The sequence below is a fragment of the Wolffia australiana genome, chromosome 10, assembly GCF_029677425.1.
Source record: "Wolffia australiana isolate 7733 chromosome 10, ASM2967742v1".
In the NCBI taxonomy this organism is placed as follows: domain Eukaryota; kingdom Viridiplantae; phylum Streptophyta; class Magnoliopsida; order Alismatales; family Araceae; genus Wolffia; species Wolffia australiana.
This window is the reverse complement of record NC_135844.1, coordinates 13,866,327-14,010,505: the sequence shown is the minus strand read 5'-3', so window position 1 is coordinate 14,010,505 and position 144,179 is coordinate 13,866,327. Positions and strand designations below refer to the sequence as shown.

At 39.0% G+C, this 144,179-nt stretch overlaps 6 protein-coding genes, 1 long non-coding RNA gene and 2 pseudogenes across 11 annotated transcripts; 5 read left to right on the top strand and 4 right to left on the bottom strand.

Moving 5' to 3' along the window:
- The first annotated feature begins 2,952 nt into the window (after positions 1-2,952).
- LOC144708840 (putative gamma-glutamylcyclotransferase At3g02910 pseudogene) lies at positions 2,953-3,824 on the top strand (annotated as a pseudogene).
- A 4,500-nt stretch (positions 3,825-8,324) lies between these two features.
- LOC144708836 (putative gamma-glutamylcyclotransferase At3g02910 pseudogene) lies at positions 8,325-9,207 on the bottom strand (annotated as a pseudogene).
- Positions 9,208-16,210: 7,003 nt separating this feature from the next.
- LOC144708502 (uncharacterized) lies at positions 16,211-17,496 on the top strand. Its single transcript, XR_013582793.1, has 2 exons — positions 16,211-16,993; positions 17,077-17,496. It is a non-coding gene; the product is annotated as an uncharacterized LOC144708502 (long non-coding RNA).
- Positions 17,497-56,993: 39,497 nt separating this feature from the next.
- EYA (eyes absent-like protein) lies at positions 56,994-60,225 on the top strand. 2 transcript variants are annotated; one of them, XM_078582185.1, is made up of 6 exons: positions 56,996-57,301; positions 57,379-57,507; positions 57,629-57,796; positions 58,351-58,444; positions 58,517-58,690; positions 59,741-60,225. In XM_078582185.1, exons 2-6 carry the CDS (start codon positions 57,439-57,441, stop codon positions 59,989-59,991), a joined length of 756 nt encoding a protein of 251 aa, XP_078438311.1. In that variant the 5' UTR covers positions 56,996-57,301; positions 57,379-57,438; the 3' UTR covers positions 59,992-60,225. The 2 variants fall into 2 exon arrangements, with proteins under 2 accessions (XP_078438309.1, XP_078438311.1); XM_078582183.1 differs by having other exon boundaries at positions 56,994-57,507.
- An 18,694-nt stretch (positions 60,226-78,919) lies between these two features.
- LOC144708880 (uncharacterized) lies at positions 78,920-79,563 on the top strand. Its single transcript, XM_078582328.1, has one exon. It carries the CDS (start codon positions 79,029-79,031, stop codon positions 79,488-79,490), a length of 462 nt encoding a protein of 153 aa, XP_078438454.1. The 5' UTR covers positions 78,920-79,028; the 3' UTR covers positions 79,491-79,563.
- A 2,542-nt stretch (positions 79,564-82,105) lies between these two features.
- LOC144708298 (pentatricopeptide repeat-containing protein At2g29760, chloroplastic-like) lies at positions 82,106-83,902 on the bottom strand. The gene has a single exon (XM_078581545.1). The coding sequence runs from the start codon at positions 83,900-83,902 to the stop codon at positions 82,106-82,108; it is 1,797 nt and encodes a 598-aa protein (XP_078437671.1).
- A 10,128-nt stretch (positions 83,903-94,030) lies between these two features.
- Positions 94,031-101,587, bottom strand: CCB4 (cofactor assembly of complex C). 3 transcript variants are annotated; one of them, XM_078582280.1, is made up of 10 exons: positions 101,328-101,585; positions 100,796-100,868; positions 100,489-100,657; positions 100,069-100,235; positions 99,263-99,362; positions 99,110-99,183; positions 96,089-96,273; positions 95,123-95,193; positions 94,901-94,984; positions 94,031-94,141 (listed from the first exon to the last, which is right to left on the bottom strand). In XM_078582280.1, the coding sequence occupies exons 2-10, from the start codon at positions 100,828-100,830 to the stop codon at positions 94,079-94,081; spliced, it is 948 nt and encodes a 315-aa protein (XP_078438406.1). In that variant the 5' UTR covers positions 100,831-100,868; positions 101,328-101,585; the 3' UTR covers positions 94,031-94,078. The 3 variants fall into 3 exon arrangements, with proteins under 3 accessions (XP_078438406.1, XP_078438408.1, XP_078438407.1); XM_078582282.1 differs by lacking the exon at positions 100,489-100,657 and having other exon boundaries at positions 101,328-101,586; XM_078582281.1 differs by lacking the exons at positions 99,110-99,183; positions 99,263-99,362 and having other exon boundaries at positions 101,328-101,587.
- Positions 101,588-113,963: 12,376 nt separating this feature from the next.
- On the top strand, positions 113,964-114,665 carry LOC144708498 (uncharacterized). Its single transcript, XM_078581870.1, has one exon. The coding sequence runs from the start codon at positions 114,093-114,095 to the stop codon at positions 114,522-114,524; it is 432 nt and encodes a 143-aa protein (XP_078437996.1). The 5' UTR covers positions 113,964-114,092; the 3' UTR covers positions 114,525-114,665.
- A 19,493-nt stretch (positions 114,666-134,158) lies between these two features.
- On the bottom strand, positions 134,159-136,296 carry LOC144708819 (transthyretin-like protein). Of its 2 annotated transcripts, none has more exons than XM_078582257.1 (6): positions 136,004-136,296; positions 135,847-135,920; positions 135,710-135,767; positions 135,520-135,621; positions 134,819-134,978; positions 134,159-134,728 (listed from the first exon to the last, which is right to left on the bottom strand). In XM_078582257.1, the coding sequence occupies exons 1-6, from the start codon at positions 136,136-136,138 to the stop codon at positions 134,289-134,291; spliced, it is 969 nt and encodes a 322-aa protein (XP_078438383.1). In that variant the 5' UTR covers positions 136,139-136,296; the 3' UTR covers positions 134,159-134,288. The 2 variants fall into 2 exon arrangements, with proteins under 2 accessions (XP_078438383.1, XP_078438384.1); XM_078582258.1 differs by having other exon boundaries at positions 134,159-134,719.
- Positions 136,297-144,179: the final 7,883 nt, after the last annotated feature.

Below are 144,179 nucleotides of genomic sequence, written 5' to 3'. Positions count from 1 at the left end.
AAACACAACGACGAGATGGGAAAACATAAAACACGAGAGAAAGAACAATGAAAACGAATAGTGATAATCGAGCAATTTTCATACGAGCTTCGACGACGGTGGGGGGCGGCGCGGACGACGTCGTTGACGATCTTTGATGGCTTGCACCAACAGATGTCAATTGGTCACATAAATATAATGCCCACAAATCAAAAGTTTCAATTTCAATGTACGATATTAAGGATTTGGTTAGATTATGAGCAGATACACTGGTTTTAAAATTATCCTAAATTGAGATTAAAAAAGTTATAGGAGCACCAAGTTAAACTAGGACAAAAGAAACTGAAATGAAGAACCTTGGAAGATTTAATGTTGGGGCAAAAAATTCACCACAAAAAGACAACTGGCATGACTCTAAGATACTCTGGTTTTCCCATTCGGGGCTATATCTGCTCATAATCTAACCAAATCCTGCATGAAATAATTCCTGATCCCCAAAACATAATGATGGAACTCTCTAAAAAAATCATGTTGCTCAGTCCAACGTTTTGGTGTTTATCATGAAATAAAATAGTTCATTGTGTGCACAAACCAATGGGTCCTTCTAATTCAATCTCTAAGAATAAATGATCATCAACCAATTCAGCAGTGGTGATTGGTGATTGATTCATCGGGTAATGTCTCATGAATGGGAATGGGTTATTGACATGCCACTTAGACAAATGATCATCAACCAAATTGTAGACCCATGTCTATACTTAGTCTCCAGCTCGAAATTCTGAATTAATAAATCAATTTGGTTAACCTTGGTATTGCCTCTTTTATTCATTTATGAACAAGTAGTGCATGATCAGGAAATACTACTATTGCATTCATGGAAAATACTATCTGAATTAATAAATCAATTTAATTAACCTAAGTTTTGACTCTATTATTCATTTAAGAAGAAAAAGTTCATTATCAGAAAATTTTCAAGTATATACATAGAAAATAGTACTTTTATCTAATGTAAAACATAGTTTGAAATTCCATATATTTTTTCGCGTAGTGTACCTGTCTCATAAGATCTTGCTAATGTACTATATCGCCAATTGCTTCTTTTCAACATGCTGATGAAGCATTGCCTCTATTGCAAACTCGGAGGCATTGCATATTAGTTCAAAGGGGTGACCCTAGAATTGAGGTTTTAGAACTGGTACTTTTACTAGATCATCCTTTATCTGCATAAAAGCATGCTTCCCTAAAATCTCAATCTCATAGTTCACATCTTTTGTTAAAATATTATTGAACAGATAAGATAATCTTTCAAAATACTTGATGGACCATCTATAAAGCCCTATGTTGTCGAGGAACCCTATAAGTTCCTGGGTGTTGATTGGAAGTGGATGCTTCTTGATCCCCTCCACTTTGGTCATGTCCACCTCTAACCCCTGATTGCCAACCAATTTCTCCATCACTGTTCCACCTTAGACCATGATCCGCAAAACACGGCTGATTGAGAATTTTCCTATTCAGCACCAGCCGTTTCTCCACGCGCATGGTTTTACTTTGGGTCCACTCTTGCATTTTTCTCTTCTCTCCTCCTCTCCATTTTATTCCTGAATTATTCAAGCATTACGATCATTTTAGCTCAAGTTAGTTATATTTTGTGATATTTTCTTGCACATTAGTACATTGTAGAAATATCTTGGTTCTTATTTATGTATATAATGATCTGGTATAAGTTTATTGGAAATTTATTTCTATTTTATTTATCTTAACTGAATAAATGGCTATTACATAGCCAGTATGATATCATTAACTCTCTTTGTTTGGGTTTTTTGCCAGGATGATAATCAGGATACAAGATAATCAACACAAGAGTTCAAGGCAAGATTTGTATCACAACTGGACTGCGCATAAGAGATCTTGAAACCCTTCATTTATGGCACATAGGAATATTACCCTAGATATGTATTTCTGGGGAACATAGACAGTAAAAATGACATATTGGAATGAATAGATTCTGATGCCTACAACTCCACACTTGTCTAAACGAAAGCTGATTACTCTTTTTTATTGATGATTTTTAATTAATGAAGTTTATTAATTTCTTACATGATCATTTATCTAGGAATAAGTGCTATTTTCTTCCTTATGATATTTATAAATCATCAACTGCTAACTTAAAATGAACTGACAGATTTATTCATCAACACTTAATTTTTACCTTCATTATTTCTCATGTTCTTTTTTGAACTCTTTTGCATCTCATTCTAAATTAAATGAATAATTAAAAGAACTTGATCTCTGCAAAGACAGCTTTAACTGTCCCTATTTTGTTTAGGGATATATTTCGTTAAATATAAAGATATTAGTGTTGAATAATACAAAGTATTTAATATTCAGAGAGACAACACCATAATCAAATCTAAACTCAGTTTTGACAATGCATTGGGCATTCATCAAGTATCTAATAGCATTACATTGAGTACTGAATACAACTATCTAATATACATTGGGGATTCTTGAGGTATCTGTAGTGGGGCTCAACCTAGGCCTTACAATCAACCATCTTTTCTAAACAAGTTTGTCCGCCATAAGTAAATATCCAAACACCCTACTCGGACCCTGTAGTCTTTAATGGCTGACGCGGCATAATTATATTTCCTAACAATCATAGCTGCAAAGAAACCATCAAGTATTTAAAAATAAACCATATGTAGGACCACCTCATCATGATCCACCACCCCTTCGGCATGGGTCTTTCCCTCTTTATCCGACCCCTTTGCAAAGAATGCCATCAGTAAAATAAATCCTAGAACAAAACTAAAAATACCTCTCGAAAAGTCATGGGTTCCTTTTAAGGAGAGAAGGATATAGGGGTATTATCGTCTCCTGGCCCAGCCGAGCCCAGTCCCAGACGCCCAGTACCCCACCCTATCCCCCACCTCATCCGCAAGAAGTCTATAAATAGGGAGGGGTCTCCCCTCTCACAACACGCCATCGCCAATCGGCAAAAGTTAGGAGATAGGGAATAAAGAGAGAAAACGACGGATAGAAGTGCGATCCTCTGAGAGAGAACGAAGGAGAGAGTAGCGCGATAATCGCAGAATGGGAGGGAGGAAGAGAACGCTGGTGTTCACGTACGGGACGCTGAAGCAGGGCTTCTCCAACCACGGCCTCCTCGACGACATGATCCGCCGCGGCGAGGCCTCCTACGTCGGCACCTACCACACCGACGAGCCGCTCCCCCTCGTCTGCGGCCCCTACCGCGTCCCCTTCTTGCTGAACCTTCCCGGCAAGGGCCACCACGTCTGGGGCGAGCTCTACGAGGTCTCCGCCGCTGGCCTCGCCCGCATGGACGACCTCGAAGGCACCCGCACCGGCCACTACGAGCGCCTCCCCCTCCTCGTCTCCGCCGAGCCCCACGCCTGGGCTCCCCCCGCCGACGCCGACGGCGCCGCCCGGCCCGCCTTCCCCGGTCCGGCCGACGACGACGAGGGTGCTGTCGTGGTGCGCGCGGAGGCCTACTTCGCGCACCGGAGCTACGCGGGCCAGCTCTGGAAGCGCAACGGGGAGCGGGGCTTCGGCGTATACTCGGAGAAGGAGGCGCGGGGCTACGTCAAGCGCAAGGACCGCCCTCAGGGCGTCTCCTTCCTCGACCACATCCAAGCCTTCGTCTCCTCCGCACCCTTCCCGGTCCAAGCCTCCTACGAAGTCTGATCATTCAAGCCTCCTTTGAAGTCTGATCATCCAATCCAAGCCTTTGTGATGATCTCGTCTCGCGGCTCGTTTCGAATAATTCCCCCTGTACAGCGATCGACGCAGTTTTCCACTAATCTTACTGCTTCCTTTTCTTCTTATTCTTGATCTTCATCTTCGTCTTTTTCTTCCTGGCACTGTTCTTCGATCTTCGAGTGCTTGGAGAAGTCGGGGGCTTTCTCGTCGATAAAAATCTCGAGATGGCCGATCCCAAATTCCCAATTGGAGATGGCCGATCGCGTAGACGAACGAGTCAGAGCGATCTGAGGACGGAATCGATTCTTGTTCATGGACAGGAGGAATCCGCGGACGGGTCCCAGCGCCGCGTGAACTTCGACGTCGGCCTCGCACGCGCGGCGGAAATAAAAAGTAAGAGAAAAAAAAATATTGGGCGGTGGGGGGAAGGAGAAACAAAAAAAAAGAGTTCTTTGGAGCTCCTCCGCTGATAGAGGTCTACGTCGTCGAAGATTCATTGGCAGGCGCAGATTAGCGGGTTTCCTCCGTTTCCACGGCGCCGCCGACGGAATCGGGCAGATTCAGGCGGGCTGACTTGATGATTGTTCTTGGGTTTTTCTATGATCGATCCGGGTCGCGCTCGTTGCCGTCGTTTTCCCTCGATTAGAATATCTTCTTTTTTACTACTTTGCGTCAGATACCACGCGTGGCTTCTAAAGGGGTTGTTTTTCGAATCTTCTTTTTTTAGGTGACGTCTTGAAAACACCAGGGCATGAACCCAGTTTAATCTGGCAAGAGTGACACCATCAGCCCCCGGTGTCTAAATTCTTACGTCAACCTCTCACGCGCAGCTGCGCCGTGCGCGCCACCAGAATTTAACGGAGAATCTCACGCATCCGCCGTCATGATTAAACAATCCGCCGTCATGATTGTTTGCCTCGGATCACTAGCAAATTGGTCAATCAATTAGGCTCTTTCAAATGGGCTATTTTTCTATCACCCATCCGCTTCAGAGCAGTTTGGTTCACCAGTCGCCCAGGGACGAAAAGCTGAACCGAGTCGCCGATGCTTTGAATAGAAGGGTCCATTTGTTGAATGTTATGATAGTCGAGGTTATTGGGTTTGTTCAGATGAAGTACCTATATCCAGATTGCCTGGATTTTGCTCCCATTCTCCAGACCTTAGGCAAATACCCGAATCCTGATAATCAAAATTATCTCTTGGAGAATGGATTCTTATTTTATGATCGTTGCCTATGCATCCCACGCTTATCTCTTAGGGATTTTCTCGTATGGGAAACACATGCCGAAGGCCTTAGTGGTAATTTTGGGAGAGATAAAACCATAGCTATGGTTGAGCATCGGTTCTTTTGGCCCTCCCTAAAGCGAGACATAGCAAGTGTAGTCTCTCAATGTCGTGTATGTGCTCTCGCTAAGCAGGTGAAATAGAACACCGGCCTCTACACCCCACTACCAGTCCCTCAAAAACCTTGTGAGGATGTGAGCATCGACTTTGTGCTAGGGCTTCCGAGGACGAACAAACGCCATGATTCCATCATGGTGGTTGTGGATTGTTTCTAGAAGATGGCTCATTTCATCCCTTGCTTTAAAACTTCGGATGCGTCTCATGTCGCCCAATTATTTTTTAATGAAGTAGTGCGTCTCCATGGACTTCCAAAAAGCATAGTGTCGGACAGAGATGTCTGATTCACTAGCTACTTTTGGAAGACCCTTTGGCATCTTTTGGGGACAAAGCTCAAGTTTTTCATAGCTTTTCACCCCCAAACTGATGGACAGACCGAGGTCGTAAATAGGAGCCTCGGCAACCTATTACGATCACTGGTGGAAGACAACCTCAAGTCTTGGGATTTTGTCATTCCGCTTACAACCTCAAGTCTGGTGGAAGACCGAGGTCGAATTTGCTTACAACGCGTCAGTTAACCGTACTACCGGTATGAGTCCATTTGAGATTGTGCATGGTCATCTTCCTCGTACCCCTACCGACCTTATACCTATGTTGCCGCATGCTAGAGTCTCAGATGACGGTCATGAATTTGCGCATCATATTAGAAGTCTGCATGAGGAAGTCCGTACAAGTATTATAAATAGTAATGCCTCATATAAACAGTCCGTAGATTTGCACCGTCGTTTTCGTGAATTTAAAGAAGGTGAAATGGTGATGGTGCGGATTAGGCCAGAAAGATTTTCCTCCAAACGGGCTTCTAAGCTTTATGCTCGTAGTGCCGGGCCGTTTCCGATCCTCCAACGAGTTGGGGAAAATGCCTGTGCCGTCGACATACCCCCTTCGTGGGGAATAAACACTACTTTCAATATCTCAGATTTAGTCGCGTTTAAAGCCCCACCTCCTTCGTCTAACGGCCACGTTCTACCCTCGGACTTTCTGGTGAGCGAGTTTGACTTGTCCACTCCCCCATCGCTACCCTCTGAGTGACATGAAATCATCGAGGAAATACTGGACGAAGTAATCACCTTCACCAAAGGTGGAATGGTGCGGAAGTTTCTTGTTCGTTGGCAAGGCAAAGTATCGATGGACGACACGTGGATTACGGAGGAAGACCTAGCTCGCCTGCGCCCCGACCTGGTGATCCCACTGGAGCTTTCAGACGTCTACTCAACGGAGTCGAGTTCTCCGCACCGACGCGTCGCCATGGTCAACCGAAGTCAACCTGCCACAGTCAACCGGAGTCAACACTAAAGCCGACACGCCACAACCCTATGGGTTACGGTGTCTCGGAGTTTGTTAAAAGGGGTTACGGTGAACCAAACTGCTCTATGGGTTACCCCTTTTAACAAACTCCGATAAGTACGTTTATTAGCTTTTTAGAACATTAAACTCAGATTAGCGCCGTAATGTGTGAAACTTTTAAAATAAAAGTTTGGGTTGCCATCAGTGCACTTACTGAAAACGTACTTCAACCTGTTCACAATCCACGCTTCTTGAGTTTTATCATGATTCTGAACAGTCGTGATTCTGGAATGATGAAGAATCCGTGGACTTTCAATCCCTGATTTTAAATATAGACGCATGGTCAATAGATAACGCAATCGCTCTTTTTTTCTTTCCCTGAGTTGCACGCATTAGAAAAACAACCCATTTGGAGTATGCGCATGCCATCTGACGTATAGTTGTCAACGGATAGCAGTTAAAGAGAAGATACTCAAATCCGGGGAAAACAACACTCAAAGGGCTTAGGTAAATTAATGTTAGGTGAGGAGTGTTGAATTTGAATCTTGGATGGTAAAATAAACGGGTTATTGAAGCTGTTTCGACCAACAAAGAGTCGCTTATCCAAATGGTCTATACTCGCCCAAAAAGAGTTTTTATGAGGAACGGCTAAACTTAACCTCGGTAACACGCTCCATAAGTAACTCAAGTATCCAGATTGAGCCAATGTAGATCGAGGATTACTCAACTGGATTAGAAATGCAACAAATGCCATAAAAACAAACCGTTTGTATAGAACTTGTTCTTCCCCCTTCTCTCACATCTTGTAGTTCCCTGACTTGGCTCATTAAATATAAAATCGATAAGATAATCAATGGTCCTCTTCGCAAGAAATAACGATTATAAAAGTATTATCTATGAAGTACTGATTACGAGATCGGACGAGGAATAGAGTATAGAGAGAAATAGATGGTGTGAAAAATGAAATAATTGGTAACATTATAAAACTGTTGTAGAACTATAGAACTGTTGTAGAACAGTAGAGATGTTGAAGCGTTATTTTTCTGCACTTCTGTGGCAAAATATCATTTTCATTATTTTTCATTTCTTGGAGCAAAGATGACAGGTGCTGCATGAAGTTCAAGCACAAAATTTTTGAAATAATGCTTTATTACGTGGACAAGTTGAGATTCTACCTGAAAATCACTCGACAGTTCGTAATATTTTCTTTTGAAAGGTATCGTGTATGAGGTAGGAAAGAAACAAATCTGTTAAAATTCTTGACAGGGAATAACAGATCCCATTTAGTAAGTTCGTTCAACTGGCGTTTTCAAGATGTCACAGAACAAAAGGAGATTAAAAAAACAACCCATTTGCAAGCCACGCGTGGCATCTGACGCAAAGTAGAAATCGACCGATAGTAGTAAAAAAGAAGATATTCTAATCGAGGGAAAACGACGGCAACGAGCGCGACCCGGATCGATCATAGAAAAACCCAAGAACAATCATCAAGTCAGCCCGCCTGAATCTGCCCGATTCCGTCGGCGGCGCCGTGGAAACGGAGGAAACCCGCTAATCTGCGCCTGCCAATGAATCTTCGACGACGTAGACCTCTATCAGCGGAGGAGCTCCAAAGAACTCTTTTTTTTTGTTTCTCCTTCCCCCCACCGCCCAATATTTTTTTTTCTCTTACTTTTTATTTCCGCCGCGCGTGCGAGGCCGACGTCGAAGTTCACGCGGCGCTGGGACCCGTCCGCGGATTCCTCCTGTCCATGAACAAGAATCGATTCCGTCCTCAGATCGCTCTGACTCGTTCGTCTACGCGATCGGCCATCTCCAATTGGGAATTTGGGATCGGCCATCTCGAGATTTTTATCGACGAGAAAGCCCCCGACTTCTCCAAGCACTCGAAGATCGAAGAACAGTGCCAGGAAGAAAAAGACGAAGATGAAGATCAAGAATAAGAAGAAAAGGAAGCAGTAAGATTAGTGGAAAACTGCGTCGATCGCTGTACAGGGGGAATTATTCGAAACGAGCCGCGAGACGAGATCATCACAAAGGCTTGGATTGGATGATCAGACTTCAAAGGAGGCTTGAATGATCAGACTTCGTAGGAGGCTTGGACCGGGAAGGGTGCGGAGGAGACGAAGGCTTGGATGTGGTCGAGGAAGGAGACGCCCTGAGGGCGGTCCTTGCGCTTGACGTAGCCCCGCGCCTCCTTCTCCGAGTATACGCCGAAGCCCCGCTCCCCGTTGCGCTTCCAGAGCTGGCCCGCGTAGCTCCGGTGCGCGAAGTAGGCCTCCGCGCGCACCACGACAGCACCCTCGTCGTCGTCGGCCGGACCGGGGAAGGCGGGCCGGGCGGCGCCGTCGGCGTCGGCGGGGGGAGCCCAGGCGTGGGGCTCGGCGGAGACGAGGAGGGGGAGGCGCTCGTAGTGGCCGGTGCGGGTGCCTTCGAGGTCGTCCATGCGGGCGAGGCCAGCGGCGGAGACCTCGTAGAGCTCGCCCCAGACGTGGTGGCCCTTGCCGGGAAGGTTCAGCAAGAAGGGGACGCGGTAGGGGCCGCAGACGAGGGGGAGCGGCTCGTCGGTGTGGTAGGTGCCGACGTAGGAGGCCTCGCCGCGGCGGATCATGTCGTCGAGGAGGCCGTGGTTGGAGAAGCCCTGCTTCAGCGTCCCGTACGTGAACACCAGCGTTCTCTTCCTCCCTCCCATTCTGCGATTATCGCGCTACTCTCTCCTTCGTTCTCTCTCAGAGGATCGCACTTCTATCCGTCGTTTTCTCTCTTTATTCCCTATCTCCTTACTTTTGCCGATTGGCGATGGCGTGTTGTGAGAGGGGAGACCCCTCCCTATTTATAGACTTCTTGTGGATGAGGTGGGGGATAGGGTGGGGTACTGGGCGTCTGGGACTGGGCTCGGCTGGGCCAGGAGACGATAATACCCCTATATCCTTCTCTCCTTAAAAGGAACCCATGACTTTTCCAGAGGTATTTTTATTTTTGTTCTAGGATTTATTTTACTGATGGTATTATTTCCAAAGGGGTCGGCTGAAGAGGGAAAGACCCATGCCGAAGGGGTGGTGGATCATGATGAGGTGGTCCTACATATGGTTTATTTTTAAATACTTGATGGTTTCTTTGCAGCTATGATTGTTAGGAAATATAATTATGTTTTGTCAGCCATTAAAGACTATGGGGTCCCAGCAGAGTATTTGGATATTTACTTATGGCCGACAAACTTGTTTATGAAAAAACGGTCGAGTGTAAGGCTGAACCCCATTAAAAATATTTCAAGAATCCCCACCAACGGTTTAATATGCGAATTAGATCGTTGTATTCGGTTCTAAACATAATGCTATTTGATGCTTGATGAAGGCCCAGTGCATTGCAAAAACTGAGTTTAGATTTTATAATGTTGTTGTCTCACTGAATTTAAAATATTATATACTATTCAACATTAATCACTTTCTATTTAGTGAAAGAGATCCCTACAACAAGGAAAATTAATGATGTCTTTGCATGGATCAAGTTCTTATAAATATTCATTTAATTTAAAAGGGTATGGGAAAAAGGTTAAAAAGAATGTGAGAAATGACGAATGTAAAAAGCCAAGAGTTCATGAATAAAATCTTTAAATTCATTTAAAGTTAGCACTTGATGATATATAAATATCGTAAAGGGATAGCGTTTATTCATAGCTAAATATTGTTGTAAGAAATCACAAAATTTCATAAACAATAAATCATCAATAGAAAAAGAATACTCGGATTTTGTTTAGAAAAGCATAAAGCTGTTGGGATCCGAATTTATTCATTCCAATATGTCATTTTTACCTTCTATATTTCCTCCAAATGGGAACCTAGGGCACTTTTCCTATTGAAGAAGGTCCTTTGGTGCGACTGAATCTTTTTTGTTATGATTGTGCGGTTCGTTGTGAATTTCAAACCACACATCACACACCATGTACCATAGCCATACCCTACTTGGCACAGCCCTTTGTGCAGTGAAAATGTGTGAATAGGTGCAATTTTTTTGAGACGACAGCACTGAGGCATTCTGCAGCATGTGGCGAGGCATTCAAGCATTTCTCGCAGCATTCGGCCTATCCCTACTTCATAGCTGTTTGCTCCACGGCTTATCCCTCACCCTCTTCGGCATCCAGTGAGTGATCACCGGCGTCAAGGTCTAAGCTCCGATGGTCATTTTCCTCAACGAGGCATTCAAACGAATTACGGCATTTTCTCTTGGATAAAATACAGAAATTCGAGCACTCCGGTGTTTGAAGGTTCATCGATTGCCATGACCCTTTTATTTTTTACATCTCTGCTTTTCTATCATCTATCATGTTATCTTTTATGCTCATAGAGTTCTCTTACTTGTATCATCTTGTGATCTTATCCTATTTCATTCTTAATTTCTGTGTGGGCTTTCAATCTCTTACTTTTGCTCTGCCTATTCCATATTAATCATAAGGGTGCATGGGTCCTTAGGTGTCTGACACATCACTAGTCTAGTTTCCCAGTATGGAACTCAGAGATTGGAGATCTTTTGATAAAGACTCTTGCCATTCCCATTTAAATATCTTTATGGATTCAATCATCCTAGGGCATATGAAATTAAGGCTCATCTTTCACTGATGGAAGAGATATGGAAGTATGTTTTGTGGATCAAGAGAACTTCTTGCGGCATATTTAATTTGCTGAATTTGATTAATCAGCTGAATTTTACAGTCCCAAGGAGGTGTTCCTGCATTGTCAACTTTTCTTGACCATTGAAATAGTGTTAATTATGTTTTGTGTAAAATGGAGCTGAAGAGGGATCCATGGTTGTAGGTTTGTCTATGATGGGTCCATCCTTGATGTTGGGAGGATGATCCCCTTGGACTTGAGTGCAGTACTAAATTAGACATTTGCCCCAAAGATGTTATCGCTGACATGAAAAAGGGGATATTACTCGTGTTTTTGGTCAGTTCGTAAACTATTTTGTTTGTGGAGATCAATTGGATTAGGTTATTGCCATTAGTGAAGATAAATACCATTGTAAGTCCTAATCAGATAGGAAGGGTTTTGAGGAATGTGACAACCCGTTGACTTTTTTATAGTAGTTGAGTTTAAAGATCATAGTCCAGTAATGCAGATTGTGCATCTTTTGTTTTTCTTCATGAAGACATGGGTTTTTGTATATCAGTCCCCTTGGACGGACTACGTGGCTCAATTTTTACATTCAAGGAACAGTGATCGAGCTGCAATTAAGTGTTCTTGGTGGATTTTCGTTACTCTCTCCCTCTCTCTCTATCTCTCTCTCTCTCTGAATATCTCAGAATCTTCTTATTCTCCTCATCCCCAACCTGATATCTCTCTCTGCTCGTCCTTGTGATGATTTCTTGCCTCCAACTCTGTCACTTTCAATTCCCTTATGAATTGATCAATCTATCTCCCTGATCATCTTATGGTAGTGATAAAATGATAACTTAATGCATATTTAGATACATTTTAAATGATTATGGTATTATTAATTCAGAATTTATCATGTCATTATTTGAATCAACTAAATATTTATGCATAAGCTATAAATTCTAATTTTTGCACATTATGGTTATTTTTTACTAAACTCCTTGACTTCTTTGAAGTCAAGCAGTTTTAGTACTGATGAGTATTCTATTGTTTCACATGTACAGAAATTCACAGGAATAAGAAGATACAATTCTTCAAGAGTTAGAGAATTTTTTAGAGTTTAGTAATTCTGATGGCGCACGCCATCAAAGATCGTCATCAACGTCATCCGCGCCGCGCGCCCTCGACGTTGAAGACCAGGTGAAGCCGATCCAGCTATCCTTTCCATTTTCTCCTCTCTCGCTCCCATGTTTCTGTCTTTTACCGTTCTCGTTCGTCCCATTTTTGTCATGTTTTGTCGCGTTCGCGACGTCTTTCGTCCGTCCACATTTTGGCGTCAAGGGGGAGGGTCGTCCTATGACCCTCTCTCCTTGTCGCTCCGCTTTTCCTCTCCTTATTCCCCTTTTAAGTTCCCCTTTATCCCGTTGTTTTCGTCCTTGTTTGTAAAAGGGAGCCCATTTATAAGGGCTCCCCAAATGGACTATGTAAGGCCCACTTAGGGGCCCATCCCCCCCCCATATAAGGGAGGAGATGGGCGCCCTAAGAAGTTAGACCAGTAATTTCATTGAGGCATTTTATCGAACAGTTGCTGATCTCCTTCCTCGTTTGAGAAGAGAACAAAGAGAAGGAAGAAGAAAAGAGAAGAAGAAGAAGAAGAAGAAGAGCCAGACGTCGCCGCCCCGCACCCACGGACGCCGACGCCGCCTGCCGACCGCGCGCTCCGCCGCAACCCCACTAGCTGCCGCCGCCTGCATCAGCCTACGCGACCGCGCCTGCCGCTCGCACACGCTGACGCCGTGAGGGTCCACCGACGCTGCCCGTCGGGTTTTCACGCCGACGTCGCCTCCACTTACCCAACGCCGCCGCGCCGACCAATGCCGACCGATCGCTGGCTGACCAACCTGATGGGGTCAGTCAACCACCGACCTGATGGTCCAGCCGACCGAGCCAACGGGTCGATTGACCCGTCCTGTTCGACGGCCCGATCCAATCCGACCAGACCGGGCAAACCGTCCGTTCCGATCCGACCAGCCGCACCGATCTGATCCGACCGACCAACTTGATCGAGCCGATCCAAACCAACCAGCCAACCGACCCGAGCGAGCCGACCCGACACGACCGACTTATCGACCAGACGGGCCGACCGACCATTGTCTGATCGATTGGGCCGATCGACTGACCCAACTGATCCGACCCGATCGAGCGACCCGACCGACCCGATCTGGCCATTTGACCCGACCAGGTCAAGCCGACCGATTGATTGTCCATTCAGGGATTGCTTCGTCTGTCCCAACCCGTGGACTTCAGTCGTCCATGCGAGGATCCGTGCGCACTGCCGAGCCGTTCATCCTCATCTACGTCCGATCTTTATAAGAAGCTCGAACACCATCCACTGCATGTCGAGCCACCGTGTCTACTCTGGTGTCTCTCCGCCCCACCCGCTCTGACACGCCACCGACGAAGACGAGACCCTGTACTATGAGCCACCATCGACGAGGTACGTCGTCCTCTCCCGTCGCTCATTTAATTATTCTCTTCTAGTATTCTTTCGTCCCATCTCCATCGCGCTCGGGCTAGGTAGGTGAGAGAGGCTTAACGAGAGATACCTATGAATCTGAGTGTCTTACCAGTACGAACGAGTACATCCCTTAAGTGCGAGCCCAACGGATTGAGTCCGTTCGGCTACGAGGTTCGAGAGGCCCCCGTCGCCGTCAACCAGCAACTCCCGTCCAAGCTTGGAGCTCGGTGCCTCCCTCGAGTCGGAGCCTACATGTGCAACACATTAGGGCATTCGGCATCCCGTAGTACATACCCGTTAGGGTAACCATCGGACGATGATAGTGCCATAATCCGATACATCATCCCTTATCGGCACTGAACAATCATATTCGGTGTCGACCAGACAACGTCCTAGACGATGTCCAACATCAGATTCTCAAAAGGAGGCTTGAAAGGAGAAAAAGGGTGTTTGGGGCCCTCAAATGAGATATCAAAGGAAGATGGGCCACCACCTGACCTTTCCATTGAGCTCTTAACAGCCTTCCAAAGAAAGAAGTTGAAGGATTACAAGGGGAAACACTCAACTCATGGAGAAAAAAAGGCAAAAATGGAAAGGAAAAAAAAAAGAAAATACCCAAAGAGGAATTTTTGTAATTCTTCCAATATATATATAATCTTTTCTCCCTAATTTTCCCTTATTTTGGAGATGCTCTAGCAAGTATCTGGCCAGCAGGACAAAACATATTTCAGAATCCAGGTTGTTCAACTTGCTTAATGTAACTTTGTTGACGTTTTCATTCAATCTCGTCTCTTGTTTGAATTGAAAAACGCCTGATCCTGGAAAAATATAAGGATCCAGACTTGACAGTAAGCATTGAGGGCTCCAAAGGCTTGCATTGAGATTTTAGGAACCTAGATTTCCATTTTCACCTCATCATCCATCCATTTACCATTAAAAACCATCATTTTCTCACTCTAAATACATGTTTTCCCTACTATATCTCTCTAGATTCATTTCATTCTCTCTCTAGATCTTCATACATGTCCCTAGTTCATCCTCTCAAAATTTCATCGAAAGTATCCTTCATTTTCACCTTCAAATTCTATCTCAAACTTCTTCTACACTCTTCATTTTCTCTCTCTATCTCTTCATTTCATTCATTTTTTCTCTCTAAAACTGTTTATTTCTCTCTCTAAAATCCTTTCCAGTCTCTCTCTCTCTAGATTATCCTTCACTCCTCTCAATTTCAAACAAAAAAATCATGTTTGAATTCCATCATTTAGGGCAAAAAAAGTGGAGAGTGGAGGACTTAGTCAAATTGACTAAGCCCTAACCATATTGGGTCAAACCCATTAGGGCTTAGCCCATTTGGCAAAGTCTTGACTTAGCCTAATTGGGCTGAACCTTAGTAGATTGACCCACTAAGGCCAGCCCTATGAGGGCTACACAAGGACCACCGGCTCATACCGTTTGCCGCCGCCGTCGCCCCTACCACTGGCAATAGCCGGAAAAGGTATTTTTGTTATTTTATATATTTAAAAATTCTAAAAATATCAGGAAAATCCCTAAAATTAATATAATCAATATTTAGTATTTTGTAACATCTCCAAAAATTCTAAAAAATATTTAACTCTCATTTTTAATATTTCTAGTATTTTTGGTGGTAATTAAATTAAAAAAATATTTATTTCCTATTTCTAGATCATAGGAATTTATATAAATTAACTAAATATCCATAAAATCTCATAAATTATATATCTCACTTTTAAACTCACTTCCTTCATTCCAAGCTTCAAAAAATTCTGAAATTAAATTTCTGCATCTCTGTGGATCGACCCCTTACTTTCCCTATATTCATTATATAGTATTTAAGTGGAAAATTTTCATAAATATTGTTGGTTAAGTCTGAATTAAAACAACGACATAAAATCCCTAAATTTGGACTTATCAGGTAGGTTGGAGAACCCTATCACCCTTATCTTCTGATTGTCTCTTGATTTCTTTAACAGTTGATTATATCACCTATCCTGCCACTCAACTCACTCAGTCAGATTGAAAAGTTTTTGGATGGAAGATGGCATCTTTACACGTACTAAATACTAAAGAAATGTCAGTACACAAATTGCATCAGAATAGTGCAAATACTAAAAAGCAAAAGGTTCTCTCGCCTTAATGCATGTGATGCACTAAGGCACTACAATGCTTTGGGAGAAAAGAAATTCAAATGCAAACTTGTGTGGTGTCATTTTAGACTGTAAAAAATATGAAAGCAGCACTCCATTGTGGAGACATTTGGAAAGGTTCTGATGGTGCACGCCATCGGAGATCGTCGATGACGTTGTCCATGCCGCCCGCCATCGTTGTCGAAGATCGGGTGAAATTGCTAAGTTTATCGCATTTTGTTTTTCATCGTTCTCTCTCATGTTTTATGTTTTCTCATCTCATTGTGTGTTGTCGTCACGTTTGCGACACGTCCTGTACGTCCTTCGTCAGTGTCACGGGAAGGGATCCTTAGTCACTTTTGGATTCCCCTCCCTATGGCCTTCTTCCCTTGTTTTCTCTTCCTTTTTATGTCTTAATTTCCCCTTTCTATGTGTAATGGGGGCCCATTATATAAGGGCCCCCAATGGACTCTACCCCCATGTTGACCCAGCTAAGGGGGCCCATTAACCTCTTCCCCCGTTATAAGGGAAGAGGGCGTCGCCCTAGCCGTCTTAGACTAAGAAGAACCAGAAAGGGATTGTTTGTTGAATTTCTGGTCTCCCCCCTTCTTTAGAGAAGATATTTCAGAAAGGGGAGGGGAAGAGGAAGATCAAGAAGGATTGGGTTGTAAGTTCGATCTGTTAGCAGGTCATCCTGCCTCTCAAACATTGGAAGGGAAGCATTGGCCCCTCGCTGGGCAATCAAATTCGAGTGACGGTTGGGTCACGGCCGTCCACTTGGAGATACGGGAACTCCTCAGAGCAGAGAGAGAACTCGACGGGAACGGGGTTCAGCACGTCCTCCTCGGGCCGTGGTTTATCATCTCCAAGTCTCGTCGCTGGTCCAAGATCGTCCAACCTCTCCGATCCTGTAGGGTCAACGACATCGGGAAATCAGTCGCCGTTTCTTTTGTTCGGCGGCCAAGCGAGGAATTTCGAACGGCGACTTCCATCTCTACCAATGGGGTTGAGCGCTCGGTGACTGCTCCCTCCGTGAGCCTTTATGCAAACAGAAATTCAGTCCCCGGATGATTCTCACTCGTTGAGACCTTCTGCCGAAGGCATTCAGGCGCTAGGGACCTGAATCGCCTGGTGATTCTCACTCGTCCTCCACAAACGTGACGAATCAGGACCAGTTACTGGCTGGAGCTGCGATCGTGCCGCTCTCGCTTCCTCCTCACCTCCGACCTTTACATATTGCTCCAGCACTACCGTCGCTCGCCGAGCTGCCGTCCGCTCTCCGGCAACTCTCTGCTCCACCCACTCCAAATCGCCACCGACGACATTGAATTCTGCACCACGAGCCCGCCGACGATGTACGCCGTCCTCTCCCGACGTTTGTTTATTTAATCCTTGCAGTATAATTTTGATCTGACTCCACTGCGCTCGGGCTAGGTAGGTGAGAGAGGTATTGAGGGAAAACTACGATGTGCTTGAGTGTCTTACCGGTATGGACGAGACCGTCTGTTATGTGCAAACCCTACGGATAGATTTCGTTCGACGGTAGACGCCTTCGTCACTTGGAAAGGTTCAAGAGGCCACCGTCGCCGTCACCCGGCGACCCCATCCAAGCTTGGAGCTCGGCGCCTCCCTCGAGTCGGAGCCTGCACGTATGACACATAGGACATTCATACTTGCATCATAGTTACATCGACCCGTCAGGATTACCCGTCAGACGACGACACTGCCAACGTTCGATACCATCATCCTTTATCAGCACCGAACCATCATATTCAGTGTCGACTGGACGACGTCCCCGACAACGTCTGGCATCAGGTTCCACCTTAAAATATTTGTTACCTTGAAGGCAAAGGGAAAATGAGTTCCGAAAGAGAGGTCAATAGTAGAATTTTTTGATACCGCAAATAGTAACAAACAACATTATACCGATCGTACAACATAGAAGACCAAAGAATAACTGGTGTGTTTCATATGTCTTTTTGATTCACCATGGGATATTGTAAGGAAGAAGTACACTATACGACTTCTACGTTTCATTGCACAAGAAGAAATATCAGTTCCATCATTGAGGGCTATCAATACAAAAGTACATTCTCTCTACAAAGATAAAAGAAGAGCATTGGAGGAAAATTGGCCGATGTTGTGTAAGTGTCATTAACACTTGACACATGGACTTTAGAAAATAACATTGCATTCTTAGGTGTGACTATGGATTGGGTAGACTCTATGTGAAAATTTTGCGAGTATGTATTAGACATATGCTAATTGAAAGGGTCTCACACTAGGGAAAACATGAGTGCAAGTATGTATTAGACATATGCTGATTTTTTCTCTGTTTTGTTTATCAAAATGATACAAGTTCATACAGGTGTGTGCAATGACCACAGACAATGCATCAAAAAATAGAAAGATGATGAGTATTTTGGACGCCATATTGAAGTAACTGAACTCTAAATTTAGTGCAAGAAGACACGTGCTCTGCGTTGCACATGTTATAAAGCTTGTAGTCCAAGCCGGGCTAAACCCCCTAAGTGTGGTAAAGGTGCCATTATAGACAATGATGATATGGTTAGGGTGAATAATGGAGAATAACACAACACACTTGATGGCTTCAATACATCTACATTAGGTGATGTCGTGCTCCTGCTCTTAGAGATATTCACTATAATACATGGTTCAACACAATGTGAAGAGTGTAATGTAATGTTATGCAAACAGTTTGGCCTATCGGACCATAGAAAGATTCACTTGGACAGCCCAACAAAATAGAATTCTAAGTACACAATGTTAATAGATGATATCGAGAAAAGGGATGTTACAGATATCATTGCGTTGAATGTTTTAACGAAACCAGTATTATTTGATGAGGAATGGGAAATGGTTAAGGATTTTGCTGGTATATTGCAACCCCTTAAGATGGCTATTGCCATTGCATGTGATTGAAAGTTGTCAATAGTAGATGAAGCCATTGTTTTCATCAAAGCACTAACAAGACGTTTGGATAGTGTCATGTATGGTATCCGAGAGACAAGGATGTTTCGAGTCAACAGCGTTTTATCGATAGGATAGCACACGTCAGTCTACAATGCTTGTGAGTTGATGAAGACTAGGATGACCAAACAAGCATCAATCTCGCAACCAGGTTTTCACCAGCGCTGCACTCGTTGATCATACCATGAAGCTACGATTAGTTTACCATGACCACTAGGGTGAAGTAGTAACCTATGTGCAAACCTTATTACATTCACCAAAGGTCAGCAATGATGCATGCATAGTTTGTATAGTTTCTTCTATATATTTTTGACCGGCATGGACATCTACAACTTTCTTTCGTGAAGTACTATATGAGTTGTTACCAGACAGCGAGCAGGCGCCAACCATTAATCAAGGCACGAGCTAGATATGTACATGAGCTCATCTCCTCTCAACAGAATAGAACCATCATACTGGTGGAAAGTAACAAGTAAACAATCATATCTAGGGTTAGCGATGGTTGTGAAGGAATTCCTAACGGTCTCATCAATGAGTGTACCCTCTGAAAGATTCTTCTCACCTGGTCGTGTCATCATCAACTACAAGCAATCCAGGTTAACAAGAAAGAGCATTGAGTTACTAATAACACTCAAGTGTTGGCGGCAAGCAGATGAAGATGTCAACAATGATACCAAGCAAGCGGACGAAGATAGTGACGAAGACATGAGTGTTGATTAAGTTCATTTATTTTTGCTTCACCTTGTTGAACCATTTATACATTTGTTTCTGTATTGATACTTGTTTTGGCATTAAATATTTCATTATACTTCAATTAGATCTTAAAATATTTATCTTTGCATTTAGTTAAATTAAGCTGATGGACTAAATTAAATTTTCACTTTAAAGAATTAATGATAATTAGATACTTATAAACAATCTACAACAAAAAGAATGTCTACAGTATATATCTAATGACAAGGAACAATTATCATTACCACATAATTACTAAGTGTTAATTTAATCTTTATAAATAATTTATTCATATGACTTGTCAATTATTTATCTAATGATGATAAAAAAATCTTATTATCACATAAATTATAAATAATTTATGTTGAATAAATGTCAATTAGAAATCTAATGACAATAGACTAGTATTATCATGTGAGTGATAAATGTTATTTTCATAGTTATAAATAGTTTACTCAGAATGAATGTGGACTAAATATCTAATGACAATAAACAATTATTATTGCCATGTAAAATACTAAGTGTTACTTTGATGTAACATGTTGCGACTGGAATCGAATGGCACGTGTTACAACACAATTGAACGAAGGTTCGAACAATGATGCAGGATATCAATGAAATGTGCTTTCAAAATTCAATGAAAATAGTAAGCTGTAGCATTGATAGATTCAGACGATCAATTAAGTTGACAGAGTTTGATTGGTCACAATTAGACTTCTCAACGTCCCTTTGGACCAATTGGATAACTATGCGATGAGAGGTAATGTTATTACCCGACAACGTTCAATCCCCTAGCGAAAGGATTAGTTGTACCACAAGGAAATTTATCATATCTCTCTCCGAAGTGGTGGCTAATTCCTATCACAAATATGGTGATTCTTTTGTTGGCGATGGAACACGCATCAACAGTACTGAAAGACGTAATGGCAGCTGTGAACGAAGGGGAAAACGATCAAACCTGTATGGGCAAGGCCCGTTGTCCCTGGCGAAGAGAACCCTGGTACTCACATGGAACCAGAGTGCTGATGGCAATGGGGGCAGCTTGCGGAGTTGAGAGACGTGCTAGAGGGCGCGTGAGGCTGGGTGAGCATGGGCGAGCGGGAGCTAGAGGACACATGCAGGTGGTTGCGTGCATAAGTAGTGAGCGCAGGCTGGCAATTTGCAGACTACGACGCACAAGGAAGCGCACATAGGCGACCATGCATTGCGGTGCTCGGGGTGCTCGTGGGCGGGCATGTCGAGATTAATGTGCACAGTCGGCCGTGCACGGCGGGATGCAGTGCGTCGACGGATGTGAGCGCGTGCGGTGCCACGATTGCGCATGCAGGCAAGCAAGCACGTGAGGTCGGTGCACGAGGTGCGTGCTGAAGGTGCCGAGTTGCCCGGCGTGTGCACAGGCACGAGGACAAACCCGGGCACCGGCGGTGTTGGCGGTGGTAGTGGCTAAGTCAGCAACGGCGGCAGATGCGTCGTCAATGGAAGGTGATAGCGACAACACGAACAACAGAGAGAGAGAGAGATGATTTCAAGAATGTATTAAGATGATGTTTCTTGGTGATTCTTTTATGGCAATAGAATTCAAGAACCGGCGTTCTTGATGCAATTCTTTACGAACGAATATGGAGTGAGTGCTCCGAGGACGGTTCCCTGCATGGAATGCTCTCTTCATGGAAAGGGGGACATGTCAGATGATCCACGATCTACTCTAAGAATATAAGAGGTAACTCCAAAAGGGAGGAGGCGGGAGCCAACTTGAAAATGAACTTCAACTTCAATCAACTCCAATTACCTTCTTGGGCATACCTTCCTTTATATAGGGTAGGGGCATATGCTCAATTGGGCCAAAATGGGAAGGAACCATCTCGTCACAAGCGGCCTTCCCTTAATGACAATTTTAGTGAAAAACAACACAATGGACAAGGCCCAAACATGAGAGGCCCATCCACAATTCGGAAAGAAAATTGCATTCATGAAAATGTAAAAAGAAATAACCAATCCGATGACCTGTCAATAGGCCATATACTTGAATGATGGGTGGTGGACGACCACTTGGCCTGCTCGAGGTGGCTGATACCTTTGACATCGGTGACGAGGTGGCTGCTATCTCCTTCAGCGCCATGATTGATGGGCTTTGCAGTAGAGGGAAGGGGGAGAAGGCGTTTCTCCTGTTGGAGGATATGGAGAGGATGAAGGTTTTGCACAATGAGGTGACCTTCAATTCTCTGATGAGGGGGCTGTGCCTGCAAGGGAAGATGGAGGAGGCGAGAGAGCTGCTGGCCGAGATGCGGCGACGAGGCATCGAGCCTAACCATGTTAGCTACAACACTCTGATCAGTGGGTACAGCCGGAGAGGCACAGTGAAGGAAGCTCTTAAGATGAGGGATGAGATGCTAAGCTTGGGATTCAACCCCATTGTTCTCACCTACAATGCTCTGATATAGGGCATTAGTGCGAGCGGTGATGGCGATCTTGCCAAGCAGCTTCTAAGGGAGATGGCTGCCGACGGTGTTGGCCCCAATGGTGGCTCCTACATTGATATTTTAGAGGGTTTAGCTGCACCATCTTCTGTTCATTGAAGCCAACACTCTGCTGCAAAAAAATTAAGAGTGAAATCCTTGTCCATGCACCCCTGGAATTGCAACAGGTGAAAATATTCAGCTGCAGATGGATAAACTTTGCTGGAATGAAGGCCTGGATGGGATGGCCAAGTCCCTATGTTGAGCTTACTCAGATCAGACCAAAACTAGTTGACTCTCTTTCTACAGCTTGTCATTCACACTGAACTTCTGGCAGAACCAGTTGACATCCCAAGTCTCCGAGTGGCTCTGTGTCTGAAGACAACCTAGGCTTTTTGAGAATCCAGCTCTTGTGCCATAGCACTTGTCGCTCCACAGTCCACGGAGAGGGGAGGGTTGTTAATCCTTATGAGTAATTTATTCAGAATAATTATGAAGTGTACGTCCTTTGTTGATGATCAATTATTATTGACACAAAGTTATTAAATTTTAATTTCATAGTGATAAATAATTTATGTTGAATAACTGTCGACTAGATATCTAATGACGATAGAGTATTATTATCACGTAAGTTTTAAATGTTAATTTCACAGCTATAAATATTTTAGTCGATATACATGAAATATTTACTGTACAAAATAAAAATGTTTGTTGATATGTGTGAGTTTGAACAATTTGCTGTGCAAATTCCTGCACAAACTTTTACAGAACATCACACAGGGGTTTTCCTGCAAATAAAAAATTGCACAGACAGTGCAAAATTTTGCATCACACCGCACGCTTTCTCTTTTTTTTATGTGCTATAATTCAGAGGTTTCAAGATCTCTAATGCTCATTTGAGTTGTGTTTCTACTCTTGCCTTGAATTCTTGTGCAAATAAATCTTGTATCCTCATTATCATCCTTACAAAAAAAACCCACCAAAGGGAGTTGATGATATCACATTGGCTACGTAATAGCTATTTCTTCAGTTCAAGCTAAAAAATCCAAACAACTAGCCAAGAACTTTATGTCAAATATTTTTTTACATAAACACAAACTAAGAAATTTCTTCAAGGTACTAATGTGCAAGAAAATTGGATAAAATAAAACCAATGTGACCTCAAATGATAATAATTCTTCAAGAATTCAGGAATAAAATGGAGAGGATGAGAGAAGAGAAAAATGCCCAATCAATTGTGTCTAAAATAGAGACATATGCATGGAGAAACAGCTGGTGCTGAATTGGAAAATCCCCAATCAATTGTGTCTTGTAAATCATGGTCCAAGAGGGAATAGTGCAGGGACACTTGGTCAGCAATCATGGTTTGGAGGTGGACATGAGCAAACTGGAGGGGATTGAGAACCTTCCACTTCCCATCAATACCATGGAACTTATAGAGTTCTTGGACGACATTGGATTCTATAGACCGTTCATCAATTATTTTGTACAATTTTCTAAACAGTTGAGTATTACTTTAACAAAACTTGTGAACTTTGATATTAACATTTTAGGGAAGCATGCTTTTATGCAGATAAAGAAGGCTCTTGTAAAAGTAACCATTCTAAAAGCTCCAGTCTAGGGTCTCCCCATTGAACTAACATACAATGCATCTGACTATGCAATAGAAGCAGTGCTTCACCAACATGTTGAAAAGAATCTAGTGCGCATCTAGTATGCTAGCATGACTTTCTGAAACACTCAGGTACACTACACCACAAGTTATATGGAATTTCTAGGTATTATTTTTTGCATTATATAAATTTAGATATTATTCTCCCCATCTATAATATTTATAATTTCTGATCATGCACTATTAATTCTTAAGAAAATAAAACAGGCAAAACCTAGGTTAATAAGATGGAATTATTAATTCACAATTTTGAGTTAAAAACTAAGTATAGACGCAGGTCTTGCAATTTTGTTGATGACCATTTATCTAAGTACATGTCAATAAACCAATCCCCATTCATGAAATGTTTCACGATGAATCAATAACCGAATCCCCCTTGCCAAAATCTTTTGTTGATGACTGTTTATCCTTAGAGTTAGAATTAGAAGAGCCCATTGGTTTGTGCACATAATGAACTACTCAATTTCATGAAGAACCCCAAAAAATTGGACTGAGCAAGAAAAAAAACAAAAATTCGAGAGAGATTTAATATTATGTTTTGAGGACCTAGAACTTTCTCAGGTATGATCTGTTCAGTTTTTGAGGAGCTGTATCCCTGCAAATGAACATCAGAGTATCTTAGAGTTACGTCATTTGTCTTTTGGCAGCGAACATTTTTGCTTCGACATTACAGCTTCAGAGGTTCTTCAGTGCAGGTTCTTTTGGCCTAGTTTATTTTGTACTAATATTCCTAGTTAATGTTTTTTAATGTTATGCCCTTAAAAAGAACGATGGTATGCCTTTAAATCAAGCATTTAATTTTTTGATTCGTTGGCCATATATTTATGGGACCTTTCCACAATATTTTTGAGATAAATATTTACTGATGGTTATTGATTATGTGTCTGCATAGGTTGAGAGAATACTTAGACAAATTATCCAAAATTATAACTGCAAATTTTGAACCATTAAATATGCTCCATTTTTGGATGCCCACTAATTAGTGAAGGTGGATTCCTATTTAACAACTCTTAGTATAGATCTTTTCTAATAATGTATGGGGTCGAACATAAGATGAAAACTCATTACCATCTGAAAGCCAATTGGCATATTGAAGAAATAAATCAAGAGGTCAAGAAGATTATTGAAAAGATAATACAGCCGGATGGTAATTATAGGAGTGAATGATTTCCTAATGCACTGTGAGTGTAAAGAATATCCTATAAAGGACCCAGAGTGATATCCCTTTATAGGATTATCTTTAGAGAAGTGTGTCATCTTCTGTTTGAAATGAATATTAATTATTGGGAAATTAATAAGTTGAATCTCACCTTGAAAGGTGCAGGAAAAATCCATATGTTTCAGCTGAATGAGCTAGTGATCCAGTGATCAGGAGTTGAGAAATGAAGCAAATGAAAATCAGTTCTCTATAAAGATAAAATGATGTATTTTCAGGCAATCAATTTAAATATGTTCAATTTGAATGAAAGTCAGAAACGTTTTTTTATAATTATGATTTAAAATTCTTACTAGTGAAGCCTAGGAGCAGAGGGAATTTAAGGCAAGACCAGTATCAAAAGTTAAATGAGCATAAGAGATCGTAGTTTGTTATCTCTTCTTTGATTTTTATTGCATTAGAGAAAGTTTGTTGTAGGTTGGGGTTGAGATAACATAATTATATTATTTAAAAAATTTTACCCTCAATTCCACTCAGGTTGGAAAAAATTCATTAAAAAAATATATTTTTAAAAATACTTTCATGAATGTAATCTAGCTCCACCTTTGACGGTATATTTACTTTTTCTGCAAGCATGAGTTCAGAACTTAGGCTCTTGTAGGAGATTAAAAACATCTCTTAATTGCTTGAACCATGATTTAGACTCAGTAATCTCTTCCTAAGTGGTTATCATATCTGGTAGGTTGAGAAAAAGAATTGAAAGTCAAAGGGTTGGATTAATATTTTCCTTGGTTTATTGCTGAGTGAACTATCCATGGTAGCACCTTCCGTCAGTCCATGTGATTTAGTTATGGATCAAGATAATTGGAATCATACTTGGAATAGAGGTGATTATTTTTTAAAATATTAAATTCTACAATCACATTTCTTTTAGTTACAACAAATTTAGTTGAAATCTATATACATAACTTCTTTCAGCAATTGATGTATATTTCAATAGGTACGCATCTATGCTACATTATCTCTATTACTTATGATATCTATTAATTCTATATTTTCCCATTATTCCCCTTTGCTATATCATTCTTTCATGATATATTTTATTTTTCATCTCCCTTTTTAGTTTTTCATTTACATCTTCTCAATCTATATTGTTTGTTCTCTAGTTCATTAGTTCATTCTTTATTAACGATTTCAATAGTTTTTCACACCTTGTAAAAAGAAGAAGACAATAATAACAGCAAAAATAAGAAAATAAAAAGTTATTATCAGGTTTATTTTTTTCTAAGCATAGGTGGTTTCAATAATTCTTTGATCATTTAAATTATCACCCCTCCCTTAGGGGAACAAGTACACATATCATTCACCATTTTTCAATAATTTTACATTGTCATTTTATTTAAAACCTTTCGGGCATATTCTGCACATTTATCTGTCATAGAGATTAAGCTTTGAAAGTATTTTTTATCTGTCAGTTATTTCTTAAAAACCCTTACCCTTTCTATTTATCTATCCACCATTCACTTCCTTCTTTAGGAGTCGATATTCTGTGCTTTAGCAAGAGGAGAATAATGCACATCTTTTACTTTCAGGTAGGAGCAAGGTTAGTGAGGAATCATAAACATTAAGTAGCCACCATGTGAGCGATCAAGCTACATGGAAGGAAATCTGAGATAATATCCTAGATTAGGGCACCATTAATGACGAGAAGTAGGCTTCCCTCGCCCAACAGAGGACCATCCAACGGAGCAAGTCTGGACTCGTCAACAGCTGTGTCGTGAAGTCTGAGCTGACGTGAAGAACCCGAGTTTTCACTATCAGGTTTGATGACAGCTTCTTTAGAGTCATTTTGGTTTTATCTCTTTCATCCCTTGATCATTATGGAGTCCCTCCCCATCGTCCCGGGCCTCCTCCAATGTTTTTATGACCTTTTTATTTTGCTTTGTGTTCGTCTTTATGGAGAGGCCGTGTTGGACCCCTCCCCTAAGTTGGCCCGTTAGGGCAACCACACCCCTTTCCTCCTATTTATGGGGAAGGGTAATGAATTTTGTGTTTTGGAGATCTTTGGAGAATTATTATCGCTTGGTTACTCTATTCAGGTCTCTGCCCTGCAGCCCTCCCCCTTCCCGCTTGCAGTCGCTTACGGTTATCGCTGGAGAAGGAGACTTTGAGAATCTACCGACCTTAAGAGCCCGAATTCGCTGGTTGTCACCGCTGGTGACCCCTTCCCCACCCTCTCCTTGTTGCTCAAGATGCCTTGGCTCTAGCTGCTTGCATCATACGATCCGGTGGCCACTTGCAAAGGACAGTGTTGCACCATCCATGAGCGATTCCACTGACGATTGTGGGTGCTGTTGTCACAATTTCTGCACCTTTCCCACTATGGGTTCATTCCAGTACGGTTAAGAGATCCCTCGACGAGTGCACTACCAGTCATTGCTTGCACGTCGACCTAGCACGGTCACAGAAACTCCACCAAGGACCCCGTTCTGCGCACGGTGTGATACCACTTACCTACTATTTGACTCGGCAGTTATCTCTGGCTTGCCCACGATCGCTACATGACTCCATAGTTTTGGCAACCTCGCCCGCCCCGACGAATGTTGGTTGTGACTGACAATTTGAAGGTTATAATGTTAAATTTTGATGTATATTACATTACATATATGGCTTTTACTAGCCATGATCGATTGAGAACACCTTTGAGGCTTTGCCTATTGAGAACACCTAGGAGGCTTCGCCAATTGAGAACACCTCAGTCATTAGAGTCTTCGCCGATTGAGAACCCCTTAGAGAGGCTTCGCCAATTGAGAACACCTTGGAGGCTTCGCTGATTGAGACCACCTTGGAGGCTTCGCCGATTGAGAACACCTTGAGCTCGTTTACTCGGGTTATGCAAAAATTTATTTTTACAAGTTATGATGATATATTTTAAAAGTTAAGAATTTGGATGGTATCATAATTAAATGGACATAAATGACTTGCACTATGACTTTATGATTTTTTTTAATTTTTTTGTACTTTTTTACATCATATTTAACCTCAGTGCATTGAAGAATTATTTTGGCAGGGTATAAAATACTTTGCTAGAGGTTAGTAAGGGTTTTACTAATTTTCTGGATTTTTTCTATATTTTTTATAATTTTCTGACAATTATTTAGCCAAGATATGATTTTTAGAATAAAAGAGTATATTTTATGATTTATCTTATATTTTAAAATATGATTTTTAATTAAATGTGTAGCATCCACGCCGTAATGAGTGAATTAATGTTCAACGATTAGTGTGTGCAGACGGTGGAAAAAGGCATGCTTTGTTTTCTTTATTCTCTTTTTTGCGCAATAAATGCATGCAAAGACTCAATCTCTGCGAGCATTTATGAAAAGGAATATTCTGCGCATTCAATACACACAGAATCCAATTAGCTGCGTGCATTGATTGCACAGGGCAATCAAAGCCACTTGCATTTACTTTAAGAAAACAAGAAAAACATACACCTTTTGTATTTTTTATATGGAACCAGAATATGCGACGTGGCTTGTTGTCATCCACTAAATACACCATTATTCCACAATGATTGCGGTCTGTAGAAGCGTGAAACAATGTGTCAGAATGTTATTCGAGGGTGGAGATATCAAGGCAATGAATGAAAAAAAAGAGCGTTTCATATTTTCGGGGAGGAGAGATAAAATATCCAACGGCCATAATTAATAACCAGTAAAATGGCGATATCTTAAGCTCTTGCCATGCGATCGCGCTCAAATTTTGAGGGTAGTTTGTCGTTTCACCCCCTACTATCCAGACGATTGTATTTTTAAATGGAGGTCGGAAAGATGGGGAAATTCACTTTAGAAGCTCTCCCCCAAGAAAGTGACCAGGAGTGACACAGGTGATGTTTCTGAAGTCGAAAGATCATTATTCATTCTTCAAAGTTTTTTCTTTTTCATTGTTTGAACTTCTTCTTGAACGAATCTAAAACGCCAAGGCATGGGCGAAATGTACATGCCCTTGAAGTTGGTGTGAAGGATGATTAGCATGGCAATTTGATTTTGATTCAAGATCTGACTCTGAATCCTTAGTTCTACATTGATTTTCATTCCATTTTGCATCTTAGATCTCTAGATTAGGGTCGAATTTCCTCTTTAATTCAATTTCCCCCAAATTCTTCTACGTTCTCTCTCTAGGTTAATTTTTCCAATTTCTCTCTCTATATTTAGCAGTTGATTGCTTGAAAATTCATTTAAAATTCTAAATCCCAAGTTTCATCAAAAAATTTGTCTATCTTAAAGTCCAATTTAAAAAATCCCTTTCTTGATTAATAATTCCCAATTTTAATACATATAAAAAAGTCTTCATAAATTTTCTTGATTAGAGTCTTGGTAATCCGAATTAATCTGATATAAGAATCAAAGTTATCCTACATAGAGTGTCTTGACCGAAAATATTTAGATCAAAATTAAGCTTTTGCTTAGTTTGATTAATTACAAACAAAATTTAACACAATTAAGGCCCATTAAATACAAAATTAATTCATTCTTGAATTAATTCATTTGAATTAGGATAAAAATTCTACACCTTGCTCGCTCTAGACATAGTATTTAGTGATTAAGGGCTATTATAGATTTTAGTGCATAAGTCTAGAAACAAAAATAACGAGATATTTTGCACACTAAATTTAGGCTTATCAGTGAACCTACGCCCGTCCTTAGTACGAGTGCCGCCCACTCTCGCCTCCCAGTCATTACTACTCGAACGTTGCCCTGGCTGCGTCGCCATCAGCCTCCTCTCACCTGCGTGAGTTCCTTTGGAGTGCATACAGTTGACCAGCCGTGATTTTCATTCCCCCTACCTGTCATCGTTCCTATTTCAGTCTATATCCCACCCATTCTGGTTGTGAGTTACAATTGTCGAACTGCTCAACGCACTGCTCTACACCATTATTGCCTTGTGCATAGCGTAATTCTGCAGATCTATCCGTTAAATTTACTTCCTTGAACAAAATTGTGCTACGTCACCACCCTTGTGCGGATATTCCCAAGCTGACACGCCTCTACCGCGACGTTCTTATGCTAATGGTCCATTGTGGGGCCTGCCTCAGCATCACGGTCGTCTTCACTGTGATACTTGCTACCTCTGTCATGCTACTCTTGACAGCGTCCTTTGCGTCCTGGATTGTCTTCATCGACTCTCGCAATGGTCGTGACCCACCACGAAAGCCTAGTCTTAAGCCCGCAGGTTCATACTCTGCCCCTAGCCTTTTACACTATAATTACTTTTTTCAGTGTCGTCCTCATCTGCTGCCTATAAAGATTTTATAAGAATTATAAGAGTAGCCACGGTTATCGTGTTAGGAACTTTCTTTTATCAGTGTTGGATTGGCATCGCTCGTGGTGGCGGATGATAACTTCCAAATTATAATGTTAAATTGATGTATATTAAATTGGCCATATTTGCATGTTATCATATATAAAAGGATATAAATGATTTGCACTCAGATTTTATGATTATTTTTTATTTTTTAGTATTTTTACATGGTATTTAACCTCATTGCATTAAAGAAATATTTTTACATGGCCTCAAAGACTTGGCTAAAGGTTGGTAAGGGTTTTTCTAATTTTTATAGAAAATTTCCATATTTTTTACATTTTTTTTACCATTATTTAGCCAAGATTTTATGTAAGAATTAAAAGAATTGACTTTTATGATTTATCTAATATTTAAATATGATTTTCTTATATTCAATTGGAAGCGACCACGTCATTCGCCCGAAAATCCCGGTGAATGATTGGAAGCACCAAAGTAATCAATAATAGCCTCATTATGGCATTGCGCCTCGCGATGCCATAATGAGCGAATCAATGAACATAGAAAAAGTACAAGGCACGGGTGGCGAGAAAAAGGTTTGTTTTGTCATTTTCTGTTTATTGATTTTTTTCGTGCAATAAATGCACGTGGAGAATGGATCTCCTCGTTCATTTATAAAAAAAGGCATATCAATACATGCGAAATCGATTTGCTGCATGCATTGATTGCACACAGCAACCGATAACCGCGTGTAATGATTTTCAACAAAAAGGGTTTGTCTTTTCTGTTTTTTTTTAAAAAGGGTTGACGGGGGATGACGTGGCGTGATCTCAGCCACTCCAAAAGAATATTTTTGTGACTTTCTCATAGCAATGACTAGGGCCAGTGGAAGTGCGCATTAGCGTGTCAGAACGCGATCCAAGGGCAGAAAAATCAAGGCAACGAATAAAAAAAAGGAGTTTCATATTTTCTTTCAGGAGATAAAAATATCCGATGGCTAATATTAATCCTTAGTAAATTGGCGATATCTTGAGATCTAGCTGTCCGATTGAGCTGAAATTTTTAGGGGATATTTTTCTTTTCCCATTCTACAATCCATATGGTTGGATTTTTAAATAGAGGTCGAGAAGAAGGCAAAATTCATTTTTTGAAGCTTTCCCTAAGGACTTTGCCAGGAAGGAGACAGGAGTTGCTTTGGAAGTCGACAGATCCTGATTCATCATTGAGAGTTGTAAGTTTCTCATTTGCTTTTTAAACTTCTTCTTGAAAGATTCTAAAGCGCCATGGCATGGGCAAAATGTACATGCTCTTAAAGTTTATTTGAATGGTGATTAGCATTGCATTTTGATTTTTATTTAATAGTGGTTTTTTAATTATTAGTTCTACATTGATTTTGATCCAATTTGATATTTTAGATCTTTAAATTAGGGTCGAATTTTATCTTTAATCCATTTTTCCCCAATTTCTTCTAATTTCTGTCTCTAGGTTAATTAATCTACTTTCTCTCTCAAGATCTAAAATTGATTGTTTGAAAATTCAATTCAATATATAAAAAACCTAAATCCAAAATTTCATCCAAGAATTCGTCCATCCTAAAGTCCAATTTTAAAATCCCCTTTCTTGCTTAATAATTCCCAATTTTAATACATAAAATTATCTTCATAAATCATCTTGATTGAGAAATTGGTAATATGAATTAATATGCTATTATAATCAACATTATCCTATCTTGAATGTCTTGATCGAAGTATTAAGATCAAAAAATTAAGTTTCAACTTAATTTTGATTAATTATAATCAGAATTTAACATAATTAAGGTTTATTAAGTGCAAAAATTAAATCAGTCTTTAATTAATTGATTTGAAATCAGATAAAATTCTTCCTTAGTGCCTTCCTGTGGTTGGACCCCTTGCTTTTTGTATACATAGTATTTAGTTGGGGTTATTATAAATTTTATTATAAAAGCCCAAACAACGACGTATTTACACAACAATTTTAGGCCAACCAGCCGACGTGGACGTTCACAGATGATGAACGTTCCCCACAATGTCGGTCTTCGAGCCGATCACTCAGGTTATCAAGAGCTTGTCGGTGCCTTGACCCCCTTGTGTCATTATCTGTGCTTACATTCTCTACCAGTAGGTTTTACCATCATTTTTTTTGTTAATTTTTCAAGGAATCACATCATTTATCATTGTTGCATCATGCATATACGTCCGTTCTCGGTGGTGTAACACATGCCGCTCGATCACGACACTTCATGTTACATTAAAATTCAATGGATTTATAATGAATTACTACATTGGGGGATCTAGTAACGTGTGAAGTTTTTAATACATCTTTAATTGAATCATTTTCCAAACTGTTGAAATCTGATTTATTCAAATGAAGAGTAATAACTGATTCTTGGGAATTATAAGAATACCAAATCATCGTAAAAGATGTTATTATGGAACCCAAAATCATGATGCAAAAATAGCCAATCATTATCTCATGAGTTTTATATTTTAAATGCATAGGCATACATGGCACAATGAAACTACGACTCTCTTAAATCAGAATGAATGATTTTTCTGAAGGCCGACATTGAGTAAATGTGTCAACACAAAAAAAGTCTTTTATTCCCTATAAATGCTTTGAGAAATCTAAAATATATGCAGACACATGTCCTGGATTGTTGGTTGAGAAATTATGGATGGTGGTCAGTTTGGTTGTCTCTATGGTGATTCAGATAAATGAAATATTTAATTATAATTAAGGAAATAGGATGATAAAATTATTAATAAGAGAAATTAATTATATTATAAAATAAAATAACCAATGAAGAGGTAGAAATAAGATGATGTTGATAAGGTATCAGATTAGTGGCACATGTAATAAAGTGGTAATAATTACAAATAAATATGGAAAGGCAGAGGTAAAATATATATCCCATAACATTTAATTTATCTACATGTAAGATTAATATTTTTTTGAAGACATAATAGCTAGTAAGTGAGTGTGATGTTGAAATTTATTTATAGTGGTCTAATTAAGGAAGAGAGTACGATAGATAATGGGATGATTATTTTTAAATTTTAATTAAGATGTAAGAGTAATAATATTTTGATAGATTAATTAAGATACTGATCTTTTTAAATTATTTCCTGTATTATTTATTTTAAGTGATATTCTTGTGAGTGATAAATAATCCAAGGATCTCAAGAATAAAGATATTTTATTTATATAAGATTAGAGAAAGATGGAGAACAGAAGGATATAATAATAATGATGATAGTAAGGAAGCAATTATTTCCTTGTATGTCGGTTAATGAAGTAGATAATATTTATATAAGATAAGGGTTTAAAATTGAGAGAGATATTAGCAATATTTAGATATTTATAGGGGAATATAAGAACTTAGGTGGAGATGGAGACAATTATGGAGGGCCTTTGTGAAATTGTCTGAAAGAGGCATGTTATATTTTGATAAATAAAACTTCAAAGTTTCATCTAATTCTGTGGAATCTCAGATGTTGATACACTACACATCTACTAGATTGGTTTTAGTAATCTCCATGGACTGCACATATTCAGACAAGCTAGGGCAGGAAGCTGATTGACACCACCTATCTCTAGTGTGCATCCACGCTCATTTGCCTACATAATGACGCAGATCTAGGGCCTTCTAGAGCTCCTATAGCATCACTGTGGGAGTTCAAAGTAGCTGGAGGGCAGTTACACCTCTCCTCTAGCCCATCCCACCTAGAAGGGTCTCTCGCCACTACTGTAGAATTCCTTCTCGAAAAAATTGATGGTGTGCCACCAGACGGGACCGGTTGATCGTCGGACGCGGCTGAATCCTACTAAGTCACCGGGGAATCAAGTGACCCCAAATGAGGTCTAACTGGCCGCCGACCACGGTGGTTTGGGCCGCCTAAAGTTGGCCTCTTTATCGCCCTCCCCGGGTTGCTATAGCTTTTTGGGAGCAAGGCAACGGCCAAGGGGCGCGGACGGCCAGGGTGCAGGGCGGTGGCCAAGGGCACGGGCACGGCGACGATCAGTGGCGGCATCGGCCAGAACGGGAGGGGAGAAGGCTAGGGCAAATATTCCAAGAAGAAAGAAACTTCAATTCTTCAAAAAAATAAATTCGCCAAATGTGTTCTTGCAACATGGGCCTATTATAAACTAAAATATCTTTGTAAAATTTTCCATATGGGATTATTAGCTGCCCTTCTTCCCCCCCTCCCCCCCCCCTATAGGTATGCCGGGAGAGGAAGAATAGGAAGAGGAAGAGGAAGTGCGCAATGGGGAACGCGCAGGAAATCTCGACGAACAAGGAGGGCTCGGTCGAGTATAGGAATCAACCTTTGTGACATCCAGTTTAGCATCTGCCATGATAGCAACCTCCGATGTCACGTGCAGCACGGGGACGTGAAGCTGGCGCAGATCTGCGGCACAATCGCGGCGGACAAGAAGCGACACGAGACGGCGTACACGAAGATTGTGGAGAAGCTGTTCAAGATCAACCCGGACGGGACGCCCTCTTCCAGACCTCTATTTAAAGATCCAACTGTCTGGATTGTAGAGGGGGAAAAGACAAACATGCCCTCAAAATTTCAGCTCAATCGAACGTCTAGGCCTCAAGATATCAAGGTTTTATCATCTTGCTACCTTGATTTGGTAAATTAGGAACAAGTGCATAAAAGGCCATTACGTCTTCATATTCTAGTGGAGCGCATCCAAAGCTTCCTCGTCCCTGCTTGATTTACACGTAGAACATTGAGAGAGATAGATTAGCCAAAACCGGCCTGGGCGCTGGGCTCAGCATTTCCATAGAAATTCTGATTCTTGAATTTTCATATATAATCATCTCTCTAATTATTTTCTGGTATACACAGAGCTGGGCCAACAAGATTATAGGGAGAGGTGTGAATTAGGTTATCACTCTATATTATTTTTGTTTTTTCATTAACCTAGGACTTTTCTACGTAAGAAATGAGGTAGAGGAAATGGGAGACACAATTACTTTTTGAGACAGATTAGGCTAATCCCTTATGATGTTTGGGTTATCCACCTACAGGTGATGATGTGCACAAACCATGTCTGTGTGAATGCCCCCCTACAAAAATCACTTGAAATAGAGATGAAAAAGGATACCAAAAATGGAAAAAGTTGATGAAGCTCTGTCGTCCTCAACCCCCAAAGTTTTCCACAGAAGATCTTGCTTGATCTACTTCAACTTTGCCCCGAAAGCCTTCTTCATACGGCCTCCAAAGATCAAAATAATTCAGAAAAATATCTTCTCTTCAACAACACTTAATGTGACAACTGCTTAAGTAGTATTCAAGACAAGGCCTAATTTTGTGTAGTTCAATAAGAATATTTTAGATCATAAATTTATTAATTCAGAGAGAAAATTTCATTAATGTAATTATGACTTCCCTATAGTAGTTATTCTATATTTTTTGTCATTCTTTCCTTAGATCCTCTTCTCCACGCTTCTCTTTGGACGAAATTCATTTATTTGTGTTTGTCCTTTGGTACTTAAAATTCAAATATCTTTTAAATTCTTGCACAACACGAGACCATTCTACCGATGGTTTTAAAAACTAATTTTTCACTACAGTTATCTCACACAAATTACTCAAAATCGAATCAGATAGATCGCTAGAGATTAATCTTTTCACGTTATTAGTTTACCATTTGATTCTTCCACGTCCAACTTCAAACCCCAGTAACTCTTTCAAAACTCAACCGAAGATGTGATTCTAAGTTCTTTGGATTTTTATGGACATTAGAAACTATTCATAACTTGAAACAAAATCACAAAATCAATATAAAATATTATGCTGAAGATGTAAAACTTATCATAAGGTTTGGGCTGTGAAAACTTTAGAGCCCAACCTTATTTCCTTTAAATCTTGGAACGCCCCGCATCAAAAGCACGATCCCAGGTTCTATGGACCTGGATTGATGTAAAATGCCTTGATGAGTGTTCTAGGGATGGAAAGATCTCTTAAGCTTTTGGACTGTGATTTTCACAGGGCACAGAAACAATCAATATGAGATTTAGAACTAGATGAAAGATAATTACAAGATAAAATTAAAAACATATATTAATATTTATTAGAGATTCTAATCTAAGTTTTGATATCATAAAATAAAAGCTTATGAAAAAAGGAATAAAATAAATAGATTCACAATCTTATAAGGAAAAAAAGATTATGCATGACAAATTTTGAATTCAGAGGCAGAAATTTAAGAACGAAAGAATATAAAAAGTGAAAGAAGACATTGAGAGATTGATTTTGAAATTGGATATGGCGATTCTAATTCGAACATTATTCAGACTATTTCTGGAGATTTAAATCTGTGATTTTTTATGTCAAAATTATGATAAATATATTGGAAGTTTTTAATTAAAATTTACTCTTTTAGAAATATTTGATGGGTTTCATAATTTTTTTGATTTTTTAAAAATAAAACAGAATAATAAAAGTTTTGTGAAATCAAAAAATCATAAAACTTCACCTTGTTACAAACTGTATAATATCTCGGTTCCTCAGGTGAGATTGATAAGCCTAAATTTGATTTGTAAATATGTCTTTTTGATTTAAGCTTATGTGATAAATTTATAGAATTCTCTTTTTCAAATATAGAAAGTTTAGGATGAGAAAGTGGCCGAACAACAGGGAGTCACTTTGAATGAACTTTTATCCTATTTCAATTGAATTAATAAAAGATCAAGTAATTTTAAATTTAATGGACCTTAATTGTGTTAAATTTTGTTTTGTAATTAATCAGAATTTAGCAAAAGCTTAATTATGATCTTTTTTTTTTTGTGCAGACACTCTAGATAGGATAATTTTTATTCTTGAATAAGATTAATTTGGATTATCAAGATTTAAATCAGTCTAATTTATCCATTATATTTTTTATGTATTAAAGTGTGAATTTATAAGAAAGAGGAGTTTTGAAATTGGGTTTGAAGAGGGATGAATCTTTCAATGAAATTTTGTATTTTGGTTTTTTATATATTGAATTGAATTTTCAAACCATCAATATCTATATCTAGAAAGATAAAGTGGATGGATTAACCAAGAGAGAGAGTAGAAAATTTTTGGGGAAAATGAATTTAAGATGAAATTCAACCCTAATCAAGAGATCTAAGATGCAATGTAGAACTAAGAATCAAGAGTCAGATCTTGAATCAAAATCAAATTGCAGTGCTAATCACCATAAAAATCATATCCAAGGGCATGTACATTTTGCCCATGCCTTGGCTTTTTAGAAGCGTTCAAGAAGTTCAAAAAGTGAAGAGGAAACTTATAAATTTGAATAATGAACAAAGATCTGTTTACTTTAAAAGCAGCACTTGTGTCCTTCTTGGCCAATTTCTTGGGGAGAGCATTCAAAGTAAATTTACGCTTGTTCTCAGCCTCTATTTAAAAATCCAACCATAAGGATTGTGGAGGGTGAAAAGACAAACCTACCCTCAAAATTTGGGTGCAATCAGATGGCTAGATCTCAAGATATCGTCATTTTACTGGCGATTAATCCTGGCCATTCCATTAATTTTATCTCTCCTCCATGTAGATGGAAGTGGTGTTTCTGGTTTGTGTCCTTGTTTCACCGCCCTCGGATCACGCATTGCCACATTTTTGCACACTAAAATGGCACAATCATTGCCATTAAGAGAGAGATAAAAAATGACCTTTTGTGTGGCTGAGATTGTGCCACGTTGGCCCGCATCAGCGCCTATCTTAAAAAAATAAAAAAGAAATCTTTATAGTTTTAATCAATGCAAGCGGCTTATCGATTCCACGTGCATTGATTCTCTACTTGCATTTACTGCAGAAAAAGACAATGAAGAAAAACAAGCAAACCATACCTTTTCCTTGCAACCCGCGCCTGATAATCTTTTCCAAATAATGATTTTCTCATTATGGCATCGCGCATTGTGATGCCATAATGAGCCAATAAAGCATCATTGAAGACATCCAATCATTCTCCCAAATTTTCGGGCGAATGGCGTGGGTGCCACGAATTTCATAAAAATCATTTAAATACTAAATAAATCATAAAAAATATTTTTTTAATTAGAAAAATTATTTCCAGGCCATATAATGGTCTTTAGATTATAACAAAAATATGGAGAAATTCAAGAAAAAAATACTAAAACCATTACCAACTTCTAGCCAAGTGTTTTATGCCTTGAAAATAATAATTCTTCAATGTACTGAGGTTAAATGTCATGCCAAAAATACTAAAAAATTAAAAAGAATTATAAAATCATTCTACAAGTCATTTCTGTCCATTTATGTATGATAACATGCAAATATGGCTAATAAAACACATATATGTAATCTAATATTCAACAATCTAACATTATAATTTGCAAGTTATGAGAGATGTGTTGAAATGTTCATGAATCTAGGCTATAGAGATAATTCACACAACCCCGGACATGCTGAATCTCCTCGTTTAAATCTAGGGTTATCTTAGGCCATTTTTCAATCACATCAAAAGTGTAGAAGAGCCAAGGGGGAAGGATGAAGCATGGTATATTGCTAAATAGTTCTACCTTGGGATACTTTCATTTAGGGCCTTCTTGTATTAATATTTTTTACTAAAACTACTATACCTTAAGTATATGTCCCGCCATCGAAAACCCTTTTTGTATGATCCTAATGGTCGATGTAATGTCTAACTATTCACTCCACTGGTATATTAATCTTTATTAACTTTTAAAACTAGTTTTAAAGTAGATTACCCAATTATGGATCAAATTTACACAATTGTTAGGCTGAGCCTCTAGCTAGTGGGTTTCCTAGGTACACCTATTTCACTAGAAGCTACAAAAAAGTCTACAAACTCACTACTGGAACATTTTGGTCATTCGTTACTATGTGTATGTAGTCCGTCATCCACTTATTTAAGCTAAAAGAGCTTAGGGATTGTTCCACTGTCACACTCTAATTTGTCATCCTGTTTAGTATTGATATGGTGAGAAGTCATCAGAAGAGTCTTGATAAAACCAAATTTAGGGGTTTTATGTCGTTGTTTTGATTCAGACGTAACCAACAATATTTATGAAAAATTTTCTCTTAAATAGACTAGAATTAAGATGGGAAAGTCAGGGGTCGATCCATAGAGAGGCAGAAATTTAATTACAGAATTTTTTCTCAAGATTGGGGTATAGATAATGACTTTAAAAATGAAAAATACAATTTCTGGGATTTTTCTAGATTTTTAATTTTCTATAATTTCATATGATTTATGTTAAAGTCAAAATACAAAGAAAAAGACAAATGTTTTTACACTAAGTTTCCTAATTTTTCATAACAAAATAAATAAAAAATAAATATTTACAGAGTTTTATAGATTTTCATTTACACCAAAAACCACTAGAAATATTAAAAACGAGAATTAGATTTTTTTGAAATTTTGTTTTAGATGTTACAGTGACTGAAATTTTATTATATGTTTTGCTGGAATTTTTCTTCTTTATTCAGATTCCTTAAATACAGAAAATAATTTTTTTCCATTTTTTGCAATTTTTATTGATTTTTTAATATGTTTTAAATACTAGGAATATGCAATTTACCTATTCCGGCGATCGCCAACGGTGGACGGGGCGACGTAGTAGAGCGGCGGTGGCGGCGAGCGGCAGCGACGGGGGATGTGCGGTGGTGGGCAGCAACTGCAGGTGGAGGTGCGGCTGTGGGCGACAGCGGGCGGCGGCGAGCGGCGCCGGTGGTGTCGACGACAATGATGGTGGCAGAGCTGCAATGGCGGCTGACAAGATGGACCAGCAGACCTGGTGTGGCCCATAAAGGGCTACTCTTACTGGGTCAGCCCACTATGGTTCAGCCCAATTTGGTTAAGTGAAGTCTTAGCAAAATGGGCTTAAACCCTATCGGGCTTAACCAATGGTCAGGACTAAACTGATTTGGGCAAGTCCTGCAAAGGGCTACCCTATGCCCTGCGGTTGTGTGCGCTCCCCCCCCTCCCCTCCTCCCCCCCCCCGGTGTAGCCCGTATAGGGCTGCTCTTACTGGGTCAGCCCACTATGGTTCAGCCCAATTTGGTTAAGTGAAGTCTTAGCAAAATGGGCTTAAACCCTATCGGGCTTAACCAATGGTCAGGACTAAACTGATTTGGGCAAGTCCTGCAAAGGGCTACCCTATGCCCTGTGGTTGTGTGCGCTCCCATCCCCCCCCTCCCCCCCCCCCCCCCGATCGTGTACCCTATGCCTTGCGGGCGAACAGAGGGCTGTCCCTACTGCACAAGCACCGCACGGCACCGCACATCAATGCATAGTGACGGCTAGGAGAGGAAAATTTTAAATTATGAAAGGATAAAAAGTGATATTCAAATGAGATTTTTTTTAAAGTTATGATGGCACTAATCATAACTTAAAAATAAAAATGCACACAGGAGGCTGGTACTCACACAGGAGAGGCCTCCCAACAATCCAAAGATGATGAAAAATGCAAATTACATAAAGACAAATGACACAAAGCGAGACAATGTGGCTGCTTCTCAAACATGATAGTGGAATTGTAGATTCTTCATGTCGGCTTCGACTACGCAACATAGCTGATGGCGGGTCGGGGCGCAATCAACTGGATGGTCCACCATCAAGGGAGTAAGAAGGAATTTATAAACTGCCTCAGTCAAATAATTTTGTTTCAATGAAAGTCAATCACAGATGCATGCAATCAAGTCGGAGCTCTCCTCAAGATGGTATGTAGAACTCCAGCTCATTTTTCACTATATTTAGTGCTCAAGATCACACTTACTTGAGGTCAATGTGGCCTCAAGTCACTCTCTCCTTAGAGAGGTTTGTGATCAACTTTGAGGATCAGATAGAAAAAATAGAATGAGAAGATGTAGAGCGAATATGAATGGAAAAAAATTTATATCAGATGAGAAATATCGATGTGATATTGTTTTCAAAGATAAGAAGGATACTAAGACTTGGGAGTAAGGCATTTCATAAGTAATGAGGTGGAGGAGGTGTCCTATCAAGGTACAATGAGGTAAAGGTGGTAAAAAGTAAGTAACATAGATGGATGAGGATGGCAAATGAAGAACTATGGGATGAAGATATTTTATAAAGGTGTGAGATGGAGGGGTCATGTGCTCAAGACTTGAAGAGATGCATCTCACTATCCAGCATATGATTAGGCTAACAGGTAGTCATTCACATAGATAGGTTCAGTTAATTCGAAATATGGGTGTAGCGGGGGTGTCATACTTTCACTCAACACTCAAATCCCTATCTATGGGGTATACACCTTTTTATTTTCCAATCTGTCTTTCACCTTACCCTGTGCTCTCGCCATTTGGAGATAAGATCATATCATACCAAAAACTCATCATTGATGCCCCTATAATATGATCATCATGCGCTCACTAAGCCTAGGTTCCCTAAATTTTCTTCTAGGGCAAAGGATAAGAGGGGCTGTCCAAAGTTTGGTTATGGCATGATGTTGAATTCAAGAATTTTTTATACTCCCAACTTTATTAAAACACATGGAGAAATCATAATTTCAAAAAATAAATTAAGGCAGATTGAATTTCCCCTCACTTAGTAATTGCATAGTCCTCGGTGCATAGGAAAGTATAAAAAGGAGTTTAGAGCGTGCAAACAGTGGGTTCATGCAGGTTTCTTCACGTCCATTTCATATATTGGCGGTTGGCATTTTCTGAAGCCAAAGAAAAAAAATAAGCGAAAGAAAAGAACAAAGGTAACAAATATAAATAAAAGCTTTAATGTGGCTCTACAAATGTTACTTCACTAACCTGTAGGTTTTTCCATGATCATGTTAAGGGGCTGATGATGTGGATAATCATATAGGTAAGGCTTCAGCGTTTTTCTCATTAACTGTGGATTTTTTTTGGGTTCTACAATCGTAAATTAAAATGGCCCCATTTTCATATGATTCGACTACCAAATAAAGTCCATTCCATCTACTTTTTTGCTTTTCGGGAAAGAGTTTTAATCTTGAATTGTACAGCCATACCTTTTGATCTTTGATAAAGGTCCTTCTGATGTTCTTGTCGTGGAAGGCCTTCATCTTGGCTTTATATATCTTGGAGTTTTCATAAGCCTCATTCCTGACTTCTTCAAGTTCCTGGAGCTAGATCAACCTGCATTTTTTTGCTCCGTCTAAAGAAAGATTTAGCTTTTTAATGGCCCATGAATCTTTATGTTCCAACTCCAATGGTAGATGGCATGGTTTTCCAAATATCTACCTAAAATGGGACATTCCTACAGGTGTTTTGTAGGGTGTTCTATAGGCCCATAATGCTTCATTTAGTTTGTATGGCCAATCTTTCCCATTGGGCTTTACAACTTTTTGAAGGATTTTCTAAATTTCCCCGGTACACGATTCAACCTGCCCATTAGCTTGCGGGTGATATGGGGTGGTGACTCTATGTTGTACACCATATTTTTCAAAAGATGTCCAATTGCGACCCCCGATCACTAATTATATCCCTAGGACATCCACAAAATCAGTGACAATTCTATAGGTATTGGTTTTAGTGGCTATGGCTTCTACCCACTTTGAGACATAGTCTACAGCCATTAAAATATACTCATATCCATTAGAATTAGGAAATGTTCCCATGAAATCAATGCCTCATAACTCAAATATTTCTACTTCTAAAATGGGTTTTAGAGGCATGTGATTTTTTCTATCAATCATGTGCATCTTTAAGTAAGGTTTGCCAATAAAACCCAATTTCCATTACCTTATGGGCTGTTACCTTAGCCGAATAGTGACCTCCACCTGGGTTGGAATGGCACAATTTAAGGATGTTGTACGCATCTTTTGTTCTTCTACAGGTATGCATCTTCTACGAATTTGATCAGCTCCTTGGTAGCTCTGGTTTTTCCCAAAAGTAATCTCACATGTCCTTGAAGAACTTGTCTCTCTAATTGTATCTACGTCCTGAAGGGACCTTTACTGTCACCAAAAAATGGACAATGTTTGCGAACCATGGAACATTTCCTCTTTGGATGACTAGAAATGCTTCGTGGATAAGTGAGGGATCATTTACTTTGACCCTAGAAAGATGATCAGCAACATAATTTTCACAACCCTTTTTATCTTTAATTTTTATGTCAAATTCTTGTAATAATAAAGTCCATCTGATGAGCCTAAGTTTAGCTTATTTTTTAGACAATATATTTTAATGACATGTGATCAATATAAACTATAATTTTACTACAAAGCAAATAAGGTTGAAATTTTTCTGAATCAAAAATTACGGCTAGCAGTTCTTTTTCTAAGGTAGAGTAATTGAGTTGTGCATCAATTAAAGTCCTACTAGCATAATATATGGCCACAGTTTTCTTCTCTTTCCTTTGTCCTAAGACTGCCCCTACAGCAAAATCCGAGGCATCACGCATGATTTCAAATGGCAAGCTCCAATGTGGAGCTTGTAAAATAGTTGCATGTGTGAGGGCCTTCTTCAGCTCATCAAAAGCAGAAATAGCATTTTTATCCAAAATGATTTCATTAGTTTTACTAGAGAGGAAATTAGTAAGAGGTTTGGAAATTTTAGCAAAGTTTAGAATGAATCTCCTATAGAAACCTGCATGGCCCAGGAACCCTCCAAGGGTTTTTAGAGTTGTGGGAAGTGGAAGGCCCTAGATGACTTCTATTTTGGCCTTGTCCACTTCCAGTCCACGATTACTAACCATGTGCCCCAATACCACTCCCTCATGTACCATAAAATGAGATTTTTCCCAACTTAGCACAAGGTTACTTTCAATGCACCTTTGAATAAATTTAGTAGGATTTAGTAGGCAATTTTCAAAGGAATATCCAAATACAGAAAAAAATTCCAGAAATATTTCTGAACAATCACCTACTAAATCAAAGAATCAAGAGTTCATGCATCTTTGTAAGGTGGCTGGAGTATTACATAGGCCAAAAGGCATGCGCCTAAAGGCATACGTACCTATAGGGCTGGTAAAACTTGTTTTCTCTTGATCATCAGGATGAATGTAAGTTAAATTGATTATATCCTGAATAAACATCAAGAAAACAAAAGAAATTCTGTCCTTATAGGTTTTCTAAAATTTGATCAATGAAAGGAAGGGGATAATGGTATTTCTTTGTAGCCTTATTTAATTTCTATAGTCAATACATACCCTCCATCCTGTTATCAGCCTTTTCTTGGTTTCTTCTCCCTTTTCATTGATCTCTACTGCTATTCCAGATTTCTGTGGCACCATGTGAACAAGGCTGACCCATTAACTATCATAAATGGCATAAATAATACCTGCATCTAGCCATTTCAATATTTCCTTCTCTAATATTTCTCTCATATGTGGGTTCAGCCTATGTTGGTGCTCCCTGGAAGGTTTAGAATCCTCGTCCAAAAATATTCTGTGTTCACAAATTGATGAAGGGATTCCTCTAATATCCTCAAATGTCCACCCTAATTCCTGTTTGTGCTCTCTCAATACCTTAAGCAGATTATTTTTTTTAAGGAGCAAGGGACGAGGAATCAATTACATGTAGGGAATTTCTACAATCTAAGAAAGCATGTTTCAAAGATGATGGGAGAGTTTTAAGCTCTAAGTTCAAATCTAGGTAGAGTGTAGGAGGCTCAGGTTCTGATTTTTCCTAGTTGATGTCATCTACTCTCAATCGAATAGCCTCAACATCATCCTCCTCTTCATCACAAAATTTCAACTCTTCATTAATCCCTTTAGGACATTTTATCATCTTGGATATGTCAAATTTGACTCTTTCCTCTCCAACCATAAATTCAATGATCCATTTTTACCAATCCATGATTGTTGTAGCTGTCACTAAGAAGGGCCTTCGCAGGATGATAGGTGCTAAACTTAGATCCCTTTTCTTCTTCACCTCAGTTACAATACAATTGACAGGGATATCACAATTTTCAACGTTTATCATTACATCAAATAACCTACCCTCTGGCTGTCTAATTGTTCCATCAGCTAGCAATAGATCCATGCAGATTTCCTCTTATTCCCCAAAACCATATTCCTCATGTAAAACTTTTGGAATAATACTAATACTAGCTCATGTATCTAATAATACTCTTGTAAAAGTTTTTCCACCGATTTCACATGTAATATAAGGAGCTCCTGGATCTCTCTTTATAATGGGAACATAGTTTAAGATACTAGAGGCATTTTCAGAAAGTTTAACTACCTCTTTGGTTTTCCTAGATGTGCATGAGTCCTTTAAATATTTCTTTAAAGAAGTAGCACATTTAATCATGTCCTCTACGGCTATTGACATAATAGCTTTCTTAGAATTCTCTAGGAGTTTATACTCATAATCAGAAGAAAACCTAGGGAGTTTTAAGGCCAAAGGATAAAGAATGGTAGGGCTGTTGAAGGTAGGGGTTCCACACTAGGTGATGGTGCCTATCTTTCTTTTTCGGTTTTTTCCTTGCCTAGGTGAGGATCTTGAAGTTCCTTGTCATTTCTCAATTTTGAAATGGCTTGAATTTCTCCAAGATCTTCTTCATTGTCATGATGTAGGCTTTGCTCTTGTAAATGGCATAAATTCCTTGGGTTGATGGAAGGTTGAGTTGGAAATCGACCTAAGTGGGAGTTGGATTCAACTCCCTTACCACCATGGTCTGCTGTCCTTTGCTTCAAGCTCTCCAAAAGTTGTGTGGTCTGCTCTTGAGCGTCCATCATAATCTTCGTTGGTGTTTCCATCATGGCTTGGATGCACATCTCCATTTCTTTCCTTAGCCATCAATTCTGCTGATCTATCATGCGAGAGATCACAGGTGTTAGAGTAGACAAATCTTGTACCTTGTTTTGTGGAGCTGCTTGATATGGTTGCTGCGGTGGAGTCTGGAATTGCATTCGTTGCTGGAAAGGTGCCTTAGTCCATTGGGAGTAGATTCCTTGGTAGTTGTAGATGGGCCTCTTTGGTCCTCCCAAAGGCTGCTGGTTGTAGTTCAACACATGCCCCTCCTCCTCTCCAAGTTGGCATGCTCCATCCTCATGATCTCTGCTAGAACATAGAGAACAAATATTTGCTTTCGCAAGGGGTGAGTAAGGGAGAAAAGCATTCTTTAAAGTGGAAGTCAATTCTTCAGGCTTCTTGGTTGTTTGTCTTATCCCTACATGAAGATCAGCTTCCTTTTAAGTTACTTGCAGCAATCCCCCTTGGCAATAGACTCATTTTAGTAAGCGAGGATAGTTCTTTTTTAATGCTTTAGTAGTTAAACCAGAAATATTTTGATAGGAACATCGAATGTAAAAATTATCAAGAAATTCTAAGGGATTTTGAGAAGACTGACCAGTAAATTCAGGGAGTGATTTAAGTAGGGAATTGTCATACCTAAACATAACCCCCTCACGTACATTGATGTTGATGCCAGTTTGCCTTAGACTTCCCCAAGGAGTAGATCTGTTTACCGTCGTCCTTCTCCTCCCTTGTTGTGGCTGACCATCTTCTGCCATATCGACTTCTTCTTTATCTTGAGCTGTAAGTGTTGCTGGAAGGGCAAGATCTTGAGTGTCTAGATCTTCCTCAGCATTAGCCCTAGCCTTAGACATTGTTAAGACCATCAATCTCCAAAAAAGAAGTTAGAAGTACCGTTTATTGAGGGTTAGATGCCCTCAACTTCAGCAAAGAGCTAAAAATACAAATTCACTAAACAAAGTCACCGTGCTCCCTGGCAACGGCACTAATTAGTGTCGTTGGTTTATCTGAATTAAAATAACAAAATTTATTATAATCTTACTACCCTAGGGAGAGTAAGGGTTGATCCACGAGGAGCTAGGCTTGATTCCAAAGAATTTGCATTTAGAAGTGGGTTTACTACCTATGAAAATAAATAACTGATTAAATAAAAATATAAAACAAATAAACTTAAAATATAATTAAAATATTGATAAAACTAATGTGGTGTGGGATTTTTAGCATGGTCAGATGCGTTGGAACCATCTTGATGTTAGTTAGCTGCTCCAAGACTAACCAGAAGACAAAGATGATCAGGTAAGAGTGAAAAGAAGAAATAAGAAGGTAACCTCTTTGTCACACCCTCCAAGGCCCAAGGGACTTTTTCTTCTCCTTTCCACTAGCTTCTTCAGCCCTGGATGCTTCCTGCTCAGCCTGGCACTCACCAAGGTGAATGGATCTATGATTCAATTCCACTTAGGCAACCAAACATTACTTTGGATGGAATCACAAGATAAATATTTCAATAGGGTGAAGGGGTTTATATAGGGAGAGAGAGCAAATGAGAGCCATTGTATTTTGAATACATTGGATGGCCAGATCTTCTTTTCTGGGTCATGATCCATTTCCCTTACGGTCCTCCAATCAACATTGAGACCTTTGAATATAACCCAGGAACGTTCAATAATTCTTTACTTAATTAGCATTAAAGATGGTATCTTTAAGTCTCCACCCTTCGATGATTTATGGATTGAATGGCTGGATCTTCTTCTCTGGCTTGGATCCACGTCCAAGGATGTCCTCCAATCAGCATCCAAGCAATTTAAATGCTCATAAATAGTCATGAATGGACATTCCCCTTGACCTCCTTTCTTTGGCCCAATATGCCTCTCATAGTGGGCTTAAGGGAGCTTCTTTAGCGGGCCTTTAGACTAAAGCCAGCTGTCTTGATTTGGGCTTCCTTTCTTGGCCTAAGGTCGTGGCTGGGCCTGCTCCTTTGTGCCAAATAGCTCCTATTTAATTATCCCCTTTAGTAATGAAAGTTTCCCCTAATTCCTGAATCTTCCACATAAACTAAGAAGAGAGTGAGATTCATTCCACTTAACTCAATGAGTTAACTAGGGTTAATCCCACAAATGAGAATCATTAACTCAAAATTAGAGAATGTGGTTTTATTCATGATTTTCCACAAATTAACATAAATGTTTATAATGTATGCAGATATATATAAAGAAGTGGATAAATTAGCTAGATGCATATATTTATTACTATCATTTTGGAGTCATCAATAGTCCTAATTTATTCAACCTATAGAATAATACCAATGAAAAAATATTCACTATTATTATTATTTTCCACCTATGCGACACTCACCAAAATATATTCCCCACATGATGCCTAAAGTTCCCCACTTCAGATAATCCCTCTTTAAGTGTCCCTCTTCACAAAACTTATGGCATTCTTGGTTTATCAACCATGTTGCCCTCAGCCGGGACCAGCCCTTACTATATTCCCTCAACTTACCCTCTCATTTGATTAACAATGTCCCTTCCATTCCTACACAAAAAATTATTGACTTTGACAACCATCAGATGTACATCATCTCTAGGTAACACCACCAATATTTAGACCACCATTCGTATCGAGTGTCAGTATTTTGGTCGCATTATAAAGAGTTCTCAAAAGGTTTTCAAATAATGTATCAATTTAATCAAATCGATAGGTTGAGGCTCCAGTCTGTGGGTTGCCAAGCTACACTTTGTGTTCTAGAAGATACAAAGGAGTGCGTATCAACTGACTCATGGAATCGATTAATTATCGGTTACCATCTAGGTATAGTCCCTCATATACTTACCGCTTCTAAGATGATTAAGGGTTTGGTTAACTATCAAAACCTACACGGTCACCAGAGTTAGTACTAATGCATATACCGAGGCTGTATATATTTAACTTCCTTAGCCAGGGACTTCATCGCATCATCTTCCTTGAGCTATCTTCTCTTCTACCAAGGCCAGACAATCCCATCTTGGCCATTCAATCGTCTTTGTGAACTTCTTATTGTACCGAAACTAAGACTGTTTATAATCTCATGATTAGAATTTCATAGGTTATTGTCAAAAGTACAATCATCCGTCCACAAGATGTCTTTGGTGTCTCAGATATAAAGACAACTTATACAACCATGACGTGAATCAAACCTAAATGAAACTTTGGTATGATGCCATTTAAGAATTCATATGACTAAATTCAGCAAACTCTTTCCACTAAAAAGCATCCACTACCTACCCTTGGTGTCTCCACACTAATGGTTATGGGACCAACCATACGCGTGAGGCCATATAGTACTACTCTAAAGAAATACTTTAATATCCTCCTCGCCTATCATTTGAATAGAAATATTTAGAACACATGCTTAAAGACAAACTAATGTCCACATTACAATATCATCATAATTCACTTAGCCCAATCATATATTCACTATGTCCTACTTATCTGTCTAAAATTATGAGTGCTTGAGCCAAATATTTACGCATAAAATTATCTCCACTAGGGGATCGATCATCTTTCTATATTGATCTCTAAAAATGGCATATAGATTTTCAATAATTTCTCAATATTTTATACCATGGTGCAGATATTTTGGGCTTAACTCTTCCAATTTTCCCACACTTGACTTAGGGGTTCATCAAGTCATTAACAAAATTCCCTTATCCCTCATTGACATGCATCCACTTTTTCAATGAAGTTTTTTAAATATATATAATTTCCAATTCCTTCCACGATTAGAATTTTTCAGATAAAATATAAACCAGCTTCTAGCGTATCCATAGGACTGAAGGGAAAATACTCATATTTTTATATAGACATTCATCGAATTCATAACACTACGGAAGTGAAAAAGTTTGACAAATAAGATTAAGTTCTTCCAAATATTTATATGGACCCCATGATAAACTGTAGAGTATGAAGAGATTGAATCATATGATGATCAATTATAAAATATGATCCCTCATCAATAGGAGTGTAAAAACTGTAGTAAGTTGTTAATATCTAAGGGGAGTAGAATATTCATTTAATCTCGAACATCTATTTCATGCCTCTTCATTATTAATATAATCTTTAGGATGATCCTCTCTACTATTTGAAGCTTCCCCTCTTTAAACTTAATTTTCATTTTCATGCTGTTTAACTGATATTCTATAATTCATGAGAAGATTTATTCAACAAAACCTAAAGAAAGAAAGAGTGCTCGTAACAAAAATTAGAATTGTACCTTCCTTTAGTATCTGGCGTGGTTTTTTATTGCTGATTTCACTCTCAAAACATGATTAGTAGTGGCGATATAATCACCAAATACAGAAACAAATATTCTTAATGAATATTGTTCCTTCGCAACAATGTCAATCAATAAATTCAAATCTTGAGTTTTAATTTGTTCGTTTCATCAATGCAAAAAACTTAAATAGTTGATAATGACAATTTTTTTTTGAGGATTTAATATCCTTAAATAGCGATAATGAGATGAAATGATAATTGATGAGCTACATATAAAATACAGGGTTGAGAAATGAGAAAATGTAAGGCAAAAGGGTCATAAAATTAAAATGATTATAGTAGACATGAGATATTTAGAATGAACATATTAGAACACTTATCGAGAGTGGGAATAGAGTATCAATAAAAAGATAAGAAAGTAAATACATGTGAGGGACGTGATGAAATGAACAAGTTGTGTGAGGGAGATGCCAAAGATATGACAATGTGAGAGGGATAGTAGGTGATAGAAGGGTGCAAAGTCATAATCTGGTTGTAGAACAGAATGGTGAAATGGTTGTAACCTAACTAAGATGCCAATAAGAACTAGTGTAAGGCAAGGATACTTACCGTAGATCCTTATGTTCTGTTAGGATCACCAGAAATTCAAGTGCAGGTAAGCTCCTCCTTTTCACCGTTGCCTCTTTTCACACACCCAAAACACCAAGAATGAGGTTTATAAATCATAGAAACTCATTGGCTTTGAATCAATCCACAAGTAAAGGAATCAAGTTTAGCGATAAATATGGGTTACATCAATGCTTCTATTTATAGATAATGATGTACGGATAAAAAGACGGAGTTTAAGACAAAGTAACCTTCAAAGTTTCAGCTCAGTCATCATTTTGGATCATCAGATATCAATCATTGAAGTTGGAGAAATAATTGTCGTCCATTTTTCTCTCTCCTCATCATCAAAGCTGTCATTTCCTCATTTTCTGTTTGCAGGTAGAATCTTAAATATTCCATTATTTCATGATTGCGGGAATTCATCTTTTTCCACTAATGTCAACGCGGAGGGTGACATGTATCCTTACACAAAGAAAGAAGACAAAAGTCTCTTTCTATAACTTAATAATTGTGCCAAGGTGGCACATTGTTTTAAGCCAATCAACGGTTTTTTATTTTTATTTTTTGGGATACCCTGATCTGTGCCATTTGCATGAGAAAACATCTAGAAACTGTCGGGTTCTAGAGGCCTTGAGATGGATGAACAGAAGAAAATGATGCGCAGCGGAAGACTCTTTGCGAATCAAACGGCATCAACAAAAATATTGAAACGGCGTACCTTGTACGATTCTCATTCGTGATTTCTTCGATCCCGGAGCAAGATGAGTCGAGCTGCTCAAGTGTGCAGCCTCTAGACGTATCCATGTGGTCCTCGGTGCGTCGGATCTCCTCCTTCTCGTTGACGAGACCGTTCTTTCTCCGTCGGCGTCGTTACGTCGTCCTGATCACATCAGGGATGGAGAGGGGGTGTGGGGAGAGTGGAGAAGAAGAGGAAAGGCCCCTGAACAATTCTGGCCTGGGTGAATTTCGTTCAGGGCCTTTCCCTATTTATACTAAGTGGGTATTTTTCATAAAAACCCCCAAAACTTAAGTATATCTTCCAACGTCCAAAAGACCATTTGCGTGTGACCCTCTAGGCCCATGTATCAGTCTAGTTAACGACTCCAGCGGCCCAATAACCTGTATTGGCCTTCCAAATTAATTAACTATATCATCATAAAGATTAATTAACGTCAGATCGATTTAACCCAATCGATAGGTCGAGACTCCGACATGTGGGGTGCCAAGCTACACCTCGTGTCCTAGAAGATACAAAGGAGTGTGTATCGACTCACTCATGGAACATGTTCGTTATCAGTTACCGTGTATGTATAATTCCTCATCCACTTGACGCTCCTTGGACAACTTAGGGTATGGTCAACTGACAAACCCTAATCGATCATCCGAGTTAAAACTGATGCATTCGGAAATCATCGGAGATCTCTTCTCCGATATTTCACTGCCTTGGCCAAGGACTTCATTGCATCATCTTCCTTGAGCTTTCACCTCTTATACCGAGGGTGGACGATCCCATCTTGACCACTCAATCGCCTTCGTGTACTTCTTGATGCACCCGAACTAAGACCGTTTAGAATCCCATGACTAGAGACTCGTTGGCCATAGCCAAAGTACAACCGTTCGTCCACAAGATGTCTTTGGTGTCTCAATTCTAAGGACCACTTACACAACCGTGACATGAATCAACCTGATTGACAGTTCGGTATAATACCATTCAAGGGTTCGTACGGATTAATTCAGTGAACTCTTTCCACTAAAGAGCACCCACTATCTATCCTTAGTGTCGCCACACTAATGGCTACAGGACCGGCCATACTCATCATATGAGTGAGGCTAGATAGTGATATTCTATCCGGTTACTTTGATGTCCTTCTCGCGTATCCTTTGAATAGGAATATTTAGAACACATGCTTAAAGACTAGTGATCTCCGTATTTCGATCTCATCATAATTCACTAAGTCCGATCATGTATTCATGGACTTCATTATGAGCATCACACGTCCACTATAATGAATATGTTCTATTAATGAATATGGAACGAGATGCGGAATGTGTGATTGGCTTGCCGGCCACATATATTTCCATCAGCAACATCCAATGATTATGTGATGTGGATCATAATACTTTTAACCAATTATTGTGCTATAAGTGTGCCCCGTGTGTACCACCTCAACCTTGACTTTTGAATTATATTTTTTAATCATTTTAACTTTACCTTAAAATTACATGTATTGAAATTTAAATCCAGTTTTTTATTGATCCACATCACGCCTATGAATAAAAAATAAGAAAAGGTTTGAGTAAAGATTAGGCATTATGGCATTGTGATTTGGAGTGTCATAATTGTACCCATTCGTAATGATTACCACAACTCACCATTATCGAACCTCTTGATTGGCCATCATTCGATCAAATTAAATGGTGACACGTCAGGGGTGTGGCTGTAATACCAGAAATATATAATTCATAATTATGAAATGAATCTGATGTCATGAAATTATAATAAACATATATATTACAATTTCAAAAATTAATCCTTCCATGAATAGATGTAAAAAATTCATATAAATATATTCTTCATTATAAAATTAATTTTTTTAAGAATGAGATGTCGTAAAAAATATTTAAATGCCCTTACATCCATAAAAATTAGAATTGCACTCTAAAAAAACTTCAGAATTTTAGGCTAGATAACACATAAATATAATTATCGTAATGTATATGACATAACACACACCATAGAAATAACCCAATAATCCTCTTGTTATCACTCGTCCTCACATAGTCATGTCTGAGACTTTCCAGGTCTCTGCCCAACCCTTGCTGGTGATGAGTGGTGGCTGCAATGGTAGGGATACAGATGGGTGTAGAGATTGAAATAGATAGTGTGATATATACAGGTAGATGGATGTATAAATGCTTTAGACATAGATAAATTGGGGAGGGAAAGGAGTTGAGAGAGAGGAGAGGGAGAGAGAGAGACAAATAAATGAGAGAGTGATAGAAATGGGGAGAGAGACAGATAGAAAAGACCGCGTAAGAAAGAGATAGAGAGGTAGAAGGAGAAAGAGAGAGAGACATATAGAGAGCGGGTAGAGGGAGAGGGAGAAAGTAATAGATAGAGAGCGGAAGGGAGAGAACGAGAGGGAGAAAGATATGGAGAGAGAGGGAGGGAGGGAGGGAGAGAGAGAGTGTGAGAGAGAGATGGGGAGATAAAGGGATAGATAGAGACTAGGGAGAGGGACTTTTCTTTTCTTCTCTCTGGCACACATTCTCTTTTTCTCTCTCCGCACTCAGCCACTTTCTTTGGCTTTTCTCCTCCACCTATTTGTTCTCTCTTTCTATCTGCCCTTTTATTCTATCAACTGCCCACCATTCTTGAATAGTTGATCACTCTCTTCCCTCCATAATTATCTTTCCTCCCTTTACTTTCCCACTATTTTCTTCCATGTAGACAATCAGTCCTACGTTTTCTATCTATCGCTTTCTCTTCAACTGTCCACAGTTTTATTTGATTTTGTAACTGCATATTTTATTTTCCTTTAAAAGGACTGTGAGCCTGTGTGTCAGAATAATTTTGCTTGAGTTTATTGTTTTATTGGCGGAAAGTGATAATCTGGTGATAACAGCAATGAAAGTGACTTTTGTGGTGACTTACCTTCTACGTTGATCATCTTCTCATGGGTTCCCTCTTCCTTTTCTTCCATACCTTCTCTTCTTTCATCATCTTTTTAACATTTAGCCATTGACATTATTGAACATGCACCCACCTCTCATCCCCATAATCTCCTTCTCGCCTCTGATTTTCTCCCTTCCTAAGATCTTCATCCATTCTCACTCCTGATCCCATCAATTCTGTGAGTTCACTTTCAGCAATTCACTTCCACCTTCTCGCGATACATTTGAACATCTTCTCTTGACATCTGATTCTTTCACTCCCATTATATCTGTATCATGCACATTCTCCTATTCTCTTTCATACACTTCTATTCATCTCCAGATCAACAACAATCAAAGCCATTCAACATCAGATCAACCAATCAATTTTCTCCCTTCTTGAAGGTACCATGTGATGCCTTAATTTTGAGTAATTATTGGTTCACGATAATTGTTGATTCTCTCCTAGTGGTTCTGTGATCTTATGAATCCCTCTGTCTTAAACTTTGTTTGGTTATTTTAAATCTTTTACTTCCGTCAAGTTAGGGATATCATAATCATTCCTAGTTTGTCCTTTTTAAATTCCTACTTCATGGATTCAGTCCTCTTCTATAGGATTAAATGCCTTTATATCACCCTCAAGGAATATGTTACACTATCTTTTAGTATTAATTTACATTTGTATGAAGTCCTCTTTCTTGCCCCACATCAGAGAGGGAGAAAGAGATAGAGATATTGACAGATAGAGGAGAGAGATAAGAGGAGAGAGATGCAAATAGAGGGGGAGAGAGGCAACTAAATGAGAGAGTGATAGGAATGGGGAGAGAGATATAAAAAGGGAGTGGGACAAAGTTATAGAGAGGGAGAAAGAGAGATGGGGAGAGAGAGATAGATAGAGGGGGTGGAGGGAGAAAGGGTTAAGAGAGAAAGAGGGAGAGCAAGAAAGAGATAGAGGGAGATGGGGAGAGAGAGAGAGAGAGGGAGAGGGAGAGGGAGAGAGAGAGAGAGAGAGAGAGGAAGAGGGAGAGGGAGAGAGAGAGAGAGAGAGGGAGAGGGAGGGAGAGAGAGAGGGAGAGGGAGAAAGAGATAGAGAGAGAGAGAGGAAGAGGGAGAGGGAGACAGAGATAGAGAGAGGGAGAGGGAGGGAGAGAGAGAGGGAGAGGGAGAAAGAGATAGAGAGAGAGAGAGGAAGAGGGAGATGGAGACAGAGATAGAGGGAGATTTGGATAGTGGGAGAGGGAGAGGGAGAAAGAGAGTGAGATGTGGAGATAGGGAGAGGGAGAGGGAGAAAGAGATAGATAGAAATGTGGAGAGAGGGTGAGGGAGAGGGAGAGGGAGATAGAGAGAGATGTGGAGAGAGGGAGAAGGAGAGGGAGAAAGAGATAGAGAGAGATGTGGAGAGAGGGAGAGGGAGATAGAGAGAGATGTGGAGAGAGGGAGAAGGAGAGAGAGAAAGAGAGAGAGAGAGAGGGGGAGAGAGGGAGAGGGAGATAGAGAGAGATGTGGAGAGAGGGAGAAGGAGAGGGAGAAAGAGATAGAGAGAGATGTGGAGAGAGGGAGAGGGAGATAGAGAGAGATGGGAGAGAGGGAGAGGGGGAAAGAGATAGAGAGAGATGTGGAGAGAGGGAGAGGGAGAAAGAGAGTGAGAGATATGTGGGGAGAGGGAGACAGAGATAGAGAGAGAGGGGGAGAGAGGGAGAGGGGGAAAGAGATAGTGAGAGAGATGTGGGGAGAGGGAGACAGATAGAGAGAGATGTGGAGAGAGGGAGAGGGGGAAAGAGGTAGTGAGAGAGCTGTGGGGGGAGGGAGACAGATAGAGTGAGATGTGGAGAGAGGAGAGGGGAAAGAGATAGTGAGAGAGAGATGTGGGGAGAGGAGACAGATAGAGAGAGATGTGGAGAGAGGAGAGGGGGAGAGAGAGAGGGAGAGAGGGGGGGGGAGAGGGAGACAGATAGAGAGAGATGTGGAGAGAGGGAGAGGGGGAAAGAGATAGTGAGAGAGATGTGGGGAGAGGGAGACAGAGAGAGAGAGAGGTGGGGAGAGGGGGAGGGGGGGAGAGAGATAGTGAGAGAGATGTGGGGAGAGGGAGACAGAGATAGAGAGAGATGTGGAGAGAGGGAGAGGGGGAAAAAGATAGTGAGAGAGATGTGGGGAGAGGGAGACAGAGATAGAGAGAGATGTGGAGAGTATGGTTTGACGGTCCCGGTCCGGTCCGGTCCGGTTTTATGGCATGGACCTAAACTGTACCTGAAGTTCGGTCCGGTTCCGGTCCAGTCTTGCTCGGTCCCGGTCCGGTTCGGTACCCCGGAGGAGCAGGGGGGAAGGGGGGGGGGAGACAGAGGCGTTGTGCATGAGAAGCAGCGTCAATGAGCTTTGGGGCGGGTTATTGAAAGGGAGATGGGGAGGGGAATCAGTAGTATGTGGGATAGGCTCCGGTTTGGTCCGGTTTTTTGGCATGGACCTAAACCTTACCTAAAGTTCAGTCCACTTCCAGTCTGGTCTTTTTTCGGTCCCGGTTGGGTCCGGTCCAACTGGTCCCCAGTCCAAAATGTCAAACCCTAGTGGAGAGAGGGAGAGGGGGAAAGAGATAGAGAGAGAGAGAGATGTGGAGAGAGGGAGAGGGGAAAGAGATAGAGAGAGAGATGTGGAGAAAGGGAGAGGGGGAAAGAGATAGAGTGAGAGAGGGAGAGATAGAGATAGATGGGGAGAGAGAGAGGGAGAGAGTGTGTGTGTGTGGTAGAGAGAGAGAGAGAGAGAGAGAGAGAGAGAGTCCTGTTGAACGAGGTTCTGGGTTTGACTCTGATGTCGGGTGAGGGGGGCCATCCCACCCGATCCGTCCAACACAGCTGGTCGGCTTTTTATGAAGCACGGATCGACTCACGGAAAACCTCCCTCTTTCCTTTCACCTCTCTCCCGACTTCTCTCCCTTCTCTCACTCCAATTCCGCTCTCTACAAATCTTTCCATCTCCTCAGATCTTCGGTTTTGTAGATAATTGAAGCGTCTCTCTCAAGAATTCTGGGTCTTTCTTGGAGCGTTGGCGCCGGTTATATCTGATTCTCAAGACAAGAATGCATTTTTAGGATGGATGATCCACCGAGCTGCCCATTGATTCAGAGAAATAGTTCAGGTCCGCCTCTCTCCCACGTTGAAGGCCCTTTATGTGTCTACATTTGGGACATGGATGAAACCCTTATATTGCTCAAGTCTTTGCTTGATGGAACATACGGAGTCGCCGTGGGTGGATCAAAGGATTTGCAAAAAGGGATGGAAATTGGACAACTCTGGGAGAGCCGTATTTTACAAGTTTGTGATGAGATTTTCCTTTATGAGCAAGTAAGAGTTGTGTTTCATCTGAAATTGTGTCCCGTACATCGTTTATTTTCCATTTCTATTGAGCATTTGTTAATTTCCATAGGTAATTAATGAGGGGTTTTTTTTTGGCCTCGTAAAACAGATTGAAAATTATAATGAGCCATTCATCGGTGCTTTAAGAGAATATGACGATTTGAGAGATTTGTCGGACTATGAATTCATGTCCGATGGCTTCACGGCCCCTTATGATGATGATAACAAAAGGAAGCTCGCGTACAGGCTCCGTCTTGCTTCGCAGAAGTATGAACAGGTGTTCATATATATTTACTTTTTGCTTGTTTCACAATTTTGCCTCCCTACCTATGGATTTATTTCTAAATTATGTGATTCAGTTGAATATTCAGTATGTCTTAACTCTGCTTGATTATGCTCATCTGATGAATCCGTTCATACCACAATCTTTTAATGTATTAAAGTCCTGAACAATGAAAAATCCTTGAACATAATGCAAATCCGAAATATAGGGATGTCCAGATCAAGGGTGTTGGGCGGTTGGGGGCTTGTTGTGCAGTGTAATTCAAATTCCCCAACACCCTTCGCCGCCTGGAGCTTGGCACAGAGCGAAGGGCGCTTTTGATCGGTTATTTGAAATCAAATTCATAAATTAAAGGACCCATGTGAATCATTGTTTAACAGATTCAAGTCTGTACATCGATATCACGGGTTTAGAACCTGTTCAAATGTATTTTTTGATATTATAAGTAGCGAATTTTTTTTTCCTTAGCCGGTGATCTCGCCATGCGACCATCCCTACGCTATTTGTGACATTTTACTGATTTATTTTCCTTTATTTGCCTTTCTCAGGGGTTACATAGTATTCTGGATAAAGAAATGATCAAACTGTGGGATGATCTGTATAACTTGACAGATCGATATTGTGATGGCTGGCTTTCATCTGGTTCGTATTTCTGAATGGCTGTTGGACTCAATTATTGTTTGTCTTTTCTTAAAATTAAAGGATATTTTTCAGCAAGAGCTTTGCTGGCCGACATTTGTCGGAGAAATTTGGACTCTGAAAATGGAGTGAATTCATCTTCTGCCAGTTGTTCAAGAATCAACGTCCTGGTTACCTCTGGGTCACTGATTCCAAGCCTCGTGAAATGCATGCTTTTTCGATTGGATGGCCTGATTCCCCATGAGAATGGTCAGTACTCTCTCTTCTTTCTCGGTTTCACTTTGTCTGTCTATCTTTATCTGTCACTGTTTCTTTCTGTGTGTCTTTCTCACTCTTTATATGCCCCGCTCTCTGTCTGTTTTTCCTCTTTACCCCTCCCTATCCTTCCCTACCTGACTATTTCTCTCTCTCTGTCTCTATCTGTCTCTCTCTTTCCTCTCTCTCTCTACACTATAATTTATGCGTCAAACTGCAGCCAGATCATGCAATCGAAATTGTGTGCCTATGACGATTTCCTTAGGAATTCATAATGATCCTTTTTTCTTGTATCCCATCCAAATTTTCTCAATCAGAAATTCAATAATAGATCTGTGAAATCGTTGGCTAGCATTTTTCAAATCCATTGTTGATTCTCATGTACCCAAACTATACAATCTAGTTATGGTTTCCTTGATCATGAAAAACCCGTCAAATCAGACCATTTTTTTTACTCCGATGCTTCTTTCTTGTACGAGTTGCTATTGTTCCGTCTTTAGTTTCGAAATTTGAATTTTTTTGTCTTATCTAAATTCATGCCAAAACTGATTTGATGAAAGTCACGTAACTCATACAATTAGGCGCATGAGATAAATCTGTTAATCATGGTTAATTTCTTCATATTAATGCATCTTCTTGCTGTAAATGCACTGATCTTCTCCAAAGTTTTGAAACTGGACTTGTAAGGATACACTTGTAAAATCATTGGCCAATAACTATTATACTCCGTCAATGATCGTCTGATTGCATAAATGATCAAGGTTAGCTATAATTACTCGAATCATTAGGATGAACTATCGCCAATTATTTCACATCAAGCATCATAATTTTAGGTATATGAAGTTTAATATTAGACTGCTAAAATCACAGGCGAATGCTTAAACTAAGATACAGTTCCTGGAATCATAAAAAAACATTTATTTTATATGTAATATATTTTTTTATACCAATGTAACTTTATATGGGTATCGTGGGAAATGTTTTTGGTCAATATAGCCAAAATTTTTTAGTTTAATTGTAACTCCATGAATCATTTCCATCCAGTGTACAGCTCCTGGGAAGTGGGCAAGCTGCAGTGTTTTAAGTGGATAAGGGAGCAGTTTCCTGGGCCAAAGACAAGGTTCTGTGTTATAGGAGATGGGCCGGAAGAGTGCAGTGCGGCGGAGACAATGCGCTGGCCCTTTGTCCAAATTGACCTCGTCCGACGTGGCAGTGGACTTCGATTTCCTGGGTTGACTATGAAGATGCTTGGATATTACATAGATGCTGTTTATGGCGATTCTGACTCTGACTGAATCCAAGCTCTAGAAAATGACCATTTACCCTTGTCTCTGATGGAAAATGACGAGATCATCTCAGGTGAAATCATCTTTGAGAGCTGAGGTCGTACATGGATAAATTATTTAAATTGGTGCCCTTTTCATCAGGTTCGTATGTTTTACTCCAGCAGTGATGTGCAACTAAACTTTGGCACAAAATTACTCCCTTTCTGCTTGTTCACGTTGTTTGTTCAAACTGTTGACTGTCTATCTCCTCTGTCAAGAGAGAAATAGATTCTGCCAGGGGAAGAGAGTAGAAGAGTATTGCACACACACAGAGCAAGGTTTAGAGAGATAGATAAAGAGTTTGTCAGAGAAAAGACAAGTTTGGAAGGTCGTTAATATGGATAGGTGATGAGTGATGTTAATGCTATTATTAATTCGTTGACCTCCATGACAAAATATGTTTAGAACTGCTTTTATTTCAACAGGTAGTCAAGGTGGGATAGAAATCTCAAATATGAAAGTAACATCAAAGTGGATAGAACTTCTCTAAAGTTTTGGCATCAATCAACTTAACAGTTGGAGTAAAACCAATCAATAACTTTGCACAGTTGGTTGCAAAATGGATCAATAATTTTCTTGTCTGTCATCTGATTACAGATCTCCATTGTGCATTGTGAAACAATCTTGCATGAAAATTCTAAAGGATTGGCATAGTCCACCAATATCTTCTATCTGGTGTCACATAAATTTCTCTTTTTTATGTAATAAAACTGCTTCAACGAGGCTTCTAACACGGCTCTTTGTCTAATTGGTCTTGTCTTGGCAAATATTCATTATTTTGATAAGTACACGGATGAACAGAGCTACAATACCCTATGACATATTGAAGAACAATTCAACACTATTATTTCGAAGGCATGTGTGAATGATGAATAAATATATTCAGGCTCAGACATAGTATTCGCCCGTCCCGATACCGGTACCGGATGACGGTATCAGGACAGATGCTGTATCGGATACCGGAAATGCAATTTCCGGTATCCATTCATTTCGATATCCAGATATCGGATATTGGTATCGGATATTGGTTGCTACAGTGCCAATATCTGATACCGATATCTGTCTCCATGTCGAGATTCATCTCCATCTCAGGGGGAAGGATGACGATATCGGATATCGGGAGTGGATATCGGTTTTCGATATCCAACACTGATATATTGTATAAAAATATATTTCATTCATTATTAAAGAGCGATTAGCCGAATCAACTTGCGGTAGAGGGTATTCAGAGCTTTTAATTTTTTTATTGGCGCTGTAATATATACAAGTCAAACTTTTTTTTCTTCCATATGGGATAACAGCAGGATTCCGAGATTAACAAACTCTGAATACTTTATCCCATATGGAAGATAAAAGAAATTTCGGCCTGTATTTATTAGACAAAGTATTAATATCATAAATATATATTATATATAAGCCGATTATAATATAAAGAAAATCTATCGATATAATATTAATTCATTTAATATATACCCTGTATAATATATACAGCGCACGATTTTATATATCTTCCATATGGGATAACAGGATTCGAATTTTAGTGTAAACTGCAAATCCTGTTATCCCATATGGAAGAAAATAAAAATATTACACTGTATATATTAATCGAGGTTGATAACATATCAAAACGTAAGTCCTTAGATTTAAATAAACCAATGAATGAGATAGATAGCTTAATTTTTTTCAGTCGATACCGGTACCGATATCCGGATATCAAAAACCGATATCCAGCATCCGATATCCGTCGCATCCCTCTACCTTCGGTATCCGGTACCGATATCCGATATCTGGCACCGTCCCATTTTTTTCTGGATATCGGTTGTCCGATACTGGATGACGGACGGATATCAGTTGGGCGAACCCTACTCAGACATTGTTTACTCTGACTTTTCTGTCCCCAATAACAGGCTAATAAAATTTGCATTGTTTGGTCTACATCATTAGGCTTGTCACATTCACAAGGTTCTCATGAATATTAGTTTATGGAGTTAAGTTCGATGAGAAGGATGGGAAACTAAGGCCAAACAGTTAAACATATGTCCGTAGGTTCTTATACTAAGCATGGAAAGCTCACTATATTTTTCTGATACTTCTCTTTTATATTCTTGAAGGAATTACCTTTAGGCATCTAATATCTAAATGATCAGGGTACTAATTTTTTATTCCACACATAAACAGAATCATGTAATGGAAGCATGACCATTAGTATAAGTTGCCTTATAACTATGTTAAAGTTTTTTAAATTATCCCAAGTTTCTCCAAAAGTTTTGGGCCCATAATTTTTGAGATTTTATTTGTTCTGAATCTATTTTTTACTAAATTTTTAAACCTAAATTTCATATAAAATTTGAATAAGAAAATATTTTAATTTAATCTTCTTAGAGTTTATCTTATAATTTAAGAAAGTCAAGGCTCTGCAAGTTTGTTCATTAACACTTCAAATGAAACCTTTGATCCGAATGTTTATTCCAAGGGTTAATGAAAATTCCTCTATCTCAGATTGGTTATGACACATGAAAATAAATGCAATTCATCCACTAAATTTATAAAGAGTAAATCGATACCTTTAGAAGAAATATAAATTTTATATGATTACTTCTATCCACAAAGTTTAGAAAGGGTAGACTGGTACCTTTATCAAGTTTATTTTATTTATTCATATGTTATTACACTGAGATTATAAACAATGCTGGATAACTGAGATTGGGGTTGTGGATCTTGCCGTCTGATGTTCTTTGATGATATTGGATAACCAAGAATATAACCCTAAGTTTCAAATATAGACCGTTAGGAAGTGGTGTTGGACTGGATTGGGTCGAATCCCAGTACTTTTTCTTTTCTTGCTTCTCTAATATCACATCTCATTGGGGTGTGATCATTTCTCTAGCTTTCTTCTTTGTTTCAGCTTGGGCCATTCTGCAATTGAAAAGGAGTAAATATGAATCCCATATGAAATAAATCTAAGAGTGTTATTATGATGTGCTGACTGAGACTACCCCTTCCCGATGCCTAAGAATGCAGTGTTAAGGCCGGACATCACTAGAGATAGTCTGAGATGTTCATACCCATTTCCTTTTTTCAATGCCTTTAATAACTCAAATGATATAATTCTCATGTGCCTTTTTTTTCTACTTGTTAATCAAAACTCAATAAGGCTAACAAACAAAGTTGCTCATACTCTTGACCTGAAATATCCAGCATATGATGGGAACTGAAATAAAAGGATCCTCAATGTACAAAAGCTACACCATTTTTTCCTCAATAAATAATAACTGAAAATATTTTGTATCTGGATATTTTTAGAAAAAAATATTGGGGATATGTCCTTAAAATTCATATAGTAGTCTGCAAATAAATCATAAATTGATGCATACGCTCGAGTTGGTCAATATTCCACTTGAGGAAGAACAAAGTAGCACAAGAGTAAGAAAAATAAGAGAGAGAGAGAGAGAGAGAAATTGAGAGGGAGAGAAGGAAATAGAGAAAGGAATAAAGAGAGAGAGAAATAGAGAGAGCGAGAAATACAGAGAAATAGAGAGTGGACAAAGATAGAGGGGGTTAAAGAGAGAGACTCTGTGAAATTGAGAGAGGGAGAGAGGGAACGGCGTATTCGGGACATGACGGCCCAGACATGACAGGATGGATGACGGGTGGTGACTAAGGGGACGTGACAAACTTTTTGTCACGTCTCTGTCCCGTCACACATCTGTGGATTTTGAAAATATCCATCACATTCACGTCACGTGTCACGGAAACTATCGTCCTGTCCTTGTCCAATCACCGATTGGCATCACTATCACATGTGACGAAAATAAAAATTGGAATTTGGAAAGGAAAAAGCATAACTTGTTTGAGAATTATCATCGTATGTGTCCCGCGCCCTTCATTTGTCACTCGTTTCAGAAACAGAGACCCTGCACTTGTTCGTAACTCGTCAATTGTCAAGGGCGAAGGTCGTCGCCTCATCAGGTGTCCTGCGCACTGGCAAAGGTCACACTGCAATTTCATTCATTCTATCTATTTGTCCCTGCACTCTCCCTTCTGTTTTCTCACTTCTGTTTTCTATCTATTGTTAAATTTCATTGGAATTTAATCCGATCATTTCGTCCAACTTCTTGGAACTTAATCCATTATTATTACCAAATATCATATTTTTTAAATATCAAAACGAAATGAAGAACTTTCCTACGAAGGATCTTCAAATTTGGGTATTTAAAATTCAGCAGAGATGGGTATCTGAGTCACCATCATCTCAAAACTAGAATAACACTTTTTGAAGAATTTATAATTTAATTGATGTCACAAATTAATTTGTTTTCTGTTTTTTCATGACCTGTAAGAAACGGCCTTAATTTCAGTAGATCGTCTAAAAGTATTGAATGAAAAGGGAACGTGATCATTACCATCCATTCATATGATTCTCTCAATTGCCACCCAACATCTCTTTTTTGTTCATTTTCATGTAAATATTTATGTGTAAGTGGTTTTTTCATCTACAGTTGTCTTTAAAAACCTCTTTGGAAGAGGATATGTATTTGATATTTCAACATCTTGACGAATTTCAGAAAAATACCAAGGAAAACATGGAAGTTATTTTCTTGAATATCATATTCGTCTCTGTTGTTCTTCATCGTTTATGCACTATTATTACTGTTTAATCAGATTTTTCAGACACTCTTTCTATATCTCTCTATCTATATATCTATCCCCGCACTCTCATTTTCTCACTAATGTTTTCTCTCTATCTTTTTATCTGTCTCTACCTTCACTCTCCCTCTCTCCCCTTCTCTTTTCTCTCTATCCATGTTGATGCACTCTCTCTTTCACGGTTTCATCTAATTACATCTCTATGTACTCCCTCTTTCTCCATCTTTCACCTTCTTTCGCTGTCTCTCTCTGCACTATTTCTTTTCTCCCCACTGACATGTCATGTACTGGAGACAACTAATGTGGATGTAATGTGAGTGATGATGATGCAACGATGAAATCACTGAGAAGTATAAATCTGGTGTCGACGGACACCAACGACCATTGAGCTACGGTAAGTGCGACCTAGGAATGCCACTAGGCTCCCGATGATCCGAACGTGAGGTTGAACACCGATGGTGCGAGCTCGACTACTGTCGTTTCTGCACACGCCTTCGATGGTCTCAACCAAGGACGTACCAAATGAAATCCTAATCCTCAGAATGTGAATCCTATCTATCACTAATCTAACCCCGCGAAGGAGAAAATGTTCGGAGGCACTCAAAGAAATAATATAACACTTAGAGGGAATTGATGAGCGTACCAGGAATGGTAGGCCCGGACGATGTCTGATTCAACAGCAGTGAAAGGTGAGCAACATGTAGGCACGATGATAACGCAGGTAGGTGCGGCAGCGCAAGTAGGCACGATGGCTCAAGTACGTGTGGTCGCGCAAGTAGGCGTGGCAGCGCAAGTAGGCAGCTATGCACAGAGACGGGCATGGCGGCGCAAGTAGGCAGCTATGCACGGAGACGGGCGTGGCGACGAAGAGTTCTGTGGCAGTGACCACGGCTAGCGTAGATCTAGATGGCCAAGAAATCTGCGGCCCGATTGTCAACCAACAGCTGCGATGGGCCGCGGCAATGATTGCTAGGGTTGGTGCAGCCATAGTGAGCTACAGTGACTGCTAGGACTACTGCGGAGGCCGCAACGGACTGCGGGGGCCGCTAGGGTTGCGCCGACTTCAGGCTGTTGCGGCGGCTGCAGGCGACTGCGGCGACCGCGGGCTGTTGTGGCGGCTGTAGTTGCGACGGCTTCAGCAACTCCAAAGACTATAGGTTGCTCCGGCGCCCGCAGGCTGTTGCGGTGGCCGTGGGCGGCTGTGGCGGCCGCTGGTTGCCACGATGGCCAGGTGCTGTTGTGGTGGTTGCGGGCTGCAGCTTACAACCGCGGTCTACGGCCGCTATTGCAGCTATGGCCGTAGTTGCTGGCTGAAAGGCCACGATGGCAGCGCAGCTTGTAGCAGACCTTGGAGACGATGATCACTAGCAGGAAGGTCGCGGGAGACAACGACTAGAGCTCCAGCGAAGGCCACGGCAGCGGTGATTTCTTGCAAAGACGGCGGCGGTTTTCGGCGACCTCTGGGGTTATTTTCTCTCACCTAACTTTATAGTGGCATTTTTGTAAATATGATGAAAACTCAAAAAAACTAAAAATCAGGAAAAATCCTTAAAAATCACATTTTTTCAATCTTTCTTCTATCCTCTCTTCCTATGGGTGGGCCCCACCTTTTACAGGAGCAAATATGGGCCTTCCCCTTAGAAATAAAAGGGAGAAGGCCCAATTAAGTGTAATTAGGGCCCCCTAATAGGAGAAAGAAACCCACTAACACGCCCACACATGGGCTCACACACACGCAAACGTGTAGGTCCATAGCGCGGTCCAAACACATGTGAACAAACAAAAACAAACACATACGCGGCCGACATACATTGCCTACTGATAAGCCTAAAATTGATGTGTAATTACATCGTTGTTTGGGCTTTTAGACTTATGCAATAAAATTTAAAATAACCCCTAATCACTAAATAATATATATAGAGCAAGCAAGGGGTCAAACCACAAGGAGGCACTAAGCAATAATTTTTATCCAATTTCAAATCCATTTATACAAGAATGTATTAATTTTGCATTTAATAGACCTTAATTATGTTTAAATATGTTTATAATTAATCAAAATTAAGTAGAAACTTAATTTTGATTTAGTATTTTCGGTCAAGACATTTGGATAGGATAATTTTTATTATAAGATCAGATTAATTTGGATTTCCAATTTCCCAATAAAAATAATTTTTATAACACAATTTTTATATATTTAAAATTGGGAATTAATAAACACGAAAGGGGGTTTTCAAATTGGACTTGAAGATGGATGATTTTTTTAATGAAATTTTAGATTTAGGTATTTATATGTTTGATTGAATTTCTAAACAATGAATTCTGAAATCTAGAGAGAGAAAATAGGAGATCTAACCTAGAGAGAGAAAGTAGAAGAATTTAGGGAAAAAAGTGAAATTCGGCCCTAATCTATCTAAAAATACAGAATGGTTCCAAATCAATGTAGAACTAAAGATTAAAAATCAGATCTTGAATTAAAATCAAAATGCAATGCTAATTTCATTTCAAATCAACTTCATGGGCAAGTACATTTCGCCCATGCCATGGTATTTTAGAATCTTTCAAGAAGAAGTTCAAAATACAAATTAGAAACTTACAACTTTCAATGATGAATCAGGATATGTCGACTTCCAAAGCAATTCATGTGTCCTTCCTGGCCAAATCATTGGGTAGAGCTTCAAAAACTAAATTTCGCCTTCTTCCTGACCTCTATTTAAAAATCCAACAGTCTGGATCGTAGAGGGGGAAAAGACAAACATGCCTTCTAAATTTCAGCTCAATCGGACAGCTAGATCTCAAGATATTGCCATTTTACTGGCGTTTAATCTCAACCGTTAGATTTTTATCTCTCCTCCACTCAGATAGAAAATGCCCTTTTTTAATTGCTCTCATTGTTTTTATCCACTCTCATATCACACACTGCCACGCCGCTGTGCGTGAAAAAAGATGAAATCATTGGCATTAAAGAAGGAGAGGGATTATACCTTTTAATGGCGGAGAACGCGCCACGTCGCCCGTCTGTTTTCATTTTGACTAAAATAAAACAAAAAGGTGAGCTTACCGCATATTTTGAATGCACGCACAGTTGATTGCCGTGTGCATTAAATGCACTCGGCGAATCGATTATGTGTGCCTGTAGTACGAACGAATCTTCATAAATGTACGTGTGTCAATTTCTGCGTGCAATAAATGCACGCGGCTAACCAACTACGCGTACGAGGTATCTATTAGATCTTATTATTATATGCAAAAAGTATACTTCAATAAATGCATGCGAAGAACAATTCTCCGCATGCATTTATTTCATGAAATGAATCAATTAAAATAAAAAATGCATACCTTTTTTTCTTTGTTGCATGTGCCACGTTGATGTTTTAGCATAATAATTGGCTCATTAGGGCATCGCGCACTGCGATGCCATAATGAGCTAATAATGCTCAGTTTTTTTAATGCATCCACTTATTCACTTGAACTTTGGGCGAATGACGTGGATGTCACGTTATATATATAAATATATTTATAAATGCTTTCTAAAATGCCAAATAAATAAAATATGTATTCTTTAAATTTGTAAAATCATTTCTTGGCTAAATATTGGTCAGAAAATCATAAAAAAAATATGGGAAAATTCCAGAAAATTAGTAAAACTCATACCAACCTTTAGCCAAGTATTCCAAAACCTTTAAAAAAAAATTTATTCAATCCAAATAGGTCAAATACCATGTAAAACATACAAAAAGTTCAAAAAAATAATAAAATCAAAGTGTAAGTTATTTATCTCCATTTATATATGATAACATGCAAATATGGCCATTAAAACACAAATGTAATGTAATATTCATCAATTAAACATTAAAATTTGTAACTTTTCACCTACTAAACAAGGAAAATGCAAGGAAAGATAATGTCAAATCTTTGTGGCCCGTTGACGAGGCAAGGTACTCCGAAGGCTAGGTATCGCGCGTGAACCCTTTCTCGACGAATAGGTTCGAGGGGGTCTTCGAAGCTGATGGTCCCCCTTCAATCTTTCTCTCCCTCTCTGCATTTTTACTCTCTCCGTCTGTCTTTCTGCACATCATATTTCTCCATCTTTTTCTCTCTCCATTTTTCTCTATTTCTCTGCATTTTCTACTCTCTCTCTTTGTCTATCTCTTTGCACATCATATTTCTCCATCTTCTTCTCCATCCATTTTTCTCTCTCTCTCTGCATTTTCTACTCTCTCCATGTGTCTATCTGTACATCATATTTCTTCATCTTCTTCTCGCTACATGTTTCTCTCTCTCTCTCTCTGCATTTTCTACTGTCTCCATCTGTCTATTTGCACATCATATTTCTCCATCCTCTTCTCCCTCCATTTTTCTCTCCCTCTCTCTCTACATTTTCTACTCTCTCCATCTGTCTATCTACACATCATATATCTCCATCTTGTTCTTTTTGGGTTCTAGAGGCCTAGATCTGGGTGAAGAAATCAAAACGATACGTAGGAAAAGGCTTTTTCAAAAATCGCACGGCATCAATGAAATCATGAAACAAAGTACCTTTGCCGGATCGCATCTATGATTTCTTGGATCATGGAGCGAGGCGAGTCGAGCCAATCAATTGTGCAGCCTCTAGATCGTATCTATGCGATCCTCGCCACGTCGAATCTCCTCCTTCTCATTGATGAGCCCCCTTCAATCTCTGTCATTGTTGTTACGTTGTCTCGATCGCACTGGGAGCTGAGAGGGATTGTGGGGAGAAGGGAAAAGAAGGGGAAGGCCCCTTAAAAATTCTGGCATGGTTGAATTTTGTTCAGAACCTTCCCCAATTTACACTAAGTGGGTATTTTTTATAAAACTCCCAAAACTTAAGTATATCTTCTGACGTCCAAAAGACCCTTTGCGTGTGACCCTCTAGGCCCATGTATCAATCTAGTTAACGACTCTAGTGGCCCTATGACCTTTATTGGCATTACTAATTAATTAATTATATCAACATATAGATTAATTAATGTCGAATTGATTTAACCCAATCAATAGGTAGAGTCTCCAACACTTGGGGTACCAAGCTACACCTCGTGTTCGAGAAGATACAAAGGAGTGTTATCGACTTACTCATGGAACCTGTTCGTCATCGCTTACCGTGTATGTATAGTCCTTCATCCACTTGACGCTCCTAGGATGACTTAGGGTATGGTCAACTGTCAAACCCTAATCGGTCATTTGACTAAGTACTGATGCATTCAGAAAGCATCAAAGTACTCTTCTCTAATATTTTACTGCCTTGGCCCAGGACTTCATCGCATAGTCTTCCTTGAGCTGTCACCTCTTGATGGCGAGGCCCTCAACTTATCCATACTTTTTCTCTAAAGTATAGGTGAATTTTCATCCTTTTTTTAGGTTAAATTGTTTTTCCCTTATTTTCCTCAAGGTTCCGATAAAAGGAACCCCACATGTAATAGAATGTAGACTTTTCCTTTTGAGAAAGAAATTTTTGGAAGAAGGTCCGAGTGACCTAGAGCGGCTCCGCCGCCGGCCAAGTTCGCCTGCCCGTGCTGCTTGGCCGCGCTCCGTGTCGCCTCGTCCGCCTGCCCTGCCTGGATCGTCGCGCTCGCGCCGCCCTCGCTGCGCCAGCGCCGCCTCGTCCGCCTACCCAGCCTGCCTTGCCGCGCCCGCGCCACCTCGCCGCGCCCCGCGCCCCGCGCCTCCTCGCCGCGCCCCGCGCCGCCTCGCCGCACCCCGCGTCGCCTCGCCGTGCCCCGCGCCGCCCCGCCGCCCTCTCGCCACGCCCCATGCTGCCCCGCTGGCGCCCACGCCGTCGCGCGCCATCCCGGCACCCACGCCGCCCGCGTCTTCCCGCAGCGCCACGTGCCGTCCCGCGCTGCTGCACGGCGTCCCGCGATGCCGCGCCACCCGCACGCCTTCATGTGCCGCCCGGCGTGGCCCGCGTCGCCCGGAGTCGCCCTGCGCCACCCGGTGTCATCCGCGCCGCCCAGCGTCGCCTGTGCTACCCGGAGCCGCCCGCGTTGCCCGACACCACCCTCCACGCCGCCCGCGCCGCCCAGGCGCTGCCGCCGCTGGACCCAGGCTGCGCCACCGCGCGCCGGTTCGATCGATCGGCCCAATGGGCCCTTCGGCCTAATGGGCCGGTTCCAACCAGCCAAGCCCACCAGGCCCAGCCGCCGAACCCGCGCCCCGAGGCGCCGAATTCCCGTGCCCCGAGGCACCGCTCGCCAGCTTCTTAACCACCCCAGCTCGTGTCCCGAGGCGCCATTCCTTTGATGGCCGGGCACGCAACCCAGGCCTGCCAAGTCAGCCCTAGCCCTTGTGGGCTTGGCTTATTGGGATGCTTCCGGCCGGGCTGTCGGCCCAGACCGCGGTCCTGCCAGCGGCCCAGACCGCGTCCTGCGGCCCTGCATCAGCGGCCCCGCTGCCAGCCGCGCCCAGACCGGGCGCCCGCCGCGCCGCCGCCGCCGCCGCGCTTCGCCGCCGTCGCCGCTCGCCGATGTCGTTCATCGATGCCGGTTGCCGACGATGCTCGTCGTCGCCACTCGCTGACGCCGTTCCTCGACGCCTCCACCAACGCCTCGCCGACTATCTGAGGACCTTCGCCCACACAAAGATAGAGACACCCTCCGGCTCGACGAAATGAGGATCCTCATGCAGAACCATGCCGGGACATCTACACCGACAAGTGGGACGTGCCGTTCAAGATCGTCCCCGAGCCGGACAAACTGGCCCGCGCTCCTACCATGGGACGCTAACGACGTCCGTCCTGCATCACCTCTTATACCAAGGGTGATCGATCCCATCTTGACCATTCAATCATCTTCGTGAACTTCTTGATGCACTCGAACTAAGACCGTTTAGAATCCCATGATTAGAGACTCGTTGCCCATAGTCAATGAAAAATCGTCTGTCCATAAGATATCTTTGGTGTCTTATGTATAAGGACCACTTACACAATCATGATGTGAATCAACCTGATTGACAGTTTGGTATAATGTCATTCAGGGATGTGTACGGATCAATTCACTGAACTCTTTCCACTTAAGAGCACCCACTATCCATCCTTAGTGTCTCCACACTAATGGATAGGGGACCAGCCTTACTCATCATATGAGGGAGGCTAGATAGTGGTATTCTGCTATTCTGTCTGGATACTTTGATGTCCTTCACGTGCATCCTTCGAATAGGAATGTTTAGAACACATGCTTAAAGACTAGTGATCTCTGTATTACAATCTCATCATAATTTACCAAGTCCGAACATACATTCATGGACTTCATTATAAACATCACATGTGCACTATAATGAGTATGTTTAAGTAATGAACATGGAACGAGATGTGGATTGTGTGATTGGCTTGTCGGCCACATATATTTCCATCAGTTCTCCCTTCGTTTTCTCTCTTTCTCTGCATTTTCTCTACTCTCCACCTATCTCTCTGCACATCATTTTCTCCATCGTTTCCTCTATCATCTTTCTATATCTTGGGGGATGCAATCTCTCCCTGTAGTCTTGACCCTCTGTTTTTTCTTCTCTCTTTATTTGTCTCTTTGCACGTTGTAATTCAGTGTTCTAGTGATGATGTCTATGTTGGAGATAAATGTCCCCCAAGACAATGACTCAGATCAAGGCCATTTGAAATGGCCAAACCACAGAGGGTAGTCCCATTGGGATTTAACTCTGTAATTATTTTCAGGATTGAATTTTAATCAGAATTTAACTCTTATTGGAGCTGAACTATTATCTAAATTTAGCTCAATGCACTATTTTTGAATTTATCTCAATGAGCGGATCAGAATTTGACTCTTCTCAATGCACTGTCTCTTTCACCTATTTTTTGTTGAAATTTACTTTTACATTATAATATTGCGCATACTTATGTAACTTAACTGTTACTTGTTCATCCTCTATGCATACTAACATGTATATTACATAATTTTGAATGGAATTTCCCACACGGAGACTTGCGCGTTGACTCAGGTGGAGAGTCAACGACAGCATAAATTCAGGAAACCACTCTGCTTTTAGTTGGGAAATCTCATATCAAATTTAAAGGGAAGGAAAAAATATCGAAATATTTCACAGAGGTCGGGTTGGGCATATGGGCATGCATACTATGTCACGACCAAAAAGTTGACCCATTAAGGAATACGTTGCAGAGGTGTACAGATGGATCTACGAACAAATTCTTGAGGCATGTGGAGTTTAGCCATGTTAGAATTCATTATAAGCTGAAGGGCATTCATACTGATCAACGCTCGAATCTTGAGGCATACAAGCAAGGAGGTGTAGTGATTAAGACTCTAGAGAAGACGGAGATTATAGCACAATTTGTTAGTCTTACGGACTCCCCTTGGGCCATCTTGGACAATGTGGGGTTCAACGTTATGTGGAAGTACGCCGCTGAGATGACTGTTGGCCCACCAGGATCGAAGGAAATAAAGACTGCGACACAGAAACTGTACGGGGTCATGAAAGGGAGGCTCATAAATTTGCTAGCAAAGGTCCTCAAGGTCTCACTGATAGTGAAAGCTTGGATTGCTGAGAATTCATGGGGTCCTTTGGGAATAACAGTTCATTGGGTGAAAAAGCTATGGAAACTATGTGAACGTGGGCTTGCAATACGCGAGCTTGTGGGGAAGCATGATGGTGAGAATATGAGCCCAATTGTGCACTAAGCGTTGGATGACTTTGGTTTGAGAACGAAGGTTGGCAATCTTAATTCTGTAATATATTATTTTATTACAAATCTCACCATTTTTCAATGTAGGTTGGCACTATCACCACAGGCAATGCCTCAAGCAACAGGCAGATGATATCGGTGTTGGCGAAAGAGCTTAGGGAGGTGAATGACCATTTCACAATGGATCGACATATCCCATGTGCTGCTCCTTTGACGAACATCATTGGTCAAGCTGCATTGAAGTCATTGAACGTAGTAATGAATGTACCTCCCCCTAGGATTGTGGATAGTTGCATATTTGGGAAAGGAGACAATAGTGCTTATGATGCTGACATAGATGATTTGGATGCCATGAGTGAGGCCAGGGCAAGCTATGGAGACGATCATTCATGATCATGCCCTTGTCTTGGGGAATGTGATCACTTGCTAGAGAGCCTTAATCACATGCATCCAAGAATTGACTCAACGACGCCTAGTACGTGAAGACATGTAAAGACCTCAAAAAAAAGAATCACAACCAAATCCCATTGGATTGTCCAACACAATGGAAAAATACGCATGACATGTTACATGCTGCATTGGAGAAGTGAGATATCATCAATTTCATGGTTTTACAAATCTTGTCTGCATATGAGAAGGACATGAGAGTCTCTCGTGACGAGTGGGAAATGGTGGCTGGTTTTCACGACATCCTAGAGCCAGTTTACAAAATAACAAACTCTGTTAGTGGCTCGAAAATAGTGAGATTCGTTCAAGTGCTTCGCATTTTGAAGGCATTGATGAAACATATTGATCCTATCCTACAGAAGTTTGATATGTTTATAATCTTTACCTTGGGAAGAAAGCTAACTATTGGACAAGGAACATCAATCTGACAATCATGTGAGAGTATGAAGATTTAAATTATTGAATTATGAGACAATTATATCAAATAACCGTGCGACCACAACAGCGGCCATTCCTGACCCTTTCAACAAGGGGTCATCACTCAATCCTAGCGTCAATCATGATGCTCTAGTATTTGTCCGATGACTAATGTCCCTTCATGGGAACCAATTTCTAGCATCTAATGACCATGAGGATGAAGATCGGCTCACTAAACTCATCGATGGGTACCGCCCCTAGAGAAAAGGAGCAACAACTACTCAATCCAGCAAAGGAATTAGAAACTTATCTCCAAGAAACGGATAGGAAGGACACAAAGACCGAACAAGTATGGTGGGCATGCATAGGTAATAATCTCAATTATAAGGGTTTAATTCTTTGTTCGTAATTGAGATTATTCAATAAAAATATATTTAACTGTACTTAAAAACACTTAGTTAGTGATGAGTAAGGATCTTCTCCACAATGAACGATGATTAAGGATTTAATTTCTTATGCCAGTGATGATCAACGAGAGGATAGATGAGGACAATATTAGAAGATATGAGCTAGTGATATTGATTAAAAATATGTAAGTTATGTGTTAATTTAACTTAAAGAAAATAGTAAGTGAAAGTGACGGACACGATGATGGACGATGGTATGAACGAGGATAGAGATTAGATATGGAGTGGTACGATGGAGAGGATAGAGAGACGAGATAAGAAAGTAAAATGTGAGTAAATATACGATGATAAGCCCTAATTATGATAACTATGGTGTCGGGAAAGAGACAACGTAAGGCGAAGACACTTACCTTAGATCCTTACATTCCACCAAGATCACGGTGATTTACGAGTGTCAGTAAGCTCCTCCTCTTCTCCAATGCTTCTCCTCACACGCCCAGGACACCAAGAACAGATTTCATGGATCTCAAAACTCACTATCTTTCAATCAGCCTACACAAGTAGGAAGAAAGTGCAAGATGAATTTCACAATGATTCAGGCCTCTATTTATATATCAAAGGGTATGGATGGAAGGAGGAGGGGAAGATGAAGCAGTGCTAAAAATTTCAGCTAAATCGGAGTTGTAGATCAAACGTTATGGCCGTTTGAAGTTGAAGCAATCGTAGCCTTTGATTTCCTTCTCTCTCTTCATCATCGTCCTCGTTTTTTGTTTCCGTTAAATAGTCCAATCGCTTGAGATTCTGTGTCATTTTGTCTTCTGCGTGCACACTTTTTGGAGTCCAAGTGTATCTATAAAAAGGACAAAATACAAAAAGGAAGAAAAGAAAGAGAAAACAAAGGGCAAAATAAAAATGATGAAAAAAATAAGATCCCTTCTTGTGGCTGACGTGGCGGCATGTCAGCGCATGCCATGTCGCCTCTCTCTCTTTCTTCTCTTTATTTTTTTCGTGTGGTCACGCCGCCTCTGTTGGAATCAAAAGAGAGAGCAAAAAGTAATTTTTCGTCTTTTGTGCCTCGGTCCATGTAGCATTTATTGCAAAACAGGCGTCTTTTTTATTCGTCCACGTCATCCTGCGCAGAAAAAAATAAAGAAGGATTTTCGTTAGTCATAAATGAAATCATCGCTTCGCGAATCGTGAAGCGATGATTGCCTGGATAATGATTGGTGACACCAATCATTAACTCAGTTGATGATTGGCTGGCGCCAATCATCATAGAGCACTATGATTTGTCGCCGTTCGATGAATCCAACGACGACACATGGCAGTGCGAAAAAAAATAAAATACTTTTAAATTTTATATTAAATAAAATAAAAGCTCAAAAACAATTATAAATATATATTTCGACTTGCAAAAATCATATATTTCCAGATTTAATGTCAAAAATTCCAAAAAAAATCATATTTTGCCTCAAAAATCATATTCTTTTAGAATCTATTGTCAGAAAATTCTCCAAAAATACACAAAAATGTACACTATTCAGGAACTCATTCTAAAAATAGTATCATTCATAATATGAGTAATTTAATGCAGATAAACATGTAAATATGATCATATAAGGTACTAATGCATGTTATCAATAGGGGCACAGACTTACCCTCGACTTGCTATCCTTGTTCAACAATTTCTTTGTATATGCATAACTAGTACCCAATAGAGTGTTTGTTCTCTGTAGGCCATGCAGTTGTCACATTCAAATGGGCATGCCTTACTGCTGAAAGCACTGAGCTCCTTGTCATTGTCAAGAGCTGGTTGTGTGCCAAGAATGCACTATTGGTCATTGTGAAGTGTTGTTGATAATGATAAGGGCTTCTCGGACAATGACGACTAGTATGAGGTAATTGTTCTCATCTAAAATACCACAGCACTTCATATAAATTATTTTTTGAAATTTACCCATCCAGTTCATTCCATTGCAGAAGTAGCAAGGCTTTCATTTAGAAAGGATGATGTAGGAACTTCTCGATGGTGTCCAAGTAGAAGCCCAAGACATGTGGATTGTATCCTTCTCGAAGGCACCCAAGAAGAAAGAATTGTATCATTCATAATATTATTTATCCTATTACTCTGAGGAGCAGAAAAAAATTCCCTTTAATTTACTTTTTCCGTAATTTAAAATTTTTTAACTTCATAGGCTCTTATATAATAATTCCACTATAACTTGACAAAGTATTGTACTTAATATGACCAATAATATTTCCTCTCAATTATGTAATAAAAATTATACACCATAATGAAATTTTAAATATTTTAAATTACTAAATTTGTCCATACTATTTATCCTATTTTCTAAGGAGAAAAATATAGTTTCCCTTTAATTTATTTTTTCCATAATTTAAAATGTTTATACTTCATAGGCTCATATATAATACGTCTTATATATCTTGGCAAAGTATTATACTTAATATGACCAATAATATTTCCTTTCAATTATGTACTAAAATAATACTCCTTTAATTTACTTTTTCTATAATTTAAAAGTTATATACTTCATAGACTCTTATATAATACTTCCTAAATATCTTGGGAAAATATTATACTTAATATGACAAATAATATTTCCTTTCAATTATGTGAGAAAAAATACATTATAATGAAATTTAAAATATTTAAAAGTACTTAATTTATTAAATTTGTCCATATTATTTGTCCTATTATTCTAAGGAGAAAAAAATCCCCATTTTGCCCTATTCAAATGTTTTTAAAATTCTGTCTCCAATGTCATCCATGACGCCCGTCCCGTCACATCACTCGTCCAAGACCCTTTGTCACCGTCATGTCACCCGTCATGGGTACTGCATCACTGTCCCTGTCACCAATTTGTCACCTTGATGAGTGACATGGCGGATGAGGTTTGTCATTCCCTAAGAGAGAGAGAGAATGAAGGGGATAGAGAAGGTGAGAAATAGAGATATAGAGAAATAGAGAGAGAGGGAGAGAGAAACAACAGGGTGAGAGAAAGAGAGAGATTGATATGAGTGAGATAGAGAGAGAGAGAGATTAAGAGAGAAATCTACAGAGAGAGCGAGAGAGAGAGAGAGAGAGAGAGAGAGAGAACTTGAAAGAGAAATAGAGAGAGAGAGAGAGAAATCGATGGACAAATAGAGAGAGAGAGAGAGAGAGAGAAATTGAGGGAGAAATAGGGAGAGAGATTAAGGGAGAAATAGGGAGAGAAAAATTGAGGGAGAAATAGAGAGAGAGAGAGAGAGAAAAAAAAATTAAGAGAAAATATAAGAGAGAAATAGAGAGAGAGAGAGAGATTAAGGAAGAGAGAGAGAGAGAAAGGGAGAAATAGATAGAGAGAGAGAGATTAAGGGAGAAATAGAGAAAGAGAGAGATAAAGGGAGAAATAGAGAGAGAGAAATTGAGGGAGAAATAGAGAGAGAGAAATTGAGGGAGAAAGAGAGAGAGAGAGAGAGAGAGAGAGAGAAATCGAAGGAGAATAGAGAGAGAGAGAGAGAAATCGAGGGAGAAATAGAGAGAGAGAGATTAAGAGAGAAATAGAGAGAGATAAAGAGAGAAATTGATTTAGAAATAGACACAGAGAGAGAGAGAGAAATTGAGGGAGAAACAGAGAGAGAGAGAGAACTTGAGGGAGAAATAGACAGAGAGAGAGAGAACTTGAGGGAGAAATAGATAGATAGATAGAGAGAGAGAGAACTTGAGGGAGAAATAGATAGATAGAGAGAGAGAAAAAACTTGAGGGAGAAATATAGAGAGAGAGAGAACTTGAGGGAGAAATAGATAGAGAGAGAGAGAGATTGAGGGAGAAATATAGATAGAGAGAGAGAGAACTTGCGGGAGAAATATAGATAGATAGATAGAGAGAGAGAGAGAGAACTTGAGGGAGAAATAGAGAGAGAGAGAGAGAGAGAAAACTTGAGGGAGAAATAGATAGAGAGAGAGAGAGAGATTGAGGGAGAAATATAGATAGAGAGAGAGAGAGAACTTGAGGGAGAAATATAGATAGATAGAGAGAGGGAGAGAACTTGTGGGAGAAATAGATAGAGAGAGAGAGAGAGAACTTGAGGGAGAAAAATAGAGAGAGAGAGAGAGAGAGAGAGAGAGAGAGAGAACTTGAGGGAGAAATAGATGGAGAGAAAGAGAGAACTTGAGGGAGAAATAGATGGAGAGAAAGAGAGAACTTGAGGGAGAAATAGATAGATAGATAGAGAGAGAGAGAGAGAGAACTTGAGGGAGAAATAGATCGATAGATAAATAGAGAGAGAGAGAGAACTTGAGGGAGAAATTGAGAGAGAGAGAACTTGAGGGAGGAATTGAGGGAGAAATAGAGAGAGAGAGAGAGAGAGAGAGAGAGAGAGGGACTGAAAGACAGAGAGAGAGGGGAGAAGAGGGGAAGATGGAGGAGACGGGTTGGGAGCAGAGGCTACGCGCGACGACCCATCTCCTCTCTTCTCCCCCGGCAGAGACGGCTTCCACCTCCATCCACTCCCAGCTCTTCCTCGCCGCCTGCGCCCCCTCCTACGCCCGCTGGGACTTCCCCCCCTTCCTCGCCCCCCTCCCCCTCCTCCCCTGGTCTCTCTCCTTCTTCCTCTCCCGCCTCCGCCACTCCCCCCCTTCCCCTTCCTGGCGCTCCAAGTGCCCCTTCCAGCAGCCCCCACCCCTCTTCCTCTCCCCCGCCGTCGACCCGCCGCCGTCCCCGCCCTCCGCCGACGCGCTCCGCCGCTACTTCCGCCGCCGCCTCCGCCGCCGCCGCCCCGGCTTCGACCTCCCCGGCCCGGTCGTCGTTCTCATCCCCAACTTGCTCCTCTTCTCCCTCCTCTTCTGGGATCCCCTCTCCCTCCGGCAGGAGAATTTGTGAGTTGGTGGTCTTGATTCGGAAATGGGTTTCGTGTTTGTGGGTTGATTCGGAAATTGTTGTCGGATTGGTTGAATTGGCTTTGGAGGAAGTGGGTGGTCCGCTGAATCGCAAAGAGAAAGGAGTGCAACTGATCTTCTGATCTTTGAAAATAATTAAGATGGTCTTGATATGGGTATATCTCGTTCCGATTTAGGAAATGGGTTTCGTATTTGTGGGTTGATCTTCGAACTGGGTTGTGGGTCGATTCGGAAATTGCTGTCGGATTGGTTGAATTGGCTTTGGAAGAGAGAGGAATGCAACTGATCCGCTGATCTTTGATAAGAATAGAAATGGCCTTGATCTGGGTATATCTCGTTCCGACTTAGGAAATCTGTTCTTGTATTTGTTGGATGATCTTCGAATTAGGTATTGGGTTGATTCGGAAATTGCTGTCGGATTGGTTGAATGGTCTTTGGAGGAACTGGGTGATCCGCTGAATCGAGAGGAGAAAGGAATTCAACTGATCGGCTGATCTTTGATTGGAACCGAGATGGTCTTGATCTGGCTTTATCTCGTTCCGATTCGGCAAATGGGTTTCGTATTTGTTGGATGATTTTCGAACTAGGTAGTAGGTTGATCCGGAAATTGCTGTCGGATTGGTTGAATGATCTTTGGAAGAAGTGGGTGATCCGCTGAATTGGGAAAAGATAGGAATGCAACTAATCCGCTGATCATTGATAGGAATCAAGATGGTCTCGATCTGGATTTATCTCATTCCGATTCGGGAAATCGGTTAATGTATTTGTTGGATGATCTTCCAACTAGATGGTGGGTTGATTCGGAAATTGCTGTCAGATTGGTTGAATTGGCTTTGGAAGAAGTGGGTGATCCGCTGAATCGAGAAGAGAAAGGAATTCAACTAATCCCCAAATCCAAATCGAGATGGTCTTGATCTGGATTTATTTCGTTCCGATTCGGGAAATGGGTTTCGTATTTGTTGAATGATCTTCCATCTAGATAGTGGGTTGATTCGGATTGGTTGAATGGTCTTTGGAAGAACTCGGTGATCTGCTGAATCAAGAAGAGAAAGGGAAAGGAATTCAACTGATCTGCTGATCTTTGGTTGGAATCGACATGGTCTTCATCTGGATTTATCTCGTTCCGACTCAAGAAATCGGTTTTTGTATTTGGTGGATGATCTTCAAACAACATGGCGGCTTTATTCGGGAATTGTGAAATCTCCGAATAAAATTTGGATATGGAGACCAGAACTGATCGATGGAAGAATTGTTGATCATATATTTCTGATCGGGAATCTTGACCGATTACAGATTTGATGAATGGGCAAGGGTTCATGGTTGAATTTCATGTGTCGTCCAAATTTGGTCAAATCAAATTTGATTAAATTCAGGGGAAACAGTGAAAAGTGGATTGGGAAAGGGTAGGATCAAATCAAATCCAAACACAATTGAAGGATAATCAATTGAGGAAAACAGAACAGTAAAATGTTGGAGAAATTTGGAAGAAAATCAGAGAAATTAGAAAAAATTACCTAATCCAATGTAATTTAAATTGATAAAATTTTCAAACCTTCAGTTCGCGATTGATTCAAGGGTGGAAATTAAATAAACTCCATGTTTCACTCTATCATGCTCCTGGAGGATTCAATGGGACTCTCGAAGTATCAAAATCATCATCATATCATCACTCTTGTTATTAATTTTCCACTTCTCCTTGACTATGCTGACCAATCACATTTTTTCTTCTAATTTCTTCATCTAATTTATCATTTATCTTCTGTTGAGTAAACTTATAACTAGTAGTGATACAAACGTATATTTAGGTCTTGTCTCATAATTGATTTTCTTAATCTTTGGATTTTTGGATTTTTCCAGTGACGTCAATCTGTGGAATTACTGCGCGTAACCCTAAAAGTAACAACCGATGCATGAAATGACACGCACATATATCTAATTATGTTTAATTTATGTGAATGCAAACCTTGACTGAGTCATCTCTTCCTGTTGTCACTCATCAAAAGTTACCGAATAACACCAATGGAACCATCTCCTCTCATCAGATGAAAACTATCTCAATTTGTATGATCTGGTGAAAAAAAATACTCATAAATATCATACGTGTGGCAGACAACATGACTTCTCCCACCTCTTGTTTTCACCAATAAATTTCCCCACCAAAACTATAATGAGGCTCTACTCAAAAGTATTTTTGGACGATGACAAGAAATTTCCATCGCCTTCTTACATAACCTCATTGTCATTCATGATCACATGCAGCTTGAATCATGATGGTGATCGCCATCCTGATCATGGACAATGACGATAACTATGGGAATTTTGTAACCATTTATTCCCTCTGAGAGAGTTTTACCAAGGGAGAGTGACGAGAGGCAATGGCAAGAGAAAATAATCATTGTCAGCAAGGTGACCCTCATACACAATGACACTACTCACCAAGTTGAAACTCATACCACAACAGTATAACTTCATCTCCCCCCCATTAGCAGAAGTAGCTATCACATCAGTTGGATGACCTTAGAAATCTCATCATAGTGCAAAATGAAACATGCATTTATCCAATCTGTAGTAACTTTACTCACCCTTTGATTTTTTTCATCAAGATTGCAATTCACAAAGCTCTTGACCTAGGCCTTCCCCTGAGAAAAACTCAAACACAACACCATCAACATCAATGGTGCTGCAACCAGGGATTTTCTTGGCCCCTCTCTCCTCCATCATCTCCCTAATTCTCTTTGCCTCTCCCCGGCGGCCCCGTCCTTTGAGCATGTTGCAGTAAGCCACATAACTGCCATCCTGCGCCGGCTGAACCTCTCTGAGAAGCCGCCGGGCAACGACTTCCCCCCGCCGAAGCTCCCCGAAGACGGCGTACCCACTCAACAGAGCTCCCAAAACTTCTCTGCCCGGCTCTCCCTCCATCCTCCTAACAAATTCCTCTGCTTCTTCCACCTTCCCTGCCCTGATCAACATGTCCACCATGCACCCATCATGCTCAAGCTTGGGCCTGATCCCATAAACCTCCTCCATAGACCCGTAATGGCGGCGGCCTTCTTCAACCAGCCCACTGTGGCTGCATGCAGAGAGCACCGCCACGAAGGTGACGTCGTCTGGCTTCATCCCCTCCCTCTGCATCTGCCTAAACGTCTCCAGCGCCTGCGCGCCCTGCCCATTCATGGCGAGCCCGGAGATGATCACATTCCAGGAGACCAAGTCCTTCTCTGCCGCCGCCACCTCGAAGGTCCGGCAAGCGGCGCCGACGCTGCCGCACTTTGCATACATGTTCACCAAGGAATTGCGCAATCCGGCGGTGAAGCTCATCCCAGATCGGACTATATAAGCATGGATCCATGTCCCTGAGCTGAGATCGCCTGTCTGTGCACACGCGGAGAGCGCCGCCGAGAGCGTGACCGGGTTCGGCGCGACGCTTCCTTCTTCTAGCATTGTCCTGAACAGGGCCAGAGCTTCTTCGCCACGGCCATGCTGTGCAAGCCCAGAAATCATGGCAGACCAGGTCACCACGTTTCTCTCTGGCATTTCATCGAACATCTTCTTTGCCAAGTCTAAGGCCCCGCACTTGGCGTACATGTCAACCACCGCTGTCTCAAGCATTACTATTGAATTACTACTTCTTACTCTGGCCGCCAAGTCCCTCTCAGGCATTTCCTCGAACATCTCTTCTGCTCTGTCCACCGCCGAGCTTTTCCTTCTTTCTTTGGAGATGGCGGAGGAGAGCTTCATCGCCATGGCCAGGTCCTTAAGTTCAGCGCAGGCGGAAACAGCGCTGGTCAAGGTTACCTCGTCGGATTCGACATGGGTCTCCTCCATTTCTAAAAACAACCGCAGAGCTTCTTCTGGGTATTTGTTCTTCGCTAGCCCACTGATGATGGAGCTCCAGATGACCTGGTTCCCACTTCCGCCAGTCTGATTGAAGACGGCCATGGCGGATTGTGGGTCGGAGCAAGAAGCGTACATGGAAATCAGAGTACCCACCACGAAAGAATCGCCGGCGAGGCCGAGCTTGAGGAGCTGGCCATGGAGAGTTCTCCCCTCGAAGGAAGACGAGGACTGAGCGCAGGCCTTGAGCAAAGATGGGTAGGTGAAGCGGTCTGGGGAGAAGTTCCATTGCTGGGTGAGCTCTGAGAAGGTGAGGAGGGCGGTGAAGGGGAGATTGAGGTTGACGAGGGAGCGGAGGAGAGAGTTGCAGGAGAGGGAGAGGCGGTGGAGGGAGGCTGAGTGGTGGATGGCGCCGGTGAGGATGAGGTGGGCGTGGATTTGAGAGGGGAGTCTCGGGGATTTGAAGGGGTTGATGGGTTTTGAGAGGGGAGGGGCTGCAGGGAGGGAGGTTGAGCATGGAGGGTGGGAAGCCTGGGAGAGGACAAGGCCTGTAAGGACCATGAGTGGAGACACAGGGAGTGTATGGATGGAGAGGAAAGGTTATTCATATCCTACTTCCCTCCATTGGTTGACCGATGAGGAGATACAAATAGATGTGTAGATAGATATATAACTAGACACATACATACAGCTAGAATGGACAGATAGATATATAACTAGACACATACATAGAGCTAGAGTGGACAGATAGATATATAACTAGACACATACATACAGCTAGAATGGACAGATAGATTTATCATTAGATACATATATATACCATGAATGGACAGATAGATATATCGCTAGATACATATATATATATATATATATAACTAAAATGGACAGATAGATATATCATTAGATACATATATATACCAAGAATGGACAGATAGATATATCACTAGATACATGTATATATATATATAACTAAAATGGACAGATTGATATATCACTAGTTACATACATATAGCTAGAATGGACAGATAGGTATATATATAACTAGATACATACATACATCTAGAATGGACAATAGATATATAACTAGATACATACATACAGCTAGAATGGACAGATAGATATATAACTAGATACATACATACAGCTAGAATGGACAGATAGACACATAGACACTTACATACAGATAGATAGACATAACTAAATTGGAAAAGTCCTACTGTGGAAAGTTGGAAAATGAGTGATAAATGGGTGGTACTCAAATTGGACTGCTTTGGGAGTTGGGACCCTTGAATAAAATTCCCAAGATATATCTGCTCTAATCCAGATCTACAGCTTAAAGACCGGTTATCTTAAGATTGGATTTTTTTTTCTCAGACAAAGAGGAATCTCATAACACATTATTTCAGAGATCAGAGAAAAAAATTACACGATACAAAATCAGGACATGGCCATTTGGATACTAACCACCCATGGTGAATGTACTACAAAATTTACATGGCAACACTTCAAATAATAAAAGATAACCAATACCTTAACTACAGCCCTTTGGAGAACATCTATCCATAAAAGACTAAAGTTTTTTATGCGGAAATTTGTGAACAATATCCTACCATTGGATAAATATGTTCAACAGATAAGTATTTATAGTGCTTCAAAATGTGTATGTTGCCTCCAGAATCCTCAAACAGAAGACCCTGAACACCTATTTTGCATTGGAAACTGGAGAAAGCACACTTGGAACTGGGCATTGAGCAAATTGGATCTTACACTAAGGCCAAATCTGTCGATGATGACATGGCTGAATCACATATCGGTAGTTCATTGCTACAGAGAGTAAAACTGTTATCCTCACAAAATGTTTAGCCGTGATATTATAATGGGAGATTTGGAAGAAAATAAATCAAAGGAAATAGGAAAATGACAGAGTTAGATACTGGTCCATTACTAAAAAAATACAGGGGTAGATCAAAGATATAGAACCGATTATAAAACCAACAAAGATAACATCTTGAAAATAAATCAAGAATTATAAAACTGGAAACTGCATCCTATGAACATACCTTATAATAATGCCCTCTTTTTTTCACATGGACACCACCGCCTACGAGAATGTATAAGATAAATGCGGATGGTGCCACATAGGGGCACCTAGGGAGAGCCACAGGAGGACTTCTAAGATATTCAAAAAACTTAATCATCTTTACCTTTTCTCATCCATACAGAGAAATGACCAATATGGAAGCTGAATGTGATTCATTATTTGATAGGTTGGAAATATGTAGTCAACAAAGGCATTAGTAGTCTATATGTTGAGTCAGATTCAATGGAAATATACCATATGATCTTTACCTTTTCTCATCCATACAGAGAAATGACCAATATGGAAGGTGAATGTGAGGCATTATTTGATAGTTTAGAAATATTCCATACAAGTAGACTATGGAAGCTACAACCCTGGTGGGACAAGATTCAATTATATCTATCACTAATAAAATGGATGCAAGTATATCTATCGAAAAGGTAATCAGGTGCAGTTGGACTAACTCATCATGTATACCTCCACCATGAAAAGTTTATTTATTACATGACTGCTGACTTGCCACATCATTTACAAGGCCTCTATCACATGGAAAAATCGTGTTTGACATCAATAAAACAGGTAAAACATATGGCACAGCATTATCAAAATTCACACAAAAAAGAATTTCAGACTAAGAGGTAAGGTTATATTTATCCAGTTTTATTGGTTCATATGCTTATCATTCCATCTCAATCCATTTAAAATTTCATCTCGTTCTTTTTAAAATAAAACAAATAAGAAGAGAAAATTTCACAAGCCTCATTTCTCTTTCCATGATCATTTTAGCTCTCAGACATATTTATGACATTTTTTTGTATCCTCGTAGGAAAAAAAAACTGCATATTTGAAGATGAGGGCCCCGATCCGCCTTTTCTTACGTGCCTCACATATTATTGTACTCCTATGCAAGCAAGAAGTTAGACTCATCAAGGACTCTTGTGGCCCATGAGGGAGTAGAAGAGGTTGGATATTCAACACTGTAATACAGCATTTATTGCAGAATCAGCAATTGTATACGTCTTAGATTAGGAGCTACTAATCAGGATCATTGGAAATCAATGGGGGAATCACAACTTAAAGGGGGAATGAGAAAAATAAATGAAAAAAAAACATATGACAAAGAAGCAAGAGAAAGCAAACAATAGTTTTTTTCGCAAAGCGCCAATATATGGGCTCAGCAGCAAGGCAACGATAGAGCCACATACTGCAATGACAACCATATCATCCAATCCAAGTTTAAAAAAAAAAACAAAAAAGACAAGAATCTTTGAAAATACCTTTTCACAAGCCCTCCCAAAGTATGTGCAAAGTGATATCTGATATAGGTCTCCTGCTATTATTCAAGAGCGGTCAACAGCATAAAACTTTTCTCTTTCCCAAAAAAGTCAATGCTAACCCTCTTTAACTGCAAGGTTTTGGTTATCAATCTTCCTGGGCCAACGAATATATTTTGGCTGAGATCTGTAATAAATATTTTGTTATTGCTTAGAGCCTGGCTTGCTTTCAATTCACACTTTTAAACTCAAATGGATTCATGATGGTCAATGTACATGTAACTGCAAAAATACTTGGTTTAGATAGCAGGATATCAGGTTTCTTGCAATATTTATTGCATGATGCAAGCTTTTTGAATCTATCTCCCACAATTTGGTGTTGCGGACAGATAAGGTGTCTCCTTTGAATCAATAAAGGAATAGACCTACAGCTTGATGATACAAAACCAAGATGATTCAAGAGAAACTGATGGATATTATGTGGCCATCAAGTCAATCCCACAACCATGTTTAATTAAGTTCAATGAATAACATATTACGTTCATTATTATTCTAGTGTGATGTTTATATTGAAGTCCATGAATACATGAAATGACATAGTGAATTATGATGATATCATAATACAGTAATCACTAGTTTTTAAACATGTATTCTAAATATTCTTATTCGATGGATAGTTGAGACGGACATCAAATTATCTGGATAGAATAGCACTAACTGATCCTACTTATATGATATGTATAGCTGATCATGTGGCTATTAGTGTGGCGACACTAAGGACAGATAGTAGGTGCTTTTTGGAGAAAGAGTTCACTAAATTGATCCGTATGAATCCTTGAATGGTATTATACCTAAACATCAATGAGGTTGATTCATGCCATGGTTGTATAAGTGATCCACTGACCTCAGACACTAAGGAAATCTCGTGGATGGATGACTGCATTTTGACTACGGCTTACGAGTCTTTAATCATGGGATTCAAACAAGTCATTGCTCGGATATAGTGAGAACCTCATGGAGGTGATTGAGTGGTCAAGATGGGATCATCCACCCACGGTATAAGAGGAGATTTACTCAAGGAAGACAATGCAGAAAATCCCTGGCCAAGGTAGTGATGATATTGGAGAACGCTTTCTCCAATGATCTGCGTTACGCATCAGTACTAATCGAATGACGGATAAGGGTTTGACGATCAACCATACCCTAAGTCATTCGAGAGTCTCGCACAGATGATGGATCATACATATAAGGTAACAGATGACGGTAAAGGTTCCATGAGAGAGTTATAATACTAAGTATTTTCTAGAGCACAAGGTGTAGCTTGGCACCCCACGGGCTGGAAACTTAACCTATCGATTGGGTTAAATCAATCCTTAGTTAGTTTATCTATATGCTGATATAGTTAATTAATAAGGTTGGCTAATAATTTTTATTGGGCCACTAAAGTTATTAACTAGAATGATACATGGGCCTAGAGGGTCACACACATAAGATCATAAGGGCATTGGTAGATATATTTTACTGTGTGGGATTTTTGAGAAAAACTTAAGTAAAATATAAGTAGGGAAGAAGCACTCATTTCAAGCACCCAAGCCAGCCAGATTTGAGAGCCCCCCTTTTCTCCATTCTGCTCTCTTCTCCACTCAACCAAGGAGAGTGTCTTCCTGGTGAGAAGATGATAATCTCAATTTTAGGGTTAAAATTCGTCGTTGGTGATTGAGATTATTCAATAAAATATATTTGACCGTACTTAAAAATACGTAGTTAGTGATGAGTACGGATCGTCTCCACAGGGAACGATGATTAAGGAATTACTTTCTTAAACTAGTGATGATCAATGAGCGATCGACAAAAACACAATTCAAGGATATGAGCGAGTGATATCGATTAAGAAGTACTTAATTTATATGTTAATTTAACTTAAATAAAAGAGTAAGTGATTGTGACGGACACGATAATGAACTATGGTATGAACGAAGATAGTGGTTGGATATGGAATGGTACGATGGCAAGGATGGAGAGATGAGTGAGTGGGGACGTAAGTAAGTGAAGTGATAAATGAAACGTTGATAAAAAAAAACTATAACTATGATAACGATGATGTTGGGAGAGAAACAACGTAAGGCGAAGACACTTACCTTAGATCCTTACGTTCCGCCAGGATCACGGCGATTTGCGAGTGCCGGTAAGCTCCCCTCTTCTCTTTTGTCTCTTCCACACACCCAAGACACCAAGAACACTCTTGATGGATCTCAAAACTCACTCTCTTTCAATCAGCCCACAAAAGTGGGAAGCAAGTTCAAGATCGTTTTTACAATGATCCAGGCCTCTATTTATAGATTAGAGAGTATGGATAGAAAGAGGAGGGGAAGATGAAAAGTTATGGCCGTTGGAAGTTGAAGCAATCCTAGCCTTTAATTTCTTCTCACTCCTCATCAATGTCATCAGTTTGTGCCTGTTAAGAAGTCAAAGCACTTGGTATTCTGTGGCTTTTCGTATTCCGTGGCTTTTCATATTCCATGGCTTTTCGTATTCCGTGACTTTTCATATTCCGTGCCACATGTACATGTCAAAAGGACAAAAAACAAAGAAAAAATCTCTTTCTCAATGCTGATGTGGCGGCGCATCCGCACGCCACGTCACACTATGCCATAAAAAAAACAAAATACTTAAAAAATTTCATATTAAATCAAATAAAAGCCCAAAAAATACGTATAAATATATTTTTTGAATCAGAAAAATCATATCTTTCCAAATTTAATATCCAAAACTTCCAGAAAAATCATATTCTTTCTCAAAAAATTATATTCTTTTAGAATATACTATTAGAAAAATCCTAAAATATAGAAAATTCAGAAATTTGTTCTAAAAATAGATTTAATCATTTTAAGCTTGATAACATGCAAATATGAGTAATTTAATGCATAAAGCCGCATAAATATAATAATATAAGGCACTAAAAATGCATGTTATCAGAAGATCTTCAAGATTTTCAAGGAGAGTTGAAGAAGAATAGGTGGAGATCCAAGTGCCAAGTGATCGCGTGGATCCTTTTAGAGGCCGGACACGTGAATGGATTTAGAATGATCCCAACGCAAGCATGTCAAGGGTGGAACAAGTTCTCCAAAAGGTACATTTGATGTATTGTTTTATAGATTGATTACGAATCGATTTCACGCTTCCGCGTCATGGAAACCATATTTTCTATTGTTGAACCAAGGTGCATAACCCGAAAGAAACTACCCATGGTGATCTAAGAATCCTGAAGAGTAATACATCACAAGGAGCATGTTTCACAATGAATCTATCATGCTTCTCCAACTGATTACGCAAACTCATACTTCACAGGAAGTGATCAAGCAGGATACTGCATCTAAATACAACCAAATTATGTAACAAGGAACCAAACCAAAATTGCAAGGGCCATCAACCGATTATTCTTCAAAACATCAACAACAATGATTTCCACAAGCTTGACAAATTCTTATTCACAAAGTCTACTATAGCTGGAACTATCATATCAACGATATTTGCCCAAAGGGCATTTAAAACAATATATTCTCAAGTTCATATCTATGAAAATGATTTATTCATAAAAGATAGATAGGTAGATAGATATGTAGATAGATAAATCTTAGCAGCCCACTAGGAAATATAAAGATATTGTCCAGAAGGGTGAATTTTATATTTTCAAAATATCAACACTGAATGAAAAAATTGATACATGGGAAAACGAAATACAAAATAAATTGGCTGACACAAAAGATAAATAATTATTATTACTAAGAAAATATGACCTTATTAGAAGAACATTGTGATATGTTCCTTACACTGAAGGAGAATAAGAAATGGTTACAAGATAGTAATAAAAATACAAGATGGTAATAAAAATATAAGATCTTTCTACTTTATTAAAAATTAAAGAACCAAAAAATATTTTTACACCAATTCGAGAGTTAATACCAACAATGACCAATAGATTCAAGAATTGAAGGCAGTTCATTATTAGAAAACATCACCGACATTAAATTTTCCTTCGATCAATCAAGCACTTCTGGAGCTCACTACATAAGAAAAGCATGAGGATACCCAATGTTCTTGCCCCGAGATAACTTTACAAAAAATTATCCTATCTGTAGAATTAATCCCCTCATGATAGTGAGCCACTACCCGGTGAGGTCATCGCCCGTTTATTCATATCTTGTTGGGATCAAATGAAATAAGGTTTATGTGCAAATATCTAGTTTTTTCCTAAATAAAATCATATCCTTAATCACTAGTGGCATTCTGAAATCAGTTAACTCTCACGTTTAATAATACTTTCTTATCTTTATAAATTTCCAACTCCTGACATCTGAAAGTGAATTATCTACTAATAAATTTTAATTCCAAAACCACACAAACCAAATCTACTAATACATTGACTAGAGTCAAAGTCTTTTGGATTTTTTGTACTGATTATCTGATAATAATAGAAGATATATTTGGTTTTAATGAGAATCACAGAGAAGATCACATTAGAAAATAAGAAGAGTCTTTGTTTATGCACATATGTTCAACATACAGAATGTGTCTAATTCATCTTTATGCATAATAAGATAAAAATAATCCATGCAGTGACATGTATGTGGACGTTTTAAACAAAAGGACACAATTTCCAACCTCAGTGATTCCATTTAGAAACTAACTACTTGATAATTATCAAGGAAAAAATAGAGGGGCTAACTTATGTGAACTGGGTAAAAATCAAGCACAATTATATATATATATATATATATATATATATATATATATATATACATATATATATATATATATATATATATATATCCTAAACCCTAAACCCTAAACCCTAAACCCTATATATGTATATATAAACTTAAGGGATTGTTTTAAAAACTTAGACATTAAAAAAAGCTCACAACTAAAAATAAAATACAAACGCATGAAATAAATAATAAATGGTCAACATTAAAATGAATATTAGCTACTTCAAAAATCATGTTGCGTAACGTAAAAGCCTGATATCACTCATTTCGTAAATTCTAATTAGAAATCACTGAATAACGACAATTTACCTCCAAGTTTGTTTCTAATATCTTGCTTCAAACATCAGTATGGGACTCCCAAAACCTGGATTGGAGGAATAAGTTATAGATGGAGAATAAAAACTGTACTGTCTGCCAGAAAAATGTATAACTTATATATTAGTTAACGGTTGAGGCTCGTCTTCAAAATATCTTCTCTGGACAGTGTCCCATCTAGAAGGCTTATTCTTGTATTACAACAACCAGCTTCATTGTGGTTTATGTATCAATCTTGTTGATTAACATGGTGTTTCTGTTGTAGATATCCACATGGCTAGCGTTAACAAGTGCTTTAATATAGCACTATCTGGATGGATGGATAGAAACTTAGTTATCTTTTGATGCCGGGAAATTATTATTTTTCAATTTTGTTTAACTTATCTTTCCTGCTCTTTGTATCCTATCTTTATATTATGTCCCATCTTAGAGGCCTTAGTGCATCAGTTTTCTTTGTTCCACTATTCCTTAAGAGTCCAAATCCATTATTATGGAGAAAAATGAATGCATCATGGGCCCTTAATGATGTGCTAAAAGGTAACTGTATTCTTTTAATTCACTTATTTCTCATGAGTTTGTTCTAGTTTATTATTCTGGAAACTAGACTAGATTCACATGAACAATCACCCTCGAAATTCCACCCATAGAAAATTTTATAGAAATTATTGTGTATTGCAATCTGCAACCCAATTCCATGAGGAACTACGACATATTGCCGCCCAAAAAACACATGCGAAGGTATATTGATTACTTGTAATCCATTTGTTGCCTTTATAATTTCACTTTTATCAAAATAGTATAATTTATTAAATAAACTAGTAACTTTATTATTTTGTAGTTATATTTCGTTTTTATTGAAATTAATATCATGAAATCTAAAAAATATAAGAACGATTATTTGATATATAAAAAATATTTTTAGCTGAAAATTAGGTTTTATAATACCTTCTTTGAATAGACTTGCTCTGTGCTGAGTAATGAAATCATTATTAATTTTATTTCATAAATCAGAAAATTTCTATTTTAATCCTAATTTCTGATTTATTAGCCTACTAACACATCTTTTGATTATTATTTTTCTTGATGATATAATGAATTCATATTTTATATGATAATAAAACAGTGTAACTTATGTTGCATTTGATGAGTCATATGAACCGTACAGTCTTATTTCACCCAATAACAATGATTTTGTTCATTCCACTAGATATTTCAGTATATCGTAAAAGTTGTAATTCTCATCATCTTAAAAGTTATCCTCAATGTCATGATTCACTTTATTATGTACTAAGTCAAAGTTCTCGCCTTGATGATTCTCCTGAATATAACTAACAGTAAATATTGTGGATCATGAAGAGGATCCCAAGTATAAATTTCTTATTTTAATGCAGTTGTTCTCAATATGGCATTAAAGACAACCTTGATATCAATATTTTATTTTAGAATAAAAAATCAATATTTTATGTGAAAACATATTTGTTTTTAAAATTCTTGAATGAGGTGCATGATTTATTGCCCAATTGTATCTAAATGTAGAAAATCGTCACCGGAGGTCATATTCTAAAAATATTTCTTTATTCTACTTTTAATGTTAAATCAATTTATTACGTACAGTATTTTACCTGCTTACTTACCTTCTTATTAGACCATCTCCTCAAAACTGTTCATTTTATTTTCTTTTTCCTAAAGTTACATCTAATAGACACTATAACCTGCCGTCATCTTTAATATTATTGGTTTAGTAAAGTTAACTCCTAATCTACTTTCTTGAGAACCCAGACGAATACCATACAAATTATTTTTTGTAGTTCTGCAAATCTTTATTTGCAGTGTAACTAATGAGCTGGTTTTTTTTTTACATGAGCAGATTTATACTCTGCTGGGCAGTTCATTCCCTGTGCCTGCCCAGGATGCACGACTCTTGCAACCAAGAAAACTGATCCATTCAAAGTGGAATAGAGAAGTTAGCAAAATTCTTTGGTGTCACTGGCCATTTCTTCTTCCCCCTCTTTCATTGCCCGAAAACTGTGCCTCTTAATCCAAGTTTTCTGGGGTTTTCTGGGTCTTTTGCTATTCTGGGTTAACATATTCAGTCATTTTAATGCCAATTTATACCCAGCAGTGTTCTGGGTTTTGACCCATATTTCTGTGATTGAAATAGAAAGATAGATTCACGGATATATATATATATATATATATATATATATATATATGTATATATATATATATGTATACGGAAAGACAGAATGAGTGAAACAAAGGGAGGGAGAGAGAGACAGATGGCATAGGTTAAAACAGCTCATATGTTGGATAGCTTAGAAAGGGTCACTTCTAGCTTCTCACTGATTGACGTGATCCAAGCCTGTTTAAAAAACCAAAATGTAAATATAAGAAATAATTTGATATAATATTTGTGGGGCTGTAAAAAAGTTTAGTTTTTGTAGTATCTGCTATCAGGTTTATCAAAAATTCTTTGAGATTATTGTGTTGCAGATATCATACATTAAATTCTCATGGTTAAAACTTTTTCTAGAGTCCAGACAAAAAAACTTAAATATTCATCCCTTCTATTGTTCTGCAGACGAAATTAAAGAAACAAGTTATCAGTCCTCGCTCACATATTTTCAATTATAAAAAATTAGAAAAATATAGGGTTCATCCTGCCAATCCTACTGCAGCCAGAAATACATAATTATGATTTGTATCTTAAGATTTGGAGCATAACATTACCAAAATCCTATGAAAATGCAAGGTTAGGCTAATAACATGGAGACGGTAAGATAGAAACAGTAGCAGGACTCAAAACCCCTTTTTGCCTAGAGTGTAGGGTTGGAGGACAATGATGACTCGGCATCGTTGTCACAAATGTAGATGAATGTCAATAATGATGACTTATCTTGCCATCGTCATGCTGGATACCGACAGAGAGTCAAATTTGTGGAAAAATATAACATTACTTATGTTTGTAATCCATTGTCATTTGTCTGCACCTTGGATAGCGACGAGTCATCAATGTTATTGTCATCCTAGTGCGGACAAATGATGAGGATGATGATAAGTCATCATTATCCTCTCTTCATGATCATCAAAGATTCCAAACTCTACAGAGGTGATCACAAACCTGATCAAGACTGCTGAATCCCCGGGTAGTATCACCACCTGCAATTGCAATACCGTCATCTCCAATTGGCTGCAAGATCAGTGCCTGAAATAAGAACATCCGCCAACAAAGGTTACTACAAAGAACAAGATAAAAGACACTGAAATGAAATTACAGACAATGACACGGATTCATTTTGCGAGCAAAATGACATGAGAGTTATGCAAAAGTGATCATGAATACCTGTGTATTTGTGGGCAGGAAAGGAAACTCCACCCTCCCAGGATAAAGAGGGAGGTTGGCCAAGTAGGTTTCTGTAAACAGAGTATTTAATGTGATATTTCAGATACAAAAATAAGAAATATGTGGGGAACACCCGTTGAGAAAAAATACATGAAAAATAATTGACATATCGGGTTCTGCATACAGGACGATGACAATGAGTGGAGAGTGATGCTGATTATGATGAGTTGTCACTATCATTCGTTAGTTGACATGTCCAAGCTCAAAAATAAATAATGATGATGATGACAATAACCAGGGATGACAATGAAGATTTTGTGAATGTTTGCAAGTAGATGATAATGTTTAGCCTCAACTTCGTTATCCAGTTTCCAAGATTCGTCATCAGCTTCTTCACAATCCCATTCTTTGATGACCATTTTTTCATCAATAGCCGTGGGTGGCTTAGAACAATGGCAAGGAAAAAATCGTCACCAAAAGTTGCATGGTGAAGACAATACTGATGATGGATCTTGGAAACCAGATGATGATGTCAATGACTAAATACGTTGCAGATAATGACAATCCGTCGTATTCATTTGTGAAGACCCAAAAATGGATGGATGACAATATGATATGATGATGATGGGATTTGGGGATGAGGTTTGTGATGACAAGGTCACCATCCTTCTAAATTGGATAATGATGTTTTGTCATCAATATAGTCATCCAGGTTCCATGGTTACTCATCCTCGTCATCCAACCTTTGATGAAAAGTTTGTCACTGTCATGTCATTCGCCCAAGCCACCAATGAATGACGATGACGAGATTTAGGAATGATAACGATAAATTTGTCATTGTCTGACCCTACATCCATATAAATGTAGTATGAATGAGAGAAGATAACCCATGCCTTGAATATTCTCGCGTGCTAGATATCTGGGAATAAAAAATGAAATCAAAAGTACTGAGAGAAGAGAACTAACGCTTTCCAGATTTCAGGGCTTTTTGACAGAGAGAACCTCTTAATAAAGTGGGAACATCAACCTCTATGGGAACACCATCCATTGAGGAACTCTCTGAAGAAATACCTATCTGTAGAAGGCAATTCTTCTTATGCACAATGATCAATGACCTGCAACATGTTGCTTCTGAAAGAGAAGTCCACGCCCTGGTCAATTTCAACAGCATAAGAACGTGAAAACCTTAACTATTTGAATTTTGTATTGAAATACTGCAGAAAAATAAATAGAACAAGGGGAATAAGGCCACATGAAACTGTAAACAGCTATAAAAAGGCATCTGTCCATGTACGTGGGTCTCCTAATCTTAGACATGATATATATTATGGTCCACGTATTGAGTTACGAAGAAAGGAAGAATAAGGACCTTAATACAAGAAGCGAGGACACTGAAGGGGGAGAGAGTTGGCACGTGTAGTAACACACACTGAAAATGGGAATAACCACTGATTCTTAAGGCGGAGAAGGGAGCTGTGAATCGGAGTTAGTGGGGAAGGAGAAGGGGATTCAAAATTGCAACAGACAGGAAGAAGGGGAACGGACTGGCTGATAATGTAATCTCTGAGCAAGGCATATTCCAGAAGCAAAAGGGTGTTATGGGCCAGTCGACGAGTGAACAACATTGATATGATCCCGATAAGAGTTTATGAAAGGAGAAGGAAGCGAGGGGGGAGAGACAGTGGGCCAGCTGGTGCTGAGCTGGCAAAATAACTGCCTACTTCTTGAAAGGTAGTTTAGTAAGGAAATAAAGAAATAATATAAACAAAGGGGAAGGTGCCAAAAAAAAGGGGAAGGAGGATTTGGCATTTCTTGGAGCGGGAATTTCACAGGAGAGTGGCAGCTGCATTCGGCTCGAGGTTTTTCTGGAGTTCTTGAAAGTCAAGGAGCAAGAAGAACACGTCAAAGTGGTTCGTGATAAACGAGTCAGGAAGAGCAAGGACCAACTATAAGTCAAGTTTACTGGAATTATTGCCATTAGATACTCTTTTTAGCGTATCAAACATCTTGCGACTGTGAGCTGCATCTGGAGCAGGATTTCTCTGCCTTCTATCCAGCGTATTGACTCATTGAGATTGAAACAACCTCTCAGAACGTGAATAACATCACCTAGTGAATAATTCTTTGGTTGAAGTGTTGGTTGTCAGCTTTCAGCTGATCAGTGAGGGGACAAGATCAGCAGGTGGGACTTCTTGTACTCCCTATTGGTTTCTCCACCAATCGTAATCCTAGCCGCCAATAGAGAGAGAGAGAGAGAGGATCAACCATGAAAATGAGTTACTTTGATTAACCAGAGTAACCTAGCACTTATACTGGGTTACACTGATTGGGTCTCTAAGGATCTGATATGGTGGATCCGATCTAAACGGATCTCAGAAGGGTAGATACACAATTAACTGGAATATAGGGCTTGGCAAGAAAAGAAAGTATAAAGAAAAAAGAAACGGCACCTGCTGACTTTGGGCATATCAGTACCTTTACAAGAGTGTTTGTAGGGGGATCACAAGCCAATCATCTGTTCCATCCTAATTTGTCATAAGTCATCTGTCTTGACATCAGGGCAAACAATGGAATAAAAAGGAAAGGCTTGCACCAATGAAACGGATAGCTGATGGATGACTGATTAAATAGCCATCTCCCTCTTGATCTCTAATGCTATCTCTGCAAGTCCATCTGTAGCTCTCTTTTTTTATTTAATAATATTGTTTTGAAACTATCACCATCCATTTCATTCCACCATCAGTACCATCCAGCCTCATGAATAGGAGATGGAAAAAAGACAGATGCATGAGATGGATAATGCAACTTAGCACATTCTGTCATACTACACCAATCCCAGATCATCATCAGTGATCTGTCCATGAACCCTACATCTTATCCTAAGGAACAGTACTAACAAGGCATGAGATACCTTGTTTTCGCCTTTCTTTTAAAAAGGATTAGTTCAGGATCTTTCCCAGAAAGGAACTACATGTATCAACTGATTTATACGATCCCTCTCCCTGGGCATTTCCTTCATTTGCCCTTAGGCGATTCACATCTTTTCAAGATCCAATCTTGTCATTTTTTGAGAAGGAGAACTTCTGAGAAAAGAATATCAAATCACTACACTTCCAACATCTGGGAAATCAAGAACAAAGGAAAGAGTTCCACAAATTCGAAGTAGGATGAAGGTAAAGATAGGCCTGGATAGGATGCTGCCAAATCGGTCCTGTCCTCCAGAGGGATCCGCCAGATCGTCCTCCTCCTTACTAGATGGGGGTATCTCTAAGTGCCAGTCCTGCTTCTGTTAATTCTCGTAAAATCCCACTTCTTTTCTTGAGGATAGACTCCTAATATTTATAGGGCCATGAATTCCCTCCCAAATTCAATAGGGGCCTGCATCTGCCTCCTTTGAAAATGCTCCACTCACCTATTTCTTGGGCAGGTTTGTATCAGAGGGCATGCACGGAGATGCCATTGCATGGGTGACAAGTACTGGCGCTGTATTGAGGGCCCAGCGAATGGAGAAGAGGGAGGAAACAGGAGACATAGAGGAGAGGGCCGAGCAGTAAGGGAATCCCTTTGAGAGGGCCATTTGGTATGTGAGGCAATCCTAGAATTGTACTGGCGTTGATACGGGCCTTTACTGCAACTTTATTGGCTGTGTTCTTCAACTTGATCTCAATCTTAATTATTTTCTTCTTTAAGAATCATATTCACCAATAGATAGTCTCTCTCAGTTTTTGATACTTATGATAAGTTCTCTCTCAGTTTTAGATACTTATGGCAAGGTCTCTCTCAGTTTCTGTCAAAGAAGGATCTAGGAAAGGGATGATGAATAAAAGATAAAAAGATAATATCTACTGGCACCCGGGAAAAAGAGAGGATCTCCCTTGCTAAATGGGCCCAACGCAATCCCCTTAGGGAAGGGTTATGACTATTTAAAAGTAAATTTGGGGATCACATCACTGATCTACTGGCACATTCAAGATTAAAAGAATTTACCATAGTAGTTCGCGAACTGCGAAATCTGGCAAACAAGGATGTATTCTCCGACACTCCAGCCCTTCTGGAGCTTGCTGAGGTTAATGAGAAAATATGTGATCTCACAGTGGTGATAATAAAACAACACAAACATAAATATGGGTGATAACTTACTGGAGATATATATTTTGGCCTGATAGAGAGCCAAACTAGACCAGCAAGAATGTCCGTCACAGCTAAAGCAAGGGACAATATATCTGCTCTGGACTGTGAACTGTGAAGAAGCAAAATAAACTTGACTAAACAAATAGACGAGCAATGGAAGATTTTCCAAAGACTAAATGATTGCAGCCGTGGCCAGATTAAATCTTTTGAATGATAAGAATACCGTTTGGGAAAATAAGAGTATTCAGGCATAAATCTCTACTAATTGTCTTTTTTATAGTTTCACTGAAGATGATGAAGATTAAGAATCTGACTGCATCATCAAGTTCTTTCAAGACATATCCATCTCCACCGAGCTTTTGAGAATCACAAAATCATTTCTCTGAAGGAGTTTTTGAGAATCACCAAAATTTATGGTTTACTCGACTAAAAAAAGGGAAACAAACAGGCTCTGAATCGAGGTAAGTAAACTAATCAATCCTTCAGCAAAAGACCTAAACTCTAATATTTCTGATAGTAATATGTAATTATTGGGAGAGAATTGGAAGGACGGAAATAGAAAAAGGGAGAGACTGAGAAAAAAGGACTTTGACGGGATGAAAAAGTGATAGGATGAACTTTGCCTAGTGGAGTTTCTCAAATCGTTCTTTGCTGTCCTCCAAAAAGTACTGAGGGAAATCATCAAAATGCATTTTTGCCTGAAAAGATATAAATACTCCTAGATTTGATGGCAATCATTTTACCTTCTCTTCAATATTAAATTTGCGTCAATAGGAGAAAAATGGCAACCCTAAAGAGAGGAGAAAAGAGAAAACCTGCTTGCATCTGCCACTGGTGCAATGCCCGAAAGGGCACGATTGAGAAGTACTGCCAACAGTGCAAATCCACCAACATAAATTGGGAGGAACCGTGCAGCTTCGTCATTTTTAGACACCCAATCGGCAACCAAATTACGCCTGGGCTTTGAACCCTGGTAACCTCCCTTCGCACAAATTTCAGAAAGTAGGTCATAACACGACGCTAACAACATTATCTAGCAGATAATTATCTAAAGATAATTTTTACATGATAAAACTTGTTTTATTTACTTAAATTTTTAATGTTTACTCAATTAGACACAAGTTTACGAGCTATATGACAGCTCCACATTAGGAGCTAGATTACAAAGTCAATGCAGATGCACCTTCATGTGACAAAGTCAAGGAAGATAAGGTTTCATTCCAGAATGTTCTAACCTCTACTGTCGAGGAAGAAGATGATGTAGTGGCAGTCCGAGCCACAACTCGGATAGAACGGCGCCTCAAAAGGACCGAGATAGAGGTCAAAACATTGACCTTTGAGTTTGGATTATTGGACGTGCGAGGGAGCATGTCAGTAACATTGCAAGAGTTTGTCTTCCTGAGACTGATATGGAGCCAATTAATTCATGTTGAAAAATTAAAATCCTGAATGATAGATGTCTAATAAAATAAGAAAGTAAAATAGAAACTTCAGGCGAAGCACAAGGCAAAAACAGAGAACCAAATAGTAATATTGAGTTACCTTAATAACTGGGTCCATGAAAAAACCACGCTCATGACTTCTTCTCTAAGAGACTTGTAGAGTTAAAAAGGTTCTGGAAAAAAGAAGGAAGAATGATCAACCTAATCCTGATATATATCTCACATTGATCTTAGTTGGAAACCATCAAGACCAGGACATTCAGTCATAATTGATAACACCCCACAAACGAGTTTTCGGAAACATAATCAAAAGTGTTGAACTCCCTCAAAATCCTTCGCACCCAACATTATATTTGCGCCAGTTGAGTAAACGCAGCGTAATCATCCTAATTTTCGGCCACTAACTAATATTCCAGTTCCCAGATGAAAGTCGGAAACCAAACGCAAAATATATAAAAAGTGAAGAAACCTTCCGGGGACAAATTACCCAACGATCATCAAACTTTTTTCCTAAACCAAAGTAAAAGATACAACATAGCAAAACTTTTTTCCTAAAACTTACGAGATAAACCGAGACCGATTCTCCAGAAATCAACAAATAGGAGCTACAGCGGACACACTTGGAGTTATACCTCTAATGGGTCTTCCCAGAAATCTTTGTTTAAGCCTCTGAGAGCGGCCTTCAGCTAGAAGCGGCCCCAATGAAGGCCCGTAGTTCTAAACTGGAGAGAAGAGGATGAAGATAGATTGGGCAAACTATAAGAAAGACCCGGCAGCGCATTTGCAGAGAATGATGAAGAGCTTCTGTCGATCCGAAGCATTCAAAACTTGTTGTCTTGGTGGGTTCTACCGCATCATCCCCGGCAGGATTCATTTGGTCCGGTAGTGGACGATTGTGTTTAATTTTTCTTAACATTTTTTTTTTTTTGGTCTTTTTTACTATGCAGAAGCTCTAATTATGCCAAAGCCAACCCCCATGAAATCTTGGTTGAAATCCGACTAAGGGTAAACTGATTACAGCCTCTAGCATGTAAAACGCGGCAAATTAGTTCAAAGGTTCTAAAGAAAGTAAGAAAGAAAGAAAGAAAGAAAGAAAGAAAGAGAAATAGATAGAAAGAGAACTGGAGGGATTGAACAGTAAGCTACTATCACCAACATAGTAATTCGAAGTTTGAGTTTACTTTGACCTAAAGTACTTTCTAATGAACAATTTTGCTTTATTAAATCTATTTATTTTGATCCCATGTTAGAGAAAAGTTGAAGGAAACTGGAGGGTTGGAACAGTAAGCTACTATCACCAGCAAACTAATTCAAAGTCTGAGTTTACTTTTAACTAGACATGGTCGTTCTGTTCTGTTTGTTTGAAACGAACACAAAATTTGCACAAAAGAACCGCACAGGTCCTTGTTCTTTGTTCTGTTCTTTTTCTTTTTCAAAAACGAACAAAATTCGCACATTCGCACAAAATTAGACTAAAATTCGCACAAAGCAAACAAAAGAACAGCACACAGGTCTGTTCGATGTTCTGTTCAAATTTGTTTTTGTTCTGTTCGGAAAACCGAACAGAACGAACAATTCGCACAAATTCGCACCAAAAGAACAGAACGACCATGTCTACTTTTAACTAAATTACTTCAAATGAACAATTTTGTTTTATTAAATCTATTTATTCTTATCTCATGTCGGAGAAAAGTTGAAGGCAACTGGAGGGATGGACATTAAGCTACTATCACCAGCAGGAAAAATGATTTTTAATAATATTTTTTTGAATAGGATTCCCATTCATGCCCTAGCTGTATTTGATGTACCAAACAAAATCATAGATTATGTTCCTAGAGTGATGGAAAATTTTCTATGCTCAATGATGATAGAAGTAAAATATGTCATTATACATCATGGGAAAATATATGTCATCCTAAAGAGGATAGTGGGTAGTGGGTAAGGTGTTAGAAGCCTAGAAAAGATCATAAGATTACTTTGCATAAAAATAGAATGGTATTTTCATACCAAGGATATGTTATGGTTTTCATTAGTTAGATCCAAATTTTGGACTATATATCAAAGAAAATTTTCTATGCTCAATGATGATAGAAGTAAAATATGTCATTATACATCGTGGGAAAATATATGTCATCCTAAAGAGGATAGTGGGTAGTGGGTTAGGTGTTAGAAGCTTAGAAAAGATCATAAGATTACTTTGCATAAAAATAGAATGGTATTTTCATACCAAGGATATGTTATGGTTTTCATTATTAGATCCAAATTTTGGACTATATATCCAAATAATCAATCTACACTCAAAAGTATTTATAACCTCAAACTCAGATAGAATCACTTGGAAGAAGTAATTCAATGGTCAAGGAGAAGTTCTTACTTGGAATAGCAATTGGATTGGATTAGGTTGACTGGGAACCCTGATAATCATACAAGTTGAAGGATAAAGATCTGTAAACTCAGCAAAGGGAACTTTAACTTATGGAAGATGGATTTGAAAATGACATCATATAAAATTAGGATGGAGTTCATAAACATATTTAGTGTAACTGATAGCATACTGGTTATTCACTGCCCATGGAAACTTCACCACTCAATCAGCAGGGGAGTACATTTGTCGTAAATGTCCAAAAAAACCTATATTTTTGTCATTTGGAAGACTGGTATACACACCTAACTAAAGTTTTATTATGTGTTGGTTTATTAAGACTATTTTACCATTTATATGAATGTAAAAGATGCTAGAATACAAATTGCTTCTAGAGACCAACACGTGGAACATAAGGACAACCTGGGCAACTGACTCCTACATGTATCTTCCAGATGAATTGCTATCAGATGAGCATAAGTCTTGGGGTAAAATCCATGTCATCAATAATATTTCAAACTCATTAAAATCATGAAAGAATTAAAGTGTGATGATTAGTCGAGATCAAACCCATGAGGAACCGGGGATTGTCATGATGATTTAATGCTCTCAAAGGTAATTCAAAAATATGGATGATGAAAATGTGGTCTGATACAAGCAATGAACAGATTGAGAAATAGAGCGAGGATGAAACATATTTTTCATGCACTAATTGGGTATAGAATGAAGGAGATATCATAGAGAGCAGTTAGAGAGAGAAAATTTGTGTGGAACAAGAGTGAGAGTTCTATCTGTAATTTTCTATCTAGACATCCAATTAAAACCTAATTAAGCATTTATTTGATGAATTAACTTGTTACTAACCTGAATGTGACAAAGAATCGACCTTGTTGATGCTGAATCAAGGGTTTTTATTGAGAACTTTGTGAACAAAGCGTCTGGTTCAAGCATTTCATTCATCCATCAAATGCTAACTCTCATGTTTAATCCATCCTAAACTAATATTTTTACATCTTAGAAGATGAGAGGGATTGCCAAGAATCAACGAGAAACCACAAAACTCATAAATCATGATTAAAATTGAACAAAAGTGAGATGATTCTGTCAAATGAGCAGCATCTTCTATAAATATGGGGTTGATAAACCATAATTTGGGTTAAATAAGTAGTTTTAAGGATCTGATTTTTTCCTTATAGAATAAGTATGGGTTGAATGAACAAGGAGCAGGTAATGAGGGAGTAAATTTCAATTAAATTATATTTTAAAATAAACTTTTCAGGTAAGTTTAGTTTTTTCATGGATTTTTAACTATTTTATAAATATAAAAATTAAGGGAAATTAGTCAAAACTGAATTTTTACTAAATGAAACAAATATTTAATTTGTTTTTGATAAGTTTTAATAATTTATTGTGATTTAAGAACTTATCAGGATTTTTATGGCAAGAAATTAGTTTTAAGGTTATCTAGAACCTATGGTAACCCTTCCCATGGTGAAATGTGGGGAAGCTGCACTGGGCGACGCTCAATTTGCATGTAGCCACGTGCCACCGGGCGACAGACTTGCGCATCAACGGGTAGTGGATAAAAACATTGTAACTTTTGCTACAGGAGGACTTTTTAGTGTCACTTATCTGTTGAAATGTGTGAAGCCTAGGCTATCATCTTGGATACATAAAAAGGTGAGAAAATTCCAATTAAATCCACAAACCTTGTTGTCACTTCCCCCAAGACCAAGTTGTGTTTTTTCTCCAAGAATCATGATCACACTTGAACTCTCACTCCCACACTCTTTTAGATTAAGAACGGATCAAATAAATCTGATGCACTAGGCCTACAACAACAAGTTGGGAGCAGAAATCCAAGATGAAATACAAAGAGAGGTAAGAAGAGATTAAATAGAAGAGCCCTACCTCTCCCAACAACTGGATTTAGTTACAAGGGTTTGGAGGGCTAAGATACTTGATTTCTAGCCTGGATACCCATTATTTCCTTCTCATATTTGAAGATAGGCCTTACATTTAAATTATGAGTTAGTTCCACGATTAATGGCTTTAGTTGACCCGAATCTTAAAGAGGTTTGAATGGCCTTCTAGAGTTAGCTTCTTGCATAATGGGTCTTTTCTTATTATCTAGGAGATGGTATTGGGTTTCTCCCTCCTCCCATTTGTATCCCAAATTCACCATATTATTTACCTAATTTTTGTACTTCAAATAAAACTCCAAGAAGATATGAGAAATCCATTCGTCACTTAAGAGTGAAGTGGGGTTAGTCTAAAAATTCAATGAAAATGAAGCACAAATGCATATTTTTATTGATCTAATTTGATGTAATTAGAGGCAATGGCTCCTATCCATCCGATGACCCTTCGTCTAAGGCAAAACAGCCAGGCTAAAGCCACGTCACCCATGCTAGTTAGAGGAGGAGAGAGAATGGGTCATGTAGGACTGACGAAACAGGTATCGTCCAGTGGGTTTCGACCATCGATGCAAGGTCTTTGATGCCGTCACATCATCATTAGTGGGAGGATATAGAGAGTTTGAATAGGAAATGAAAAAAATTGCATAAACCCATATAGGTTGAGTGCTCCATATGAGCACTAATGATTGCGCCTTGTTTATGCCACCTTATGAAGTTACATTTACTCAGAACGGGCCATGACCCCTTCTCTTTAACTGAATATCAATGGTGCTCACTAAACCATGTTTATTAGTGCTCCACTTTATACCATGGATATGCAAAATAAGCAGGCATTATCCCCACATGGAAAAAATTTAAAACAATTGATTCCTATTAAAATATTTGACTCTCATGGCTTAACAATTATTCACACTCATAAACATAAGCAGGTATAAAGTGCCATAACCTCTGATCATTGCAGCTATAAGGCTCACCATGCATGCACCCCTTAAGGACTCCATCTAGGCTCCATGTAGGCTTCACCTGAGCCTTTGCACATGACAACACCCTAGATTTGGTATTTAATTCAAGTAATTAGCACAATTGTATACATTTAAAGAGTTTAAAATAGGGTTTTTATCATATATGTACATGTTAATTATTTTTTCCAAGTAATTTCTGATTTTTCCCTAATTTAATGTTAATTTATGAATTGTATTAAAAATAGCAGGTTTAAAAATTACTTCTATTGTTAATTAATGTGGGGACAAATTACTGAATTTTCTAGAATTTTGTCAAAATTTTTGGCAATTTATTTGAGAAAGAAATGAATTTTTAAATAGAAAAAAGATTTATTTATAAGTAAAGTAGGAGTTAAAAAGCAATTTCTAAATTCGGAGGGATTTTTCTTAAATTTTGGTTACAAATATGCCCTTAAAACAGTTCTCGGTCGCCCATTTCAGGCGTAAAGGTCCAATTAGAATTTTTGCAGGGTTTTTATCAATTTAATCTGGATTTTTTCTATGTTTTTAAGGAAATATGGAGTAGAGAGAAAGCAGAGGGGCATATGCATAAATATTTTTTGGGCAGCGTCCGTTTGTGCGCGCCAATTTACCCATGGATTTTTCTGCAAAATGTCGGGAAATTGCGTTACCAGTGCCACGTGGAAAAATCTCAGCTGTCGGGAAGAATGCGAAAGTCGAGATGCGTTCAGCAGAAATTCTTCTTTCTGGGCAATGAGTGCACCACCCATGCAGCGCATACAACGCGCATACACGGGAGGTGATGTGGTGACATTTGATTGGATGGTGGTGGTACAAACGTCCAAGTAAGTACGTAGCGCTATGTATTTTGTGTTTATTCTCTCCTATTTCAGCCAGGGGTACGTGGCGCGTGAAGAAAGAACCCACCAACTTGAGTCTAAAAGTTTGCCATCCAATGAGAAATCGATATGTGATCCAACAATGCAGATTGGTCTACATTTATTAATAACTTTTGATCCTCGAGTCAGATTGAGGTCAAATTTTTATGGATTTTCTTGTCTGACCTCCTCTTTCTATCATTATGGTTGGATCATTCAGATCAAGTCTGCATTGATGGATAAAAATTATTTACTTATTGGGGGAAAAATGGTAATTTTTGCCATTAAACCTAAGTATAAAAGCTGAAATTTTAGATGAGGAGGTCATTGTGGAAGGGCCTCTTTCATAGCTGAAAGACAGAGGGGAGAACCAGCCTGGATCAAGTGTATTTCATACTTTTTACTTCATTGTATTTGAATTTTAGTGTTATTTGGATTAAGTGTTAGTGAATTTTTTTATTATTTGTCATGATCTTGGTCTGAATTTCTAAATCACTAGGCTTGAGCGAAATGTACAAGTCCCTACTAGGAATAAGAAGTGTGAGCATTGAATTGATCTAACTATTCCTATTTCAAATTAAGAACAAAAATTATAAAAAATTTAATTTCTAGGAAGGTTAGATTGTGTTTTTAGATAGTAGTTAGTGAATTTGGATACCCAATTTCTCCAAAACAACCAAAATCAAATATCCTTCTGAACCTCTCTACTTGACTCCTTTGATCTTTTTTATTGGATCAAAGAAGTCAGTCTAGAGCTTCTTACTTCTTCTATTCTTCCCATCTCCTCTATCCTCCTTTCTAAATTCTTCATCTAATTAGGGTGATTTGATCTTCATTGAAGATTAAATTAACTCTAATTAGGGTCAAATTATTCAAGTATATCAATAATTTAATTCCTTACTAGCTTCCCTTGGAGGATACCTAAACTTATCATTATACATCTTAAGTTAAGGTTCTATAAAATCTACTTGTATAAGCTAAAATTAATGAGAATAAGGGAGTCTAAAATTGCATAATTCCCCCCTATTTTTGGCTTATCAGCACACAGCCTGCTCAGTAGATGCCACACAGTACATCAGCGATACTCGCAGGTCCCACATTCACAATCATGCAGTGTTACAGCCCAGGTGGACTCTCTCTCGACCACATGACGCTTGCCATGTGGACCAATAAAATATAAATTATCATCATTAATAACCAACATTAAAACATAATTAGCGTTAATTAAATGAATGTGATCACCAATATCTTTTGTTTTTCATTCATCCCATATCTTCACTCGTCCACCTATTTTGCATAAATTGGTGGTATATTTATAAAATATTTTATGAAAAAAATAATTAATTTGATGATAACAATTTTTGAAACCTTCTCTATGGAATTTTCAGTCTAAAATCCAACTCAGAAGCCCATGGCCAAAGGTAAAGATGTGAGAGTTATTTTAGAATTTAATAGGTGTGGTACAAATAAAGTTGGCACCACTAAGGAAGCTCCTGGTTTTTCTAAATTTTTAATCAAAAGAACAAACAAACCATACAAGCTCCATTACAATTTTTAAAAAATGATATTTAAACAAGCATACAATTCACGTGGAAGTGAGGAAAATAGATAGACATAGCGTGTTATTGAGTTTTTTCTATCTAGTAACAAATAAGAAAACGGTTATGAGTCATATTATAGCATAATATAGATATTACACTTATATGTGTGTGAAATTAAAAATAAAAAACATATATAAATAGAAATAAAAATAAAACACATATAAATGCATAATTAAATTATTTTTCTCATATATAAAAAGTATGTGTGAAGAAATAGGATTTTAAGATAAATACTAAACTATGGATGTACTTCGGATATTGTGTTTGATGTAGTTAGAGTTTCTAATGGTACACAAGTAAAACAAGTTTTTTTCTTATTAATGACATTATAATAATTATTTTGCATAAATCAGAACCTTAAAATAATATTTTAATCCAAATTTATGATTATCACCCACATCGTACTGGATTTAGTTCCTTATAATCTCATTGGATCATCCATGTTTTGATTCTTTAATTTCCATTAAGATATATACTGTCTTGGAAATGTGAATTACCTTCTAATCACCTATCAAGCCCAGTGAACACAGTATCTACATATTTGGACCTTAAAATTATAAATCAAGCTATTCTCACTATGATCAATAAACTTAGGCACAGTGTTAGGGGGTGATTTTATTTATGATTTCCAACTAAATGTAAATTAGTCTATCTATTATCTATGCTTTCAACTAATTGATTGTGTGCAATGACTAATTTATCATCAATAAAGGTTCTAGGACTTTAGTGACTTTTTGAATGGATAACCTACTAATTAATAGACAATAGTTGAAATATAATATCATCATTGAAATGAGATTATTATCTCATAGCATGTTGATGAACCAGAAATTAGGGTTAAATATAAAAATTGAACCTTCTGGTTTATACAAAAATACTTATAATTTTCCTTACGAGCACATAGCTCGAAAGGGTTGAATCCACAGAGATCAAATATTGAATAAGTGAACTTTATCTTTCATTTCTATTTTTAAAAATTTATTTATTTATTTTATGAAAAAAATCTAATTTAATAAAAAAAACTAGTGAAAAGTAATTTAAAGTAATTCTAGGAAGGTCAGAAAATATTAGTTATATTTAACCTAATATATTCAAAATTTATACAATTATTTCGGAAACTTTTATAGAAATCTATAACATAAAAGTACTAATTAATTTTAATTAAAACACCTTCTCCAGTGCGCCCATGGATCTGTCTGAAATTTGGTGGAGATGAACCTAAGTGGAGTGAAGTGGATGAAAGAGAGACAGCACTGGTCGCAACAGAGATGATTGCCGATACGCGTTGACAAGCCGCATATTTGGAGGTAGCATGTGTGATAGTGGAAACCTAGGCTATCAGCAATGATAACCTAAGAAAAAGGATGAAGATGTGAGTTGGAAAAAGAAGAAGATCACACTACAAGATGAGTGGTGATTTTTATTCATATGTCTTGATGTCAGCATCACCCCTTCAATCCTTCACTCTTGGGGTACAAGAATGGACCCAAATGAGGTTTTGAAGCAAGTCACTACGCTAATCATAATTAGGAAACAAAATCCAAGGGTGCCTTTAAAAAATTATGGGGATCATATTTATATATCCACAATGGTCATGGATACAGGAGGAAATGATGTGACTACCATCAAAATTTCAGCCTGAAACTCCATCTGGATCATTAGATATCTTCATTTCAATATTGAGCAATCTCAACCACTCGATTTTCTCTCTCATCTAATTTGTCAATCGTCTTAATTGAACGGCATATTGCCAGTGTGGCATGCACTTTTAAGAGTGGAAAAAGTAAATTAATTCATTAAATTATCTAAATATATTCAAATTTATATTTTCTGGCATATAAAATTATATGTTTTACGAATTTAACTTCTGAAAATTCCATAAGAAAACTCTGAAATCTAGGAAAATCAGAATATCATCTTGAAAATGCAATAAACCCCTTAAATTTTTAAATAAATATTTTCCAAATTGTTAAATTATTTTATTCATGAAACTAATGTTACAGAACTATGTTAAAATATTTATTTAAACCATATTAAGAGTGCAACAAACCAATAATCATTAAGAACATGCATGTATGATCATTTTAATGAAAATAAGCACCTAAAATACATACAATTAGAAATAAAACTATGATGAGGTATATAATTATCACATGAAATCTATTTTATTAATGAAAATAGGAGTTGTAAAGCATTTCTAAAGTCAGAGGGACTTTTCTGAAATTTTGTTGAAAATATGCCCTTAAAAAGTTCTCAATCACGCGTTGCAGGCGTAAAAATATAATAGAAATATTTCCAAGGTTTTATGAATTAATCAGAATATTTCTATGATTTTTCTATGTTTTTTAGGAAATACGGAGGAGAGAGAAAGCAGAGGGGCATATAAATAAATATTTTTTGGGCGGTGTTTCTTTGCGCACGCCCATTTAATTAGGGACTTTTTTGGAAAATTGCGGCAATCGAGTTACCAGTGTTACGTGACATCATCTCGGCCATTGCAAAGGAATCTGGTGACTTTAATGCGTGCAACAGGAATTCTTCCTTTGTGCGGTAAGCTCACCGCCCATGCTGTGCATACAAAGCGCATGCGGGGGAGATGATGTGGCCAAATATGAGTGGTTAGCGCTATTCAAAATGCACAAGCAAGTGCATTTAAGATGTATTTCCGTATTTTTTATTACTCTTTGATTTCCAGGGCAGGGTGCGTGGATGCCGAGAGAGGATGCACTAAAAGTATTTTAAAATGCGCCAGCCAATCAGCGATCGATACCCGATTGTGTTCATTAAAAAAAATAAAATTAAATAACTTTAAATTGGCCAATTTTCATTGATTAATAACTTTTGATCTTGAAGTCGGATTGAGGTCAAATTTTTATGAATTTACTCGTCTCAACCTCCTCTTTGTATACAGAAATTCAGATCAAGTCTGTATTGATGGATGAAAATTAACTACTGATTGGGGGTAAAATGGTAATTTTTACCATGTAAACTAAGTATAAAAGCAGAATTTCGAGTTGAGGAGGTCATTCTGGAAGAAGCTCTTTTACAGCTGCAAGACATAGAGGAGCTAAATCCTGGATCAACCCTATATGGTACTTTTTACTTCATTGTATTTGAATTTAGTGTAATTTGGATTATTAGCTAGTGAAATTTGTCATTGTTCTTCTTGATCTTAGTCTGAAACTCTAAATCGCTTGGCTTGAGCAACATGTACAAACCTTAATAGGATTGAGATGAGAGATTATGAAATTGATCTAGCTATTCCACTTGCACATTAAGAAAAAAAATTATAAATAAGTTTAATTTCTAGGATATATTAGATTATATTTTTGAAATAGTAGTTAGTGAATTTGGATACCCAATTCCCCCAAAACAAAATAAAACTAAATTTTCTTCGCTTAACCCCTCTACTTTACTCCTCTGATCCTTTTTAGTGGATCAAAGAAGTCAATTTAGAGATCTTTACTTCTTCTATTCCTTCTATCTCCTCTACCCTCCTCTCTAAATTCCTCATCTAATTAGGGTGATTTGATCTTCATTGAAGATTAAATTAACTCTAATTAATGCCAAATTATTCCAGTATATCACTAATTAAATTCCTTACTAGCTTCCTTTGGACGATACCTATACTTATCATTATACATCTTAAGTTAAGGTTTTATAAATTTTATTGTATAAGCTAAAATCAACCATGATAAGGGATAATAAATTGCGCAATTCACCCCTACTTTTGGCTTATCACTAGCTAGTGAGCAATGCTCATCTCCATAGGAAACAAATATTGTGATTTTAAAGTCTTTTTAAAATTTAATTAAGGACTTAGAAAACTTATTGAATAAAATAAGAAATATACTGACATGAGAAGGATGATCAGGATATGCATATGTAACAACTCATGCATTTAAATATTTAGAAGAATTCATAATTGGGCATGGTGAATGACAATAACGGGTAAATAAAAAATGGATGGATGATGTGTATGGATGATACGGATAACATAGATGTGTATGAATGGATGCGAATTTATGGAGTTTAAGAAGAATATGATAATATAAGTGCAAGGAACCTCACCTTATATCCTTATATTCTGCCAACATCAAGGCGATCTGCAACAGATAAAGCCCCCTCAACTTCTATTTCACCTTCTAACTTTGGTACATGACACCGCAAACACTACATGTGTATTAAATTTTAATTTATTTCACTCAATTTGAAGTTAGAAGACTTTTCATATATCGTATATCGTCGTCACGCGCTTAATTATAGGTTTTGAAAAAGACTTTTTCATGTCATTCCCATTTAGGTCCGATTCGGATCCCTCCGTTATTTCCCTTTCCTCCCAAACCTTTTCCTCGAAATGATAAAGAAGATGGTACATTCGAATTGTATTATTTAAGTGCTTATTGCTTGCCAAAGATCCTACTTCTACAATTGGTAGGTCACCGGGTTATTCAAATAAGTCGTGTTTTCCGCGGTTTTCCCATGTTACAACTTCCGTACCAATTTGATCGATCCGGAATGGATCGGTTAAACATTCCAAGATTATTCTTACTGGTAAGATATTACATCTCATCATTAATCCACAAACTGGATTCCCAGTGTATCATAAGATTTTCGGAAACCAAGAAAGAATCATGAAACCACAAAAGTAATACCAAATTGTATATTTGATTCATAAAAATATATAAAATATATATTTCGACTTAAAATATAATTTCTTGAAGTCTAATTATTGAAAACTCTATGAATACCTTGCAAATTTAATATCTGAATTATTCTAAATTTTATTTTCGGACTCGTAAAAATATTTTCTTAAGTAATTTGAGGATATAGAATATAAATTATTTAATTCGATATCCAATAACAGGAAAAAGAGAGACGGTGTCTGATATCAGACGATATCTGTCTGATAGGAGAAAACAGATATAGGAGACGGATATCGAATGGGTATGGACAATGTAAATATCGGATACCGAACATCGGAACCAGTATCCGGAAATCGATATCCGGTATCTAATGAAAAAATCAATATTGATCATCATTTTAGATGATTTATGTTAACAGTGCCACATATTTTTGTTATATAATCTACCTCGTTTATCATATACCACTCAAACCTTTTGTTTTCTTCCATATGGAAGAAAACAGAAAATTTGAGCTGTATTTATTGAACCAAGTAGGATATAAATTAAATGATTAACTTGTTTATTTAAGGAATAAATATATATAATAGATATCTGATATCGTCATCCTCCCCAACAGACGGAGGCAGATGTCGACATCGAGACGGATACCGATATCGATACGGTGGCGACCGATATCCGATATCCGATATCGTTTTCTGGATACCTGGATACCGGATATCAGTACAGCATCGGTTTTGATACCATAATCCAATACCGGTATCGGGACGGGCGATCCCTAGTTGATGATGCATGTTTTAAAGAGAAAGGGTAAATTTTCTATCTCTTTTGGATGTTTAAGAGGGAAGAGGCCAAAGAAGGCAAGCGACGCGCGCTCTCCGCGTTTGGGCGCCAAGATCGCGACTTTTGTCCCGCCTTTCTCCTTCAAAAGGCCCCACTTTCTCCGTCTTCTTCACCTTCCCGCTCGTACCCACCTCGCTATCCCGCCCATCTCGCCGACCCATCTTCTCCATTTCTCTCCTCGTCGCCGCCATGAACCAGAGAACGCGGAGCCCCAAGAAGCTTCTCGCCATACCCTTCTCCCCACCTTCAAAGATCGACGACAAGTTCCACAAGTTCCTCCGCCCCGGCGCGCTCGCCCGTCTGCGGGACACTCGAATCAGCTCCAGATCGCCGAGAACTACCGCGTTTCTGCTCGTTACCGGCCGCGCCCACCGCCTATCTCCGCCGCCTTCCGCCGGCGATGGCGGCGGCGCCGCCGCCGGAGCTCAGATTCCAGCGGCGCTCTTCGATGGTTCCCATTTCTTCGCCGGTCGCCGCGTCCGCGGCCCGCGATTCCCTCAAAGGAAGAAGCTCCATGCTTCAAGGGCCGTGTTCTTGATCCCTGGGAGCCCCGCTGAGTCGCCGGCTGATGATCTCTCTATTCTGGATCAGATGAACTCGGATTTTCTTCTTGCCCATTGATTGATCTGCATTCTTTAATTGTTCTTAGTTGTAGAAACAGGGGAGAAGGGAAGAGTAGGCTCGGAATGCTCTCGATCTTCCATTTTTCCCATTTGTAGATCCTTGAAGGTGAATCCGATGCTGACTTTTGTTGTTCTTTAACTGCTGTTCATGATCTCAAAGTCATCAGATCTCTGTTCATCCGCCCATTCCATGGATATTTCCTGGAACAAAAAATGCTAATAGAACAATTCGTCTAGCAGAGTTATTTGTTGAACAATTCGAAGGTCTTTATGTCAGATACTCCTTCTCACCATATGCATCCTGTTGCATTGCTTCTTGCCCATTGATTGATCTGTTGCATTGCTTGTTTGGGCGCCGGATCTGCAATCTTTAATTGTTGTTAGTTGTAGAAACAGGGGAGAAGGGAAGAGTAGGCTCGGAATGCTCTCGATCTTCCATTTTTCCCCTTTGCCGATCCTTGATAGGTGAATCCGACGCTGACTTTTGTTGTTCTTTTAACTGCTGTTCATGATATCAAAGTCATCAGATGTCTGCTCATCCGCCCATTCCATGGATATTTCCTGGAACAAAAAATGCTAATAGAACAGTTCGTCTAGCAGAGTTATTTGTTGAACAATCCAAAGGTCATTATATCAGATACTTCTCACCACCATATGCATCCTGCCTGTGAATTCTCTCTTTACAGGCAGATCAAGAACATCCCCGGAGAAGAAACACAAAAATGCAACTGTTTTACGTAGAAAAGAGATATTTATTGAACACATTCAACTCCCAAGTCAGAGACGTACTACCTCAACTCATTCATCCGTCCCATGATTTTTTTTTGTTATTCTAGATAAACCAGTTTTATTTTTTAGGTTGTTTATGGAACAAATTCAAGACCCACATTAGGGACATCCCGTCTTTGTTCATTCATCTACCACATGATTTTTTATTATTGCAGATAGAAACCATGAATTTCTCTAGAGCAGTAATCCAAATGCACCCATTCTATTTGAAAATAGTTGTTTGTTGAACAAATCCAAGGCCCTTGGGACAGGCATTCCATCTCAACTCATTAATCCTTTCCCGGATTTTTTATCATTGCAGACAGAAATTCAGAACAAATCCAGGAGAATAACTCAACTGCACAACAAATTATATTTTAAAAAGTTGTTTACTGAACAAATCCAAGACCCACACCATCAACATACTACCTCATTACATTCATCCAGCACTGGATTGTTTCTCATTGCAGCAAGGAACCATGAACGTCTCTGGATCAGTAATCAAAATATAGTTCTTCGTTGAACGAATCCAAGGTCCCTAGGACAGATATTCCATCTCACTCATTCCTCCGTCCCAGGATTTTTTCTCATTGCGCACAGAAGTCTAGAAATATCTTGGAGAGTAAGTGAGTAACCCAAATACACAACGAAGAATCCTAATCGAAGAATGCAGTGCATAACATAGAAATTACTTTTCAAATTCGTGGGATTTCTAATTCATGGGATTAATATGAATTCCATGTCAATGAGTTTTATGTAGAAGTTCTTATTTTCAAATTTCTCAAAAGTAAATACATGTTTACTCAAGAATACCTCTCATATGATAAAAAAGAAAAGGAAATGTAATTTATCATTCTCTGAATGACCATTTAAATGTTTCCTCAAGAGTTGAACCTTATTATATTTCCTCATAATATAATTGTCCAAGTAATCAGGTACCATCAAATAATGGTTAAAAACCATCAACTCGCTCAATCTGATACCTATTAGCATGTTTAATACATATTAAATGGTCAATTATAGTTTCAAAAATCTATTATTGAATGTTTATTAGTTTTTTGTACCCCTCAATCTCAACTCCCCTGTTACATAGTGTTAGGCCCCTAACCAGGCGGCATTCCTTCCCAGAGGCTTGCGTGCTTACTGGGAGGGCATGTTCACGTTATGGACTCATGACATTTAAATGGCTGAGTTCTATTTAGTGCGATTTTGCAACACACAAAGGGCAGCGACGCCTGTCCATAATCTTTCAGGCCATCGCCCCCCTTGTGGTAGCACACTGCTGATGGTGCGCGTGCCCGTTGGCGCTTAGGTGCAATGGATTAGGGTTGACCCGCGCATGCTGGGCGCATGGGCTAACAAGAGCGTGTGTGCAGGCACCAAGCACCACACGCATGCTTGGGACACACAAGCTGGGCGACAATGCTGTGACGTGGCGCGTAAGGCTGTGCGGGTGAACTGCGTGTTTGCGTGCGTGTCGCACGCATTGCATGTGCAGGCGTAGGGGGGAGACATTCCGCAAGGAGACTAAGGCATTGGCGCACAAACAGTGCTGTGGCGCCCCCACGGGTAGCGTTGGGCGTGCTGTGCCCAGCTTGAGGCACTGAATGCAGCGATGTCGCACGGTCCGCGCGCAAAAGGTGTCTTTGCGGGTGCTGGTGTGTGTGATCGCTAAGGCTGGGGTGACGTGTGTGATTGCCACGCCCATGGGTGCCCGGCGCCCGGCGGCCAACCTGGGGCACTCATGTAGCGGCGGAGTCGGCGAGTACGCGCAAGCGGAGCGGTAGGCCCCAAGGCCTGAGAGCGACATTACCAAGGCGCACGACACCTTGTCTTGTTACTTCGGTATCATCCCTCGTCTTCCCCCATATAATGCTTATGACTATGATGTAACCTCTTGCTCATGATATTAATTTAATGACCCTATTCTGCGACGTGGCTGCGCTCCCACCATCTCCTCTAACCCCTTCTATACAAACTTAAGCTATTGCAAAGACTTCGGCTGCAAGAGATTAAGGCTTCTCAGTGTTCTGCTCCAAGCACTGAGGCCGATTCTAGCTCCAAGCACTGCGCGTCAGATTTGAGCACTGTTCCTAGCTCGGGATTTGACCCTGTGACATTTTTACAATAGAGAAATCAAAATACAGGCCATGCAGTTAAGAAATAGTTCCACCGACTAATAAGTTAAATAACAAATTAAAATAAAAATTTATGAGGGAACAAAGAATTGAAAAAAATTCCTTCATAAACTCCTCTAAGAAGCCACCTCAATCCCCACATTAATTTGAACCTTGCCTATCATTAATCAAGTTACCTTAGTTTTCATAGTTAATCATAGGGCATCAAATGTATTCTAGATATCATACTATGTTCTTAAAATATAAAATTATGAGTAATAATCAGAATTTGATTTTGGGGTGACCACAAAAAACTAGAATGGATTTCTGCAGGAACCTCACAATAAAGACATCCCACCCCATTTCATGGTTCAGATGAAAGTTCCAAGTTTCAAAGATCATCGCATTAGCTTCCTAACATCCAATTTCTGCCATTAAACATCTTACATAAAATACTACTCAACATTACAAAAATGGATCACAAACCTTAAATCACATAACATATAATGAGGATAAAATTTGAAAACCTTATAAATTCTGGATATGGAGCCATATTATCTGAGCAAGGATAATATTCTTGTGATTTTATTTCCTTATAATTTAGTATTTTAAATAGTAAAACATTGGGAAGACTCAATTAAATGGATCAAAATGATACTTATCTCTGTTTTTTCTACCTATTCTTGTACAATATCTTCAGAATCATTTGTCACAAATACTTGACCATTGGTTCAAGAGTCATTTTATTAATGACTGATTACATGACTAATGAGCTTACATTTTATGTGTTTCATATGATTCTAGGCCTGCCAATCATGAATCTATTTTGTTGTTAAAAAATATTCATAAATACTCTAGCATGGAGAATGTATCCTCTACGTTACACTATCCAGACAAACTTATGGTGTGGTCAACTTAGTGATGGATTTATGTGGCCGTCAAGCCAAATCACACTACCATGTTTTTATTTAAGTTCCTTGAAAAAATATTAGTTCATATTATTCTAGTGTGATGTTTATAATGAATTCCATGAATACGTGCAATAACATAATGAATTATGATGAGATCATAACACAGTGATTGCTAGTCCTTAAGCGTGTATTCTGAATATTCCTATTCGTTGAATAGATGAGATGGACATCGAATTATCCAAATACAGTAGCACTATATGAACTTTCTTACAGGATAAGCATAGCTAATCCTATGACCATTAGTGTGAGGACATTAAGGACAAATGGTGGGCGCTCTTTGGAGAAAGATTGCACTAAATTGATCTATATGAATGCCTGAATGGTATGATACCTAAACATCGATCAGGCTGTTTCATATCATTGTTGTATAGTGATTCATTGACCTGAGACAACAAGGATATATTGTGGATGGACAACTATGTTTTGACTACGACTTACGACTCTCTAATCATGGGATTCAAACAAGTTTTAGCATGGATATAGAAATAAGTTCATGGAGATGACTGTGTGGTCAAGATGGAATCATTCACCCTCAGTATAGGAGGAGATTGACTCACGAAAGATGATGCACGAAAATCCCTACAGGATAGTAAGAATACTGGAGAAGATTTTCTCCAATGATCCCCGTTATGCGTCAGTACTAACCGAATGATGGATTAGGGTGTGATGATTAACCATGCCCTAAGTCATAAGGGAGTCTCGCGCATATGAAATATTATACAGGTATGGTAACTGATGACATGAAAGGTTACATAAGAGAGTTAAAAGCCTAATCAATATCTTTTAGAGCGTGAGTGTAGCTTGGCACCCCATGGCCTGGAAACTTCACCTCTCGATTGGGTTTGAATTGATCCTCTATTAATTAATATATGTTGATATAGTTAATTAATAAGGTTGGTCAATAAATATTATTGGTACTTAAAGTTATTAAAGATAAAAATATATGGGCCTAGGGCATCACATACATAAGAAAAGGATACTGGAAGATATACTTTATTTTCAAGGGGTTTTATGGAAAAACCTAAATAAGTATAAATAAGGGGGGCACCCATTTTAGGTGCCCACGAAAGCCAGATCTCGAAAGCCCCACCCTTTCTTCTTTCTAGAGTATCTCCACTCATTCCAAAACCTCTTTCATGGTGAGAAGGATCACACGAACTTTAAGGAGTGGTGAACTAGAAGAGGAGATCCAACAACCTTTTAGTCATGTGGATCCCACTGGAGGCTGAGCAATTGATTGGCTTGAAGAAACTATCCTTAGAAGCAAGGGTGGAAAAAGTTACCCACAAGGAACTTATTCTGTTAAAAGTTTTATAGATCACTTATGAAATATTCTAATGCTTCCTGTAGTGAAAAGAAGTTTTCATGCATCAAAACTATAGCCCCATAACCCAAAACTTTAAAACCTTAATCTGTCAGCCTAAGAAGGACTAATGCATTGAGGATTCATTGAAGAGATCTTTATCTGATATTTACACTACTTCATGCCCATCATCTTCCTTGAGTTAGCCTCCTCTTATACCAAGTGGGGATAATCATATCTTAACCACGCAATCACCTTCGTGGAATTGTTGGTTGATATGAGTGAAGACTGTGTGTAATCCTTGATTAGGGACTCGTAGAGCATAATAAAAATACAACCATCAATCCACATGATGCTTTTGGTGTCTCAGGCCTAAGGACTGCATACACAACTATGCCATGAATGAATCTGGTTGATAGTTAGGCGTGAAATGATCCAAGGGTTCACTAGGACCAATTAAAGAACTCTTTCTATAAACAACAACACTCACTATATATCTTTAGTGTCAACAAAACAAAGATACTTCATCATGTATAGATAATAATTCAATTTTACGATATCTTTAAACATAAGTCAAAATTCTCGATGATCTTATCACCTTTGAGATAATAGAATATATTATTCTTTGGTTTCCTGGATTGATTCATCATGAGGCTCAAAAGTGCCATTCATCTCGATGCATCCTTGAAGTTCTACACACGTCAAATCTATGTTCTTGTAACACTAGAAGAAGGATGATTTCTCAAGAAAAAGCTTGCATGGGTAAATTTTATTTCGGGCTTTGTCCTCGATGCCTAAATATAATTTGAATTAAAACCCCTATAGTTTAACTATATTCTCTGATATCTAGTAACCGTATGTATGTGACCCTTTAGTGCCATTTAATGGTATAGTTAATGCCTCCATAAGCCGAATAGCTCTATAATGGTCAACCAATAATTTAACCACATCTAACATATGATGGATATTATGTGGCCGTCAAGCCAATCACACTAACATGTTTCTTTAAGTTGATTGAATAAAATATTTACGTTCATTATTATTCCATGTGATGTTTGTAATGAAGTCTATGACAACGTGCTGTGACTTAGTGTATTATGATGAGATCATACTACAGTGATCGCTAGTCTTTAAACATGTATTCTAAATATCGCTATTCGATGGATAGTCGAGACATACATCAAACTATCTAGATAGAATAGCACTAGTTGATTCTACTTATATGATAAGTATAGCTAATCTTGTGGCTATTAGTGTGGTGACACTAAGGATAGATAGTGGGTGCTCTTTGGAGAAAGAGTTCACTGAATTGATCCTTACAAATCCTAGAATGGTATTATACCTAAATGTCAGTCAGGCTGATTCATGTCACGGTTGTATAAGTGATCCATTGACTTGAGACACCAAGGACATGTCGTGAGTGGATGACTACATTTTGTTATAACTTACGAGCCTCTAATCATGGGATTCAAATGAGTTATAGATCAGATGTAGTAAGAAGCTTGCAGAGATGATTGAATGCTCAAGACCGGATCATCCACCCTCGGTATAAGATGATATTTACTCAAGGAAGAGGATACATAAAAATCCCTGGCCAGGGTAGTGAGGATATTGGAGAAAGAGTTCTCCATTTATCCCCATTATGCATCAGTGCTAATCAAATGATGGATTAGGGTTTGATGATAAACCATACCCTAAGTCGTTCGACAGTCTCGCACGCATGATGAATTATACATATATGGTAACCAATTATGGTAAAGGTTCCATGAGAGAGTTCGAGACTACTTGGTATCTTCTAGAGCATGAGGTGTTGCTTGGCACCCCATGGGCTAGAAACAACCTATCGATTGGGTTAAATCTATCGTTGTTTAATTAATTTATATGTTGATATAATTAATTAATGAGGTTGGCCAATAATTTTTGTTGGGACACTAAAGTTATAAACTAGAATGATACATGTGCCTAGAAGGTCAAACGCACAAGGTCATAAGGACATTGGTGGATATATTTTACTTTGTTGGGTTTTTGAGAAAAACCTTAAGTGAAATATAAAGAGGGAAAGGGATATCATTTTAAGCACCCATGCAAGCCTTTTTTGAGAGGCCATCCCTTTCTTCATTCTCTACATCACTTCTCAACCAAGGAGAGAGTCTCCAAGGAGAGTTGAACAAGAAGAGGTGGAGATCCAAGCGCCGAGTGGTCGCGTAGATACTTCTAGAGGCCGGACACATGAACGGCTTTGGAAAGATCTCAAAGTGAGCATGTCAAGGGTAGAATATGTTTTCCAAAAAGTTACATTCAATGTTGATTTTAAAGGTTGATCATGAATTGATCTACACACTTTCGCATCCATGGAAATGTGTTTTCCATGGACAAACCAAGACACCAAACCCAACAGCATATATATCAATTAATCACATATCAAGTGAACCAAATTGAAAGGTATTTTAACTGACAATTGATTTGTTCCAAGATACTCCATGTGCTCTAAATTATACACAAGGTTCATTAACATTTTTATGGAACTGTTCTGCCATCAAATATTTGTACACATAATCCCTCATTAATATGTGAATTGGTCTCCACATTGGATAGAGCTAGTGAACTGGATAACCATTTTGAGCATTGATCCACGTGCATTCCTTCTACCATTTGAACATATACTTTTAGATTCAATTTATGGGTTAGTTTCGCCATTCTCCCTTCTATTTGACCGCATCATAAAAATGGCTTAAATGCGCTTGAATAATGAGCTTGTTGCGGATTAGTCCTCTTTTATGATTTTGGCCATCAATTGGGTTTCTTGTTCTGGTCTATGCATGGCTTGGGCTTCTATTTTCCACGCATTTTCATTTAAGTTCAACTAATTCCTGTATTTCAAATAAAAGTCAGCTAATATAAGAGAAAAATCCACTTGACTCAAGTGGATCAAGTGCAGATAGTTTTATAAATCAATAAAATACATACAAATAGAGATTAATAAAATAAATTATAATTGTCTCATTTTAAACTTAAACGATGAATAATGCATGTACAACCTCAAAAATAAGTCGCAAAAATAAATTATATAACCACATTTTATATTCACTTAATTTGAAGTTATTACCTACGTTCGTTTATGTATAACCCTTTATTGCCTTATATTTGTTTTAGAGTAACTAGGGTGAAGATCATAAAATTATTTTTTTGGCTAATTGTGATTTAAAAATTAGATAAAAATCTAAATTGATATTGATAAATTACTCATTGACTTCTAATTTAAAAAATAAGAATAGACAATTTTATATGAACACATTCACTGAATATATTAAATATTTATGGACCTTTTGTGATTTCTTTCACACCCATTGTGTATATATCTAGGCCCATAAACATTATATATTCAACATTTATTTCTGAATGCTTATGGAAAGTTTATAGATGAAATACATTTTGATTATAAATGTAGATCCTTTGTGTCATTTAGGGACTGTGTCACACTCAATCCAAAATATAAATTCCCCTAAAAGAATGAATGTTTCTTCATCAGGTAAGAATGTCTTAAATTGATTGTCTTGACTAAAATTTCAAATTTAGGATTCGTTACCTAATTTGAAATTTTGGAGGTCTAATATGAGAAAAATAGTATTATGGCGTTCGAAATTTTTTTAAGCATATTCATGTTGAAAAAAGATTTATATGTGGTCTTGTGAAGAAATAAATCGTTTTTGGCGTTTATGTATAATAACTTCATGTGTTTAAAGTGAATGAAAATTTGTTAGAGTAACTTCGATACCCGAGGCAATTCTTATACCTAATTTTCATAATACATCAACGAAAACATTTGAAATACCCGTTTTTGAATCTTATTAGTCAATATGAATTGATTTGGATATTCAAAAGTCCTAATAAACACTCATATTTTTTATTTATTCATAAGGACATTATTATTTATATATTAATAAGAGATTTTTGAGAAATATTTTGAGTGTATGCTTTAGATTTTGATTTTTTAAGTTTAAAATATTGTATATAATTTTTATTATGAAAATATGAACTCATGATAACAAGATATTTTTAATTGAACTAAGTTCAGGATACCCATTTGGACTTCGTAAGGAAAGTTTTATGTTAGGAAGGGCTGTCTTCATTTTTTTCGATGAATATTGCGTAGAGTGACATCAATGCAACAACTGGGATTCAACCTGACTAAATGAGAAAAAATTAAATTATCAAAATTATTGGACAATTGTTTTTATTTTAATTTAGAGCATAAAACAAAATATTTGAAATAGAAATAGAAAAAAAATTATGACTGTCCCGGTTCAATCTGTATTCATAAGCTTCTTTTAGCTACATTATAAAATAAAATATTGATAGATAATAACAAATAAAAAACTAGCAAAAGTAATATTTTACCCTTTGAATAAGATCAGTTCCAAACATTTCCCGTCTATGATTCTTTATTATCGGTATACTCCAACCTCAATATTACTCTTATCACTCCCCAATCCTCTTCATTTGGGACACGGATGCTAAAGCCCCTAGACCAGTTTTCCAGTTTCGAATCATATGGCTTCAGCATGAAGATTTTCACATAGTGCACCACCACTATCATGGGAAGATTCTGCTTCGCCTATGTAGAACTTCAGTTATCAATTGAGGAATCTCAAACTCCATCCGATATGGTTGAATATGCATGTATTTTTTGGGGACATGCACTCACAACTAATGGTCTCAAGATGGAGTTTTTTGCGATTGAGCACCAACTTCAATACTCTTGTGCCGACACATATTGGGAGCAGAAAACTAAGATAAGTGAGAAGCTTAATGAGGCCATGTGAGGATATGATATATATTATATCTTTAAATTTCATATATTGCAGCTTTTGGATAGTTATAGAAGTACTAAGTTCTTTCACACTTCAATCCAACCTATATCAAAAACAAACTATGCTCCCATTAGGTACGTTTAACCAGGATTTTGATCAGCTGGTAGTGGTTGGAGTTGACAACTTCCTTAGCCTACCTACCTTGTGAATGATGGTGATGGCCGAGGATCTACTGTCCTCTATCCCACGTATGGTGGCTTTTGGGCTCTAGAGGCCTTGATATGGATGAATAAATCAAAATGTTTTGCAGCGGAAGACTTGAACGGAATCGAACGTCATCATTAAAAATATGAAACGAAGTACCTTTGCACGGATCGCATCCGTGATTTCCTGGATCCAGGAGTGAGACAAGTGGAGCTGCTCAAGTGTTCAGCCTCTAGACATGTCCACGCGGTCCTCAACATATCCAATCTCCTCCTTGTTGATGAGCCCTGTTCAATCTCTGTCATTGTCATTACATTGTCTCGAACGCATCGGGAGTGGAGAGGGATTGTGGGCAAAAGGGAGAAGGAGGGGAAGGCCCCTGAATAATTCTGGCCTCATTTATACTAAGTGGGTATTTTTCATAAAAAACCCCAAAACATAAGCATATCTTTTGACGTCCAAAAGACCATTTGCGTGTGACCCTCAAGGCCCATGTATCAATCTACTAAAGGACTCCAGTGGCCCAATAACCTTTATTGCCCTTCCATCATATAGATTAACTAAGGTTGGATAAATTTAACCCAATCGATAGGTCGAGTCTCCAACATGTGGGGCACCAAGCTACACCTCATGTCCTAGAAGATATAAAGGAGTGTGTATCGACTCACTTTTTGTGGAACCTGTTCGTCATCAGTTTACCGTGTATGTATAGTCCCTCATCCACTTGACGCTCCTTGGACGACTTAGGGTATGGTCAACTGTCAAACCCTTATCGGTCATCTGAGTTAGTACTAATGCATTCAGAAATCATCGGAGAACCCTTCTCCGATATTTCACTGCCTTTGCCAAGGACTTCATCACCTCGTCTTCCTTGAGTTATCGCTTCTTATACCGAGAGTGGACGATCCCATCTTGACCACTAAATTGTCCTTGTGAACTTCTTGATGTACCTGAACAAAGACCATTTAGAATCCCATGATTAGAGCCGGTTGCATAGACAGGTCTACATGATATGACGTATGTGGCTCTAGTTGTGGTACAAGAACATAATAGGGCTCCCGTGGCGCATATGTTGGTGCCGACATGTACGGTGAGGTGCCCCGTATGGGTGAGGCGCGGCAGAACACAAGGCCCTTGGTTAGGGCCATGACTAGTAGTCGGACCATATGGTCTGAGGACAGTGTTTGGTCTAGCATTATACGTGGGTCCATTCGGACCAGCCAAGTAACTTTGCGTATGGGATGCAACATGTGTGTTGGGTTCGGCATAGGGAGGGGGTGCTGCTCCATACCGATGTGGAGGTGGTGACCTCGCGATACCAATCAGGAGGTGATGACCTTCGTCTGTGATTCTCCCAATGTTGTTGGCATTGATATCGTTGCTGACGTGCATGTTGCCACTTGGGTTGTCTGGTTGGCAACGGTTTAGCTTCCCTGGCTGGCGGTGGAGTGGGGCTACTCCTCATCGGAGCCTTGTCCGGTCATTGGGGAACTTAGTATGCCGATGGAGCGACTATGTTTCCACTTGACGCCTGCCTAGTTAAAGGGGCCGAGACAGAAGAGACACAGTCCTCAGACTGTGTAGGAATGACGAGTCTAGGTGACCCACTAGATGGAGTAGGGACCTAGGGTGCGGTGTCTCTAACTGCATGAAGAGGCAATTTGGCTTCCACGTCCTCAGGACGTTCATCGTGGTATTGATCGGTTTGTGGATATTTAGGTAGAAGATCCACGATGTCAGGATTGTATATGGGATTCTCTTTAACGTGTTCACAATCTAGAATGTCCCGTAGCTGTGCCCTAGTTTGAACCATTTTTTTATGGTCAACGGTCCCACTTAGGTTCACTATGGGTTCTATAGATGCAATGAAATGGCATGAAATGGATGATATGAATTTTGAGAAATAAAGTGCAGGATGTGAATGAAAATATTACGGATGATATCCTACCGACCATGTTAAGCAAGTGCTAACACAATAGGCTCTGATGCCGAGGATGGATGACCTGATAAGCCAAAAAAATGCACGTAAATTATGTCATTGTTTGGGGTTTTAGACTTATGTAATAAAATTTATAATTTCCCTTAATCACTAAATATGCATATAGAGCAAGTAAGGGGTCGAACCACAGGGAGGCAACAAATGAGAATTTTTATCCAATTTGAATAAATTAATTCAAGAATGAATTAATTTTGCAATTAATAAATCTTAATTATCCTTAATAATATTATTTAATTAATCAAAATTAAGTAAAACTTAATTTTGATTTTAATATTTTGGTCAGAAAATTCAAGATAGGAATATTATAGTTTTAAGCTCAGACTAATTCAGATTATTAATTTCCCAATTATTATAAAATTTAAAACAATTTTATGAATTAAAATTGGGAATTAAATAATCAAGATAGGGATTTTTATTTTGGACTTCAATATAGATGAATTTTTTATTCAAATTTTATTTTTAGGTTTTTTATATATTAAATTAAATTCCTAAACAATAAAAATCGAAATCTAGAGAGAGAAACTTAACAAATTAACCTAGAGAGAGAATGTGAAGAAATTGGGGAAAAGATGAAATCCAACCCTAAATCAAAAATCTAATGAATCAGAAATGTTTAAACTGATGTAGAATTAAGGATAAAAAATCAGATCTTAAATCAGAATCAAAACGAAGTGCTAATTTCATTCAAAACAAACTTCTAGGGCATGTACATTTCGCCCATGGCTCGGCGTTTTAGAATCGTTCAAGAAGATGATTGAAATACAAATCAGAGACTTACAAATTTGAGTTCAGAACCAAGATCTGTCGACTTCAAGAATCCCTCTTGTGTCCTTCCTGGCCAATTGCTTGGGGAGAGCATCCAAAAGTGATTTTCACCCTTTTCCAGATCTCCATTTAAAGATCCAACCGTCTGGATTGTAGAGGGAGAAAAGACGAACCTACCCTCAAAATTTCAGCCAATCCGACTTCTAGATCTCAAGATATCAAGGTTTTAGTGAGGATAAATCTGAATCATTGGATCGTTTTATTTTCTAAAAAAATGATTTTTCCTGATTGGTTGAGCTTATTTCTCGTTTTCCGCCTTATGGGATCACGTGTCGGCCTTCGTTGTCCGCGTCGGCCGCCCGCAATGATTGGAGAACAATCATTGTCCACGTCACCCTGAAATAATAGTAAAAACACAAAGTCTCTCTCTCTCTCTCTCTCTCTTTTATATATTTTAAATCATAAGCCGCTTATTTTGAGTATTCTTCTCGCTCTCTTCTCTCTGTTATATATTTTTAATCGCAAGCCACTTATTTTGACTATTCTTCTCTCTCTCTTCTCTCTGTTATATATTTTAAATCGTAAGCCGCTTATTTTGACTATTCTTCTCTCTATCTTCTCTCTTTTATATTTATATAATAATTATCCACTCATTAGCCCGAATTTCGGGCAAATGACGTGGATACCCCTTAATATATAGATAAATATATTATAAGATGCTAAATAAATTAAATATATGTTATTTAAATATGTAAAAAATCATTTCTTGGCTATATAACGGTCAAAAAATTATAAAAAAATATGGAAAAATTCCAGAAAAATCATGAGAACACTTACCAACCTTAAGCCAAGTATTTAAAGCCCTGCAAAAAATATTTCTTCACTAAAATGAGGTTAAATTCCATGTAAAAAATGATAAAAAATCAGAAATAATAGTAAAATGAGAGTGTAACTGATTTATCTTTATTTTAATATGATAACATGCAAATATAGTCATTATAATACATAAATATAATGTAAAACTCATTAATTAATCATGTTAATTTGCAAGTTATCATGACCCCATCTTAACCACTCAATTGTCTTCGTGAACTTCTTGATGCACCCGAACTAAGACTATGTAGAATCCCATGATTAGAGACTCGTTGGCCATAGTCAAAGTACAACCGTCTATCCACAAGACGTCTTCGGTGTCTCAGGTCTAAGGACCACTTACAATACCGTGATGTGAATCAACTTGATTAACAGTTCGGTATAATACCATTCAGGGATTTGTACGGATCAATTTAGTGAACTCTTTCCACTAAACATCACCCACTATATATCCGTAAGTCTCCACACTGATGGCTACAGGACTGACCATACTCATCATATGAGTGAGGTTATATAGTGATATTCTATCCGGATACTTCTATGTCCTTCTCGAGTATCCTTCGAATAGGAATGTTCAGAACATATGCTTAAAGACTAGTGATCTCTGTATTACAATCTCATCATAATTTACTTAGTCAGATCATGTATTCATGGACTTTATTATAAGCATCGCGCATGCACTATAATGAATATGTTGTATTAATGAACATAGAACGAGATGTGGAATGTGTTATTGGCTTGTCGGTCACATATATTTCCATCAGTGGCACTACCCTCACGACCATTATGTGAGCATGGATGAAGGTTGTGGTGCTCTTGTTTCATATGAACAAAGCCTCATGGCCTGATGGGTACCTAGCATACTTCTTGGAATCCTGAATCATCACAAACTGACTTGGGACTTTTGTGATAGACTTATCTCTCCTGAGTAGTGTAGTTTTGTCAAGGTTTGCCGTATCCATTGTAATATTATGTTAGTAGACATTACTGAAAAACATCATCATCAAACTCAATATCATCAATAAGTCATTTTATCAATTGTCATATGCCACATACGTGCTAAATGTTTCAAAGAGTACTTTTACGGTAGGCCCATCTACTAACAAATACTACTCATAAATTATTCAGTACCATACTAGGTACCCTTATGGATGCAGTCCTTATGATTATCTTGGATGTATGACCTTTGTTGGTCGAACTCTGAATCATTATTTTCATACACTACAACCCAAGATAATAAAGAAACTCAAATGATGGAAGCTTTGTAGTGAGATTGCTCCAATAGTAAGCTAGGTCCCAACGTGACCATCCTATATGTACATTCATGCTTTATCGGAATCACTCTTGTTCCTCTTGGGATACCTTCGGAGAGAAATTATGTACGCAAGCTTGGAATCAAACCATACGGCCCTTGGAGATTATCCCAAACATCTCTTTCTTTCTTATAGATTTATGCATTATGGAATGCCCAATGATGATCAAAGAGAAGCTTATTGGTCACCACATCAACTCGTAACGCAATTGTTACATCAACTCTTTACAAGTTCAAATGATGCTATGATAGAAATATATGTGGTTAGCAAGCCAATTACATATTTCATATCTTGTTTCATGTTCATTAATAGACAGTATTCATTATAGTACATGTGCGATGCTTATAGTGAAGTCCATGAATATATGATCCAATTTTTTGAATTATGATGAGATTGTTATACAAAGATTACTAGTCTTTTAGTAAGTAGTCTAAATATTCTATTTGAAGGATACTCGAGACGGAAATCAAAGTGTCTAGATAAAATATCACTATCTAGCCTCACTTATATGATGAGTATGGCATGTTCTAGAGCCATTATTGTGGAGACACTAGTGATAGATAGTGGGTAATCTCTAGCAGAAAGAGTTCATTAAATTTATCCATATGAATCTATGAATGGTATTATACCAAACCATCAATCAGTTTGATTCATGTCATAATTGTGTTTTTGTAAGTGGTCCTTGGATCTGAGACACCAAAGATGTGTTTTGGACAGAAAATCATACTTTGACTATGGCCTACGAGTTCCTAATCATGGAATTCTAAACAGTATTAGTTTGGGTGCATCAAGAAGTTCATGAAGATGATTGAGTGGTCAAGATGAGATTTTTCACCCTTGGTATAAGAGGAGACATCTCAAGGAAGATGATGTGATGAAGTCATCAGTCAAGGCAATGAAATAAAGGGAAAGAGTGCTCCCATGATTTTTTGAACACATCACTACTAACTCAATTGACCATGCCCTAATGCATCCCCATTGCATCAAGAGGATGAGGGGTTATGCATGCATGATAGTTGATGCTATACGGGTTCCATGAGTGAGCTGATACACAATGTTTTGTTCCTTCTAGAACACGAGGTGTACCTTGCACCTTACCAGCTAGAGAATCCACCTATTGAAAGGGTTCAATCGATTGGACATTAATAAATTTATGTGATAATATAGCTAATTAATTTTTAAGGCTAATAAAGGTTGATGGGCCATTGGAGTAGTTAACCAGACTAATACATGGTAATAGAGGGTCACACTCAAATGGTATTTTGGATATCAAAAGATATACTTAAAGTTTGGGTTTTTTTATGAAAAATATCCACATAGTATAAGTAGGGGAAGGCGCTGAATGAAATTCACCAAGGCTAGAATTATTCAAGGCTCTTCCTCATTATCTCCCATTTCCCCTTAGCTCCTCTCCATTCTCTATGTGATCGAGACAATGTAATGATGATGATGGAGAATGAACATAGCTCGTCAAGTTGAAGGAGGAGATTCAACATGCCACGTACCATGTGTACATGCCTAGAGGCTCCACACATGAGCAGCTCGACATATTTCACCAGAGGATCTAATAAGTCACAAATGCGATGGTGCTGAGGTGATTCATTTCATCATTTTAGTAACGTTGTTTTGATTCCATTCTAAGTCTGTCATTACAAATTGCTCTGATTTTTCACTCAGATCAAGGCCATTAGAACCCAACATGAAACACCTATTTTCCATAGCGAGACCACTATGGAATGATGTAGCCATTTATTGTCCATTCATATGTTGTTCTCTGTACCCCCACTACTCTAATGCTATTAATGTGTTTTGATAAAATATTCACCTTGTCAAAATGCTCTAAGATTAACACTTATCTACACATCCTCATAGTTTAACTAATATGGAAGATTTATAAAGGATGTACTTCTTCTCCTTTTTCAGGTTCAGTCATCAACACTTACTATATCATGTGACACATGAAGCAAAGGATATGATAAACCCATTACATGTGGAGCATCACAACCTCTTTGACCCACATCACCATCTGGCTACACATTTTCCACTGGCCCCCCACTGATGTGGTCTCTCAAATTCAATGTGCATGATACAACCAAAAAGAATCCGGGCCCAGCCGGTTGAGGTGGCATCCTCTATGATCTCTCAAGGAGCATCATTTTCCATTTTTTGACACGTCAATGTCATTGAGACTAACATTTCATTGAGACTAACATTTCATTAGTCTCTATGGGGATATGTAACAGCTTGCTTCTTTGTGAGGAGAAAAGTCTTCATGATATCGTCAAAGAATCCGAGTCACAATTGTTAGTTGATATGATATGTATATGGTCCTTTCTCCTATTGGTATATATAGCGTTTGGAAGGAGATCACCCAACGTAGGGTGAGACCTCCTAGTATCCACCAGAAGCTATGTGATGAGCATCAGACGAGGGATGTGCTCTTCAACTATGCAGCACATTCTCAGTCTAGCTCACTCTTCACCACTTGGAAGGATTGATGTCAAGAATCATGAGGCAGCCACTCCATTGGGAGCCTCGACAGTACTGACCTTGGGAATCATGTAAATCTATTTCTTGCATTTGAGGGCTACTCTATGACCTACCAAGTTATGCCAATCATATTCTTTTATTTCTGTCATGGGTATGAACAAGTGGAGTTTGCGTGTCAATTGGAATGTAAACACTCACTCCATGCCTAAAATCTCTTCCAAGCATTAAATATTAACATATACCAAACTCTCATGGGTGGTACTGAGGGCATGGCTGTATTGGTCTACAGGCATGACCCTAGGGCTAGTTGTGCTCTACATTGTGATTTTGCAAAAAAGTAATAATTAGTCATTAGTCTGAGATCTTGTTTTGGTAGATTTCTCTTAAAGGTATACAAATAAGATTAAAGACAGATTAAACCTTAAGAATAATAACTATTTTTTCAATCAATAAATACAAGTAAAAGTTTTTTATAAACTTTGATGAGTACAAAAGTATTAACATCAAATTGATAAATATATATACAAGAAGATTGTTGAGTTTGTATCTGATTATATGTGAATTACTATTTTTTTGGGTGAAACAATTATGAAAACTAATATTTTTAAATAAGATATATTAAAAAGATATGAGGCATCGATAATTATGACTTAAATCATGGAAAATAATAAATATTCATGATTGAAACATATTTATGTATATTATTGGATGTGAATTGGACTGAGATTTGTCAAGCTGAGGTTGAGGGTTCTGAATTTTATTATTACATGAGATTAGAATATATTAATATCTAATTGATTCCAATATTTTTACGATACATGGTTTGGATGTATTTTGATTATATATATTAGTTTTGACAGAATCAAACTGAAACATTGAAAAGTTGTTAGCAAAGAATTAAATAGAGAAAAAGGGTTAGAAATTCTAGTTTTATTTGAAGTGAAAAATATTTCAGATATTTTGATATTGATATTTATACTTCAATGGAAATGATTGAATATATTTTTTTTGGAAGAACATGAGAAAAAGTCGATAAAAGTATTAGGTCTAAGAAAAAAGATAATTTGAGTTCATTAGCTTTGATATCAACATTTTTGCAGAGATTTATTTTGAGAGGAAACATATATTATTTTAGAAATACTCAAAGACATCTGAAGTGGAGGAATTCTTCTTAAATAAGGCATTTTATAGAATTATAGTTGGAAATAAACAAAAAGTGGAAATAAACAAGAAGCCTAGGTGGCATAGGCTCCTGGCGAAGCTCAACCTTAGGCAAGTTTGTTACTTTTTTTGTAAATTATGTTGACCATACGTTTATGGTCATATTGAGGGAGATACTGTGGGAAATGAAGTAACAAAAGAAAAAGGAATAACGCAGGTCTATACAAACTCTTGGGTCGTTCTCCATACCCTACCACCTAATTTAGAAATCATTTTCTATTTATAGTTGGATACTAAAGTATTTCTAAAATATATCCCACTAGGTTATCCTTGTATAGATTTATTTTAGAAATACTGAAGTATTTCTAAAATAAATCTATACAACTCACTCAGTGCACACTAACTTTGGTACCAAACTTATGGGTTGTCCTCTTTGGTCGGAGCTGAGATCTTGGGTTAGTGAATGACAAATGGGGAAGAATGGTAACAACTACATTGAGTTCTCGATTGTTGAAATAGAGAGATAAAGTGAGAACTCAAATCTTTGCAAACCAAATCAAAAGAAGTGAAATGGCTGAGTGGAAAAGCATAACAGATTGTGGTTTTTCACTTCTACCTTTTAGTCTACCCTCTGTATCACAATCTAATGTATGTTCTTCTAGATATTAAATCTCCTAATCTAAGTCCCAAAATATGGGCTTTGGATCTTAATTCATTCATCCATCCCTGGAGAAATATCTTATCACAAAACACCACTGAAGAAGAAACAAGGAAAATATTATCAATGCAACTGAGGTCGTTTAATCTCTGTTCTTTAAAACATAAAAATCTCCGAATCCAGGACCACATCAGGGAAATTCATCCGTACTCAGGAAAATTTCACATTTCAGACAGAAATCTAGAACAAACACGGAGCAGTGACACAATTACACAACAGTTTTTTGGAGAATTCTTTTTATAGAAAAGAGATCCAAACCTTAGTACACTTCAACTTCCCCTGTAAGTGGAAAATGAAAATGGGGAGAGAAGAAGGGGGACATGAAAATGCTCGGTCACCTGCGACTCTTTCACCTCAAAAACGATACCCACCCAGGGGAAGAGCCCAGACGGGAAATAATTCCCAGTATTGAAGCTAAGTCTGTAAAAACCTGGTGGAATCTTGTCGACAATGCTCATTAAAGCCCCCGATCTGCCATCAGAATCTGTGACAGAAGATCCAAGGACTACCCAATCGCCATAGCCAGGGATGTTTAATGGTGGGTTGCGCTCTGTTGGATTAAAAACCTCCAATTTTACTTCAATTCCTGAACCCGGGCGGCCCTGGGCAACGTCCAGGACGTGGGTTGTGATGGGTGGCCGAGATCGGCCAGGAACCACTGTTCTTGATCCTGATGAGGTCAGATGGCCCCCAATCACACCTACCGGGCCTTGGTTGAATCAGAAAACACATATTTTTTTCTCTATTTTGAATGAAGAAAGGGAAATTAGAAGAAAAGGAAGAGTGTTTATGGGATTACTTGCAGCTATGGATGATGGGTGAGCGTCAGATTGGTCGATCGTTTGTTGGGTTGATTCAATCTTGGATTGGAAGAGTTTGGAAAGACGTAGTTCTATGATCTTCATCTCCTCTTTGGCTGCCACCTCTAGCTCGATAATGGGCCTGTTTGAATATCGTTTCTGCACCAAAGAAAATTGAAAAGTGATGATAATATTTCCGTGCTACTGTGATTACATATTTTGGAAACGTGTTCATCCTGATTTAATGCTAGATGCTCTAAGACAGAGACTTCTTTGGGTATCAAATAAACAACATGCAAAGCTCCTCCGTATCAAAAGGTATTTCAGACATCTGACATAATGACTAGCATGAACATAATAAATTAGTCAGAGTAATCAGATATGAACTAATTTATCAGAGACTGTAGGTGAGCAGATGATGGGCCTGTTTGTTACTCGTTTCTCTGGCCGTGAAAAATAGTGCTACTATTTGATGCAAATGTGAATGCATGTTTGCTGCACCATGTTCATCCTGATTTAATGCTAGATGCTCTGAGACAAGAAGTGTTTGAAAGCAAACCAAATGATTTAAAGCAAATAAACCAAGAAAAAACTCCAGTTTCAGATGGTTTCTATGACATCAGATGTGATGATTAACATAATTACCACGAATAAGAAAACCGAAAAATGAATCAGAAATGCTGAAACATCAAATCTACACCTTCAATTCATGGAGAATTTCAGGCATGCCTCTCCCGGATGCACAGATGATGAAGATAAATCCAAACTTCTCTTTGTAGCGTTTGTTCCATTCGACCAGATCCTAAATGATACGAAAGAAGATATCATCAAACATTAAGATCGAGCAAATGAAATCTCTAAGGGGAGTGAGAGAGAGAGAGAGCGACTACCTGGAAAACCGAATCGGTCGCTGTGGACAATGCAGCCGACTGCTCCTCCTGGCTCCATCTGCATCAAAAAATTAAGTTTCAATCGCTCTGATGGAAGTACAAGATCATCCTATTGTCACCCAATTTCCAGAATTGACTTTGGAATAGCCTTGGAGGTTGATCCGATCTCGGGGTGGGCGGCGAAAGACTCGAGCCAGCCACTGACGTCTACCTACGACGTGGGTCAGTAAGAAATCAATGAAAAAACTGGTAAAACAAGGGAGAATAATGGAGAGAATTGCAATGAGGAGACACCTTGTTGAACCAAATTTCCCGGGCGGCAACGATGGCTGATTGGTAGTCTGCGAAGGGGCCGGCGGCCACCATCTCTCGGGCGAATCTTTCACTCCCGCTGCAAGCCTTGAAAGACTCTTCGGAGAAGGAACCCATCCTTCGATCCGCCCACTTCGATGCTGCTCTCTCTCCGTTGAGATCGAGTGATTTGGATGTCCGAATGATGTATTCTGGCCCGAATATGGAGATCTCTCTCTCTCTCTCTCTCTCTCTCTCTCTCTCTCTCTCTCTCTCTCTCTCTCTCTCCCTACCTCTCTCTCACTCTCAGTCACACAAACGCGCACGCACACAGTCACACACTTTTATTGCTCTCTTCCTCTATCTTTCTCTCTCCTCCTTTTCTCTCTTTCTCTCTCTCCCCCTCTTTCTCTCTGTCTCCATGTTTTTCCTTCTCCCTCTTTTTCTCACTCTCTCTCTCTTAAGTTCTTTCTCTCTCTTTCCCCCTCTTTCTCTGTCTCCCTGTGTTTCCCTTAGGCTTCGAGGATTCGGACAGATAGTTCGAATGTTTGATCGGATCGAGCATTCGAACGATCGAATCCGAACACTGATCTGCCCCGTTCAAATCCGATCCGAACCCGATCTGAGCATCTGTTCGGATCGGATTGTTAGAACAAGGTGGCTGTTCGGATCGAATGTTCAAATAAGATCCAATTCGAACACGTTGTTCGAATCGGATCGAATCGAATGTTCGAATCCGGCGGTGCCAGCGGCCACCAGCGCCAGCCAGGGACCATCCAGCGGCTGCCAGCACCGGCCAGCGGCCGCCAGCGCTGACCAGTGGCTGCCAGCGGCCGCCAGCGCCGACCAGTGGCCGCCAGCGGCCGCCAGCGCCTGCCAGCGGCCGCCCAGCAACAGCCAACGACCATCCAGCCGCCGCCACCGCCGGCCAGCGGCCGCTAACTCCGGCCAGTGGCTGCCAGCGCCGACCAGTGGCCGCCAGCGCCACCGGCGGCCGGCAGCGCCGGCCAACGGCCGCCCAGCACCAGCCAGCGACCATCCAACCGCCGCCAACGCCGGCCAGCGGCCACCTGCGCCGGCAAGCGACCGCCAGCGCCGGCCAGCGTCCGCTAGCGACCGCCAGCGGTGCCAGCGGCCGCCAGAGAGAGTCGCCGGCAGTCGCTGGCACCGCTGGCCATTTGTTCGAAATCATTCGAACTTGTTCGAACAAGGTCGAACAAATGGCAATCGAACACGAACGGACCAAATTGTTCGTTCGAAACTTTCGATCGAACACGAACAAAGGGTCTGTTCGATCGAAAGATTCGAACAAATCATTCGAATCGGCTTTTGTTCTTTTGAATCTGTTGATCAAGATTCGAACGATCCGATCCGATCCCCAATGGAAACTTTCCCTCTCCCTCTTTCTCTCTCCCTCTCCCCCTCTTTCTTGACCTCCCTGTGTTTCCCTCTCCCTCTTTCTTTCTCTCTTTAGGTTTCTCTCTCTCTCCCCCTCTTCCTCTCTGTCTCCCAGTGTTCTCTCTGCCCTCTTTCTTTGCCTCACTGTGTTTCCCTCTCCCTCTTTCTCTCTCTATTTATTTCCTTCTCTCTCTCTCTCTCCTTCTTTCTCGCTGCCTCCCTGTGTTTCCCTCTTCCTCTTTCTCTTTCTCATTAGGTCTTTCTTTTTCTCTCTCTTAATGCCTCTTTCACTTAAGCTATTTCTGTCATCTTTTTCATATATCTCTCTCCCTTTATTTTTCTAATCTCTCTCTGGCTTCTAATCTTTTTCTATATCTCCCTCTTCCCATCTTTTTTCCTCTCTCTTTCCCTGTCTTTCCATCTCTCTCTCCCTTTATTTTTTCCCATTTCTCTCTCTCTCTCTCTCCTTTTGTTGCCTCTCTCTCCATCATTTTTTCCTATCTCTCTGTTTCTCTCTCTCCCCATCTATTTTTCCATATCTCTCTGTCTGTCTCTCTCACTATCTTTTTCTCCCTGTCCCTCTCTCTCTCTCTCTTTCTCCTCTCTCTCCCTCTGTCTCTCTACACTCTTACTCTCTCTCTTTCTCCTCTCTCTCTCTCCTCTCTCTCTTTCTCCTCTCTCACCTCTCTCTCTCTCTCTCTCTCTCTCTCTTTTTCTTTCTCCTCTCTCTCTTTTTCCTCTCTCCCTCTATCTTTCTCCTCTCTCCCTCTATCTTTCTCCTCTCTCTCTCTCTCTCCTCTCTCCCTCTATCTTTCTCTTATCTCCCTCTATCTTTCTCCTCTCTCACTCTCTCTCTCTCTCTCTCTCCTCTCTCCCTCTATCTTTCTCTTCTCTCCCTCTATCTTTCTCCTCTCTCACTCTCTCTCTCTCTCTCTCCTCTCTCCCTCTATCTTTCCCTTATCTCCCTCTATCTTTCTCCTCTCTCCCTCTATCTTTCTCCTCTCTCTCTCCTCTATCCCTCTCTCATTATCCCCTCTCCCACTCTGTCTTTCTCTTCCTTTATATTTCTCTCTCACTCTCATCCTTTTCTCTCTTTCTCCCCCTCTCCATCTCCCTATCCATCTCTTTCGCTGTCTCTCTCTGTTACCTTCTCCCTTTTTCTCTCAGACTCTCTATCCCTCTTTATCTATGCCTCTCTCTGTTACCCTCTCCCTTTTTCTCTCAGTCTATCTATCCCTCTTTCTCTATGCCTCTCTCTGTTACCCTCTCCCTTTTTCTCTCAGTCTCTCTATCCCTCTTTCTCTATGCCTCTCTCTGTTACCCTCTCCCTTTTTCTCTCAGTCTCTCTATCCCTCTTTCTCTATGCCTCTCTCTGTTACCCTATTCCTTTTTCTCACAGTCCCTCTATCCTTCTTTCTCTATGCCTCTCTCTGTTACCCTCTCCCTTTTTCTCTCAGTCTCTCTATTCCTCTTTCTCTATGCCTCTCTCTCTTTCCCTATCCCTTTCTTTCTCCCTCTTGCACTTTATCTCTCTCCTCCCCTTTTTCTCTCTGTCTCTCTTTGTTTCCGTCTTCTACACTCTCTCTCCTTTCCCTATTTCTCTCTCTCCTCCCTTTTTTCCATGTCTCTCTTTGTTTCCTTCTCCCTTTCTCTCGTTCTCCCTCTTTCTCTCTCTCCTCTCCCTTTCTTTCTCTCTCTACCTGGATAGACTAAGGAAATATAAAATCGAATAAGCTAGAGCTTGACTCTAAAGTGGGGATGATCATAGACAAGAAAGTCAAAATCAATCATCCAAATCTTCTCCTTTCATATTCATTTGAAATCTATTAGATACCCAAGGAGGAAAAACCAAGGTTGAAGCTCACATTATCACCTTTAGGGGATAATGTGAGCTCTTACATTCTTTAAACTTTTTTTCTTCAAATTTTAGTCAAATGGATGTATTTAAAGATTATATGTTGCCTAAGAAATTATATCTATTAAATAAAAAAACTATGATATGAATTAGATGTAAAATCCATCATTAGCCCTTAAAATATATTTTTTAATGGGCTTCACTCCATTTCCCACATGAGAAGTTAATTTGACTCCCCATTACCCCTCTTGAATTTAATGTATTCTATAACATTTAGGATACAATATGCTTGATGATTTATTGTTGAAAAGCCGAAGACTTTGAGAATTGATGCATAATAATAATACTTAACCTTTGGTTTTCTGGTTGGTTCAAGCCATACCATTACTCATCTAGATAGTAGGGAAAATCAATTGGGATCTTTCAATAAAATGGGATCACACCTTTCCAAATGGACTGCTCAGTGGGCCATATCAAGCTGACTAAAGGACCATAGGGCATCCCTACTGGAAGCAGACCTCGTTGGCTTCTATAGGCCTTGATCTGAATAAACATAATGATTCCTTACACTGTAAGAGTTAATACATGAAACATAATGATATGAATGATTCCTTACAGAATCATAATAGCATCATTAAATTAGAAATGAATCACCTTGGCACAAATCACGTCAGTGATTCCTTCAAACCTCAGACAAGTTGTGTGGAGATGCTTATGTGTGCAAACTCTAGAAATATCCATGCAGTTCATGACACGTCAAATCTCCTCATTTGTCTTGACAAGCTCGGTTCACCCTTTGTCATCGTTGTTACCCCATCCCGATCGCATTTGGAGTGGAGTGGAGGTGTCGGGAGAAGGGAAGGCCCTTGAACAATGTTGGCTTGGGTAAACATTTTTCATGGAATTCCCCTATTTATACTTAGGTATTTTTCATAAAAACCAAAAAAACCGAAGTATATCTTCCGACGTCAAAAAGATCATTTATGTGCAACCCTCTACGCCACTGTATCAGTCTAGCTGATGCCTTCAGCGGCCTGTTTCCACTTGACTCTCCTAAGTTTAGATTATGGTCAACTATTAAACCCTAATCAACCATCCAACTTAGTATTGATTCATTTGGAAATCATCGAAGAACTCATTCCAGATATTTCATTGCCTTGGTCAAAAACTTCATCACATGGTCTCTTATACCAAGGGTGGACAATTTCATCTTGACCACTCAATTGTCTTTATGGACTTCTTGATGATCATGAATTAAGACTGTTTAGAATCTAATGAGTAGATACTTTAAGGTCATAGTCAAATCACAACTGTCCATCCAAAAGATATCTTTGGTATCTCAGGTCTAAGGACCACTTACACAACTAAGATACATATCGACCTGATTGACAATTTGTTAAGTACTATTCAGGGATTCATGCAGATTAATTCAGTGAACTATTTCCATTGAAAATCACCCACTATTTATCTTTAGTGTCTCCACACTAATGGCTATGGGACCAGACATACTCATCATATGAGTGAGGGTAGATACTGATATTCTATCTAGATACTTCGGTGTCCTCCAGTATCCTTCGAATAGGAATATTTAGAAAAAATGTTTAAAGACTAGTGATCTCTGTTTTAAAACTCATCATTATTCAGTATGTTTGATCATGTATTCATGGACTTCATTATAAGAATTACACATGCACTATTATGAATATGCTTATGTCTGCTCCTGCATGGTGTTCCAATAGGACAAGACATAGAAGGCGAAGGTAGTAGGAATGATGGAACCTTTCCCAAGGACGAGTCAATTGTGGGGAATCTATCTCAATGGACTTCATCACCTGCCTCCCCCAAGGGGATGGGCACAATGCTAATCTTGGTGGTCGTGGACTGTTTCTCCAAGTAGGTGACATTTGTTCCTACCATGGTGAAGGTGCAAGTCGACAGTGTGGCTCAGCTCTTCATGCCGCACGTGGCAAAGTATTGGGGGCTTGCACTCGACATTATTAGTTACTGTGATACAAGATTCGCGGGCCATTTGTGGTAGTCGTTGTTCAAATACATGGGCTCCAAGCTCAAATTTTCGAAGAGCTTCCATGCCCAAAATAATGACCAGACAGAGCGTGTGAATGAAAAGCTTGAATAATACATATGACATTATGTATTGGCAAACAAAAAGAACTAGGTGTAGATGTTGGATGCAGCCCAATTCACACACTACATTAACTGGAGTTCAACTTTGGGGCATTCACTGTTAGAGATTGCAGCGGAATGGCAATCGTTAACCCCTCTAAAAATGGTGAAGAGAAAGGGGAATCGTCATTTCCCCCTAGCTTTCCAATATGCGCACGATTATCACGCTTGCATTGAGAAAGTGCTGAGGCACTAGAACGTGCTACTCAACACATGAAGAAGAGTGCAGATCAACACTGGATAGATGTGGAATTCCAGGTAGATGATCTTATTTTATTGAAGACGAACGTCTAGAAGTTAAAGACAAAGCGGGCGAAGCAGTGATGACATGCATTTCTAGTGCCTTATATTATTATATTTACATGTTTTTCTACATTAAATTACTCATATTTGCATGTTATCAAGCTTAAAATGATTAAATCTATTTTTAGAACAAATTTCTGAATTTGCTACATTTTGTGGGATTTTTCTAACAATATATTCCAAAATAATATAATTTTTGAGATAGAATATGATTTTTATGGATTTTTTTTGACATTAAATTTGGAAGGATATGATTTCTCTGAGTCAAAATATATATATCTATACGTATTTTTTGGCATTTTATTTTATTTAATATGAAAATTTAAGTATTTTGGTTTTTTTATGGCATAGGGTGACGTGGTGTGCCGATACGCCGCCACGTGAGCGACGAGAAAGAGATTTTTTTCTTTGTTTTTTGTCCTTTTGTCATGTACATGTGAAAAGCCATTGAATACGAAAAGCCACGGAATACGAAAAGCTACGGAATATGAAAACCACGGAATATGAAAAGCCACGGAATACGAAAAACCATAGAATACGAAAAGCCACAGAATACCAAGTGCTTTGACTTCTTAACAGGCACAAAATTGATGAGGAGAGAGAAGAAATTAAAGGCTAGGATTGCTTCAACTTCCATGGCCATAACTTTTGATCTTCCCCTCCTCTTTCTATCCATACCCTCTGATCTATAAATAGAGGCATGGATCATTGTAAAACTCATCTTGAAATTGCTTCATACTTTTGTGGGCTGATTGAAATATAGTGAGTTTTGAGATCCATCAAGAGTGTTCTTTGTGACTTGGGTGTGTGGGAAGAGACATAAGAGAAGAGGGGGAGCTTACTAACACTCGCAAATTTCTGTGATCGTGTTGGAACGTAAGGATCTAAGGTAATTGTCTTCGCCTTACATTGTTTCTCTCCCAACATCATCGTTATCATAGTTTTTTTATCAATGTTTCATTTATCACTTCACTTACTTACGTCCCCATTCTCTCGTCTATCTATCTTTGCCATCATACCACTCCACATCCAACCACTATCCTCGTTCATACTGTCGTTCATCATTGTGTCCGTCACAATCACTTACTCTTTTATTGAAGTTAAATTAACATATAAATTAAGTACTTCTTAATCGATATCACTAGCTCATATCCTTGAATTGTGTTTTTGGCGATCCTCTCATTGGTCATCACTAGTTTGAGAAAGTAATTCCTTAATCATCGTTCCCTGTGGAGACGATCCGTACTCATCAGTAACTAAGTATTTTTAAGTAGGGTTAAATGTATTTTTATTGAATGATCTCAATTACCAACGACGAATTTTAACCCTAAATTGAGATTATCAAGCAGCGGCACAAAGGACTTGTTCTACATTATGGTGGTCCATTCAAGGTGGTAGCACGGGTCAAACCAATTGCCTACCGGCTCAACATACCATGACGGCTGACCGTCCATTCGATTCTTCCCGTCTTTGTGCTCAAGAAGTACGAGCCTAATGGAAATATATGTGGGCGGCAAGCCAATCGCACATTTCATATGTCGTTTGATGTTCATTAAAAGAACATATTCATTATATTGCAAGTGTGATGCTTATAATAAAGCATAAATACATGATCAAACTTAGTGAATTATGATGAGATTGTATTACCGAGATCACTAGTCTTTAAGTTTGTGTTTTAAATATTCTTATTCGAAGGAGACTGGGGAAGTACATTGAAGTATTCAAATAGAAGAACACTATCTAGCCTCGCTCATATGATGAGTATGGCCGGTCTCGTAACCATTAGTGTGAAGACACTAAGGATAGATAGTGGGTGCTCTTTAGTGGAAAGAGTTCACTGAATTGATCCATACGAATCCTTGAATGGTATTATACCAAACTATCAATCAGGTTGATTCACGTCACAATTGTGTTAGTGGTCCTTAGACCTGAGAGACCAAATAAGTCTTGTGGATGGAAAATTGTACTTTGACTATGGCCTACGAGTCTCTAATCATGGGATTTTAAACGACCTTAGTTTGCTTGCATCAAGAAGTTCACAAAGATGATTTAGTGTTTAAGATGGGATCATCTACCCTCGATATAAGAGGCGACAGCTCAAGGAAGACATGCGATGAAGTCCTTGACCAAGGTAGTGAAATATCGAGAGAAGAGTTCTCTGATGATTTCCGAATGCATCAATACTAACTTGGATGACTAATTAGGGTTTGCCAATTGACCATACCTAAAGTCATCCTAGGAGCGTCAAGTGGATGGGGGACTATACATACGCGGTAACCGATGACGAACAGGTTCCATGAGTGAGTCGATATACACTCCTTTGTATCTTCTAGAGCACGAGGTGTAGTTTGGTACCCCACGCGTTGGAGACTCAACTTATCGATTGGGTTAAATTAATTCAACGTTAATTAATCTATAGGATGATATAGTTAATTAATT

Coding starts and splice junctions, on each gene's coding strand:
- CCB4 (XM_078582280.1), bottom strand. CDS start 100,830: ATGAGCGTGGTTTTTTCATGGACCCAGTTATTAAG. Junction 95,194..96,088: donor AGCCCTGAAATCTGGAAAGC/GTTAGTTCTCTT, acceptor CTCTGTTTACAG/AAACCTACTTGGCCAACCTC. Junction 94,985..95,122: donor TCCTGCCCACAAATACACAG/GTATTCATGATC, acceptor TTCTTATTTCAG/GCACTGATCTTGCAGCCAAT.
- LOC144708819 (XM_078582257.1), bottom strand. CDS start 136,138: ATGGGTTCCTTCTCCGAAGAGTCTTTCAAGGCTTGCAGCGGGAGTGAA. Junction 135,921..136,003: donor GGGAAATTTGGTTCAACAAG/GTGTCTCCTCAT, acceptor CCCACGTCGTAG/GTAGACGTCAGTGGCTGGCT. Junction 134,979..135,519: donor AAATTCTCCATGAATTGAAG/GTGTAGATTTGA, acceptor TCTTTGGTGCAG/AAACGATATTCAAACAGGCC.
- LOC144708880 (XM_078582328.1), top strand. CDS start 79,029: ATGGAGGAGACGGGTTGGGAGCAGAGGCTACGCGCGACGACCCATCTC.
- EYA (XM_078582183.1), top strand. CDS start 57,256: ATGGATGATCCACCGAGCTGCCCATTGATTCAGAGAAATAGTTCAGGT. Junction 57,508..57,628: donor AGATTTTCCTTTATGAGCAA/GTAAGAGTTGTG, acceptor CTCGTAAAACAG/ATTGAAAATTATAATGAGCC. Junction 57,797..58,350: donor CTTCGCAGAAGTATGAACAG/GTGTTCATATAT, acceptor TGCCTTTCTCAG/GGGTTACATAGTATTCTGGA.
- LOC144708298 (XM_078581545.1), bottom strand. CDS start 83,902: ATGGTCCTTACAGGCCTTGTCCTCTCCCAGGCTTCCCACCCTCCATGC.
- LOC144708498 (XM_078581870.1), top strand. CDS start 114,093: ATGAACCAGAGAACGCGGAGCCCCAAGAAGCTTCTCGCCATACCCTTC.